Source organism: Ursus arctos, unplaced genomic scaffold (genome assembly GCF_023065955.2).
Source record: "Ursus arctos isolate Adak ecotype North America unplaced genomic scaffold, UrsArc2.0 scaffold_9, whole genome shotgun sequence".
Taxonomy (NCBI): Eukaryota; Metazoa; Chordata; class Mammalia; order Carnivora; family Ursidae; genus Ursus; species Ursus arctos.
In genome coordinates, this window is record NW_026623111.1 from 59,217,898 (window position 1) to 59,362,076 (window position 144,179).

General features: G+C 41.0%; 2 protein-coding genes and 1 pseudogene across 5 annotated transcripts; 2 read left to right on the plus strand and 1 right to left on the minus strand.

Annotated features, from left to right (window-relative positions):
• The first annotated feature begins 1,071 nt into the window (after positions 1–1,071).
• On the plus strand, positions 1,072–89,253 carry SEPTIN11 (septin 11). 3 transcript variants are annotated; one of them, XM_026509911.4, is made up of 10 exons: positions 1,072–1,268; positions 44,379–44,493; positions 54,142–54,337; positions 61,188–61,374; positions 64,531–64,692; positions 68,895–68,991; positions 70,217–70,385; positions 78,553–78,685; positions 80,114–80,301; positions 88,147–89,253. In XM_026509911.4, the coding sequence occupies exons 1-10, from the start codon at positions 1,242–1,244 to the stop codon at positions 88,160–88,162; spliced, it is 1,290 nt and encodes a 429-aa protein (XP_026365696.1). In that variant the 5' UTR covers positions 1,072–1,241; the 3' UTR covers positions 88,163–89,253. The 3 variants fall into 3 exon arrangements, with proteins under 3 accessions (XP_026365696.1, XP_026365698.1, XP_026365697.1); XM_026509913.4 differs by having other exon boundaries at positions 88,822–89,253; XM_026509912.4 differs by lacking the exon at positions 88,147–89,253 and adding an exon at positions 83,794–87,671.
• LOC130543257 (mitochondrial import receptor subunit TOM5 homolog) lies at positions 1,998–9,485 on the plus strand (annotated as a pseudogene).
• A 4,798-nt stretch (positions 89,254–94,051) lies between the features above and the next one.
• Positions 94,052–126,543, minus strand: CCNI (cyclin I). 2 transcript variants are annotated; one of them, XM_026509916.4, is made up of 6 exons: positions 125,988–126,543; positions 106,175–106,303; positions 102,786–102,860; positions 102,490–102,630; positions 101,985–102,215; positions 94,052–95,656 (listed from the first exon to the last, which is right to left on the minus strand). In XM_026509916.4, exons 1-6 carry the CDS (start codon positions 126,060–126,062, stop codon positions 95,207–95,209), a joined length of 1,101 nt encoding a protein of 366 aa, XP_026365701.1. In that variant the 5' UTR covers positions 126,063–126,543; the 3' UTR covers positions 94,052–95,206. The 2 variants fall into 2 exon arrangements, with proteins under 2 accessions (XP_026365701.1, XP_057165808.1); XM_057309825.1 differs by lacking the exon at positions 125,988–126,543 and adding an exon at positions 118,625–118,780.
• Between the last annotated feature and the right edge of the window lie 17,636 nt (positions 126,544–144,179).

The window sequence follows — 144,179 nt, forward strand, 5'->3', positions numbered from 1 at the left end:
CTCTGGCACACCTCGCCACCCAGCACGCGCCAGGACCCTGCCATTCTGCTCGCCACACCGACACGCAGTAACACCCCGACATCTGCTGCAAAAGCCCTTCCCCACAGCGGAGGAGTTTTCCAGCCCCACGCGCCGGGAGTCGCAGCGACTCCACAGCCACCCGCCTGGCGCGGTCTCCGGGCCCCCAGCCGCAATCCCGCCCGCGGGCCTCCGCGTCGTCGGGTCTGTCTCCAGCAATCAGATAAGGTCGGCTGAGCCCCCACGTGTGACCAGCGAGCTCTCGTTACACCGGGGGAAGGCCTTGGCCCCATGCTCTAGGGCGGCCGACAGCTGCGTTAATTCTCCAGCGGGGGCGTTCTTTTCTTCCTCTCCAGCCGCTGGCGGTCGGGCTGTCCGCAGCAGCAACTACTATGGCCTCTTCCTCTCCACAGTGATCCCCTACCCCACCGCACGCTACGGCGACAGCTCCCATCTGCCTGCCTTTTGGTCTCTCCCTAACGAGAAGAATTGTGGAGGGGCCACGCTTCCCTCATGGGGGCCGGGAGGGGAGGGGAGCCTACTCAGCCCCACCTCCGTCGTCCACCGCTCCCCGATGGCCGGCAGCCCTTCCAAACCGGTTCCTCCGGGTGAAGCGTGCTTGCCCTGGGCTAACTGTCCGCGAGACGATGTCCCCGCGGACCTGTCTTGCTCCACTGTCCCTTCACCCTCTCCGCAGCCTCTCTAGCTGTCCGCAACGTGAAGCGCGTGGCGGGACCCAAGGCTGGGACCTCCGCGCCCAGAATTTCACTCGGACTCCAGCACGTGGTGGAGCGGGGGGTGGAGGCCAGAGTACAGGCTGGGGAAGTCTCGGTGGCGCCGGAGAGGGTCGTTTAGGGGCCCACGGCGACTTTCGCGGAGGGCGAGCCCTGCGGCCTGGGCCGGCTGACCCCGGCTGGAGGCCCGCGCGTCATCCTCCCTCCCACAACCTCAGCCCGGGCGCGCAGACTCACACCCCTTCCTAGGGAAGCAAATGGTCCCTTCCAGGCGGGTGGCCATGTTGCTCTAATAAAGCGGGAGGGGCGGCGGCGTGGGGGGGAGCAGATGCCGCTGGCCGCGAGCGGGAGCCGGGTGCTAGCAGAGCGCAGCCGCAAGGGAGGCGCGGGGGAGTATCTCTTACAGAGATACTGGAAGCCCGAGCCCGAGCAGCAGCCAGTGTTGGCGGAGAGCACCCAGGCTCAGCCGGAGTCGGAGCCGCAGCCGCGATGGCCGTGGCCGTGGGGAGACCGTCTGTGAGTGCTGGGGCCTCGCTTCCCTTGCCGGAGGCTCCTCCGGCGCTGGGTGGTCCCGGCTTTCGGGCGGGTGCCGGCGGGGAATACGGGGGCCCGGGCGGGGGCTCCGGATGGTGGCGGCTGTGGGTGTGTGCACGAGATTGGGCGCGAGTCTGGAGCTGAGGGGAGGGCTAGGAGACCAGAGGCTGTCTGGTCTACTACGTGATGCAACAGTGTATCGCTTAGTCGCGCCCAGATTCGGGAGATGGGGGAGAGAAAGGACCCCTTTCTTATTTTCCCTTTAAAGGGATTCTTTTAGCCATGGTGTTTCTCGCCTGCCTCCCTCTCCGCGCGCACACCTTTTCTCTCGTGACAGTCGAGAAAGGCGCCGAGTGCGGGGGTTTCCTCCCGGCTCCCCCTCGCTGAGGGGGCTACCAGGGCATGGGAATTGTTCGCCGGAGCGCGCTGTCACACGGCTGTAGAAGCGGGTCAAAAATAAAAGGGTGGGATTTCCACGGTGGCTTCCCCAGTGCATTGTGAGAGCTCGGATACCCCCCGGCGCCCACCCGGCTGACCCGGCCCTGCCCAGGATGTGGACAAAAGCCCTAGATACACACACAAAGTTTTCACAAGGCGCCCTTGTCGTGGTGGGTGGAAGTATTAAAATGCGGTTGGAAGACCGGGGGCGGCGAACCGAGGAGGCGGGGGCGCGAGGAAGAGGAAGGGAGGGCGGGGGCGTGGAGAGCCGGGTGCCCTGCGGCTCGGATCGAGGGAAGGACCGAGGGGATGCTCCCGCCCCGAGTTCGCGGGCGGGACAGGGGCCGCGCCTGCGGGGGTGCAAGACTCAGCGACTCGGAGCCGGACTTTGAGGGTGCGGTCTCAGTCGGTGCTCCGCATCCCTGAGTGAAAGGCGGGGGGAAGGGGCGGCGGCGGCGGCGGCCGTTCCTTTTTATTGAAAGGAGCCGCGCGGGGTGGGAAAGGCGGAGTCCTCTTTCTCTTTCCCCATTTCTTTGTCGATGTTCGAAGTCCACTTTCTCACCGCTGGTATTGGGGGCGCCTCGAGCGAGGTTTTTCCCGCTCTACCGTCCCCTTTTCCTTTTCTCATCTTCTTGCCACAGCTGTGTAGCTGCAGGTGGTGGCTTGAGAGGTCTTGTAGTTATGCACGGAAGTCTTACAGAGATACTGGAAGCGCTGAAGCCCCAGGAATGCAAGGCTGTTCTCCGACTCCCAGCTCTTCCTCTAAGTCCTCTCCAGATACTGGCGCCTTTTGCCGCCGCCGCCGCCGCCCCCACCCCACCCTGGGAAGTTCTTGGGGACCCTCTGCGTGTTCTACCGCGGTTTGGCGGCTCCGCTGCCGTGGTATTTTCAAAGACGTTCCCCACGGTCACAATGTACTGTGGTCATATTGAAGTGTAACTATGGGCCTTTTAGGGGTCTTATACTCTAATATTTAATGACACAGGCTTAAGAATTCAGGTCTCCTCTTGCACACAAGTTGTGCTCTTGATAATTAGTGGTCGTGGATTGTTGTTAGAGGGAATTTACATAGACTGTGTTAATCCCTTTATTTTGCTGGTGAGGAAATTGAGGTCCAGGAAGGTCAAGTTTTTTCTGATTAAATTACTCCCACCCCTCTCCCTCGTCCCCACACTATACTTACTTCCAGGGCACAGATTCCGATAACTAAAATAACAGTATCTACTTTAGATAATTGGAGAGCGTCTAGGAATGCAAATTCGGGGCGGAGGTAGTGTTCAGTAACACCTATTGCTGGTGCATTCTTGAGGCTTGGGGGAGGTGGAAGAAATAATTTGCTGCACATTTTCTATAAATTAGTTAGTTCATATTTGTCAGTTAAATGGGAACAGTCTGTGGATTTAAGATTTAGTTTTGCGGCCATAATCATATCCAACACCAGGTCTGCCAACCAGATGTGAGCTTAATCCCACAGAATTCTTGTGTAAGACCTCTCTTATTCAAATAATAGAGGAGATTTTAAAAAGTGTGTGTGTACGGAGGAGGTAACTGCTTTCTCTGCACATTCCCTGTTGTCACTGGAATTAAGATTAAATTACAGTTTAGAAACAGAAGACTTTTTTTTGGACTGAGTTGTGGTATGAGTGATCAAGAGTTGACTACAGAGTTGAAAAGTCTTTTCATACATTTCCAAGGAATTGTTGAATTGTTTCACTTTGTTCATTCAGTTCTTGTTTTAAATGTGGTGCCTGTAGTTTTGTCTGCAAAACACCCCCGGTAAATGCAGAATATTTCTCCAAACCCAGCTCCAAGGGATCAACACTACATCCTTCATCCTAGAATTCTCTGCCCCTCCTATTCCTTCATCTAGTCTCTGATTTGAACAAATGGAAGGGTGTGTTGAGAGAAAAGAATCACTCCAAAATTGGTTTGGAGTTTCCCTAGTTACTCCTTTAGAATTAGCCTTTTTTTTCTTTCAAGTTGTTTAGGAAAACATGAACAGCCTCCTTTCCCTACAAACTGCCTCGCCCATCCAAATTTAAGGAAAGTTCAGTTAGAATCATTTGCTCTCAATTTTAGGCATTCTTGAATTTGAACATCTTAGTGTGATGGCCTAGGTAAATACAAGGTTTTACTGGAGAAAAGTCCTTAAAAGTCAGATGCAGTATTTTCTGTCTTATGAAGTGGTTATATTCAGTTATAACCATTTAAACCTTAAGGCTCAAATCAGATGTTTCTTAAGTGGATTTGTTGGCTGGAAAACACAAAGGCTTCAGTTTAGTGTGATATTGTTTATTTTCGTTCTAATCTCAACCCCTAGCTTCTGCATTTGCTTGTGAATGGTCTTGGTGCTTGGCTCTGAGAAGATCCTGAAGCACATCTGCTGTTCCCAGAATATAACTAATGATTAGCAAGAGCATTTCTCCCCTAGGGATGTGTCCACATTTTGGATGAGTTAGTATTTTTGCATCCAAGTCCCAGGGCAGCTATTATCTTTATTTTAAACAGAGCATGGTAATTTACTCTACCTGGGAATCAGACTTTATGTAGCTGACCCACTCTCTTAAGATGTCATGTTCAAGTTACAGAGTCTAGAAGGTGAAAGGAACTTTGAGAGGTTATTTGGTTCAGCCTTCTTCCCAATGCAAAAATATTTCCTACTTTATCCCTAACAGAAGGTATGTATTTAAACTTTTCTGGTGGTGGAGAGTTTCCGTGATATCCTTCAAGAAACATGTTTAATTGTTCTTTTATCTGTTGAGCCAAAAGAAATGGAAAGCCAAGTTAATTCATTCCCTCATTTAAAACTATTAATTGAGCACCTCCTGTATGCCAGGTACTGTACTACGAGCCAGGGTTATATAGCGGTGGACAAGAGAGAAATTCTCTTTCTACCTGGAGCTTTTATTTTCTGAGAGATTTAGTGTCCATGTGTATTAAAATGATGAATTTCAGTGGAGTATGTAAGCCATTTAGGGGGAAATGAAATTATGTGCGTGTTGCTGAGTCAACAATTATGATGCAGGTAAAGATCTTGTCTGGGAATCAGAGAGAGTTCCTGAAAATATAGTGTTTTCAGCAGGAGGGTCGGGACTGACAATGAGATGTGATTTTCCCTTGTTATAAAATTGCCAATTACATCTTGAGGTTGTAGCCCCCCATGTGGCGGCCTCTGGATCTTTTGTACCTGGAGAAAGATTAATGGAGCTAAGAAAGTCCAGGGGGTGGCTATCTAAATGATAAAGGCGCTGTCATCTAGGGGGAGGTTTTTAAAAATTAAAACTCTTTAGTCAGTGGTATAAATGATACACATCAAGGCTCTGTAAGCAATTATTAAGGAATGAAGAAAGTGTTTGAAGTACAGTAATCTCTCTTTAAATCTTTTGAAAGTTACAGATTTTTTTATCTTTTGAAATATCTTCATTAAAAATGATGTGTGTACATCACAATGAAAAACAGACCCATGGAATTGATTAAAAGAACAAAACTACCCATATCCCACCATCCTGATATTAGAGCTCCTAGGTTGTTAGTGTATTTTCATCGACTATGTGAGATTTGCACAGGTAAGTATAACCCATCCCATATACACTGTGACTTAGAAACCACACTGTGTGCCTGGTAGACCCTGTCTGTTTGGACACTCATATAATGTAGGAAACAGATGCTTAGTGCTTTCAAAGGGGCCACCCTGTGTCTGTGTCCAGACAAAGGAATGAATGATTTGGATGTCCTACTTTGATTGATGGCCAAAAGACCTAGTGTTTATATCCACTGATGATGCCACAGCTGATAATGACCTTCGGGTTTAGACTCCCTGTGGGGCAGGCTACAATCAGAGCTTTCTATGCCAGTGTTTCTCTTTATAGGACCTTTAATTTGATTGGGGGTGGGGTGAGTAGGGGCTGTTGTTGGATTTTATAATTTATTGAAAACTGTCTTTCACAGTGCTAGTTAGACCTATCTCAACTGGGCTCAGTGAAGCAGAACCATTATTTAAACAAAGACCTGGAAGATCCAAACTTCTATCCTGTCCCCCAAGGAGACCTACTTTACAATATAATTGATACCTCCCTTTGTTGTTGCTGTTATTTATTTATTTATTTATTTATTTATTTATTTAAAGATTTTATTTATTTATTCGACAGAGATAGAGACAGCCAGCAAGAGAGGGAACACAAGCAGGGGGAGTGGGAGAGGAAGAAGCAGGCTCATAGTGGAGGAGCCTGATGTGGGGCTCGATCCCATAACGCCGGGATCACGCCCTGAGCTGAAGGCAGACGCTTAACTGCTGTGCCACCCAGGCGCCCCATGTTTTTTAAATCCAGATTGACAGAAAACTCTCTTCCAACTAAACAGTGCCACTCCTGACCCACTCAGGCCTGCTGGCAGCCCATCAGTACAACCACTGTAAAACATAACAGTACTTGGGCTAAGGTGATAAAGACAGGCTTCTAAAAAAAATTTGCTGGGTGATATGAAATCAAATCTGCGTCATCGCAGGCCTGGTCAGAGGTAGAGTTCAGGAGTCTGTACCCTCATATGACTGGAACCAAGGCATTAGAACCATCTTTTTGAGGATCTTTGCCAGTGAGTGTGAGTGCCTTGTTCAAGTCAAAGGGACCTGCGTGGATGCATTTTGTCTACCTGCTGAACTGTGACCATGTGGGATTGAGTGTGACGTGTTGATGGAGGGGGCAGGCTGAGGTGAAGAGGTTGGAAAGGCTTCATGCTCCAAAAAGAATGTCGTTGGCACCCAACAAGAAGCAGCTTTGTTCATGCGCTCCTCCCTTTTTTTTTTTTTTCATTTTTAAAATTCTGATAAAAATATATATAACATAATATAAAGTGTAAACCTCTAAGAAGAGCAGAGCTGGCAGCTGGAGGCTGGAGAAGCAAAGCTGAGATGTTCCCAATAAAGGACCTTGTGCTGAAGCTGGACCCTGAGGAGGTGAAAGGGAAGATGTGTGAGGATGTGATCTCCACCTTATGAGCTTCCTCATCTATATGGCCCTGCTGTGAGTCACACCTTTTATCCTAAAGAAATGAGATAGCATATGAAGATGGGCATCACATGTGAATGCATGATGTCAAGAACCCAATTATAATTTCTACTATCTGCAAATGAATAGGCCCAGCAAGTTGTAAGAGACTCTTTGATTGAATGGATGTAAAAATTCTTTTTTTTTTTTTTAAAGATTTTATTTATTTGAGAGAGAGCGAGAGAGCACAAGCAGGGGGAGCAGCAGAGGGAGCAGGGAGCCTGATGTGGGGCTCGATCCCAGGACCATGACCTGAGCCGAAGGCAGACGCTTTAACGGACTGAGACACCCAGGCACCCCCAAAGATTCTACTTGTTAAGAACAGATTTGGCTCTGGTAACTGATCTTCATAGCTAAAATTTAAAACTACTTCTGAAGTAAAGACATTTTGTAGTGATAGCACACCCATATGCCTGTCATGTTCAGCCTCTGGGAATGTTGGTGTAATAATTATAAGTAATGTCAAACTCCATTCTCTAGCAAGTATTAATTATAAGGGAATTATGTCTGCAAAAAACCAGTATACCTGTTTGTTTTGATAATTAAGTAATATTACTTTGGGATGAATATATGATTTCATAATTTTTTCTTATAGAAGTAGAATCACAATAATACAGATAGCTTAGAAATTGAAAAAACAACCCTCAACAACCTAAACACCTCAACAATGATTCTTAGCTTCCTAACCCATCTGCTTCATCAGATATTTTTTTCCATACTTTCTCTTAGCAGGTGCTGAAATTATGATGTTGAGTATTTGAGATGCCATCCCTGCTGCTCTCCAAATTTCTCAGAAGGATGAGTAAGCAGTAGGATGAGTGAAGAAGCAAAAGGATGAGTAAGGAAGGTGAGGTGGAAAAGTGTGCTAAGCCAGGGGAATAGCATGTGCAAAGCTCTGGGTGTGAGGCAGAGCCTCTTAAGGAAATCCAGCTATGACATCAGCGTTCAGGGTGTAGTAAGGAGAGTGGACAGATGTGAGTCTAGGCAGGTGGGGGGAAACCAGATCATGCAGTGCATTGTTGAAGACGTGTATATTTTCTACACAGTTTTTATTTTTATTTTTTTTTAAAAGATTTTATTTATTTATTGGACAGAGATAGAGACAGCCAGCGAGAGAGGGAACACAAGCAGGGGGAGTGGGAGAGGAAGAAGCAGGCTCATAGCAGAGGAGCCTGATGTGGGGCTCGATCCCATAATGCCAGGATCACGCCCTGAGCCAAAGGCAGATGCTTAACCACTGTGCTACCCAGGCGCCCCTACACAGTTTTTAAAATATATCCCATGCACTCCTGTGCCTCAACTTAGGATATCTCCAGATTCTTGGAATTGTTTGATAGAAGACTTTGAAAGTCTGTAGAGTTTGAATTCTTTAGGATTCAGTAGCATAGAGGGGAGATGAGAAAGGATAGCAGGGTTGATTCCTTTCATGACCAAATTGCACCCTTCAGAATAGAGGAAGTGAAGACTGAGGAAGCACACAAAGAGGAGGAAGGGTCCAGTGACAACATCCTCAGCATAGGTCTTCCTCTGTCTACTCTTCTATATTGAGGCTTTCCTCAATTGTAGAACTACAAATTCTTGTTTTCTTAAACACTGAAGCATCTGAGTCCTGAAGGGTGGGAAAATAGCAGGACTCCTCTTACCTTGGACTGCAAGTGTCAGTCAGTGTTCTCCATAAAGGAAATTAAAAACCCTTTGGATTCTATGAAGGTAGGAAACAAGTCTGCTAAAATCCAGGGTTTTCTTAAGACTTTACACCTTTTTCATTCACTCATCCCTTTGTGTATCGTTTTCATGTCAGTATAAATTTTGTGAGTCTCATTAAGGGTGCTGATTAAATTTACTCATGCCTGCTGTTGAAAGGAAAAGGCTTAGCCAAAACCCTCTGTGCACAGAAAGCCTGCTCAACATCTTGGTTTTTTAATTTTTTAAAAAGATTAAAGATACCGAAGAGGACACAAATGGAAAGATATACCATGCTTATGGATCCAAAGAATTAATATTGTCAAAACATCCATACTGTGCAAAGCAATCTATAGATTCAGTGCAATCCCTATCAAGATGCCAGTAGTATTTTTCACAGAACTAGAATAAATAATCCTAAAAGTTGTATGGAATCATAAAAGTCCCCGAATAGCCAGGGCAGCCTTGAGAAAGAAGAACAAAGCTGGGGGTATCACAATCCCAGATTTCAAGATATACTACAAGGTTATGGTAATTAAGAGATTATGGTACTGACACAAACATAGACACAGATCAATGGAACAGGATAGCGAACCCAGAAATAAACCCACACTTACATGGCCAATTAATCTATGACAAAGGAGGCAAGAATATACAACGGGGAAAAGGCAGTCTTCTCAATAAATGGTGTTGGGGAAACCAGACAGTTACATGCAAAAGAATGAAGCTGGACCACTTTCTTATACTATACACAAAAAATAAATTCAGAATGGACTGAGACCTAAATGTGAGACCTGAAACCATAAAACTCTGTAAAGAAAACAAGCAGTAATCTCTTGGATGTTGACCTTCAGAGCAGTTTTCTAGATAGGTCTCTTGAGGCAAAGGAAACAAAAGCAAAAGGAAACTATTGGGACTACACCAAAATAAAAATCTTCTTCTGCACAGCCAAAGAAACCATCAACAAAAAGGCGGCTCACTGAATGGCAGAAGATATTTGCAAATTAAGTAGCTGATAAGGAGTCCATATCCAAAATATATAAAGAACTTAAACAACTCAACACCAAAAAAAAAAAAAAAAAAAAGACACAGTTAAAAAATGGGCAGAGGAAGGACCTGAAAAGATATTTTTCAAAGAAGACATGCACATGGCCAACAGAGAACATGAAAAGATGCTCAACATCACTCATCATAAGGAAATGAAAATCTAAACCACAATGAGGTATTATTTTACACCTCTCAAAATGGCTAGTATCAAAACAACAAGAAATAACAAGTATTGGCAAGGATGTAGAGAAAAAGGCATCTTCATGCGCTGTTGGCAGGAATGTAATTTGGTGCAACCACTGTGGAAAACAGTATGGAGGTTCCTCAAAACATTAAAAATAGAAGTACTATATGATTCAGTAATTCCACTATTGGGTATTTACTCAGAGAAAATAGAGTAATTCGAAAAGATATATGCACCCTTATATTTATTTGCGGTAGCCAAGATACGGAAACAGCTTAAGTGTCCATTGATAAATGGATAGGTAAAGGATATGTGGCATATATATACATGTAATGGAGTATTATTCAGCCATAAAAAAGAATGAGATCTTACTATTTGTGACAGCGTGGATGGACCTAGAAGGTGTTATGCTAAGTGAAGTAAGTCAGAGAAAGACAAAGACCATTTGGTTTCATGTATGTGGAATCTAAAAAACAATTCGACTGAACCAAGTAAAAAGCCAAACAGAGTCATAAATACAGATAACTGGTGTTTGCCAGAGAGGAAGGCGTAGGGAGGATGGGCAAAATAGGTGAAGGAGTCTAAGAGGTGCAAACTTCCAGTTACAGAGTGGATAGGTCACAGGGGTGAAACGTGCAGCATGGGGATATAATACAGTAATATTGTAATGGTGTTGTGTGGTGACAGATGGTAATTGCACTTCAGGTAAGCATAGCTTAATGTACAGAGTTGTTGAACCACTGTGTTGTGCACCTGAAACTAATGTAGCATTGTATATCGACTATAATTCAGTTAAAAAGAAAACCCCCAAACCTCTGTGCACAGAAAGCTTTCTTGGCATCTTGATTTTTAAATTTCTATTTAAATTACTGTCAAGACATTTATCTCACTTTATCCTTAACAAAATTCCCAAGAAGTAATATAGACAAGAAAACCGAGGAACAAAGAAGCTAACATTTACCTAATGTGATGTGGTACAGCCAGTTACTGGGAGGGCTAGACTTTAGAGCCAAGGCATACATACAGATCTACCAGTTGTGTTGGTTTTTTAGACTAGGTTTTGCTCAGTAATACATTGGTCCCAAATTTTGGTGGTTTACACAGCAAAGGTTTATTTCTCACCCACAGTCTTTGTTCCATCCTCTGAGATCTCCATGGTGTATTGAGATCTCCATGGTGTATTGACCCCAGGATGCAGGTTCTCTGTCTGGACCTTGCCAGCCTGGTGGCAGAGGAAAAAGATACTGAACGTGAACTATCAAGTTCGTACATGGATCACTTGTACACAGACTTCATTGGCCAAAGTAAATTGTCACTCCCAAGTTCAACAAGATGAGATGGATAATCCTTCTGCAAAGAGTAGCTGTGCCAGTCACTTGACCAAGCTTGAGTGCCATGGAATGGGGAAGTAAATCCTCTTCTAGAGAGGGTAAAAAACACTTTGAATTCTAAGACTTCACCGTACTATCCTAGCCAGGGCATCTACTATAGAGCCAAGGGTCTTTATTATTGTTTAATATTGTTCCCAGTCCACAATGATTTTTCTCACTCCCTTTGTCCTGCTCTGATTCCAGTTGGACATGGTAGATTGATGAGAAAGAGTGTGTGTTAAGCAGGCAGGATGAAATGAAGGCAGAGGATGTGGTTATTCCTATTGTTCACTCACAGGGAGCTTCCAGTAGCATCCTCACTAAGTAAGGGATGGGTAGTGACCTTCTGAAAGACCTTCTGTGCTGTTCTGTGGTGGCCCCAGCTCTGGGACTGTGCTCTCTGGGAAATGGTTTTGAGGCCATTAGGACTTCCAGCTGCTTGACAGAATTATTTCCCTTGGGATGCTTCCAAATCTGTCCTTTCCCAGCCCAGCTGTTCCTAAATGGAGATGCATCAGACGGCACCCTTCTTTTCCTTGCTTTGTGTTCTCTCGCTGAGAGGCAGGAGTACCATATCCCATCTTGCTTAAGAGCATAGGCTCTGGAGCCAGAGTGCTTGGGTTCTAGGGTGTCAGCTCTGCCATTTAACCACCTTTGTGATCTTCAAGTCAAGTTACTTACTTTGTGTACCTCACATTCATCAGCTGTAAAATAGTAATAATACCTTCCTCAAAGATTTATAGGATTAAAAAAGTTAAGACACACAAAGTATTTGCAGTGATGCATGAAACATTCATCCTCAATGAAAAGGAAATTAATATGGAAGTAATAGTGACTTTATACCAAAGACTGGTCTCCAAGCAGAACTGCCAACCGCCCCCCCCCCCCAGCAGGGAGTGAGCATTTGCCCCTTCTCCTCTCACCCACCTGAAATGCAGGCCTCCCTTTTTCTAATCAGAGCACGCCTCAGAGGCACAGTCTAATATACCCTCTCCTTGAAGCCTTGACTCGCCAATCCAAGTTTTTGGTCATTTTTCTCTGCCTGAATTCCTGTAGCAGTGATTTCCTGTAACACTTGTCTGTCCTCGTTCTAGTGTTCTGTTGTCTCCACACTCCCCCCCCCCCAACTTTTTTTAAGCTCCTATTTAAAATAAATAGGGCTGATCAAATATGGTTGTGAATGTTTTTTAAAAAAATCGTTACTGCAAGCATTTGTTCTGCTAGCCTTGACTACATTCATGCATTCTTAGCCTATATTATCAGATTTAAGGGAAGAGACTGTGTTGTGCACCCTCCGCCCCCATTAATAAACATGACTGAATGAAAATTTATCCTTTGGATAAGACTCGTGCCAACCCACTTACTCTCAGTCCACCTTTTAATTCATGCTGTTGCTATGTGAATTTCAGGCAGGTGTAGACCTCATATCTGTAACTTTCTGCCCCAGGCTTCTCTGCTGCAGCCACCTGGGTTCTGCCTAGTTATTTTTGATCTATGTGCACATCTGAATGTCCAAGGATGTTTCCATCCTATGGGCCAACACTTGCCTGATGGAGGATGGCAGCTGGTGGACAAATACTTCTCTCTTTTGTCACTAACTTGGACAATTCTGAGGCACAATATATATATATATATAGCTCCTCAGGGGGTCCCACATGGCCCCAGCCCCAGTCCACAGGGGTGATTAGCTCGGTGTATATACATTTAGGATGGCTGTGCCTCCTTCCCTGTTTAATCCTTCTCAGTCCCCACTCCTGTTCTTTTGGATCACTTCCCCAGATAGCTGCATGCTTGCAAGCCCTTGTCTCAGGACTCTGCATTTTGATGAAAACACCTTGTTTCCTGGTTTGGGGCTCTTTTACCTTATGCAAATGAGGAAGCATGAACGTTACTTTGTAACATACCAAATTACTCTAGACTTAAAAAAATATGATGAGAACAAACTGATTTTTGTTTAATCAGGGTCTTACTATTTATTGGAGGGACGACTTCAAATAAAGCTAGGCTCAGGGGGCACGTGGGTGGCTAGGTCGGTTAACTGTCTGCCTTTGGCTCAGGTCATGATCCCGGGGTCCTGGGATCGAGTCCCACATCAGGTTCCCTGCTTGGTGGGGAGCCTGTTTCTCCCTCTCCCTCTGCCTGCCGCTCCCCCTCTTGTGCCCTCTCTCTCTCTCTGTGTCAAATAAATAAGTAAAATCTTAAAAAAGAAAAAAAAAAAGCTAGTCTCAGAAAAGAAAAAACTGGACACATCATCTAATCTTTTCTGTAATTTTCATTTCTACTTCTGGATGGAAGTGCGTGTCTCTGAGTGTATAGGGCCTACTTTGTTGTGTACTTTGTTCTGTAACTTCTTTACCCATTTCAAGTCAATTACATATTTTATAATCTAGAAACTAGATACAGAGTGTATGGGGGAAATACAGTTTTGATACATGAACTCTGAAGTTGGGCCAAAGCTTGACACTCTTCTTGAAAAAGAGAAATTTTGTAGCTTACACTGCATAGATTGGAAAAAAACGAGGTAAAAATTTTTGAAGCAACTTTTAGTGAGTTAATAATGTTGAGAAATTTTAAGGACCCAGATTAAGTATCTGCCTGAGAATTCTTCAACTCATTAGAGTTGTTCTCATCATCTTTTCACTTTGAGCCTATCCCAGAGGCATTTTCTAATAATGTAGGAGACATGCTTAGAAACATCACAAATGAAACAAATCCATTGTCCAATTTTCCCAAAATTTGTTACCTTTGCTTTCACTCTGAAGTTTGGTTTGACTTTTTGTAGGAATGAGCAATATTGGACTCTAACTCCTCCTGTTGGAATGATGTGATTTTTTTATTACATACCTCCTTGTTTTCAGTACCTTTTCTAGTCCTTAATTGTTTTTTGTTTTTTGTTTTTCTTTTTTTTTTTTTTTTTAAGATTTTATTTATTTATGTGACAGACAGCCAGCGAGGGAGGGAACACAGCAGGGGGAGTAGGAGAGGAAGAAGCAGGCTCCCAGCGGAGGAGCCTGATGTGGGACTCGATCCCGAAACGCCAGGATCACGCCCTGAGCCGAAGGCAGACGCTTTAACGACTGCGCTACCCAGGCGCCCCCCTGTTTTTTGTTTTTTTTTAATTCCAAAATAAAGGGAGCAGGAGGAGAAAACTTAACAAATTGAATACTGAAATGTATGATTTCTCCATTTCTCAAACTAAAACTGGAGTTATTTTTCGGATTTCTTTCCTTTTTTCTTTTTTTGGTCTTTAAATATACATTTGGAATGTTGTTGCTAATTTGCACATTGGCTTTGACACTGAACTCCTTGCACCCACTGCAATGATGTCCTAATTGAAGTTGTGCAATTCCACACATTTTCCTGGTGATTAGATTTCAGTGGGTAAAACTGATCTTCATGATTTTCTTGCGAAGTAGTTTGATTAGATATTGTTCTTGAACCCAATCCCTTCAGCTCCTATTTGATGGATCAGCACTCACACTTGCCCAAGATAAACAGTAATGATCTTAAGGTCAAGTCTGCTGTTGGTTATACCTTCTTCTTTCCAAATGGAGATACCACCGTAGTCTGCAGCGTAATGCTGTCAGACCTTTCTGAGATGATGGAAATGTTCTACTGCTGCGTTGTCCAGTATGGTAGCCACCAGCTGCATGTGGCTATGGGACACTTGAAATGGGGTTTGTGCAACTATAGAATTAAGATTTTTTTATCTTGTTTAATTATAATTAATTTGTGTTTAAATTTAAATAGCCACATGTAGTTAGTGGCTACCATATGGGATAGTGAGCTTTAGGAGTACGGTCTAGAGTCTTTATAATCTGATATTTCTTTCTCATTTTTTAGAAAACTTCTTTATTAGGAAAAATTCCAAACATTACACAAGAGAGAAGGTATAACGAGCCCTTCTATCCCATCACGTAGGCCAATCTTACATCATCTCTTTTTCCTTCTCTCCCCACCCCAAGCCCCCCAAATTATTTTGTTTGTTTTTTAAGATATTTTATTATATTTATTTATTTTTAAGATTTTATTTATTTATTTGACAGAGCAAGAGCCAGAAAGCACAAGCAGGGGGAGCGGCAGACAGAGAGGGAGAAGCAGGCTCCCTGCTGATCAGGGAGCCTGATGTGGGGCTCGATCCCTGGACGCTGGGATCATGACCTGAGCAAAAGGCAGATGCTTAACCAACTGAGCCACCCAGGCGCCCCAAGATTTTATTTTTAAACTAATCTCTACACTCAACCTGGGGCTTGAACTTACAACCCTGAGATCAAGAGTTGCATGCTTTACCAACTGAGCCAGCCAGGCACCCCTCACCCCCCAAAGTTATTTTGAAGTAAATCCCAGGCACAGTCTGATCTCATTTTAAGAGCTAAGCTGGTGAGCTGGGGGTTAGGAGGAGCACGGCATCAGGAAGAGGTATTCAGGGATCTTCAAGTGGATTTGTGATTTAAAAAAAAAAAAAAAGCCTTCAAGTGTATGGATGATAAAAGCTATGTTTTGACAAAGACAGGTAATGAGTATATAGATGAGCGATAGTCTGTATGTTTGAGGTATTTCATCCCTGTCGTCGTCATCATCATCATGAAATGCTAAGCATGAGCCCATAGATGGAACAGTTACTGTACCAAGCTCGCTGACATGTGCTTTTATTGAACTTTGGGTTCATGGATAATTTAAACAGTCATATGCAGTATTTATCATTGAGCTTTAGTGAATGCCAGCAGGGCTACAGAGGCATAGGCTCTTTAAAGGTGGAAAGCAAACTGAGGTTCATTTTTGGTTTTAGCCCAGTCTCCTCCGAATGCTTAATTCCAGAGAGTAGTAGCTTGTTTCGAGCTCCATTTGAGTGGTCCAGCTCTTTGTCATACCGCACGTGTTGGATCAGCTGACTGGCTGAGTTAAAACCTGCAGAACGAAGCCTCTCCTACCCACTTTTTAAAACAGCAGACTCTTAGGACCTCTTTTAGAGGAGACATGTTTTTTTCTAAGTCTATTTGAGGTATTTGCAGATACTCATGTTGGAGAGAAATGTTTTTTGTAATTAACACAAAATTTTCTCTTTTGAGAATTTTTTTTTTTTTTTAAAGATTTTATTTATTTATGTGACAGAGAGACAGCCAGCGAGAGAGGGAACACAGCAGGGGGAGTGGGAGAGGAAGAAGCAGGCTCATAGCGGAAGAGCCTGATGTGGGACTCGATCCCGGATCGCCAGGATCACGCCCTGAGCCGAAGGCAGACGCTTTAACGACTGCGCTACCCAGGCGCCCCCTCTTTTGAGAATTTATGCCCCTTACTGGTGTACATTTTTATAGGAATGCCTGTTTACTTTTGTATTTCTGTTTACAAAAGAAACCTACTTTGTAGCAAGCACATTTTGGTCATATTGACATATTGAAGGAAATAATGCTTGCATCAATGATTTTTAAAAGTGCATTTTTACTTCACAACATAAAGCAAGATTGTTACTATGCTTTTGTAGTTGGATTTAAGAGCTAATAATGATTTTCTTCCTTATGATAGACTGCAGAATGTGTATATTCTAAATTTGGAACTCTACTTAGGATTTAAGGGGAATAAACCTGTGATGGTAAAAGGTTCTTGTATCATCAGAAATGCTCAGAGGCCTTGGCTCAGCTGTTTTATTGATGTTTGAAAAAGATGATATGCTTTAGAATAAGAGCTATTAAAAATTTCAGCAACATTCTGAACAACTGCAGGCCTACTGTTGCAACAGGATGCCATTCCTTTTCCATGGTCAAGTCCCCAATAGAGTCTGCCCTTTGTGTTCTCTTGGACTGTTGTTAACCACATTCCTGGGAGAGAGGGAAGAGCTATGTCTAATCTCATCATGTACACTGCAGCTTTAGTCCAATTTACTTTTTTGCATGGTTCCTAGAGATAGTGAATAGTTGGTTAATACCCTACGTGTTAATGTTACTGCGACTCAGGATTTATGCCATTTTTTGCAAATAATACTCCTGTGAAATGAGCTTTCTTATCTCCACTTGATAAGAAATATTTGAATCCGCGTTAGGGCTAAGAACAAGATTTAGGGAGATGTTTTGTCAAATCACACCCACTGTCCTTTTCATGAAGGGTAAAGACAAGAAACTATTAAGGCTTGTAAAATGACTGTGACCTGATTAGGAAAATATAGGACCTATTTTCAGAAAAGAGGGTGAAATATTAGTATGAGTAGCAAGGTTTTTTTTTTTTTTAATTAAGTTTATAGATTTGGAAAAAATTCGAATTTAAATCCCAGCAATAACACATCTTGGAAGAAAATAAATTCATGTAATCTGGGTCTCAATTAATGCTTACACTTTATTACAGTTAGAAAAATGCTAAAGTTGACACAGCCATCACATTAATAAGAAAGAGAAGCTTACCTTATGTATTCTCTTTAAAATAGTTAATGATCAGTGGCTTATCGCAGCTTTGATAGGCCTCAGTTTGGTTCTGGATTGAATTATTTATGGCATGGTAAAATAGTAAGGGAGAAAAATAACATAAACCATCTTTGACCAGGTGAGCTTCATTATTTGGCACATTTATTGGAAGGAAAAAAAAAGTACCAGGAAGGACACCTCTCGGATTCTTCAGTGAAGCTGGTGTGAATGGGCCAGCATGTGCCCCCTCTTGGCTCTGCCTGGCAAAATGAGTACCTCAGTGGTGCCAGAGTTTTCAGTTTTTCAGGAGAACATGGAATGGACATTTAGAGTTTGAGGTGAAATTTCCCCATCTGAAAATGTTGGCAGTTAAGTCAAATATTTTTAAAATACTGTGTGGGCTGCATAAACATGTTCGTGGGCCAAGACTGCCAATTTGCGATCTGATTTCCATTGAAAATAATTCACTTATTTTTCTTGTATTTGAATAAAGAAACCATTAAATTTTTTTTTGGTATGCCTTTTGAAATGCTTTAACATTTGAATAAGTAAAGTGCTTTTTGTAGAAAATGTGCTTGTTTTTAAAACAGAAGTGAAGCAATTACTTGAACTCTGCTATGAAAGCATCTAGATTGTTTGAGGGCAGTATCAAAACTTGAAATTTGTTTCCTTAGCAGGATATCTCCAAGCAGGTTTGAGCTGAGATCAGATGGGGAGAAGCGGGACCCTGAGGGGGTGGCTAGGGCCCACAGCAGAGAGCAGGAGGGACTCTTGAGTGTGTGGTGTCCAGTGCCAACGTCCCTCTGCAAAAACATGTGCTATATATAGTGAATGGCGTTGGATTTTTTTCTTCTTGGTTTAGGTCCAGTGACAGTTAATGACTGTTCCTTACAGGCTGTGAAATTATTTATGAGTTTGGCAGTAGGATGATGTGAAATGCAAGTGGAGATAGGTAGGATAGGGTCTGTTACCAAAGCCCAATAAATTGTAAGTTCTGGAGCCAGGAAGGACGGCAGAGGTCACCCAATCCAGGGCCTTCCTCTGATGTGAGGAAACTGAGGCTGAAAGTTCTCATTAACTCTTCCCTGTCCAGCCCTCTCCTTTCTTTTCCTCTTTTCTTCTTCCTGCCTATAGGAAAATGTGTCTGCCAGGAATTATTTGTGACAATTGGAAAGTCTCTCAGAAAAACAAGTCAAATGTTTCATAAACTGAATATTTACAAAAGATCTTCCTGGAAGTAGCTTGTCTTTGTTTTTTATTAATAAAAATTCTGTTGCTGGTTTTTTGTTTGTTTGTTTTTAAGATTTTATTTATTTATTTGAGAGAAAGCTAGCGAGAGAGAGCATGAGTGGGAAGGAGAGGAAAGAGCAGGCTGAGCAGGGAGCCTGATCAGGATAAGGCCTGATCTCAGGACCCCGGGATCGTGACTTGAGCCAAAGGCAGACACTTAACCTACTGAGCCACCCAGGCATCCCCTGTTGCTGTTTTTATATGAGTTTTGATATGCTTCTTTCCAAAAACCTGCTCTCCCATGCTATTTTTTAGAAAGCAAAAAACCAGTTAGGTGTTCATTCTGTAGGAAAATGTGGCAATTTATTACCCTTCTGGAGAGTTTCCTAGTGGTGGGTTGAACCACACGAAATAGTTGATTTCAGCTGTTTCTGAACTACAAAAATGGTGGTTTCATATGATTCAAGATAGTACCTTGAGAAAAAGGGTGATGAGCATTGAGGTAGCTTCCTATTCTCCTGAGGACATTGTTGGCATTTACGTGGCCATCAGCCATTCAGCCCTTCTCAATTTATCCTGCTCAAACATTGCCATGCTGGAGCATTTTTACTGAGAAATGTGGAATTGAAAGCATCATATGCATACGTGGAGCCATTTTCCTTTCACATGCTGTGCTTGGCTTGAAAAGCCTTCCTTGCCTTGAAGAAAAGACGACCAAACTCAAGTCAGATGCTGGATTTGTTTCTGATTTTTCAGGCCAACAGAAGCAAGTTGGAATGGGAGTGATTTTCATTCTCAGTCTTGGTCAACAGCGCAATGGTTTGATATGTAGTTACATTAATATTACACCCTGAATTGAGAATTTGAGACTCCTGAAAACATTGTCCTGTTACTGTAATTGAACCCTAATTGTGATTTGGGTGGGGGGTGGTAGTGGACAGGAAGCAAACGGGCCCACAAAAAGAAATGTCCTAAACTTCAGACCTTTTCTTCTAGTTTTCTGAATTGAATCCACTGAATATTGGCATTGTCAAAACAACTTTTGTAAAAGAAGTAGCATTTTAGCATTTTGGAGATTACAAAAATAAGTATAAAATAAGAAACATTTGTGCTTAACTCTGATAGGGGAAAATTTATTTGAAGGATGTTATGACCTCTCAATCAGCCTTGAGACCCCTGACCAAATAAAATAAATCCTTTGACTTTAGGCATCAAGGAAATTATTATTTTTATTTTATTATTATTTTTTTAAGAAACAGACTCTTTTTTTTTTTTAATGATTTTTTATTATATTATGTTAGTCACCATACGGTACATCCCCGGTTTCCGATGTAAGGCTCGATGATTCATTAGTTGCGTAAAACACCAAGTGCGCCATGCAATATGTGCCCTCCTTACTACCCATCACCGGTCTATCCCATTCCCCCACCCCCCCAAGGAAATTATTAACAAATATATGCATGCTCATTTTTCTTGAGAAATTAGAAAACAGAAATCTACCCTAAATCCAGTCCATTGAAGAAAGCCAAACTCTACAAAATTCATGATTCGTAAAGATCTTAGTGTACCACAGCTGAATAAATACAACTAAAGAGCCATCACAAACAGCAACTTGGAAATGTGATTTTTCTGTACTACTTTGAACTAGAGGGTTAGTTAGAAATTCACTTCTGACATTTCAGGCCCCTTTTGACTATTACTTTAAAATTTGAATGCTTTGCTCTATTTCTTAAAAAGAACTATAGAACTAAACTGTAGAAATAAAGGGCCTTTTTATTGGGGTAAAAGGTCTTCTGAAGGAAAAAAGTATTAGGCTGATTCTGTTTTCTCTGCTCTTAATTTCTTTCTGCAAAAACGCCCTTCCGTATTGTTCTCTTCGGGATGAAGGTTCACCTCGCCAGGATGGCATGCATGTCTCTCCATGATTTGATGCCTTTCTTTCTATAATCCGCCGTAGGCACCATACATCCCCTTCTTTCATGCTCTTTCTTTGCACCTCATGTAAATGCCTTTTTCCTGGCCTCTTCCCATCTTCTGCAGCTCCTCCTCCTCCAAGACTGTCCAGGCCCCTCTGCTTTCCCCCTCACCCCCGTGGAGTTAGGAGGACTAGCTTTTTGCTTCTTGTAATGAGCAGATACCTTGTTGTACCATAATAATTCTCATGCTTTATTCATTTTTGTATTGTACATTCAGCAAAGAATAGTGCCTGGCCAAAGGAGTTCCTCAATAAATGCATCAAAAATAACTGCAGTAATAGGCCCAAGTTTCTGCCTGTGTAGAGGACTTTATCAGTAAAAATAACTGGCATAACTTCCTGGAAGGAGATTATAGAACAAAGAATTTAACGATCTGCTAAATTTCCCCAGGAATTCTTAGTTAGCATTATTTAATGCTTGACGGAGGGAGCTTTGGAGGGCTGAGAAATGAACACAAATGCAATGGGCTGAAGATTAAATTTTCATTGCACCTGTTTCTTGTCTCAGTCCAAGCTTTCTTAGCCCTGGGTTGCGCAGACCATAAAAATTGGCGTTGATGGAGCATAAGATAATTTGTTCCTATTCATCAGAAAATATTGTGGAGTGACCGGGTAAGGCAGCCTCAGGAAATGGTAAAGGTAGTTCTCTTTGTACATTGTCTTTGATATTGTATTCAGGGCCTTCCTGGGGCTTATTTTTCCTAATTATTGAAATTCTATGTATGGCAATGACCCCTGCAGCTATTCTGTGTGGAAATTAGTGTGCTGCTTTGAGTATTTTCATTACTTAATACCTTTCAGACAACTCCCAACATGCTTGGTGAAAATGCTAGAAATTATAGCATGAGAAGTGGTTTTTCATAGATGTCTTGTCCTTTGGAAGTGAGGATACAGAATTCAAGGGAAGAATAAATATTTAGACAATTTTTAGAAGTTTATGTGTGATATGTATATGTATATATCATATAAACATATTCAGTGGCTAGCAGAATTAACATTAAATTGGTAGAGAAAAACATTTTAAATATTGTCTACTATGAAATTGCCTAACGTAGTCAAGACTTTACCAGGGGCTTTCTATTATGGCAGTTGAAACTATAGCAAACCTGTAATATGGATAGTATCCCCGTTTTACAATTAAAGAAAAAGAGACTTAGAAGTAATCTGCCTCAGGGGCGCCTGGGTAGCTTAGTCGTTAAGCGTCTGCCTTTAGCTCAGGTCATGATCCCAGGGCCCTGAGATCGAGTCCTGCATCGGTCTCCTTGCTCAGCGGGAAGTCTGCTTCTCCCTCTCCCACTCCCCCTGCTTGTGTTCCCTCTCTCGCTGTCTCTCTCTGTCAAATAAATAAAATCTTAAAAAAAAAAGAAGTAATCTGCCTCAAAGTCATTCAGCCCAAAAGTTGCAGAGCTGGAATATTATTCCTAATTGACTTGCAGCCAATGGTTAGAACACTGTTCCATGCTGCTTTATGTTTTATATTAATTTCAGAGAGATTTCTTTTCAAGTCTATCACTTAAGATATTAATATTTAAATATTAAATCTAAAAATGGCACTAGAGACTTCATGCACACCTACCTGAGGTGTGTGTTGGTGAAAAATAACACAAATGAAACTTAAGTCATGTTATGCATTGTTCTGGAACAGAATATTGAAGTTGGTTATTTTAGCTAAATATTTCTTAATTATGATCATTGAATCTTGTCTGCACATAGCACAACACTTGTGAATATACCAAGACTTTTATGACCTTCTTAGAACAGTATAGTATTGGCTTGGGAGGCTGGGGAAAAGAAAACCACCATAACATGCACATGACTTTGGGGCTATTCAGTGATACACTGCTCATCTTAAAAGAATATCGGAAATGAGCCAGTGAGGGTCTGGGTATGAAATGCCAAGTGGTTGTTACAGTGCCTCTTTGCTGTCCAGCTTCACGTGGTCCTTTAAAAAATAGGCCTTTTAAAATACAGGGATGTAAATTACTTTCCTGAAGTAATTCTTAAGTCAAGATGGTCCGTGGCTCTGCAAGATACAGCCACCTTTAGGTGGTTATGATATCTAACTACCATGATGAGAGTGCCATTGGACATCCTTTCATGTGGTCATTGGCCATTTGTCCTTATTTCGCTGTGAATAACCTACTCACATCCTTGCTTTTCCTCCTCTCCAACCCCCCCACTGGACTATTTCTCTCTATCTTGTTGACATTCATCCTTTTATATGTGCAAATAATCTTCTCCCAGTCTGCCATGTATCTTTACTTTTGTTTTTGGTGTCTTATTGTACAGAAGCCTTAAATGTTTCGTCTTCTTTTTGGTTTGTATTTTGGGTCTTGTTTTAGAAATCTAGTTCACTCTTCACTGAAGTTCATTTAATTATGGTTAACAACTGTTTTGTCTTTTGCTCAGTGGTTTAGAGGGGACAAGAATGTAGCAACTGTGAACAAACAGAGTCCATTCATTCAGTGGAAGATGTCCTGAAATAATAAATTAGAAACAACTCAAAGAGGAGACAGAAAGGGAAGAGCTTGGAACCCAGGACACGAAAAGTAACAGAGCTCAAGAATCCAGCCCTTTAAGAGGGATGCAGACATTCAGTGCTCTGTGATTTAAAGAAACTTTTGTGAGATAATTAATACCTCACTTGTAATTAGCAGTTGAGTACACAGTGAGCTAGATGGAGGACAAGCAAGGGAGCTTGGGTTAGTGATAGGGTCTTTAAGTTAAAAGGGTTTTTTGTGGGGGCAGGGTGGAGAAATCCCCTTTTAATACTCCTTTCAAGTGGGTTATTTCCGGGTTTATAGATTAAAGTTCTTTTAGTAATAAGAATAATAAATATTGAACACTCACTGTACGACAGGCACTGTACCCAACACTTTATATGCATTTTCTCATTTAGTCAAACTTAGGACTAAGTGCCGTAGTTATGCCATTTTGCAGATGAAAAACAGGCTCAATAACTTGCCCAATGTCACACAGCTGGTAAGTAAATGGTATCAAGATTTGAATTCAATTCTTTCTGAACTCTGAGCCTTCCAAATGTGATTGTGACACGTTTTTAAAAATAAAAAGTATTTGTGGAGATATTAAGTGATGAGTCCTTGGAGTCGATGATTGTGCCCGTTCTACTTGAAAGTCAAGCTCTGTCAAGCATCTGTTGGCATGCCCTGCATTAGTTGCTCTTAGTGGAAGAGAGAAGTTTTTGCAGGACTTTACTGCTTGAAACCTTTATTTTTTATTTCATTTCTTTATTTTTTAAGTAGGCTCCACCCCAGCGTGGAGCCCAATGCGGGGCTTGAACTCAAGACACTGAGGTCAAGACCTGAGCTGAGATCAAGAGTTAGGTGCTTATCTGGGTGGCTCAGTCAGTTACGCGTCTGCCTTTGGCTCAGATCATGATCCCGGGTCCTGAGATCGAGCCCTACACTGGGCTCTCTGCTCAGCAGGGAGCCTGCTTCTCCCTCTCCTATTGCCTCTTCCCCTGCTTGTGCTCTCTCTCACTCTCTCTCTCTCTCTCTCTCTGTCAAATAAGTTAATTAAAAAATTTAAAAAAGGATTTGGGCACTTAACCGCCTAAGCCACCCAGGCACCCCACCACTTGAAACCTTTAAAAACAAATCAAGGCCCTTTCCTTGCCAGGGTCCCACTTTCCTACTCTGGCTGACCCTTCACTCAGTCAGGTCACAGGCAAACCTCCATGTTGCTACACCACAAGGGAATTGAATGGACCTTGTTGCTGTGTCTTTGAGACACATACATGTGTGTGAGGCAGCCACGCAGAGCATGCCTGAGGGAAGCAGTTCTCTTGCTGATGCTCAGAGTATGACCATCTCTCCAGGGCTTCTCCATCAACAGTTCAACTCCCCAGCTCGGTGTGGATTTTGCCAGACTATCCTAAACCCAACCTTTCCACTTAAGTGGAAATGTGACACGTATCAAGCAAACAGGAGAGAAACTAAAATTTGTTTATGTGGAAGAAATGCTGAGGTGAATCACTGATATGATTTCATCGTGTTAAAGCAGGTTAAAAATTCTGGCTTTGTTACTTACTTGCTCTGAGACCTTGGGCAAGTTTCTTTAGATCTCTGTGACTAATTTCCACGTCTGTAAAATGCAGATAATAGTATCTCTCTTACAGGGTTGTGAGGATGCATACTTTAATGCATATAAAATAGCGTCCAGGATATGAACAGAACTGTGTGAATGTTAGCAAGTTTTATAGGTTTAAAACAATAAGCCACTATGGGAGTGGCTGGCGCTCCTTGGACGGTTTCAGTACACTTCATGGACATCTTTATAGTCTTATCTCTGATAGTTTGGGTGAATTGATAACACTTCTGCCTCTCCTTATAGACGAAGGCATTTCTTGGGGTCTCTAGAGAAGTAGGGTTCATTTGAGCCCCAGGAATACTCCGTCTGGCTTTGGGTCTGTACTTTTTCACCATGGCCATGTTCTTTGGATCACTTGGACATAGTCCCCCCATTTAAGCCTAAAGAATTGGGTTCTCCCCCCTTTAGTATTGGTGGTGGTTATACATTCTACCCAGCAGCTAAAGTCTGTATTAAGACATCCTGGATGTCCCATGTTGGTGCGCTGTACTTCCTCTTCCTGTTGTCCTCTTCCTCCTTAAAATTAGCCCTTAGCTCTGGTGCTCGTCAGCTGTTCACAGCTCAGTAACCCGTGTTGATCACTGACATTCTGCCACACCCTGTCCTAGATGCTGTGGAGGCAAAGTGAGCACGACCTGAGGTTTTTTGTTGCTTGGGCTTTCACAGAGTGTGTGACCAGGAAGGATTTTTAAAGAAATAATCTCATCCAGCGTTTTCATTTTACAGAGAAGGAAGCCAAGACCCAGGAGAGTAAGTGACCTGCTTTAGGCCCACGGACTCAGAACTGGAGCCAAATCCCCTGACTGCTGCTTATACTACAAATCCAAGGGCAGTAGAACTGAGGCATTCTAGATAGGTAGTTTGTCAGCAGATTCTTTGGTGGTTTCTAGTTTCCCAGTGGAGAAAACCTAAACTCCCTTTCCGGTCTCTTACCTCATGTTCAGGATGCTGGTCACCCACTAACTTACGATGCAAACTATCTTAAGTTTCAGACCTGAGCTGCAGATGATATGAATCAAGGTTAACTTACATCCTCAGTGCACTTGGACATTTATGGGGAGCCACTCTTTGTAAAAAATGTGAGCCCTTGTAAAAGTCTTATGTAACACAGCTTGGGTTACTGTTGGCGCTGCCTGTGTGTACCCCCCTAACCTGTGGGCTAAAGGATAACCAGTGACTTACAGACAACACAGAACACCATTTGAAAACTCTCTCTGCCATCCCGAAGTGCTTACTGTGACAATGTCAGTTTGGGACATTTTTGGTTAGTTGACATACTTTACAAAAGAAAGTATGTCCTGTAGCCATTCCCAAAGGGTTTTTGTTGCAACATCAATCTCCTTTTTTTTTAAGTTTTAATAATATTTTCTTATGTATTAAAAATAACAATAATCACATTGTACAGTTTTATGAAATGTAATTACATTTTTCCAAACCAAAAAATTAATGAGATGAGATGCATTGTTTTACATTTTTGCAAATCTTTTTAATGTCCGACTTAGTAGAAGACAGCTGGGTCTTCAGATCTGCTTTTCATTTACTCTCATGCAATACATTGCTTTGGTTGAAGTCCATGAAGAGCCAGCCTCACAGACAGATGGTTAGAAAAGAAAGAACTTACACACCCCTGAAAGGTTCCTGGAGAGGCCCCAGGGAACCTCTGACCGTACTTTGAGAACTACTCCTTTGAAGTGACTCTCCTAGTCTGTGTCCCCATTCATTCCCCTCTAGGGAAGAGCATTGGCTTTGCTGATATGTAGCATGTAGAAGGGGGTGGGCACTTGCATTATTTTGAAGTTAGGGCTCTTAGTAACTGTGCTGAGGGTGGTGTATAAGGTAACACTATAAAGGAAAACAAGAAAATGACTTAATGCAAAGCCAGGAGACCACGTCTGGTGGCGGACATGAGAGACAAGGGTGCCATCACATGGGGTACTCTGGGGCAGCAAAGCTTTCGGTAATGTTCAGTTACTTGGGCTGGTATTGGGTATACTGGTGTTTATTATATTTTCTTTACATGGTAAGGATATGTTACAGGCACATTTAAAGAAAGCTCTGGTTTCTAGTACTCGGGGGAAACAATCTTTTTTTCCCCTTATTCAGTCCTTTCTGTTTTTTGGGCATGGATCTCCTGAATTTCTTTAGGTCTAAAAAACACCTGTTTGGATACATGAGTTATAACTATATCCATCGGAGTCATTTTTCACTTCCAGTACTTGTGTTAACACAAGATCTAAGGCTTATGATTCCCTCATTATTGTATGAATAAACAAAATGAGAAATTCTCAAGCTGAAATATGGGGCTGGAATCATGGGCTCTGTTAGTGTGGGGATGGTCTGGTGACCATAGCATCCCACTGCTTTGAGCCTTCTGTGTCTCATTGATACAGCCCCACAAAGGCTGGTTAGTTGTTTTGCTTTCTGCTAGAAAATCGGCTAGTTTCGTGGTTTCAAAGCTATACTAAAGTTCTGCTTCTTGGATGGGGCAACCCACTATTTGGCTTGCATTAGGCTCCAACCCTCTGCTGTTTCTTCACATTTGGCTTCAGTATTTTATACTTTTGTTTTGGTAACTGAATACTTGTAGTAAGGTTTTATTTAAGCCCGACAGCGACTCTAATGTGGGCTTTGGCAGCTTTTTTCCTCTTACCCCATTGTGAGTGATAGGACTCCATACTTGAAGAAGTAGACTTTATTCATGTACCCTTTCTTGACAGCCCCTCTCCTCTCCTCTATCTGTGTTATAGATGATGAAATTGAAGCCCAGAGAAATGGTAGTATATGTCATTTAAAGTAGACCCAACCTGGAATAGGGCTGGAAACCTTGCAGGGTTTTTAGCTTTGGAACGTAATGGCCAGAGTAGTTTTTATATGTGTGTGTGCTTATTTGCTTTAAGGCGGTTTAGTCTAACTACACAATATAATACGGAAGGAGGTGGAGAGGAGAGTATTCTGAAGGAAGCATGCTTGGTGGGAGAGAAATTTAGGGCACAGGAAAAAGCTCAAGAAAAAGCCAACTACCAGTTTTTATTGGAGGAGAAGAAAACCTTATTCAATAATATGTAACTTTAGATTTATTAAAGTTTGATTTTTAGAATGCTTTGCCATTTGTTGCCCACGCAGAAATACTATTGCCTAAATAGATGAAATCTGAATATGTTTCCATGGGCCTGAGTAAACATTTGTAATTGCCTCATAGATTGTTAGGAAGAAAACCAAACCAAACGGGTATTCTGTGTCGGTGCCACAGCGGCTGGTAGTTTGAACGTTTGTTACAAATTGTAAGCTGCAGAGAAGTTCGTGTAAAGGAATGTGATTGCAAATAAGCTGCCTTTAGAGACCGGGAGTCTGAGTACATATCACAGTAAGTGAAACAACGTAAGAGAAATTGCCAGCTGATGCTTCCTCAGGGTGAGCTTTACGACTGGGAATGTTAGTCACCCTGAGGCTGACAATGTTACTCGTTTTAGAAGGTTTAGTTTTTAATATAAACTCAGAAAAAGCGGATAATGGTTTTCCACCTGTCTATCAACAGATCCTTGTTTTCTCTTTAGTCTTAAAGATGTGGGTGATAAACCTCTTTAACCTTCTCCTCTAGACAGGATGAGGTGATGAATCTGGAGATGTCCTCTCATCCCAAAAGGTGCATCTTTTTTAAACAGCATTAAGTTGACAAAATGGCTTGCCAGTTCCTTGCACACGGTAGGCAGGGGTACAGAAAATATTTCTTCTTCTCTAGCCCTTACTTCAGAAAGTTTTAGGGGGAAATAGAGGCGGATTTGTCTTTGCTCCTCAGTGGTCTATGGGAAGCTAAGGTGGAAGTGAGGAATTGATGCGTTAGTCACACGGCTGTAATTAGCACGGCCAACTGCCTCTTTTACTCTTTGTCCGATGCATGTTCTTTGCATGTTCTGTATGAGCTTTGGTTGAGTTTTCTCTGTGACTGGTTTTTCTAGCTTTGCCAAAGAGAAATCAGAAAGGAGGCTTGATAGTTTTTGCTTTTTAGGTGAGTGAGTGAGTGAGTGATGTAGGCTACTCAGCTTTAATCTTTAATCTTTAGGTTACACTTGTTCCTTCTGTGTGAGAAATAAATCCATTTGGGCAGTTGGTGGTGGAAATGCACCTCTTCTCAGATTCTTCCTGCCCTTGCTTCCTGCTTTCCACACTTCCCTTAGCTTCCGCCTTCCTGATGTGCTCCCACACGGTGGCTTAGGGCCTGTGTGCGTGGTAGAAATACCTCTTCTGCTTCTGACCTCGGGAGATGGTGCCCTCAGTGGTGCAATGCACTTGTGCGAAGCTGTGGATGTGCCCTGATGGCCAAGGCACACCTCTCACTCTGTGGTGTGTAAAAGGTTGACCAGGCCTTGTTAATGCTGTAGCAAGCGCTTGGGAGGCAGGCTGCCTGGCTTTGAGGCACCGCTTACTTGCTGCATAATCCTCAGCCGCTCAGTCTCTGAGCTTCAGCTCTAAAATGGAAATGATAATAGTACATACCTCAGAAGTGATGGTGAGAGATTAGTCAGATCAATGTAAAGTACCCAGGGTGGTGCCTGGCGTATGCATATAAATATATATAGAAAGAGTGCAAGAGCACACACAGGTGCTTTATAAATGTTAACTTTAACTTCACAGAATAATTATGTCCTGAGAGCAAGAGCCCCTATGATATTTGACCTCAAACTAGGCACAATTGCTTGCCTCTAAGCATTTAAGAGACCATACTGAAGCATGCAACTGAAGCATTAATTTTTCTTCTCTAGTTTCCAGTGGCCCTTTTAAATCTCCTCCATCAAACACACCTTGAGCATTTTAGCCCATAACAAATGCCACTCCTGTATGGCAGTAGAAAGATTTTTTTTTAAGATTTCTTTATTTCTTTATTTCTTTATTTGAGAGAGAGTGTGAGTGTTCCTGTGAAGGCAGGAGAGGGGCAGTGGGAGAGGGAGAGAGAATCCTCCCACAGACTCCCTGCTGAGTGCAGAGCCAGATGTGGGGCTGGATCCCAGAACCCTGAGATCATGACCTGAGCTGAAATCAAGACTTGGCCGCTTAATTGATTGAGCCACCCAGGTGCCCCAATGGGAAAATTTTTTATAAAGGTCCAGGTATGGTACGTGGCTCAAAAGTATCCAGTGAACCGTTATTGGTGTGATGGTTGTAGAAGGGGGAAAATACTGAAATGCTCGAAGAATAGACCACACACGATAGTCTTGGAGTATCTTGTTTGTTTTTGCTAGACCACACTTAGCATTGCAGTCTTTACATAAATCTTCAGTTATTACTTCTTGGTTGATCAGTCAAGGGAGATATTCTCCACCCCCCGCTCCGCCCTTTTCAGTTCTCTGGCTAAAAAAGTGGTAGAGCCTCTTCCCTCTTTTTGCTACTCTGAATATTTTAACTTTCATTATTCAGGTACTCCAGGCAACTTTAAATTGATCCTTCTAAAAGATATCAATCTACTTTTTACCTTGATCCCAAAATATGAAGTACATTTATTAGGGCTTTATTCTCCTTGAGAACTGAAGCTTCACTAATAATTAGTGATTATTCCCTGATGTGTGCGTTTAAGTAGCCAGATGACTTGTGGCTGTCATACTGTCTTCGGAATTATTACTATCTGGGCTAAAGAGTGTGTAGGAAGTTGGCTTGAGCAGGAAACCTGGAGGATAGATGCCAAGCCTTATTTCCCTACATTGGTGGTTGCAGCGACCACAATGCCCAAAACCCACTCTTGGTAATAACCAACCTCAGTATGCACAGTTGGTGCAATTGTGGCAAAAGGGGTTTAACTCTGTGTAGCCATGATTACAGTAAGGTATATGGTCTGACCCTCTTTATGTGGCAGGGATTTGAGGCTTGGACTTTTCTCAAATCCAAATGGCCAAAGTTGCTTTTCTTGTTTTTGCCAGTGTAATTATCACTTTTTTCCTCCTGCCTGCGTTTCATTTTCACTATGTGAATAATAATTATTCTAATGAACCATTAGGCTTTAGAAGAGTTTAAAAGCAGCTAGCTACTTGGATCAGTGCCTAAGACTTCCTTTCATACTGTGTCCCATTTAACTTTCTCAGTTTCTCCTTCCTACAGAATGTATGAATTACAGCAAGGATCTTTTGCCAAGCTATAATTTTTCAAGTTTCGATTTCAGCTTAATGCCTCCCTGTAATCATGCTATCAAAGAATGTCAGAAACATATTCCCATTCACATATCCTCTAATTCTTAATCTGTTAATCTAGGAACATTGAAGTGGAACCGGACCCCATTGCACTGAGAAGTCTGGGCTACTGACCCAACCCCTTTGTGCTTTGTGGGAACAACGTGCACGAAATTGTAACCTCTGCTGTTTGCTGCATGTATTTATCATCTACTTGTGAGAGCTAATGGGCTTTTATAACAGATTGTTGTATGTAGTGTCCGCCTTGGGTCCTACTTGATTATTCAGAAATACCATGATAATAATGATAATGAAAATGCCTCTTTAAGAGACAATGGAGGGGACTGTGGGAACATTCTTCTGTGGCAGCATGTGAAAAGAAGGTTTGTTTTGCATTAGCTGATCAGGACAAGAGAGCCAGCATCCAAAACCGTCCATCAATAGCAAACCTTTGAGAGTAGAGGAAAATTATAATATAGTTCCTTGGGTCTACTTTCCTAAGCACACCAATATGTGTGAGAAAACCCCAAACAAACTTTCTTTTTCTTTTTTTTTTTAACAGCTGGATGGATGCTTCTGTAATATGCAGTTAACTTCTTTAAGGCAGAGAGTTGTCTGTTCTGCTGGTGGGATTATTTATTTTTTTAAGAGGTTAATTGGTTCTATGTTTTTGAGAAGGAGAACAGAGTAAGAAAGAAGAAAGCTTTAGCTTGATTAGAATGGCAGAAATCATGGGCGTAACTAATGGAGTCAATCTGTTGGGGTCTCTCTGCAAGATATGCTTTTTTCCTTTTTTTTTTTTTTTTTTTTTAATGCTCTAAAGGAAGTTTGCATGAAATAGCTTACCATTTGGATGGTTGCCCAGGCTCGTAATCTGGGTTAAAACCTTGGCTAGAAGGCAGTTTTATACTCCAGATTCCTTGGTCTCCTGCTCTGGTGAGAAGATATGTGCATAAGTGCATTGGTTAGTAGAAAACGAAAAATCTTTCCTGATGGGACTGCTCAGTGATTGTTCCTAGCTCCCATCTCTCATTCAGCACTGGAACACCCAGTGACAGAGCCTGGGCATGTATTTAGCTATGTATTGCTTATAGTGATCTTCATAATACTTTAAGGCATATTTCCAGTAAACTGAAATGTGAACCAGTTTTAAAGTCTTATATTCTCTATTCTTAATTACTCTTCAGTTTTTCCACTTCATTGATTTCCATGCCCTTTGGATCTCTTTGTTTTCCTGCTGCTTCTCTTGACTACTACTTTCTCTCCTCCTGTCTCCATTCCTCCCCTTCAACAGTCTGAATCTTATTTTTATCTTATCATGACCTAGGTCATGATAAGATCTCAAGCGAGATCTGTCCTCCTCTAAGAAGGCCTGACTTTTTTACTGTGGCCCATGTCAATCTCCATTGTCCAACCTTGATAACCTTTGTGCTGTATTTCATCACCCAACGTTTTGCACTTGTCCTCTGTTTTATCTCAATGACTTTTCCCCCCAATAAGGCTAAGTTCCTTAAAAGCTTTTGCATTTCCTAGAATTCTTATTATGTAGAGGCACTTAAATTTTGTAAAGTTTACTGTTAGTGATAACTTGCCTTGGAAACTTGAGGGAGAACTTGTTTACTATGCTTTTACTAATTTGCCTTTTTTTTTTTCCTGGAGACTTAGCTGTGTTTTGTTTTGAGTTAGGTAAATGCTAATATTATCATACCCTAAAGTTAAACAGAGGAATATAGGAGTATTATAACACAGAACCCTAAAATGGCCCCCCAGTCCCAGCTCCCTGGTGAACACACCCTGTATAACACACAGAACTTGGGAATATGATGGGATAGTCATTCCTATGATTAAGTTATGTTATGGCACAGCTAACTTTAAGATATGAAGATTATCCTGGGTGGACCTGACCTAATCAGTCCCTTGAAAGGAATGGGACTCTTCTTGAAGAAGATTTAAAATGTGAAGAGGGACTTGAGGGATTCCCTGTTGGCTGTGAAGAGGAGGTGACCACATGGCTAGTAACTATGGGTGACCTTTTGTGTCAGTCCCGGACATGGAGAGGAGGACCAGTCCTGCAGCTGCAAGGAATTGAATTCTGACAACAACCCAAAAGAGCTTGGAAGAGGAATTTGTTCCGAGATTCCAGATCAGAACTCAGCTTGGCCACTACCTTGATTTCAGCCTTGTGATATCCTGAGCAGAGAACCCAGCCATGCCACACCCACACTTCTGACCTTCACAACCAAGAGCTAATAAATAGGCATTGTTTCAAGCCCCAAGTTTGTGAAAATTTGTTACATGGCAATACATGCCCCCAAATGTATGTAAACAACCTGTATTCCACCCTGATAGTGTTTCATCCAGGGCTGAGAGTAAGATGCAGTAGAACTCTTAGAAGGCTTGAGAATTTTGGCCGGAATTGTTTAAAACTTGCAGAGTGGTATCAAATGTTAATTTGTATGTTTATTTCCTGAGAATGTATTTATCATGGCTTTGGTCATTTTTGGTATAGCCCCTCAATTTTCAGGGGCTGGAAATCTACCACTGCACTCAGAGATGTTCTAGACCAGCCTGGTTTAGGAACTGAACATGGCCTGAATATGGCTACTTGCAGTAGCCAGTCTGGGACTGAAACATCCCTGGTGCTTTTGTTTATGACTGCCTTAGAGCTCGTTTGGATTTTTCCTCTTCTTTTTCAGGGACTGCCGTTACACGGTCATTACCATAACTGAAATCCCCTTCCATTATCAGAAAGGGACAGAAATAAATGATATCTTTCAAAAAGGAAGTGGCTAATTTATATCCGGTGATAGAAATGGTGGCACAGGGAAGGAAGTGTCCCCTCCATATTTCATTACTTGCTGATTAATGCATTTAGCAAATAGAAATACATGAAAGGAGCTGTGATATTTCTCAGATAGGAAGCACTAAGGAATTGAAGTGTGAATATGAGGAGTAGAACTGTACTAAGAAGTTGAGGGGGAAAACTTCCAACTGATAAGGGCCCTTAATAATCTTTGACCTCCTATTCATCACTGTTCTGAAAAAGTTAGTGTGGAAGCTATATTTGGGACCCCACTGCAGGGCCAAAGGATTTTAAGATGATTATGACCCTCCTGCATGGTTTTCTCATTAACTTTCCTAGGTGGCTAGCCATGGGAAGGGCTTCTCATTGTCTCTGTGATGTGCAGTGGTGCGAGAGAACAGCTGTAGCATCTGTTTCTAATTGGATCGTGCCTTTATAAATACTTCTTGACTGTTTGTCACATTGCTTCCCTCCCACCTCCTCTTCCTCCGAGCACTGCAACATTTGTAAGGGTGTCTGGAATGCACATGTGGGCCTCGTCATTCCCAAACATGAGACTTTCTGCTGATCAGCACTTTGTAACGTTAGGCTGTTACAGGCATTAGTCACTTTGACTCAAAAAGAGTCATCTTTGGAAACTTAAGAAAATGTCTTTTTTTGTTGTTTTTAATTCTTGGCATGCAGTTAGATCGAACCTCTCAGAGTTCACACGGACTTTTAGAAAAACATTCTGTCTGTAAGAAGATAGTGCTTCCACTTTGTACAATTTCTGGATTGCTAAAAGTCTGATTTACTAATAATTCAGTACTACCTTTCCCGTGCCCCCCCCCCGGCCCCCCCCCCCCCCTTGGGATCCAGGGTTATAAGCAGCAGCTGGGGCTCTGTTCACTTCAGATACCCATTTCTGGGGACTGCTTTTAAACAGAATTTTTCCTAATTATGTGAGAAATCTAATTTCTGTTGGGTCAGAGGTGGGACTCTGATCACAGACAGGGCAGGCAGACCTTGGAGGCAGTGTGGACTGTTGCTGTTATGGGAGGCAGGATGCAGACCTAGCGGAGCTGGGAGCACCAGTGGGGAACAAGAACCCGGGCAGTGCTGTGTTTCCAGGCTTGGGTATCAGGCTTGGGTATCAGGCTTCACTCAGCAACCACTGCGAATCCTACTTTCAGAGCCAGCCCAAGTGAAGTGGAGAGAGGGGTGGACCGGGCGCCAGGGCACTGGTGTTCCCTGTGGCCCTGTCTCTCCCCCAGCCCAGGTTATAGGGAAAACCAATTGGTTGCTATACCTGCCTCCTTATCTGAGAATGAGGAGGTTGGGGAATATGATTGTGTAAAATGTCACACAGTTAGAAATTTTGGTGAAGTCTAATGGGGGTAGTGTTAGGAGAAAGGGAATATTCAAGTCATGAATCAGCTGATAGACAGGATTCAGTCCGTTAAAGGGTTGGGTGGGAAAGATTTGGCTAAAAAAGGTGTAGTAGGTGGTTATTACATCTGGGTGCAGAGGAGTAAAGCCAGCTTGGTACGGATGTCCTCAAGAAGTCTTCACTGTTGAATTCAGAGGCCAGCAGGGGGTTTAATGATTATACAGTGGATTTCTTTTTTCCTGCAAGAGGGTGGAAGCCTATAAATTTATGTACATTTTTAATCAGGGTTAGCAATATGCATGTTGATCAGTGTTATTCTAGGGGACTCTCTGATACCTTCAAGCAGATGTTGCCATTTGACATAAGAAAAAGTGAGGAAGGGCAGATTTAAGTTGAGAATGGCGATAGGATGAGTTCCACTTAAGGGATGTTGGCTTAGCAATGCCTGGGCCATGGATGCACAGGACGGAGGAGGGGCTGCGGGTTATGACAAGCAGTCATTAGCCTATGGAAGGTCACTGAAGTGGTGGGCAAGGAAGAGGTCATCTGAGAAAAGTGTGTAAACTAGCGGAGGGTAGAGAATTATGTTAATTCTTGCAATACCCCTGTAAAGCACTTTATCTTAAAGTTGACAGAACTGAGGCTGAGAAGTAAATGACTTGCCCTACATAGGTCACACAGCTAAATGATGGCAGGGTTGCCCTGAGTCCTCTGACTTCACCTGTCAAGCAATTTCCATTGCATTGTTCTGCTTTTCTGCTCATTTTTATCACTTTCAATGTGATTTGGTTCTGTTATTAGAAAAAATAAATACTTGTATATTTTATCCTATCGCCCATCTATTATCTGCAATAAAAATTGTGGCTTTTAAAAGGATTTTTATTATTTATTTGTCATTTATTATCGTTTTTAGCATTTCCCAATGTTTAAAATCTTTTATTTTCTGTTTAAAAGGTGTGAAGTGTTTGTTTTGCAATAATTCAAATATTACAGAAATATAACACTTAGAAAGGAAAATTTCCGTATAGTCATACCATTCCCAAAGAAAAACCCACACATTATTTCCAGGATCTGGAAAAGCAAAATTCATTCCTTCTCTCACAGTCTTTTAGAGAGACTTACTTTGAAATGACACTTGAAATTGGGGCAATTAGTATGAATCAAGATCTTTTCTGGTTCTTTGGTGGTGTTTTCGAGGCTGGCTCCCAGGGTTCGTCAGTCAGAGCTGATCTACCTGGTGTTTTGACTTAGGTGCTGGCCCTCAGATGCTTCTCAGTACCCACTTCCAGCTGGGCTGCACTCAAGTTCTTTCCTCTTATGGTTTTCCTCCTAACTGTTCCCTCTTCTTCCTGGCTCTCTCTATTCTGCTGGTTGTGTGAGACAGTTTCCTTGGGGGTTTTCTTGGCTCTGACCTTGGGATTTCATGGTATACATGACAGGCAGCATCACAAATGTTCTCCAAGTCATCCTTAAAGAACGCGATCCTCATTGGTAATGAGATGCTTCAGACACTTTATATTATGGAAATTACCCCAGCAATGCCTTGAATACATCCCCATGCGGACTTCATAGTTGTGGTTTGAGATATTTAGCATTCCACTGTTTTCCCTTTTGCATGGGAACTAAGGGCGTTTCCCATCTTCCCACCAACTTTTCTTTCTTTAAAAGAGTATATGAAACCAGTTCAATTCTCTCTAAAATGTAGTTAGATAACAATGTGTATTTATGAAAATGATCAAGCAGACACTTGGGTAAAACTTCTTCGGCAGTTTGTGAGGCCAGGATTTCTCCAGTACTGGCTGGTGTCCAGTCAAGGATTTCATGTAAGGAATAGCGTGTTCTTCTCTGCCTATCTTCAACTAGGTGGCATCTGTACACTGAAGCAGGACCTCAAAACAAGACACTACCTGAGGTGAAGAAGGGACATGCACCTCCTCTTTCCTCCAAGTGGGCATCTTTATGGGGGAAAGACAGAGAGCAAAGGGAGCGTGTCCCATGGTTCTATCTCAGCTTCACTTAAAATTGGACATTTGTTTCTTAAGACTTGAGTCTTAATCATTTCTACCTCCTCCCATCAGGCAATGCTGGTCAGAAATACTCTTTTGCTTTCATCTGAATACATGAAACGTGCACATCAACTGTACAGAGGGGCTATCTGCTAAATTAATATCTGACAATGCTGCCGACTGACGCTGTTTTTACGTACTGCAGGCTGGTGCCAGTTATATGAGTTATAAGGTTGCACTGTGTCCTGTACTTTCGGATAGTTTATGATTATATATTTGTGACTATTTGACAAACATCGATGTGCTCCGCCAGACTGTGGTCCGTGAGTTAGGAATGCTTGGTTTTCTCACTGTCACCTCCTTAGCATTTAGCCCAAGTATCTAGCACACATTGGTACTCAAGGAATATTTGTTGAGTGAATGAAAGCATGAGTGAAGATTTACTTTTTTTCTTGAACACAGATGATTAACTTACACAGAAGAGTTATTTCCTGTTTTGTTTCGAGGCTATAAATCCACTTTTCAAAAATCTCGTGGAAGACAGCAGATACAGCTGAAGGAAAAAATGTTTTTAATCAGGGCAGTTGTAAAGAGTGGGCTTTTAATAACTTTTGAAAAAACTAAGTCGTAATTATTATAGGTTAGCAAAAATGAAAAGTTAAGCTGGAAAACAGGGGCATACACAGATTTCTATTAGGTTTGGAGGTTCCTAGGATAACTAATAGAAACTCGCTTTTCAAGGGTCATTTAAAAATTGAGCTGTCTTGATTTGGCAAGAGAAAATATACTACCAGGAATTTTTTGTCTTGTGTTGGTTGTCTTCAGGTAATATGACAGAATTGGATTTATGCATCTGTGATTTCCAGATTCAAGAAACCTTAGAATTAGCATTAGAAGCAAACACTTTGCTTAGAGGCTTTTTGGTTAAATCTCATTTACAGATGAGGCTTTGACTTGGGTCAATATAACTTATTATCTATAAAATGAGGCTTTGGGAAGAATATAATTACCACTTCTTGTCAACAAAATCTCCGGCTCTCTGAATGATTGCATAAAAGTTATTGCTCAAATTTTAAAAATCTATCATTTTAAAGGGGTGAAATCTTCTTAATTTAAATGTTAATATCTATTTTTAAAGGTAAAAATTAAGTCTAATTGTTTGCAACATACATGAAAACAGACATCACCTTGGTACCATACTTCCTTGCTTCTGCTGGCTGGTAAGGATCAGCAGCTGTAGATTACCTAACCACACCTACTGAAGCCTTCAGTTTTAAAAGCAAAGAAAGGGGATATCATTTCACTTTGAGTATGGTGAATAGAACCCATCTGGGCACATCCAGTTTCAGGAGGCTCTGCGCTGGATTAAAATAGAGGGAAAAGTGAAGAGGGGAATCCAGAATGCTTTCCAGCTGTGGAGGATGTTGATGCCTGCAAATAGGAATGTGATTCTATGGCTTTCCCTCCAGCTTTGTAAATGACTTTCCTATTTAGGGTGAATTTTCTGTCTGCTACAGCCCTCTCACTCCTACTTCCTTTTGTTCATTCTGTTCTTCCCTTTGTGATTTTTCTTTCTTGGTTAGTCTCGGGGTTTTGCTGATCAGCAGCTTCTGCTGGCGTGCTGAGCAGCATTGGCAGAGCCCATTCATTTCAGATTTTAAAATCAATCATCTTTTCCTCCCACCTAATTAGAGAAAGGAAACCCAGGTTTCCTGAGGACCTGTTAGTGCTAGGCACTCTCATACTTACTGATTCCTCACTCCTCCCACCCGCCCTGCCAAGTGCTCCATCAGAGACTAAGAAAAGTAGGAAGCAAAGCTAGGATTCAAATCCATGGTTGTCTGACTCTATACCCTTTGCCATCCTGCTTCTGGTTAAGAAAGATTTGGAGTTGTGGAACTTATTTTATTTTATTTTATTTTATTTTATTTTATTTTATTTATTTTAATTTTGACACAGAGAGAGACAGAGAGAGACAGAGAGTGCCCATGAGTGGAGGAGGAGGGGCAGAGGGAGAGAGAGACTCCCAAGCAGGCTTCAGGCCCAGCATTGAGCCTGATGCGGGGCTTGATCTCATGACCTCAAGATCACGACTGGAGCTGAATTGAAGAGTCAGATGCCCAACCAACTGAGCTACTCAGGTGCCCCTGTGGAACTTATTTTAAAGCAGCACTCAATATAGGTGTTGGCACACATTCTTAAATAATTTATAATTATTTTAATAATGAAGTCAGCTAGGCATCTTCTGAAAAAAAAATTGTCAATTATAAACTTCAGATTATGCATTCATAGTAAAGTGATCCTTTGGGCATAGACAGCATTTATCTGCAAGCTGGACTTTTGTTCCCCTGGTAGAGTTGGGGAGCTCTGGCCTCCAAAGGGTGTTCCTTGAATTTCCCTAGCCAAAAGCTACTTCTCTCCTCATATCAACCGTAAAGTCAAGTCTTGGTATTTATCACTTTAATCCTTAGTGGTATTATATTAATTGATGTCCTGACTCTACTGCTAGTGGTAAACCTCTTTTTTTTTTTTCTAAAGATTTATTTATTTTAAGGGTGCCTGGGTGGCACAGTCAGGTGAGCCTCTGACTCTTGGTTTCGGCTGGGCTTATGATCTCGGGTTCCTGAGATCAAGCCCTGCGTTGGGCTCCATGCAGAGCATGGAGTCTGCTTGGATTTCTCTGTCCTCCTCCCTTTGCTCCTCTCCTGCCCCCCATCCCCTCATGCTCGCTCCCTCTTTCAAATATATAAATAAATCTTAAAAATGATTTACTATTTTAGAGAGAGAGAGAGAGAGCATGTGACGCACAAGCAGGCAGAGGGGCAGAGGGAGAGAGAGAGAGAGAGAGAATCCTCAGGCAGGCTCCCCAGTGAGTGCAGAGCCCTACGAAGGGTTTGATCCCAGGACCCTAAGATCATGACCTGAGCCGAGATCAAGAGTTGACTGCTTAACCAACTGAGCCACCCAGGTGCCCCTAAATGGTAGACCTGTTAAGGGCAGAAAGAGTGTTTTATCAATGAATAACAAAAATAACATCTGGTCCCTTAGTGCTTTGAGCAGTGAGTATTTTTGAATGAGAAAATAAATAATTGTGTCCATGTGGAGGTGACCCAAAAAGAGAAAAATGAGGTTGTTAAATTATTTTATGCCATCGAATTAGTCACAACCCATTTCAAGATGGAGTGGGCATAGAAATCATGTAAGTACAAATACTCCGTAGATAGATTAGCAAGTGGAGGACTAAATCAGTGAAGGTATTATGGTTACTTACTTAGTGGCTCCATGTTGGCACTTGCATCTAAAGAATGGTCAAAACTAAGCCTTATATTACTGGCTTCAGGTGCCATGGCTGCAAAAATCCAAGTCTGGCCTTGGCATTGCCAAGACCAGTGAAAATATATTTAGAGCTTCTTTGCCAATTCTAATTCTCAACTTCCATCTCTCATGGTTGCCAAAGAATTATGACTTTAGAGAATTTTTTTTCCTACTTTAACATACTGGATTTTGATAGCAGCTGGAACCAGTGTATTGTCTGGGGCTGTCTGAGAACTTAGTAGATCACCCTGGCATACCAGTGACTAAGTGCATGGTCTCTGGATTCTAGAGCCTGACCTCTGGGCTCCGATTTCAGCTCCTCAACCTACTAGCTGTGTGACCTTGGACAAGTTACTAAACTTATGTGCCTCTGTTTTCTCATCTAAAGTTGAGGTTGGGTCATGATAGGTCATAATAGTAACTATCTTATAGAATTGTTAAGATAAATTAACTAGTTCATTATTAAGGCTTTTCTGGAACATTGGAAATGGTCAATAAATGTTAGCTGTTATGATGGTCATGGAATACCAAATGGCCTGACCCATCTTTATCCAATTGTTATTTCCTTTCATTGGTAAGGGGAGTGTTTACTGAAATTCTCTCTGAGATTTAATAGTAAAGATAATGTTGGAGATCAAATTTCAGCAGTATCTGGAAGGTTTAGATATGTAAACATTGGCTATGAAGTCTTCCCAGATAGAGGAAATGGTATGAATAAACTCTGATGGGGAGGAACGTGGAGTTGTCTCAGGAATAGTAAGGAATTCAGGTTAGCTGCAGTGAAAGGTACCTTATGGGGAGAAGTGGGAGATTAGGTAGGAAATTTGGGATTAGCCCATGGAGGCCCTGAGATGGAAGGCCAAGGAGTTTGGATTGGGGGCCTTTGAGTTCAGAGATCCCTTTTGCAGCAAAGTAGAGAGAGGAGGGGTTAGAGGGAATGGGGTGGAGTTAAGGGGACCAGATGAAAGGTGGTTGAGTCAGTAGGAATAAAGAGGAGAAGGATATGGTCTTGATAACACTTCGGAATTTATGCAAGGGATAGGAGGGTCTCAAGCATAGGTAAGTGCCATTAACGGAAATAGGGTGTGGGGTAGAGAAATATGATTTCAGTTTCATGAACATCAGTTTGAGGTACAGATGGGACAACCCTAGAGAACTGTCCCTTTGATAGAAATTCAGAACTGGAACTCAGGTAAACAGTTCAGTATTAGAGATAAAAAGCTGAGAGTCATTTCCAGATGTGTGGTAGTGGTTAAGGACATGATAATGCATGAAATTCCCGAAGACTGCACCCAATAGACTCAAAAGAGATCCTACACTTTTTGAAGGAAAGATAGCTAAGGCAAGAAGCAGTAAACATGGTGACATAGAATTCTGGGGCATAGGAATTCAGTTCAGTTGCTGTTGTGTATGACTTAAAGCTTCTCTTTGCTTTTCAACTATGGCGCTTTCCAGTTTTTAAGCCTGCTCGTGAACCCCAGGAGGAACTTCCTACTTCCCTTTTTCCAATCACATACTGATGGCCAGTGACCCTCCAGGTTCCTTTAATACTGGGCAGAGAATTAGGCTCAAGTTATGGAATTTTAAAATGGCAATATAAAATTTACATATTTCATATTACAAAGTTAGAAGACAGACTCTGAAGAAATAAATTTAAATTTAAAAAATTTCAAGACCAAACTGTTTTATAACCCTGCATTTTGTATGTGGTTTTCAGTGGGTATAAAAATACTCAGTGGGTGTGTGGGTGGTTTCTCGTGTTTTGGAAATGGTGAGAATATGAGATGCTGTGCACTGGGTTCTGGGATGAGAGCTATAATTACTAACTCTGATTCTTTCCCAGGATTGGCTCATGAGTGGATATCTATCTGAATCTAAACACCCAACAATGTGGAATCCACAGTAATAAACCACTCTTCCCCCGCCCCCACTCCGGGAAATGAAAAGAATTGTTGTGGTGGGGAAGAGGGGGAGCGTGGGATGATGATTCTTCCTCGCCTTGCCTCCTTTCAGGCCATTCACTGACTGTTCAGGTCAGAGATGCAACTCAGATGAAGGCTGGCGTGGTGGCATCTCCCAGACTAATGCACACCAGCCACCGCACAGCTGTGGTGGAAAGAGTTCTAAATATAACCCAGACTCATTTCAAGTCCTCCTCCCTCAAGTCTTGGAGGATGTGGTAAACACCCTAAAAATACCTGATGTCTGAACCTTTGAGGTATGGAAGAGGAAGGGGCAGGTGGTAGAATTAGGGCCATGTGGTGGTGTGAGGAGGCCGGGCCAGCTACCAGGCCTGCTGCCCGTCGGGGCCTGCTGCCTGTGGGGACCTGCTGCCCGTCAGGGCCTGCCGCCCGCGGGGACCTGCTACCAAAGCTGCTTGGGGAGCTCTCGACCATGCCATCCTGTTCAAGGATAAGTGCCTACTCTTGAGTCTCATATTCACTGTTGGCAGGTTTCAAGGAAACTATTCATAGACGAGGCATCTGCTCCCTGTCCCATTGACCTCAAACCTGCAGCTGCCACCATGGTATTCAAGGCAGCATGCTGGTTTTTAGTTGTATGTCACAGAATTAGAATTTTAGAGCAGCAAGGACCTTAGCCATTATAGTGTTCATAAAACATTCCTTTAAAATCACTGTATTTAGGCAGTTCTGGTTCTCTGCCTATATAGTGACCATTGTGATGTGAAAATGGAGTTTCAGCCCTTGATTATTAAAAGAAATCACTGTCATCCTTATGTAACATAGAAGAATAATGAAAATCAATCTTTTTAAAAATATCGATGAAATTATCCTGTGCAAAGCTTTTTCTTTTTTATTAAAAAAATAGGGTGTTGAGGCTCATTTTCTCAAACTTCAGTATTTTGAATATAAAGATCATTAGTAACAGAGCCAGAAAGAACACCAGGAGTCTTGTTTTCAAGGAGGCTTTCAATATCTAGTTTCTGGAATCCCAAACCATAATAATCATGCTGTACTAATTGAAGGACCGTAGCTCACCTCTGTTTTCTTGGGAAAGAAAGTTTTCACAGATTACCTCCAATACATGTGAGATGCATTCAAAGTCATGGAGGCAGTCAGCACCATTATAAAATAGCATTAATCACCCACATTTTTAAGTGTATGGTAACTACCTTACCCCAGTCTCCTTCAGTGAACTCTGAGAAGGTCTAGTGAGTGCAGACCTGTGCTGGGGGCTGTGCAGGGGGAAGCAAAGATAGCCCAAAAAGCCTGTATAGCTGATGGTGGAGACAGGACCAGTTCCAAGTGCTGAATAGTTTTAAATATGTTGCATTTATGGTGATTACAGAATTTTTATAATTGTAACAAGTATGTGCCTTCCATTCTAAGGGTCTCAGAGTTCCTTTTTTTTTTTTTTTTTTAAAGATTTTATTTATTTATTTGACAGAGACAGCGAGAGAGGGAACACAAGCAAGGGGGAGTGTGAGAGGGAGAAGCAGGCTTCCCGCCGATCAGGGAGCCCGATAGGACCCTGGGGTCATGACCTGAGCTGAAGGCAGATGCTTAACAGCCGAGCCACCCAGGCTCCCCAGTTCCTTTCTGTATCTGGAAGAGTGTTTCTTATTTTACACTCTGGGTTGAAAGTAAATTGGAAGGTTTTTTTGAATTCTTGAAGCCATCAGCATGGTTGTTTTTTATGTCCTTTAACGTGTATCTGAAATAGCCACCTCTAGAGGGTCATATCTCCCTGGACCAGAAGACTTGTAACCAGAAGTGAGATTCCTGGGGAGAGAGTCTGCCTTGGGAGTCCGTGTGATTTCGTGGAACACGCATGGCTTTGGAATTTTTAGTTCCTTCAGTTGTGTAGAAGGCAAGGAGGATGTGGTTTTAGCGGGAATCTTCTTTTCCATACCTGTCGAGAAGAGAGGGAGGGAGAGGGCAATATCCACAATGCGTGGTTTCTCAGGTGGCAGAGTTCATGAATTCTCTAACGTTTCCCGTTGAAATTCCAGAATGAAGAGCTTCGAAACTTGTCCCTTTCTGGACATGTTGGATTTGACAGTCTCCCGGACCAGCTGGTCAATAAGTCTACTTCTCAAGGATTCTGTTTCAACATCCTGTGTGTTGGTAAGTGACTCATCTCTTGCTGCTGAGCAAGGAGTCTGATCCTTCGGTGTTGGCAGGTGACTGTCAGAGGGGCACGTTTCAGGGAAAGAGGGGAATGATGTTTTTACTCTTCTTTCTTTCATTAGTGAAGTAGGGCAATAATACACATTGTATATATGTCACACAGTTACAAAGATTGAGACTTGTATTTGGTAAATGTTTCATAAGCTTTGTGATGTTACTCAAATTGTTATTTTTATTTGTGTCACGCAGTCAGGGGGTCAGTTCAATATTGTTATTAAAACACTTATTTTAATTTTTGGTGGGGGGGGACTTTGGTCCTAACTGGACTATAGGAAGTTGAAAGAAGGAACTGATATGAACACACATAATAAGAACATTCAAAAGCATTTTTAGAATTTATTTCTAGGCTCTGTGAGTACGGTGCAATAGTAACCCCCCTTGAAGTCTTTTTAAAGATAGACTACCTAATGTAAGTAACGTCTGGAATTCCTCTAACTTCCTTAATAAACATAATGTTTACATTTATGGTTTTAGAGCAAAAGAATTTAAAATTCTGTTTTATATTTGAAATAAATTTTCTGTCTGAATTATCAAATTAAACTTTTGTCTTTAAATTGGAATCTAAAACTGACCTTAGTTCATTCCTGGTAGATAAATGGAAAAAAAACCCCAAGAGACTTGATTTATTTGCCTCCTCAGTATGTTTTATTCATATCTTAGTACATCAGTCTAGGCCTCTGGCCTTGGTATTTTTCTTCTCTCTAGCCATATCCTTTTTAAAGGAAAGGCAGAAAAGAAGGGCGGGGGGAAGGAAAATAGAAGTATAAATCTGTTGGTTTGAAGCAGAAATGCCCCTGGAACAGATAATGGCCTTTCCTTCACTGTCACTCCCGATGAATGGCCAAGCTATACAGCAGTGAAGTGGTTTGGGCTGCATTGTTTTGTTGCCATTGTTCTGTTGTCCCCTGGGTGTATGCTTCAGAGACATCACTCTGAGATAGACCAGGAGAAATTTACATATGTAGCCAAGCGGACCATCCTTCCCCTAAGCTTGGCAGAATGTACCAGACTTATATCTCTTGTCCAAGTAAAATGAAGTGAATTTTAAAAAGGTAGGCATTGGATATAAGAACCACCACTTTTAAAATTTGTTAGTTATTAGGGGAAGGGGCAGGTTTTTCGAAAAACCTACCGGGTGTTCATTTGTGGAAAGCCACAGCTGACTTGTACACTAGATCAGCGCACACTCTGGCATTTTGTCTTGAGCATTGGATAAGACAATAACTGCAGAGAAACATGACCAAAGCAGCCAGCTCTCATGCATTCCCCTTTTCCCTACATGAAGCTGTTTAAAATTCAGCAGGGGAGCTTCTGAATGGCAGCTAGTTCTACAGAGTGGCACAAATGAGTTGTCTTTTCTCTTAGGGTAAATGCTCATTGCAGAGCAGGGCAATTCTTCATTAGCGGAGCAATTTGTTGGCAATTTGTTGATTTTCTATTGAAAAGTGTGCTAAATTATAGGCCAATTACTATTCTGGCTTCTCTTCCCTGCCTCCCCCAGCCCTGTCTCCAAAATCAGCTTCAAGAATACATGTGAGAGTTATGTCCCAGCCCCTGCAAGTAGGATAAAGCCTTTCAGTGGGACTGGGCTTGCTGGAAGGACCTGGTTTGACCCGGTGTGTGGTGTGCAGTGGGGTGTATTGGCTCATTGGCTGACCCTGTGTGTTAAATAGCACAATTATGATGCTAGTTGGAATTCATCACAAGCCACATCCACGCTGCCCGGATGGATTTGTAAAGCAGCTGCTATTCTGACTCTCCTGGGTAGGTGATAATGCCTATGATTTTTAGATTTTTATTCTGGGCTCATTCTTAAACATGTTTAAAATTAGTTTTTTCATTTAATTAAAATAATACGTATTTGTTTTTTTTTTAAAATTATAAGCTCTTCCCTGCCCCCTTTCCCCTCCTGCCCTCATTTCCATTCCATAGAGGTAACATTGTGGAATCCTTCTAGAAATCTACATTTTTCTGTACTTAAAAATTATTTTTGGTGGCTTAAAACAACACCGGCTTATTATCTTATGGTTCTATAGAAGTACCATATGTGTCCTACCAGGCTAAAATGAAGGCATCCACAGGGCTGAGTTTCTTTCCAGAACCTCTAGGGGAACGTACATTTCCTTGCTGTTGCCAGCTTCTAGGGGCTACCTGCATCCTTGGCTTGTGGACCGTTTCCTCCATCTTCAAAGCCAGCAGTGTTGTGTTTCTGACTGTTTTTGTATTAGGAAAATTTCCACAGAGAATTCCAGAAATCCAGTTTAAACTCAGTTGGGAGGCCTCTGCAACTCCAAAACACACTAAAAAAGTAATATATTGAATCATGTAATTAAGAACAGCTGGCTCTAGGGATTCACAGAGTGTTTTCAGGGCTGTGTCTCTGGTTCTTGATCCTGCTTGCTTCTGCTTGTTCAGGCTTTTCTCCGTGGGGCTAGTATGGCTTCCAGCAGTTGTTGCTGGCTTAGCAACCCCTGAGGAAAGAACCAGTCATTCCTGACAAGTCCCACTGAACAGTCACAGGACATCTCTGATTGACCAGGCCTGAGTCATATGCCCACTCGGGGTGGGATATGGGGTTAATTCACTATAAAACACAAGAGGTCCCCTGCGAGAAAGAAGACATGATCAGAAAGGAGGTTGGGCATGGAAGAGACACACACTGGACAGACATAAACAGCTCTCTCACAGTTACATGAGTACTTATATGTTTTGGTTTTTACACAGATGAGATCATGCTGTTCATACTCTTCTGTACCTTCCTTTTGTTTTTTTTATTTTTATTTTTATTTTTTTACTCTGCAGTAAGTCATGGCTATTCCTCCATGCCAGTATATCTAGCTGGCCAGGTTCTTTTCCATGACTCTTCGGAGCCCTTTGGTTGGAGCCAGCATTAGCTGTTTGGGAGACAGGGGTCAGGGGTATCAGCATTAAGTATTAAGCATACTTATCCACAGAGGGTAGAACACATCAAATCCCTTTGCCACAAATAATTTACAGCAAAATATCTGTATAAGAAAACAACTCTCACTGCCAATTAATGGTCCATCTATTATTTATTTATTTATTTGTTTGTTTATTTATTATTTAAATTCAGTTAGCCAACATATAGTCCATCATTAGTTTCAGACGTAGTGTTCAATAATTTGTCAGTTGCATATAACACCCAGTGTTCATCACATTGCATGCCCTCCCTAATGCCCATCACCCAATTATCCCATGCCCCCTACCCCCTCCCCTCCAGCAACCCTCAGTTTGTTTTCTATAGTTAAGGGTCTCTCATGGTGTTTCTCCCTCTCTGATGACTTCCCATTCAGTCTTCCCTCCTTTTCCCTATGATCCTCTGTGCTGTTTCTTATATTCCACATATGAGGGAAACCATATGATAATTGTCCTTCTCTGATTGACTTACTTCGCTCAGCAAAATACCCCCAGTTCCATCCACAGTAGTCCATCTATTTTTAAGAGTTTATGAAAAAGTATTCTAGTTGATCAAAATACTTTGACAGCCACTTAGAGGAGTCGGTGTCATTTAATTTAAGCATATCCGTGGTACTTTCTTTTCACCTTGTCACCCTACTGTCCATTTGTATTTTTTTTGACACAGCATGCACATGTGTGGTATTTATAGCATCGTTACTTTATTTTCATGTGATAAATATGGGAGGGAATTGAGAATTTTAAAAAAAGAGTTATGATCCTAGTAAGGAAACTGATCATGTTTAACAAAAAAGCCTTAGAATCATAATTTTATTGTGTGGCAAGAACTTTTAGGTTGCAAAGAAGGGAAACAAACCAGGGCAGGAACTAATCCTGGCATGAGCTTAGTGTAGTTTTAGAGGCCATGAATTAAATATCTGGTATTAGAACCCATCTGTGTTGAATCCTGAAAAGAAATTTAATAAAGAGGAAAGTAGTGTTCACTTAACAGGGAAGAAAATTCTTGATGTTAAATTGGATGCCAGAACACCCAGGAGTTCATAGTCCCCCCACTCTCCATCTTGCTTACAACATACTAAATCACCCCCCAAAGCTGCATTTGTATTTTCTTTCTTATCCATGCTGTATTTCTCTGGAGAATAAAAATTATTCAGCCTTTCTTCACAATTTTAAATTTATTTACCTTATTCATTTTCCAAAATGCCATTAACTCTATGAAAAGCTTCAACATTGATCCAAAGTATGTAAGTTCATTGTGTATATACAAAGATGAATAAAATACTGTAACATCCCTGCTTTTGAAGAACAACCAGTTTAAGTAGGGTCAAAGTAAATTAATAATATCTTGAAAATAGACATCTTTCTTATAATCCAACCATAGTTGTTTTGAGAGGATGACAGAAGAGGAATAGAAAACAAACAAGCGTAAGATCTTTTTAGCCAAGACTATACTGTGTACCTAAACTGTGGAATTTTACACTTCAATCTTTTTTTTTCTCAAAAATTTTGTTAAATATTTTTTATTTTATAGTTGACACAACGTTGCATTAATTTCAGGTATACATTTTTATCCCATTTTGCTTTTCCAGTAAAGGATATGAAATGATTTACAGGGTGAAATGAATGAGTAAATGAATAAAGATAAAATTAACCCCAGAAAATAAAGAGAAGCCAGGAATAGAGTCAGAATTCAAAGCTATCAAGTCAGTCTGTAGCAATTCTATCAGGGATACTTTTGTCTCTTATCCAGAGAGCATGGAATGAATCCATTCACCCAAAAAATACTTACTTTTTAAAGATTTTATTTATTTATTTGACACAGAGAGAGACAGCCAGCGAGAGAGGGAACACAAGCAGGGGGAGTGGGAGAGGAAGAAGCAGGCTCCCAGCGGAGGAGCCTGATGTGGGGCTCGATCCCAGAACTCCAGGATCAAGCCCTGAGCCGAAGGCAGACACTTAATGACTGAGCCACCCAGGCGCCCCCCCAAAAAATACTTATTGAGCACATCTTATGTGCCAAACGTAAGTTAAACATTTAACAATGACAGATTTATAGTATTTGTAAAGTCAAAACAAAATAGTTGCTCCAAGTGAAACGGTTTCACCTAGAAAAATCTCCCCCCCCTGGATTTTGAGAAGAGATACGGTACATGTCACTGCAGTTGGGTCTAGATTCCTAAATACTCCCTAGATCAGTGCTGTTCATCCATGCAATGCCACGTGTCATATGCTGTTCTTTCAAGTCCCTCATGCAGGCTGGTGGTATTAGACAAAGCATGTTTCATCAAAGGTGATGCAAAGAGGAGTTAAACCAACACAGCTTAGGTACATAGTTATCTGATTATCTGGCTTCATCCAAGAATAAAATTCTAGAATATTTAGAGGAGGCAGGCCGACCTCCATGCACAATTATTTGGATAATTAAACAAGTTGCCAGACTTGGCAATCAGTAAAAGATGCTGACTCGTGGATTGGCTCTTTGATCAATCTACAGTTACAGTTACCTTCTAATTAATAGTACAATCCTTCTGTGGTGACTAACATAATATGATAAAAAATCATTATTAAAAAAAAATAGTACAATCCTTCTGGGTCTTTTTTTCTTTCTCTTTTTCTTTCTTCTCTCTCTCTTTTTTTAATGTCCAGCTTAGAGCTTGTGGTTTAAATAAGCGTGAGAATAGGAGAGGTAGCCCTGCGTTCCACGGTGGTGTGGGTGTCCTGTTCAGCAGCCTTGGCAGGAGCAAGAGAACAAACGCCACAGACAGCGCTCTAAGAGTAAATCTCCACTGTCACAATGGAATGTTTAGGCAGATGTATTTATGACAGAATAAACAACAAACTCTGAAAAATCTACCAAAATGACAAATCTCAGTATAAATTATCATCATGATCATTTTTTCCCTTCAATTAACTTTTGATAAATGCCTGTTCTGTGCCAGATACTCCTCTAGGGAATTCTGAAATGCTTCAAAGTTGGTGTTAGTCATTTATTTTCTCAAAATATTGTTATGGTTGTTGGGTTTGAATTCAAACCTATGTCTTTCAGTTACTCGGTTAGAATGAAGCCTTTTGCTCTTCTGGGTATCTCAGAATTCTAGAAGATGCCCTGCTTTCCGAGGATAGAGAGAGGCCTCAGAAACTGCTGCACTCAGAACTCCCCTAGTTCTGTAATTCCTCTTATTCCAAAATCTGTCATTTCCTTTTCAACTGCTTTTGGTGAATCACACTGCTGCGAGAGTAGCTGTGTCTAATTACGGCCCTTAAAAGCACAGAGCATAGAAATGGAAAGCAAAGCACTCTGAAATTTGGAGGAACAGTGGTTTTTCTAACCCATTGATTAACCCTGTGCTATAAGTAGTGCCTGGAATGCTAATTGTTCATAATTTCCACGTTAATGTGAATGACAATTAAAATTACCTTGCCTTAAAAAAAAAAAAAGGCAGCACGATATTCCTGATTCACATGTGCTTAACTAATTCTCAGCCTAGTAAAATGAGATGGTAATTTCAGTCCTGTCTAGGTAACCTGGAATCCTTACCATGTAAATTGAAGTCTTTATTGCTGTTCTTAGGGAAAGATGAAAGTTAAATGGGTCACTCTGTACTGAGAGAAACTTTAATCTTGTGCAGAGACCTTTAGAAGGTAGTTCTGATGTTGTTCGTTTGTTCATGTTCTGAAAATGGGTAAATCTGGAAAAGAACTTTGTTGCACTTGAGAAACTTACACATGTAGCAGATACTGAAAATGACTCCAGCGACTGCAGTATTGAATTGCCTACCAGATTCTAAGTATCGAAGAGTGAGAGCCCTGTTTGTTTCTGTATCCTTTACACAGAACCTTTGTTTTGCTCAAAGTTATTTTGTTAAGCCATTAATCGTGGATATCAGCTGTTGAGCTCTATCACATTAGGGAGCAGAGACTAGATATCTTTTATTGATGGGCTTTTTTTTTTTTTTTTAAAGATTTTATTCATTGAGAGAGACAGTGGGAACACAGGGGCGGGGGGAGGGGCAAAGGGAGATGGAGAAGCAGGCTCCGCGCTGAGCAGGGAGCCCAACCTGGGCTAGATCCCAGGACCCCGGGATCATGACCTGAGCTGAAGGCAGATGCTTAACCATCTGAGCCACCCAGACGGCCCTCGATGGGCTTTTTTCGTAAGAACGTTCAGGAAAGTAAGGAAGACAGGAAACAGTCTCAACTGTTATACATCCAGACTTTGTGGAGATCTGGAATGACATTCAGGATATTATAGACGTTCAGTCAGTGTCAGTTGTGCTTTTTATTCACCATTTTGTCCCCAGAGCCCATGCTTGTCACATAGTACGTACTTACGTCTCGGATGCTAAGCTCTCTTGTGTCTATCCGCTCTCTTCCTCCTGTATTCCCAACTAACTGTCTTATCGGCATTACGTCTTCTATGTACTCACAGCCTTTTCTGCCTTGAGGCCTCTGCTTATTCACTTCCCTTTGTGTGTCTTTTCTTTTCCATGCTGTTGCTTTGTGTGCGGGTTGTGTATCTCTCATTCAAACTCCCAAAGAGAGAAGTTCTGATTGGATGGACGGGTCACTGTCCAGCATGGAGCACTTTCTTAGAGCCTAGTGACCAGGCTGCTATGGGTACCTTTGGTCGGGGGCCTAGCCCTGGTCCAGTCTACCTGTGGTCACTAGCAAGGTCACAGGGAATGTCTTACTCGTAAGGGGCATGTAGTTATGGCAGACACTTAGAATATCATTCTGTAATACTAAATTAGAGTCTGATTGGGATTCAGTCACATTCCAGGTCAGATTCTAAGCAATGCAAGAACACCTGTCAAGCTGGTTCATTGTTGTATTCCCAGAACTTGGCACATGGTAGGCACTGGATAAAGTACTGGCTGAGTGAAGCCTGATGAAGGAGGCTTCACTTTGCTCTTACATGTATCAGGGGCCTGCCTAATGGGAAAAGTTCAAGAGTAAGGTAAATGTACTTAAACAGTTCTTATTCTTTAAGTGAATCGTTATAGCCAGTGGTAAAACACATAAAGCTTCTAAGTAGAGAAAGCTCAAATCCAGAAAGGCTCCATCCTACTTCACTTTCACATTGTGTTTGAAAGTAATGAGTATTACAGAACCTCTAATTAGTAAGTGGATTCTGTCATTACAGTGGACAGTTGCTTGAAGGCTACAAATCCCAGAGCTCTTTTTCCCATAGAATTGTCACCATCCTAAAAGTCTTTATAGCAACCCTTTAGAAGAGGAACCTCATGGAATTTGAATTTGTTGAAAGAGCTGCAACATGTTGGCATGTTTAAATTGAACTGGAAGTGTAACTGGGAAATATTCCAGATTTGAAAAACAAAGGCATTCTTATGGATCCTGTTTCTTGATTTCTGCCTCCCTCTTTCCACTATCACACTCAGTTGCCGCCGCCACCACCACCACCACCACCACCACCACCACCACCAAGGGTAGGTTCTTTCTCATTGCCAGCTATCTTTAACTCAACATAAGAATTAGGATTAAGAGAGAGTTTTGCTTGACTCTGTTTTAGAGGCCTAGCTAACGTTCTTCTTGCTCCACATTTGGGTCTCCTTTATTGATCAGTGCAGTGGTCCCAGGTCCCTGCCACTCTCGTTTGCACATGTTAGGGCTTCAGCAAACACCGATTTCAATTGTCGATGTGAATTAACAAGGCCATTGTTGCAGGTTGCTTAACCTCATTTACTTTCATCATCTCAGGTGTCACCCTGAAACTGGAAAGACGATCTAATAAATGTTTCCCATCTTGATTCCAGTTGAATAGGGAAGGAAACATGGAAGTAATATGGAGGAGTCCTACGGATTGTAACTATAACTGGAGAATATCACGTGTGGGTTTTCTCTCTAATAGTAAAGTCAGGATGTTGTGTTGGTTGAGTGTAGGTGTTAGAACCACACAAACTTGGGTGAAAATCCTGGCTCTGCCATAGAACAATGTGACTTTAGACAATAGACAAGTTCCTTAAAGTTAGAGAGGCCTTCCTGCCCCATCTGTGAAATGGAGGAGACAAGAGTGCCTATTTCCCGGGGGATAGTAGTGGGATTTAAGTGTGATAATGCATTGGAAGCCCTTGCTATAGGGCCTGGCACAAAGTAAGCCCTCAGTAACTCTAACTGCATTGCTGTTATTGTTGAGTGTTGTTTTGAAAATGTAATTCTTTTCAACAACATTAGGTGGTATCCCATAATTTGGTTACATCAGATCATATAAATGGGATTAGTCTTCTTTTTCCCCTGGTAACAGAAACAAACAATATAGTATTTTTTAAAGTGATGTAATATTACACACCAATGTTTAGGAGAGAAAGAGATACGGTTTGTGTCTTTGTAATGCACACACTGCTACAGGCAAGCTTGCAGGTTCTTTTTCTCTGTCCAGAGGTTAAGGAGAACATCTTGATCTGTAAATGCAAGATCTTTTATGCTAAACGGTTTCTGTAATTCATTAAGGCATATTTAGGGACATATTTGATAGATCACACATGTAAGGAACTATCTTTTTGTAGTGGGATTTCTGGTGATACTTCCATGAAAATTTTACAGTTATGAGTATGAGAAATTCCTGATGAATTGAACTGGTGTCCGAGAGGCATTGACACATTCTCTTATGTTTCCCTTGTGGTCATGTAGGTGAGACGGGCATCGGCAAATCCACATTAATGGACACTTTATTCAACACCAAATTTGAAAGTGACCCAGCTACTCACAATGAACCAGGTGTCCGGTTAAAAGCCAGAAGTTACGAGCTTCAGGAAAGCAATGTACGGCTGAAGTTAACCATCGTCGACACTGTGGGATTTGGAGACCAGATAAATAAAGATGACAGGTACATCTTGGGATCTCATGGGGATATAAACGGATCAGGAGATGGCAGGACCTGTCCTCCGTAAATCCAAAGGCTAAATGTTCACTAGTTATGGGGCTGGTCTTCTGTTGCCTAAAAGAAAAGGCATTCTTGTTCTCTGAGAAATTTTCTTAGAATGTTCTTCCCTGAGGTCAGAACCAGACAACACAGTTGATTCCAGCTACTTTAAGGGAAAAATGGATTTCTTAGAAGGAATAAATTAGCTTGTGGCATTTTTCCAGAGGGTCATGGAACTAGATTTGGGGGCTTTCCCAGCAGGAAAAGCAATCACCCAACAATTCTACAGGATGGTTGGCAGAAGCCCCTGCCACCAGTCACCTTATGTAATTTGGTACCTGTGACACTGGGGGGGAGGTCCCTAGAACCTCCACCAGTTCTGTCCCAGATAAGCAAATGCCTTTACCATCACTTGCAAGGGGAACAGGTGTGGCCTGTGCGTGGCCTCTGCCATGTTTTGCTCACCCCCTGCCTCTAGGTCTTGTAAGGCTGCATTGGTTTGGTGGAAACTAAACGTCATCTAGAACTCTAGCTGAGAGAATCTGAGAAACGTGGTTTTTGTTTTTGTTTTTTGCAACTCTGCAAAATGAGAAGGCATTAAAGAGTAGAGGAATTTGCAATGAGCATCTGCCATGCTCTCTTAGTCCCTGAGGCGGATTGGGATATTTGACTTAATCCCCAAATTCTTACGGATTTCATTGAAAACTGAGAGTTGATGAGAAATCATCTGTTAGAAGCCACAGCCCAGGATTTAGGAGACCTGGGTTATAGCCTGGATTCTGCCAGTGACAAGCAATGGGACCGTGGCAGTTTATCTCACTTTAAGGGAATGTCACTAGATGTGGGCTACTGTGTACAGTACTATTCTTAGGCAGAGGCCTAAGGAAGGACACTGTGGAAGGCAAGGCCTGGAAGAGGATGTGGTAATAAGGGGTCATCCTGTATTTTGAAGTCTTTGGTCAAAGTGATATTAGCTCCTAAAACCTCAAAGCGAAGAAAGCATTTTTATGGCAGATGTCCTGGAAAAATCCTGATTTCCAGCTGGGACTGGATCTTGCTATTGATGTGAGTGCTTGGTGTGAGGCACTGTGAGTCCTTCTGTGAAGTGTCTGGGTCTTCCTCTAGGCTGCTAAGAGGGGTGGGCAGCATGCTGGGTGCAGAATTGCCAAATCGAGTCTGAATGATTGTGGTTTCAGTCAAGTTTAATGAGGAATTTAGGTCGACTGGATTAAACTTTCCCCTCTCTATCCAGTGGGATTTGTTAAGCTAATGAAGTAATACGTACAATAAACTATATATGTGGAAGAAAGGATGTGTTTAACCTGCTTAAGAAATAAAATATTTTCTAAGAATTGTGTTCCAATAGTTTGTATGTAGATAGAGGCTACTACCTGTACGTCTTACGTATTCATTCATTAAAACCTGTTCACATAAACTTGAAGATTTCATTATAAAATAATAGTTAGGTTTTATTTTTATAAAATACATACTCAATTTATAAAGCCAAGTAAGTTTGGCTCTGCTCTCTGAGTTACTGTATGCCTTAATTTGAGGGTAGTTGTTAACCTTAAAACTTCCTGGTGTTCAACTGATTCGTTAACGTCGGTCCCCAGATATTGTTCACACTCCTTCTCGAGATCTTCCATCCTATTCATCATTGTTAACATCAAATATCTTATGACTATTTTAAATATTGTATTCATTTTCAAAAGAAGTTAGAGAAAGTTAAAATTGTCCCAGGTCCAAAGATGACTCTAGACGGGGGCTTCCAGAGACATTTTTATGCAGTGACAACATAATGGGAATAAAACACCAAATCAGTAAGATATGTTTGCTTAGGACTCAGAAATTTTATTAGTACCAGGGTTCGTTCTTTCTTTTCTTTTCCTTTCTCTTTCTTTCTTTCTTTCTTTCTTTCTTTCTTTCTTTCTTTCTTTTTCTTTCTTTCTTAAATTTCCCTCAAAACTGTGTATATTATGTGCATGTGTTTTATAAAGAGGAACTTGAACTATTTCTATCTAGAATGTGTATTGCCTAGAGATATCTTAACTATTCTGATATATATGAGCACCATAGTAATTAGAACGAAATATTTAATTCATTCTCTAGCTGAGCACTGAGCTCCATTTTATCTATAGAGCAATTTAAATGGTCTTCAATAAACATTGTCCTGTAATAACAGGAGCAATTGTTAGATGTAGTGAGAAGGATTTTATTTCGCATCTGGTCAAAATGAACTATCTGTACATTGTACGGGGTGGGGGACCGCTAAGCTCAGACCCTGCAGCTGAGCTGTTGCTCTTAATTTATGACCTCAATGCCAAGGAATGATGGAGAAGTTACTGCCTGAAGGCTGTTTGTAATACCAAGTGAAATAGATGAAGGGAAGGCCTTGGCAACAAGAACAAGAACACAGGTGCATTTGGGGGGCTGGGGAGAGAGCAGGGGTTCCCTGTCATTGGGCAATCACCATGTACTCAGAGCGAGCCGTATCGCCCTCTGTCCGACCCACACAGGTTTCTCCCTGGGGTTGGAGGATGTCATGCTTGTGCAGTCCCTGATTGCAAGGCAGTAACCGGACCTTTTCAGGATGCCTTCCTGCAAGAATGAGAACCATCTTCCAACATCTTTCTGCTAAAACTCCGTGTGCTCTTCCTGCTCAGAGCCATTGCCTCAGTGGCTGCACTGAATTACCTCTCCCCAAGTGGCGATTTTCCTCCAGCCTGGTGGTTTCCACTGGCCGGCACTGAACAGCAAGTGGCTATTACAATACTGATTCTCGTATTTGCAGCTGGAGGCCTCTTTAAGAAATTATCTGACTCATTTGGGTCAAATAATAGTTTCCAAGGAGATTTAGAAGAGAGGAAGTGTGATATTAACCTAACCTAGATACCAAATATTTTTTTTCTTCTGAAATTTCTTGACAGCTGTTGCATAACCTCTTTAAATGGCATTTAGAACTCTGTGCCCCAGAAGGCATTGTTGACACTGTTGACTCTAAACCTGAATTACTATTGTTTAATTTTTTTTTTTTTTCGGACAGTCTGCTTCCATACAAGAATTGGAAGTGAGATACACATATTTTTGCATTGATATGTAACCATATGGAAAGCAATGTGCTATTTCTCTAAACCCATGATTATTTTTACTACTTTGGGGCTGAGGCAAGCTTTTCTGCCATGAATGCAGGACTTCAAGAAAGTCCCGGCTTGTTTATGTAGGCTTCAGTCATGTCAGCATTCCTGCGTGAGTATCTGCCTGGGACTGAGCTAGCTAGAAGGAGGCAGGAAGAGAGATCTGGTAAGGTTTCCTGTTATGTTGAATAGCATGATTAACTCTTCGTGGGTTAAGAGCTTCTTTGCTTTGCTGTCTGTACTCTTCAGTGAAGAAGGGAAGGAGTCTGGAGAAGAAGGTAAACCAAGTTTTGTCATGGAACTGGAAATAGAATAATTCATTTGCCCCACATTTGGGAAATGGGAGATAGAATGTCAATGGCATATAACTAACTGTAATGATAATCAGCCCTGAAAAGCATGAATAATTGAAATCTTCAAACTCACCAGATCTTTGTATCAGAGTTACAAAAGGGTAGTGAAGTGGCCCAATAGCTCTTTAATTTCTGTTTTTACTAAAGTTTCTGATGGAGGTAGTTGAGAGATAAGGAAAACAATTTTAACTAACAGCAAGATAGAGAAAAATAGATGGTAGGTATCTGGCCATATATAAAATGGAGAGTCAGTCCCTCAACAGTGGTGTTGGTTCTTCTGCAGGAATGATCAGTAGGTAGCTTGGGTGGATAGAAAACATTGTATAAAATATTTTTTCCATCAGTTTCAGGGTCAGCCTCTGTATTTTATTGTGAATTCTGTGACTGGGGGTATATGAACAAAATGAGTTGTGGGTAAAAAGGACTATCCCCATGCCTTAAAAGGAAATGATGTGACAATGTAAGGACTAGATTTGATTTGCCCTTCTCCACTTTCCTCTGCTTGGTATGACTACAATCCAGAGAAGTTGGAATTGGCCAAACAGAAAATAAATGGGTGTCCTTTCTGTAAGAATGGAAACTGGCAAAAGGCAGAATTGAGATTAAACTTCCTTATCTTTATGATTGTGAATATAGATAAGAAGTGGAAAGGAGTAGGAGAGGAGGGGCAGATCATTTGTTTAAAGGATTATGAAGGGCAATACAAAACTACTGGCTGATTTAAACTACAAGGAATGATTTTGGTAAATAGTTCTCCGGGAGTACATTTCTTTTGATTTGTTATAACAATTAGAAGTTAAAATTAGGAATTTTATGATTGATTGTGTGTGTGTGGCGGGGAGGAGTAGAAGAGGAGGTCCCGGGGTGGTGTACATGGGGTGCCATTCTGCCATTCACCAAGCGAAGGAATACAGGGAAGTGTGGGTTTGGGGGCAAGATGAAGAGTCCCGTCTTGGACACGTTTATTTAGAAGAGCCAATGGAGATACCTCGTAAGCAAATGGATAGATGGGGCTGAAATTTGAGTGAAAGATCTGGGCTACAAGCAGAGATTTATGAATTACCATCCCTTAGATGGTAAGTAAAACACAGGAATAAATGTGATTTTTCATGGAGATCACATAAAGGGAAAAGAAGGAGACCGGAAGATTAGCCAGAGCTCCCCGACAGGGGCAGGCAGAAGGAAACCCAAGATGTAAGAGACAAAAGATTTCTTGGGATATATTGAATCCAGGGCAGAAAGCATTCCTCATTGGAAAAGGAGAGATGTTATGCCTCGCATGGTCTTGGAGGACCAGAATCAACACCAGAGGCAAGAGGGAAATTAATAGAAAGCAGAAACATACTTGGAGCACTGCTGGGGAGGAGGTGCTGAGGAGCTGAAAATCAGGAACTGGTGAGGCAGGAAGGAGCAACTGCTTGTGAGCTGCTTTTCCTTTCCTTTTCTAAGAGGGTGTTGGAGAAAGACCATGGTTCCCCAAACACATGCCTCAGCGTCCGGAGACGCAAAGATCAGGCCTTGGACTGACAGGGGTGGACCTCGGTGGAGTGGCCCGGTCCCCTTCCCTGCAGGGCATGAGCTCAGTAGCAGAATGGTTACCATAAGCCGGATCCTTTTTCCCCTGCTTCTCTTTCTAGAAAGTCAGGCTTGCTTTTCTCTTATTTGTTGTTTATTATTTTTTATTATATTACTGTGAAATAGTTATATCTTACTCTTACGTGCTAGTCCTTTAGATATATTAGCTTATTTATCACAATAGCTCTCTGATATAGGTACTTTTTTGTCCTTGATTTACCTATGAGAAAATTGAGACACAGGGATGTTTAGTAACTTGCTCAAGGTCACATATGTAGTGAATTGTGGAGTGGGAGTTGGTTTGGCTTAAATCCATGCTTCTAACCACTATCCTATGATATTATTGTTGTGTAATACCTGCCTGTGTTTTAAAGTGAGAAACATAGAAGAAACTTATCACTTGCTCATTCTTTCTATTAGAATTTATTGGGATTTCTGTTGTCATATTTAGAACTTTATTATTACGGAGGCATATCCTGCTTTTTCTTTAAACCCCTAGAGATTTTGTCTGCTCAGATTGAATCGGTGGATTATGATGAATCACCAAGGAAAAATATCAAGAAACTTTTTTCTGAGTGCTTTCGATTTTTGGTTATACATATGTTTTTTGTTTTGTTTGTTTGTTCTCTTAGGGTGTCTGCTGTCATCCACATTACAAAGATTCCTAGTTCCCTTTCAAGGATTTCAGTTTACTATATGAGTCAGGGGAGCTAAGTGTTGAAAGGTTTTTATTTTTCTTAAAGCTTAAGTCATTCCTCAGCAGGGTAGTAAGTTTGGGGAGAATTAACCCATTGTGTTCCTAGTAGACCAGTCTCATTGCGGCTAACACTGACTTCTGAGCAGTCCCCTGGAGACCTGAAAGTTTATAGCTTTTCCACAGTGACCTACTTAATGTATTCCTGAGTCCCTGGAGAACATCTGGTTTATCGAATGCATATTCCCAGTATGCTATTAATGCTTATGGTCAGTTAATAGAATCATAATGTAATTATTTAAAACAGATTTGAATTATGATTTGTTGAGAAGAAAGGGTTACAGAGTTCACCTTCAAATCATAAAATTTCGGAGTTGGAAGTAATCTTGAAGCTCCTAATCACGCAGGCCCCTCAGTTTATAGATGAAGCTGTGGAAGGAGCACAGGGCTAGATGAGAGCACCGAGCGCCCCTCATCTCCGGAGGGGTGGGGCAGACAACTGGGGAAGAGCTCCCACTAGGTGATGCTATTGCCTGAAATCAAAAACCACTTTCCTTTTGTGCACCAAAGTCAATCAGTTGGCAGAGGCTGTCAAAGTCACTTTATTAAGACAGATTTTGAGACTCCGTTTCAGCCCAGCAGGAAGGAATGCCACAATCTCTTAGCAATGTCTGCCATGGGAAGTGACAGCATGGTTCACATATTTATAATCTCTGTTTTAAAGGATGAATGTTAGCCAGGAGAATACTAGGAAGAAGCCTGTTCCGGGTAGGGGGGCTAGCGTGAACAAAGGCAGATGAAAGCTTTGTGTGTGTGCTTGGGACAGGAGCGGTGAGCCAGGGAGGGAGTGGGAGAGAGGAGATTCAGAGGTGTTCAGGGAACGGAGGATGGAAGGCCTGGGATGCCCAGGTTAGGCACTGGGGGCTTCAGCTCTTAAGCAAGGGAGCCACTGAAGATTTTACTGAAGGATTGTCCTGCACTGACCTGCATGAGAGGTTTAAGACTGGAAACATGCTGATGTGAAGATGTGTTTTACAAAACATTCTTCTGCATTCTAGCTATAAGCCGATAGTGGAATATATCGATGCCCAATTTGAGGCCTACCTGCAAGAGGAATTGAAGATCAAACGTTCTCTCTTCAACTACCACGACACCAGGATCCACGCATGCCTCTACTTCATTGCCCCCACCGGCCATTCCCTGAAGTCTCTGGACCTAGTCACCATGAAAAAGCTGGACAGCAAGGTACCCACTGCCACTCTGGCCACCGTCCCCTCTCCTTTTAGATCACCTTTATCTGAAGGCTCTGATTTATTTTCTCCTCTTAATGTCATTCGGTTGTATTGTTTTGTCTTACAAGACTGTTTTTCACAGCAGTTTTAGGTTCACCGCAGAGTTAAGAGGAGGGTACAGAGATTCCCGAATACCCCTGCCCCCACATCAACACCCTCACCCGATGGGCACGTTGTTCCAGTCAGTGCACCTACATGGGCGCCTCCGCCCCCAAAGGCCATTGTTTATATTAAGGTCCCCTTTTGGTGGTGTACATTCTGTGGGCTTGGGCACATCTATAAAGACCTGTATCCATCATGATAGTATACAGAGTAGTTTTCCTGCCCTAAAACTGCTCTGCACTCTTGCCTATTCATCCCTCCCCCTTCCTCCAACCCCGTAATTGTCTTTTCTGGTTTACAGAACAATAGGGTTTAGCAATGTGAGAAAAATGCTTCAAAACCTCTGGATGTTAGGCTAAACAAAATAAAACAAACACACAAATAAAACCATGGAGCTCTTTACCAGGTATTTTTAGTTCTTAAATTAGCACCAGTGGGTACTCTGACGAGGGCTGGGGAATTACATAGTGGAGGCACCTAAAAGGTCACAGAAAGGGTTAAATTTAGGGAGCTTGAAACATGAAGTCACAATTTGTTTATTTTCTTAAAAGCTTTCTCTAAATTTCTTTTTTAAAGGTCTTTAAAAGTTTGGCTTTTAATATGAAGTTTAGAGTGAAAAAAAAGGGTATTAAATTTTTTTTTTACTTAGGTGATAAGGACAGTCCAGCTCCTTAGATTTAAAACTGAACTGCACCCAAGTGTTTTTAAAAAGTAGTTTCTGTTTGACGCCTGAGCTTTCCACATTAATAACCTCTCCCTTTCCCAACATTTGAAGGAAAGTACTGAGAAGTTTGATAACATTTAGTGATCTACTTTACAATTTGATTTTTCCTTTCGAAATAAATGGAAGACAGTTCATTCTGAAAACAAAGCAGCAAATGACAGTGGGAACGACCCCGAAGAGAAGCTGTGGTATTTTCTCTTCTAACCTCCTTTTGGTTTTCAAGAAGAGTCTTATCGTCTCTAGAGGGTTTCGTTGGGTGTTAGTTTTTATCTAAACAACACTGTTGGAAAGATGCTTTCTCTCCGGAGGAACATGATAGAGAACACGTAGAAGACCAGCCTGTCCCCAAGGCTTCTGTGTGAACTGGCCGCCGAGGCGCCGGCAGGCGCAGAGCCAGGCTCCTCGGCTTCCAGCATGCTCAGACACACGGACGGATGGCATGAAGGGATTACTGCCGCTGGAGTGCTCTCCGGAGAACAAATAGAAACCCTTCTCCGTCGCATTTGTTTCAGCGGCAGTTAGCCACGGACGGTGGAGGGATCTGGGCCGTGAGGCAGGCTCCCTGTGCTGTCCTGGCTGCAGGGCAGCAGGCGGGATCGTGACTGAGGCCACGTCTGTGGACCACGCCAGGCTAAGATTCAGCAACAGGGTTATGCTTACTAGAGTTGCGTTAAAAAGGGAAAGACAATAAAGCAAAGCAAACACAGCTGGAAAAAACAAAAAAAAGTCCCCAGAGAGCAGGTGAAACTGCTTTCAAAGAATCGCTGTTGCTGCACAGCTGGGCACGCTGGGTAGCGTCTGAAAACGGTATTTGATAGAAGCAACATGTAGAGTTCAGGCCCTTAGCTCTATAAATCACAAATATATGATAATTTCAGAAAAGATTTTCAAGTACCTGCCACCAAGGAAGATGTTAAATCTAAATTGTTTGGTTCCTCTATCTACTCTGATCAAGTTGGCCCAAGAAGCTGTGGAGCTCTGCCCTTTTGTCTGTGTAACATTAACTGAGTGCTAAGTGTGTACGGAAGATAGCCAGTAAGAACAACAGCCAGTAAGAACAATGGGAAGCGTGTTGTTGCTCGGGTCCTGACCCAGACGTCGTCTTCGCATCAGTGTTTTTCTCAGTCTGTGACTTGCTGGATGAGCCCAAGCCTGAGGAGGGTAGGAGTGGGGGGAGGAATGAGGGGTGAAAGAGGTTTTTCTATCCATGTGTCTTCTCATTGTGATGTATCAGGGATTTTGATTTGGCTCTTGGAATAAAAGGAGAAGCAAAGGAAGGCAGACATGACCAAGAAAACCTCCCTAAAGACTCCCTCATTGTCTTGCTAGGATGGCTTTCTCACCGAGCCGGTCCCTCTTTCCCCTGAGCTGGATGGAGAGCACGGCCCCAGGTATCAGATGTCAGTAGTGTCTTACTGAAGCCTCTATACCTACCATGGGGTGGAAGAAAGTTGATCTTAAAAATAGGAATTTTAAAAAATGTGCTGTGTGGACAATGCTGGGGAAAGTTGGAAGAATGACTGACATTGGGGTTTGGGGCTGGTGCTTGAGGGTGTCCCTGGCTCTCACTCTGGGCTTTCTGCCACGGTTGTCAAACTCTGCCTTCTTCCTGGTCTTTGTAGCCTGTGCTCTGAAAGTGAGCCTTACCTTTGGCACTAGGTCTCATTCTGGCATGAAGAAGTAATGTGATAGAAGCTGGTATTTCCAAGGAATTGGTTGGTATGATTTTGAAAATTTTAGGAGTAGGTGAAACTGTTTTTGTTTTGGTGAATACATAGGTTCTCCACTCCTAGCAGTCATTAGGGAAAAAAAAAAAAAGATGATGTTATCCTGGGCGAGTTGGATATTCAACTGTTCTAACTAACACAGTCTTGGCGATCACACTGTTAGGAACATGTAAAAATCAAGCTCCTCAAGTAGCTTGGGAGGGGTCGAAAAGGAGTGGTTGGTTACTCAAAGAATAGGCTTCTTTGTTATTGCTATTTGTCATAGAGTAACACTTCCTTCTACTCGGTAAAAAAAGAAAAAAAAATGCGGTAGCACAGAAGAGGAAATTACAAGTATGCTCTCAGTGCCGGAAGGGAGGGAGTAAAAGTGTTCACAGGTGGAGCGAAAAGATTATCCCATATCTTCTTAATTTTGCATCTGGGCAGAAAGTGATTTTCAGTATCATCTCTATTTTTTAGGTGAAGTTTACAGTTTTTGTTGTTTATTATATTTCATTCACTTGTCTTATTTTTCTTACATTGGAATTGTGTAAAAATGGATGTGTTTGTTTTGTAGGTGAACATCATTCCAATAATTGCAAAAGCTGACACCATCGCCAAAAACGAACTGCACAAATTCAAGAGTAAGATCATGAGTGAACTAGTCAGCAATGGAGTCCAGATATATCAGTTCCCCACAGATGAAGAAACGGTGGCGGAGATAAATGCAACAATGAGTGTAAGTCCTCAAGTTAGGAAGAACCTACCAGTAATTTTTCTGAAAGCTTTTCTTGGTAGCAGCATTGCAGAGTGACTAAACACTGGACCAGGAATCTGATTCTTTAGTGTGGCCCAGCCCCGCCACTAGGGCAAGGCACTTAACCACCCTTCTCCTCAGTGTCTCCATCTATCAAATGGGAAAGTTAGGCAGGCTGAACTCCAGTTTCCTTCCCGCTCCAACAGGTAAGATTTCTACAGCAGATCTCACGGGAAGAATGCCAGCCCAGCACCACCTCACACAAAGCAGCTGAAAGGAAATAGATCTCTGCTTGTTTTGGGCATTGTTGGCAGAATTATGGCCACCTGCCTCATTTTGGCTTCTGTGAAGGGTTCCTGCCTTCTCCTCCTTTCTGTTTCTCCTATCCTTTCCTGAGTCATTGGGTTAACTGGCAGTTGAGGTATAATTCCTTCACCTCACAGGGGGGATGGTCAGAAGAGAAATGACTAAAGCTTCAGCAGGTCTTAAGTGTACCTGCGATATGATGTCTTGTGGTGAGGCTCCATGCTGCCCTCTGATGCCTGAATCTTTCCCACTGCCTCTTTTGTATCTCACAGCCATGGCTCATCTCTGGGCCACAATTACTATACATTTTTTTTTTCCTTTTAGGAATGCATAACTTCTGTAAAAGTAGCGTTCTTTGCACATAGTAGATGCCCAATGATGGTTTTTGGAATTCTTAAAATTGTAGGTTAGCTTCAGTGAAATGTAATTAGAAGCTATTAAATAAGTTGCCTTTCCCTGTATACATGCTAAAAATGATTCAAAAGTATGCTAGTGGCAGCAGAAGTCAGTCTAGATTTTTAAATTGTGGTAGGTTGAGATATGTTCTACTTCCCTTAGATCTGGTCATGAAAAGTGTCTAATAAAGTCATTATTAAATCCATAAAGGCACTCTTTTTTTTATTAACAGCTTTATTGAGCTGTAATTGATAGAGTGTACAATTTACCCATTTAAAGCATACAATTCAGTGGTTTTTAATATATTCACGGAGTTGTACAACCATTGCCACCATCAATTTTAGAACCTTTTCATCACCCCAAAAAGAAATTGTGTACCTTTTAGCTGTCAACCCTCTAATCATCCCAGCCCTAGGCAACCACCTCTCTACTTTCTTATCTCTATAGATTTGCCTATGCGAGACATTTCATATGATGGGGACTCCTACCGAAACTCATCGGGATTATTAAATGACTTGGTCAAAGCCAGCTAATAGCAGCAGAGATCTCAACGCTGGTCCCACATCTGTGTCGCTTGCCATCATAATTTAGGAGAACAGGGTTATTCCACAAAACTTCTTGTTTCTTCAGTTCAGCATATGGACTTTTCTATATAGCATCGTTATCATTCAGGGAGGAATTTCTTCCTGACCTTATCCCCTATATGACTAGGACTTTGAAAGCCAATGTAACTCCTCCCCTTTCTGGAGATACTGTATGAATTTAAAATTTAGGAGCTCATTAAAGCAAAGCTAGTCCAGCTCCACTCTGCTCTAGTCTGGTCACACTCTGAGTTGTATAACCCACTCTGCTTGCCATGCTCCTGTGGTCAGGTTAGTAAAGGCTCTGGAACTTCTGGAAACTGGAGAGCAGATTCTTCCTGGGGAGATGGCTGAGGGGATGTGAAAGGAAGGTCCTCCTAGGGGAGAGTGACTGCTCTTATTCAAAGGACAGAACTGAAACCAGTGGGTGAAGGGGCAGTGAGGGATTTGGCCATCAGGCCACCTCAGCGTAGCAAGCACCCTGACGGAGTGCGTTCGCATCGCAGGTGGGTGGACAACAGATTCTGTACCAGTGCGCTTAGAAGAGCCGTGGTAGAAGGAATTCCTAAGCAGGATTGAAACGGGTAGCATGTGAGGTCTCCTTCCAGGTCTAGAGCTCTCTGGTCGTGGGGACTGAGAGTTTCCTAATAATCAAAGCGCCTGACATTTTTGACATCCATGGAGCATTTACTGTGCACCGGCCACTGCGCAAGGCATTATTGACATTTAGTCCCCCACCAATCCCGTCGGTAGGGACTGTTATCAGTAGGTAGGTACTGTTACCGCTACCGCAGGTGGGAGGAGACTCAGCCCCGGCCCTCACAAGGCCCAGCTGTCCGCAGGGCGGGTGGGAGTGAGCGCAGGCAGCTTGGCCCTCGCGCCGCACAGCAGCGGGCTCCTATTGCAGCACTGTCAAGAGCTCCGGATGGGGTAGCACTGGTTTTTTCTGCTGTAGAGCCGCCATTGGGGATGTCAGTGTAGGATTCGAGAAATAACATGGATAAATATCATCTGCTTTTCCCTTTATATACCTCCCCATCCTTTTAAATCATTTCGGATGGTCATGTAACTAAATTCGTGTTACATTTCTTGGAAAGAAAATAGCCACGAATCTTGGCTCTCTCTATCCGATTAATTGAGCTGATCATCCCAAATTAATCTTGTTCTTCAACAAGAAGTTTGTTTTTTTTTTTTTTAGACTCTCCATTGCAAACGGTTCCTGGTGATGAAATCCCACGTGATAGGTGGAAAACAGATTTCTTTGGCAGTTGCTTTTGTCCCTCAGTATGGGTGGAAAAAACGGTTTCCTTGGTCATGACACCAAAACGTTGGCCGGAAGAGTCCTGTTGCTCCTCAGCTTCAGGGAACACATTCCAGTTCCAGACTGAGAGTCTGAGGAAGAGAATGTGCTTTCTTCCTACAGAGTGTGAGATGAACCAGAAAATAGAACTATCTTGAGCATCAGATGAAATACCACTTGGGCAGCCTGGGCTGAGGGTTCTCCCCTCTGTGGGAGAGGATTTGGCTTTGAAACATTCTTGTCTTTCTCAGCTTATCTGCAGTAGAAGAGTGGTGGATCAGGGAGCTTGAGATCATCGTTCTCAGAACAGCCATTTCAAATCTTCCTGTTCTTACGTGCTAATAGAAGAAAGGTGGAGTTCTAGCCCCTTCCACTCCCCACTCCCAGAAAGTAGCCATAGCTACCAGGAAAACCAGCGTGGAATAGTCTGGTGTCTTGAACACCACCTGTGCTTGAGATAAGCCTGGGCTGCAAGGCTTGGACCAGTAATTTGGGCTAAAGTGTACTTCTGACTTAAATTTTGTACAGGAGTCAACTGTCTAAAGCAATGCTTTTCAATAAAAATATGAGTCACGCAAGTAATTTAACATTTTATAGTAGTCACATTTGAAAGTAAAAGGGGGGCACCTGGGTGGCTCAGTCGGTTAAGGATCATCGGACTCTTGGTTTTGGCTCAGGCCATGATCTCAGGGTTGTAAGATGAAGCCCCACTTCGGGCTCCATGCTCAGTGCAGAGTCTGCTTGGAATTCTGTCCTCCTTCCTTTCACTCCCCCTCTGCTCTTCTCTCTGGGCTTGCTGTCTCTCTCTCTCTCTCTCTCTCTCAAAATAAATAAATAAAATCTCTAAAAAAATTTGGTAGAAGTGGCACTATAAAAAAGAGTAAAAGGAAATGTGAAATTAATTTCGAAGCTTAACTGAATATATTCAAAATACTATCATTTCAACATGTAATCAATATAAAAATTAATGAGATACTTTCACAGTAAGTCTTTGAAATCCAATGTATATTTTATAATTACAGCATACCCCAATTTGGATGAATCCTCAAGTTGCTCCTAACATACTTGAAAGTTTTCAATATGAAATAAGTACCAAAAAGATAATTTTCCTCTAATGTTCACATCCACATTGAGCAGACTGGTTCTTTCTTTAGAAGATTTGAGTTTGAAGCAAGATAAAGTGCAGTCCTCAAACAGCAGAATTTTATTTAATGGAAAAACATTTTCTCTTCCAATTTAATTTAAATGTAAATTAATTAAACATAAATAAAATAAAAAATTCAGTGTCTTAATCCCACAAGCCCCATTTCAAGTGCTCGGTGGCCACATGTATTAGTGGCTACGGTCTTGTACAACATGTGTCTACAGCTTCCTGAGTGGGTGCAAAGACTCCTACCATTTCCCTTGAAGCGAGCTCCTATCACCTATTCTGTATTTGGGTATAGAAAGGGTGGGGTACACACAGCTCACCCCCACTGACCTGCAGAGCCCCATCCCTCTCCTACCCTCCCTCCCTGTTTTCTCCTGTCACTCAGTGAGGCCTGCAGAAGGGGGTGGAGCTGGAGAAGGTAACGCCTCTCTGTCCTTGTGTTGCTTCACAGGTCCATCTCCCGTTTGCGGTGGTCGGCAGCACCGAAGAGGTGAAGATCGGCAACAAGATGGCAAAGGCCAGGCAGTACCCCTGGGGCGTGGTGCAGGGTAGGTGCACAGTACGGGGAAGGGAGCGTTCACGTTCAACCCCTGCGCCAGCTGCCCCCGTCCCTTCCCTCCCGCTGTGTTCGGGAAGGTGCTCAGCCGTGGGCAGGAGGAAGGGAGCAGCAGGGCTGTACACGTGGCAGTTGTGAAGCGAGGAAGCAAAACACGGTGACCAGGGAGAAGTGAGCGCAGGGCCCTAGTGCCAATGAGGCGGCCCCTCAAGAATGTTGGCTTGTGTGGCAAATTCAGTATCCATTCCTGCTAGAAAAGAGTTCTTCCCTAGCAGTTTCAACCACTTAGGTACCAGTTTCAGCAGCAAAATATAAGAAAGCTGCGAAAGTTTCTTGTAAATAAGAGGATACTTGTTTCTCCATTATCTCTGGAAAACTTGTCTTCCGATTAAATGTTATCTCAGTAAGTATCAATAATTATGAGGCTATCTGACCTATGTTTGGCACTGTGGGACATGACCACAGTCTCTGACCTAAAGAAGCTTCCCATATGTTGCTTTGTTGGGCAAGGACTCTGTTACCTGCCCTTGTGTGTTTTGAAGGAAGATGCCCAATATTACAGGTTAAGTAGGATCGCTACAGAAAATCCCTTCATTGGTTTAAGATCTATCAGTCCTCCTTTTCTTTTGTTCTGAATAAAGGCAATAAATCTGTGAGAAGTGAGAAGAAATTACACCATTGGGATCTCTAGGAAAATTTTAATTTTTATGAATCTTAGCTATTTCTCTACAATAAAACTGTTTTCATAGTGTTGATAAAATTGAAAGCAGTGGTATGTGAAAACTGCCTCGTACACTTCCAGGGGCACGGAGTAGTAGAACTAGAGCTGGCTTCGCGGCCGGGTGCACACTCCGCCGCGTCTACTCAGGAGGTCAGCGTGCTTCTCAAAGCCTTGCTTCTGCATCTGCAAGGCAGGAGTCACAATGCCTACTTGGCAGGATTATTCCGAAGGGTAAAGACCGTATTTGTAAGGTTCCTCCCGCGGTGCCCTGCCCTGAGCAGGCCCTCTGCCGTCACTGTTGTCATCAGCGTTACGGTCTGCGATGTCAGCAATTTGTCCTCATTGGGAATGTGAGGCGAATCCAGTAAAGGGTCTGCAGATGGCTTTGAGACTTCAGAGATTTCAGGAACAATGGTGACCACCTCTGGAAAGTGTCACTTCAGATTTTCAGGGACATCATTACTGATAGCCACTCCCACCTTCCCATCTCTTGCAGTTGAGAATGAAAACCATTGTGATTTCGTGAAACTTCGGGAGATGCTGATCCGCGTGAACATGGAAGATTTGCGAGAGCAGACTCACACCCGCCATTATGAGTTGTATCGGCGCTGTAAGCTCGAGGAGATGGGCTTCAAGGACACTGACCCTGACAGCAAGCCTTTCAGGTAGGAGGCCACCTAGCAGCCAGCTGTTCCCCAGATAGTGGCTCGAGTGGTGTGTTGGTACATCATGGAAATGCTTAGCGCATTGGGGCGCATGGGTGGCTCAGTTAGTTACGCACCCAACTCTTGCTTTGGGCTCAGGTCATGATCTCAGGGTTGTGAGATCGAGCTCCACGTGGGGCCCTGTGCTCAGTGGGGAGTCTGCTTCAGGATTCTCTCTCACCCTCTGTCCTTCCCCCGGCATGGGCACATGCACACAGTCTCTCTCGCAAATAAATAAATCTTTGAAGAAAAGAAATACTTGTTGGATGAAGACGTCGGTGACAGAGGGACCTGGTGGGGACAGTTAGTAGCGTAGTCGCTAGGCATCGTGACCACTTTATTGGCATTGTCTCAACTAACCAATGCGGTTGATGTCATTATCCTCCTCATTTTACAGGTCAGGATGCAAAGGCACTGAAAGTGTGAACAACTTACCCAGGGTCCTATAGTAGGAAGTGAAGCCCTACTCTGAGCCGCTCTCCTCACAGAGGCACAGAGCCCGGCCCAGGCATTTACGGAGCTGTGACCGCTCATGCCAGCGCACTGCGCTCCTGGCTGCCAGCCGGGTCTCCTTTCCCAAGGCTCTTAAAGCTCTCGGGGGCTCAGGATAATGCTAGCTACTAATGAGGAGGAAAGGGAATAACTTGTAGAAAAGTTCTTGTGTATTTTCTCACATCATCAATGGATAGAGATGAAGAGGCACAACGTGAAGGGGAGACTATCAAAATTAATGTAGAATTAGTGGCCTAGCAAAGCCCAGTTGCTGTCAGAACCTGGTGGTGGGGGAGGGTCGGCAGGGGCTGAGTGCCTTGGCCATGGACTGGGGAGATGAGGTGGGGCTCCCAGGCCACATTTGCCACCTCTGGGCTCAGGAGAGGGTTGCTCTGTCCCTCCTGGGCCCACACGGCATCTTGAGGGAGATTTCAGGTGAGGTGATGTGAGGTGTGTCTGGGCACGCATTAGGGGTCACGGTTGTTTGAAAAAGACTGTTTCCTCTTCTGCTGTCTGTTTTTGGCATTTAAAGCCGTTCCTGCAAGCCCAAGGTAAGTGCCCAGCAGGAGGCGGTATTGCTGGGCCGGTCTGGTGGGGCTTCTGCAAGGCCTGGCAGAGCAGGGTCCAGCTGACTGCTCTGGCCTCCCTGACTTCCGGGACTTTGGGAAGGTGGCAGATGTCATCCAGGCCTTCTGACTTGTAGACAATATGCTTTATTCACACATCTTCCACTCCCCATTTCGTTCCCTTTCTTCTGGCCTAAGGTTTCCTTTTTTTGTTTTGTTTTGTTTTTACATCTCACTGTAACCTCACTATAATCTCACTACATTTATTTTTTTATTGAGATATAATTAACATACAGTATTATATTAGTTTCGGATGTACAACATAGTGATTCAGTGATTCTATACAGTACTCAGAGCTCCCCGTGATAGGTGTAGTCACCACACAACATTAGTACAGGACCATTGCCTGTATTCCCTGGGCTGTACTTTTCGTCTCCGTGACTGATTGATTTTATAACTGGTACAAACTTGATCTGTTTCTGTTTTCCTTTATTTATATCCATCTTCCTTGTTCTTTGTATTTAAGAGTCTGGTTTTTGTTTGTTACTTTGTTCGTTTTTGTTTTTTAAAGATTTATTCACCTGAGAGAGAGAGCTGGGGGAGGGGCAAGGGAGGGGAGAGAGAATCTCAAGCAGACTCTGTACTGAGCGCAGAGCCCGACTTGGAACCCGATCCCGCAAACTGGGATCACGACCCGAGCCAAAACCAAGAGTCGGATGCTTAACCAACTAAGCCACCCAGGCGCCCCTATTCATCTGTTTTGTTTTTTAGATTCCACTTGTAAGTGAGATCATATGGTATTTGTCTTTCTCTGCCTGACTTACTTCACTTAGCATAACATCCTGTAGGTCCATCCCTCTTGTCACAAACAGCAAGATCTCATTCTTTTTTTACAGCTGGATAATACTCCATTGTGGACATATGCCACATTCTCTTTGTCCATCCACTTCTTGATGGACGCTAGGTTGTTGTAACTAATGGCTGTTGTAACTAATGTTCAATAAACGTAAGGTGCATATATCTTTTCAAATTAATATTTTTATTTTCTTTGGGCAAATATCCAGTAGTAGAATTGTTAGATTATATGGTATTTCTATTTTTAATTTTTTGAGGAACCTCCACACTTTTCCAGAGTGGCTGCATCAGTTTGCATTCCCAGCAACAGTGTGGGAGGGTTCCCTTTTCTCCACATCCCCACCAACACCTGTTATTTCTTGTCTTTTCGATACTAGCCATTTGGAAAGGTGTGAGGTGATATCTCATTGTGGTTTTGATTTGCATTTCCGTGAGGATGAGTGATGTTGAGCATCTTGTCATGTGTCTGTTGGCCGTGTGTATGTCTTCTTTGGAAAAATGTTCAAATCCTCTGCCCATTTTTTAATTGGATTTTTGGGGTGTTGAGTTGTGGAAATTCTTTATATAATTTGGATATTAACCCCTTACTAGCTACTTCATTTGCAAATATCTTCTGCCACTCAATAGGTTGCCTTTAATTTTGTTAATGGTTTCCTTGGCTTTGCAAAAGCTTTTTATTTTGATGTAGTCCCAGTAGTTTATTTTTGCTTTGGCTTCCCATGCCTGAGGAGACATATCCAGAAAGAAAAACAAAGCTGAAGGTATCACAATCCCAGATTTCAAGATATACCGCAAAGCTGTAGTAATTGAAGCAGTGTGATACTGGCATGAAAACAGACACATGGATCCAGTGGAACAGGATAGAGAGCCCAGAAATAAACTCACACTTAACATGGTCAGTCACTTTACAACAAAGGAGGCAGGAATACGCGATGGGAAAAGAGAGTCTCTTCACCAAATGGCGCTGGGAAAACTGGACAGCCACATGCAAAAGAATGAAACTGGACCGCTTTCTTACACCATATACAAAAATAAACTCAAAATGGATTAGAGGCCTAAATATGAAACCTGAACCCATGAACTCCTAGAAGAGACCACAGGCAGTTTCTCTGACATTGGCCGCAGCAACATTTTGTAGATATGTCTCCTCAGGCAAGGGAAACAAAAGCAAAAATAAAGTATTAGGGGACTGAGGTTTCCTTTTTGATAATGAAAAGGGGGGTATATATTATAAATATACATCCAAAGCCTTTACTCTTTTCCCTGTATGAAAAAATAAGTAGAGAGACGTAGACCTTCTGAAATACTTGCTATCATGTGAGTTACTGGGGACACTGGGAATGGTCTGTCCTCTTAGAAATCCACTCATTTAAACTCAGGGTGTCTGTCAGGTGCAAGCAACATCACCTGGAGCATCTAACCTGGCTTCGAATCAACTGTCTTGGCAAATAGGAAGGTGAAATAAGCATGGTTTTCCATTTCTTGAGAACCACTACTTTAAAAAGGGCTCAGACTTCACTTCTGAGGCATTTCCAGCATCCCCAGCACTTCCTACGAGCCTGGGACCACCCTGAAGGCAGGGGGGTGGGGTGCAGTGAGGGGACCCTGCATGAAAGATGACACAATTAAAGAAAAGCAAAAGCTGCAGCTGATTTGAGTGGCTTCCCAGAATTTCATCTTCAAAGTCCTCATTGCTGGATGCTCTTAGATTTTTTTCCATGTGAATTTTGGGTGAGCCGGGAGGGGTATAAGTATATTTTCAAAGCAGAGGATTTCTGTGTGGGTGTACAATGAAGTCCATCCTTCCCTTTGAGCACCCTGTGTCTACTTTTGTCCTCCAAGCTCCTCTTGTGTTTATAAAGCAGACAGTGGCCTCCACAGCCAAGGCTAGTAAGGGGCAGCCATCCCCCAAATACATTGTACAGTGTGAAACAAAAAGCAGGAGCTGAGTGAGCACAGTAACAGGCTGTGTTAAGGCCTTGGAATACATCGGAGGCTGTGAAGCTGAGGCCATCCGTGGTGGTGTCCTTGAACCTGCCTCAATTCAGAATTGTCCTGTGGCAGAATCTTTGTGTCTGTCTGCGTACATACCTACCCAGATGTCAGCTTGCTTTCTCCTGTGCACATCTTTCCCACTGCTGCACTACAGCCTTCAACCCAACCAGAGCAGCATGCTTTCTCTGGACCCCGGTCTCCCCTCCCCAGACTCAGCCGCTTCGTGGCTGGTGTTTGGAGATGAGGGGAGGGGCTGTAGGACCCAAGTAGGGCCTGGACCGATCTTGTTCCTGCTGCTTTCTTCCTGAGACACCATTGCCCTTTTCCCAACGGTCCCTGTCCAAACTGCCCATTCCTTATCCTAGAATACCACCTTCTCCTGACTCTGTCAGGTCACAAAAAGGGCTTAGTAACCACCGTTCTCTCAAGAGAGCACAAAGTTTTCAGGTCCATGAGACCCATTTGTTTGGGGGGAACACGTAGACCTCAGTTCACCAGCTGTGCAGTGCAGTGGGTAGAACTGTCTGAGCCTCTTCATGGTCTGACCTAGACAGGTGATTAAACACTAGTGTCCACGTTTCTTCATCTATGAAATGGGAGGCAGACAGTAACACCCACCTTACTGGGGTATCGTGCGGATTGATGTATTCTCGTGTGTACATTGCTTCATAAATACTGGTGACGTGTTATTCTCTGGCATGCCCTTCACCAGGTAGTTCTTGGGGAGAGAATTATGCTGTGTAAATTACCAGAATAAAGTATGAACTGAAGTACCTCTGCTCACTTCTCCTTCCCCTTGACTTCCACAAGTGAAACCTACCTGTGCCCAGGGCTGTTAAGAAAACAAGAGGGGCGCCTGGCTGGCTCAGTCGGAGGAGCGTGCAACTCCTAATCTCAGGGTTGTGAGTTCAAGCCCCACATTGGGTGTCGAGATTACTTAAAAATAAAATCTGAATTAAAAATGTGACAAAATGAGAAGATAGAATCTGTGGTTTCAATCCAGCTTAAAACCTCATGAAAAAATTGCCTATTTCTCACTGAGAAAAGGGTGTTAATAACTACAATTAAAAATTAAGTTGAAGGGATCTAAAAATTGCCAAAGACGTCATCCTGTTAGGTATTTGTGAGTGGATGACATAGAACCAGTTCCTCTTCAACTGGTTTTTCCCGACCGGAAGCATTAATGAGGGTTTTTGGTGTCTCCCATTTACAACTCAACTGGCAGAGGCTTCTGGGGACTATGACCCCGTGAATGTGTGGTTGTTCGAAGGCATTTCTCAGTATCTCACTGTAGGTGTGACTCCTTGGAGTAGGGTCTTAGGATTTCCTAAATGTTGCTTATCATTTCCAGTGTCAGAGTTCAAAGCCTGGTTCATATCCTAGGACGCAGTGATAGCACGAGTAGCATTTGTCGAGCCCACTTTCCTGTTCTAGCCCAGATGTCAAGGCTGTGGCTGCGTCTCCTGGCCGAGGCCACCTGGCCAGTCGCAGTGTTGCTTGATAGCCTTTTTCTAGGACGTGGGCTTTCTGACTTTGGGTGAAAACCTTCGCTATAAAATGTGTGCTCTGCATCATGACCCAGTATACAAACTTTGAAGTACACATGCTCTTACTGTTTGCCGTGCACTCGGGCATTTTCTTTCCTATTCTGTTAAACTTTTTCATTTAACGTATTGGTTAAGACGCTCGCTTGGGTCATGACCCATAGTTTGAAAATCTATCTCCAGAAACTGGAGCATAAGCTAGGTTGTGGCTGGAACTAGATAAGGCAGAGTCATCATGGGGGTTCTCACATTCTAGGTAGCATTACCTAAAGTACATTGTCTCTGTGGGTTACTTTAAAAAGTTTCCATAATTAAACAAATTTGGGGAGCTCTAAGTTAATAAACAGGTTCTTGTACGTGAGGACTTTAGAGCATTTAAGACAAGCAGTGGTTGGCAGATGAGTTACGTCAAATCACCCGGAAGCATTTTAAAAATGCAGATTATTTTGTCTTCGCCTGACATCCTGAATCAGCCCCTTTAAGAGTGGGGTTAGGAAACTGTTTAGAAAAGTCCACTGAGGGGCACCTGGGTGGCTCAGTTGTTAAGCATCTGCCTTCGGCTCAGGGCGTGATCCCAGCATTCTGGGATCGAGCCCCACATCAGACTCCTCTGCTGGGAGCCTGCTTCTTCCTCTCCCACTCCCCCTGCCTGTGTTCCCTCTCTCCCTCACTGGCTGTCTCTCTCGCCATCAAATAAATAAATAAAATCTTAAAAAAAAAAGGAAAAGTCCACTGAAACGCGCCCAGGTGATCCTGACATGCTGCCGGGCTGGGAGCCACTGTGCATGGTGACTCTCTGACTCTCGAACAGGAGACCTCGAAGGGCAGTCTCCCTGTACTCTCTTGCCTTGGGAACCCCTCTTTTGAAGATCTCGTGAAACCAGTGATCTCAGGAACATAGGTTGGGTAGTGTTTCTGTAAAAGGTGTTCCACTCCTTGTTAGAAAGAAGTGGGTGGTTATATTCATTATCATAAAATAAAGAAGTTTCCCTCAACATTTTGTACCAGGGACAGGTCATCTTCTGCCTTTGGCAGTTCTGATCTAAGTGAAGGTGATGAAGAGGTCATTAGAAACAAGCAAAATCAAATTCATGAATTAGTTCTGACAGTACATCTCTGTATCTCTCTGGCTATATATCTTACATTTGAAGTCCAAATACTGCTATTAATTAATATTACTGTCAACATCGGCCAGAATTGTTTTTGTTTCAAAAGATAGTATGAAAGTCTGGAAACTCAAAGTACTTGATTGCTCATTAACAGGTAGTGTTGACACTCTCGAGGGCAGAGTGCACAGGAGCGCGGTGGGGGGAGGGGGTGCAGAGCCAGAGGGAGAGAATCTTAAGCAGCCTCCACGCCCAGCGCAGAACCTGACACGGGGCTCGATGACCTGAGCCAAAGTCAAGAGTCCAGACACCCAATTGATTGAGCCACCCAGGCGCCCCCGGAGAACTTATTTTTAATCAACCAATGAAAGTGTTGATCACAGAATTATAAGCAAGCCTAATTAATACACTTTCTAATTGTTTATCTACATGCATTTGTGGTCGCACCGCCTCATGTCCTTTTTCTCCTTCTAAAATGACAAGTGTGGACGCAGGGAGTGGCTCTGTGCGGTGGCTGGGTCATCCACGGTGGTGTCCAGTTTGGAGTCAGTGCTGTGGGTGAATTCAGTCCAGGGTGAAGGTGGATAATCCTGCAGGCCCGTGTTACCGTAACAAGTCTTCTTCTAGGGAAACTGCAGGGGGGAAATAGAAATAGCACCGTACCCAATATCTGCACGTTTCTCTCTTTGTGTAGGTGTGGGTGTGGGGGTGTATTTTCTTAAGTTGTGATACCAAAAGCAATTTTTCTGTCAGTGTATTTGTTCTGACTTAGAGATAAAGCCGAGTCTGGCATTTAATTTAAAATACTGGGCTCAAAGTTCCGTAAAGAGTCAGGAGAAGGATGGGGTTTAAGATAAAAATAAAACTCCTGCCTGCTGTATTTACAGTTGGTAATATAACTTGAAAAGCAGCCGTTTTCTATAATATCTTTAGGTATACTATTGTCTCTTTCGATGGTTCACTGAATCCGTTTTCTGAATTGGGGGCTGGAGGGAGGTAAGTGGGTATGTCGAATGCTTTCCTCCCTTTACCCCCACGTAACTCCCAGCATCCTATCCCAGAAGGCAAGTGCTGTTGCAGCCACATCCTAGACAGAGAACACTGAGGCTTAGGGACTGTGCCCTTCCCAAGATCAGTCAGTAAGTTGCTGCGGCCAGAATCCAGACCCTGGTCTGTGTGGCTGTGGTGCCCTTGCATTCTCTCCCTACGCTGTGCTGCCTTCATTTCCTCAAACTCTCTTACTTGGTGTCTGCCTTGTTTGCTGATCTGTAAGATACGGGCCAGCCCAATGCACGCTCTCCCTGTGTGAAGACAGGCGGGATCAAGGTGGCCAGTGAGACATGCCTGTAGTGCTATGTCGTGCTTGTTGACTCATCTCCAGTTCTCGATGTGCTTGTCTTTCTGATCACTGCATAACCAAAGAGGAGATGGTGGTGCCACTGTATGTGTCCTTTAATATAGTAAGTGGCAGCCTCGTCTATTTTTTTGGCAGCAATGAGTAGAAATTATATGAGCTGAAATTTCCTGTTCAACCTGACAACACTGTCCTTGGTTTGTGGCTTTTGAATAGTCTTCAGGAGACCTACGAAGCGAAAAGAAATGAATTTCTGGGAGAACTTCAGAAGAAAGAAGAAGAAATGAGGCAAATGTTTGTGATGAGAGTGAAGGAGAAAGAAGCTGAACTTAAGGAGGCAGAGAAAGAGGTAAGCCGTCTGTCTTCCTTCAGGGCAGAGACAGAGAAGCCAGCTGTGTCATTAATCCGCCATATTGATGGACCTTCGTGCTCTCCTACGTACTTTCTACGTACGGCTTATTACGTGAGCAGCATACCAACGTGGTGAGGAAAGCAGGTCAGGTATGCTTATCTCCATTTTACAGATGATAAACCTGAGAGGCCTAGAGGTTAATTGATTTCTGTAGTCACATACCTAGTAAGCAGCAGAGCGGAAACTAAAACTAGACCTTAGGTCTCCAGCTGTGGCCCTATGTTCTCTGTAGCTCCATATTTCCTCAATTTACAAGGCTTGCAACATAAGATTTGGGATTCTGGGACCCTTATTATTATTTTAGTCAGTCAGCCAACTCGGTGAGCTAAACAGTGGAGGGGCCCTTCGGCACCACGTGGTTCGTGAGGGTCTCCACGTGCCGTGTCTGTAGGCGTGCTTCTTCCTTTGTGGACATGTACTCGCTGCTCCGGGATCCTTGTGACTCCACGTCATTGCCCGTGACCAGGCCAAATTAACTGCTTTCTAGAAGTTCACATGGATTTCTGCAATAGCACTTATCCCATTTAGACAGAGGGAGGGAGAGAGAATGATCTATTTGTCTCTGATGGTAGATAATGAGTATCTCAAGTGCTTGACCTCTAGCTGTGTACATTGCCAAATTGTCTACATAATTTCCACATCGTTCCCTTTTAATTTGTCTTTATAAAGACTACTGAAATGTAGTGGTTATTTAAATAGCTAAGCACTCAATATAGTTTTGCTGCAGAGAAAGGAAAGTTGAGCCTTATTTGTTGTTGGCTCTAAGTACAAAGTGGATGCTGGATAGAAATCTAAAATTATCTAGTAAGAGTTCTTTTCTTAATTCTTTCTGTCCTTCCTCCCTCTCTCCCTGCTTTTGTTTCTGCCTCGTGATAATTTTCTAACTTCAATTTGTCAAGAAATTTGCCAGAAATCTCCCAACAGATTCTTATTATTTGAATAGCCTATACTCTCTGTAGTCACTGTGTATGTCTGTAGGTAATTGTATATTATACATTTTGAAAAAGGACCAGAAATAAAGAACTACTCTTACTACTCAGGTAAATTGCTAATTAGGAGCATGGATAATTTTTTTCTTCTTTATGCTTCTGACAATGAATATGTATTTTATTATCAGTAAGAATGAACAGGATTCCCTTTGGCGCCAAGGCGTCCAAGTCTCAAAGGCACGTAGTAGGGCTCCAAGGGATGCTCTTTGCCAGCTCGGCCTGGCTCCCCTGGCAGCGCCAGACGGTGCATCCCTCACAGGACTAACACAGGTGCAGCAACATCATGGAGCATGTTTTGTTTTTGAGCAGATCCACATGACCTTCCGCAGTAACTTTCCACTCCTTTCACCAAGCTTGCCTCCTCTTCTCCTCCCAGCTCCACGAGAAGTTTGACCTCCTGAAGCGGACACACCAAGAAGAGAAGAAGAAAGTGGAAGACAAGAAGAAGGAGCTGGAGGAGGAGGTGAACAATTTCCAGAAGAAGAAAGCAGCCGCTCAGCTGCTACAGTCCCAGGCACAGCAGTCTGGGGCCCAGCAAACCAAGAAAGACAAGGATAAGAAAAAGTAAGCGGGTGTCCCCCCATGCTTCGGGGCCCTCTAACAATTTATTCCTCTTGCATGTTTCTACTTTTCCCATTTACAGACTGGAAACTGGTCTGTTACCAGAAAGATAAAAGCAAGTCTTTTCTCTACAGTGCAGGGAAGATGATACAGGTTTTTAAAGTATTTGTAAAGGGTACACAAACATTAAGTTCTAAAACTTGACCACACGACCAAGCAATCAGGGCTGGAGGAACCTGCCGTCTCCAGTGGCGTCTTCTGCACCAACACTAGGACTCTGGAGAAGACAGTCTGTTTCTCTTCACTACTCTCTGGAGACAATCCTCATGACTCTTGATGAAGGGCATCCTAAAATGATGATTGTTAAAATTTTTCTCTTCTGTGTTGCGAGGCTTGATAAGCCAGTCACGGAAAGTCTTGTTTCCAAAATGGAAGATTGGGACAAACTGCTAGAGTCCCCTAGTTTTCCCCTAAATTCAACAAGATGGTGAATCGTTTCATTGTGGAAATGGGATCAAAGGACCCTTCCCATTAAGACACCCCCACCCATCCTCAAAGCACACAAAAGAATATTCTAAGATACGGCCTTGATTTAATGTGCCAAAGGGTCAGATTCTGCTCTTAACTTGGTCACTTCCTATAATAACTGCAGAAGCGGCCGCCGGGCCAGCCTTGAACTTCTCTCATGATTTCAAGTTCTGCATCAGATCACCTTAATGACTAGAGAATGCAGGTCTAGGACAATCGCTGCTGGGTTAACGGGAAGCACAGTGGTCAGTACGATAGCTTCTAGGAACAGCCTTGTGGCGGCGGGAGGGCAGACCCGCAGGCGCTCCCCTCCCGCGTCTGGTCAGCGCACAGGGCTCTCGGGGCAGCCAGACGGCAGCTCAGAGCGCGCTGCGGGACTCTTACTCTTTACCCTTAGGTGCCAGGGTTCTAGGGGAAAAGCTGACAATTCAGTAAACGGTAAAGCTGTTGACAGTCGAATAGGCAAAGAACTCAGTCTTGCAAAGGAGAGAGATAGGAGTGGATCTGCACGGCCGCTGAGACCCGGCGCGGGGCGTGAGCACAGCGGCGGGTTCTCTGGTTCTCCGTGAGCGCGCGCTCGCCCCTCCCCGGTCTCCTTACGTTGCCTGTGGCAGGAATCACAAGGACTACTGCAGTGACGCACGAGAGTTTCACATTATACAGACTTTGACTTTCCAAGCTCTGAGGCAGCAGGAAACTTGTCAAGAGAGCAACGAAGTAAGCCCATTTTCGGAGCAACGGCAAGTGGTTGGTGTAGGTGTGGTGTGATTTTAATGGGGCTGGTACAGACCCGAGGGATCAAGGACTCCCAGGGCTGAAACTTCGGTTATGCCAGATTAAGTCTGAGCGTAACCATTGCCTGGATTATAATCCAGTTCAAGTCTGAGCGTAACAGTTGCCTGGATTATAATCCAGTTCCAGAAAGCGCTCTGTGCTGTGCATGTGGGGACAGCAGCAGTCACTCACGGGGACATTCCCCTGCGGAGATTCGGAGGTTAGTCACTCTTCAGTGAAGACGAAAGGGCAGTCATTTGGCATCACACCCTCATTGATCCTAACTAACCCAAGATAAAATGTGTGTGTGTGTGTGTGTGTGCGTGCGTGTGTGGGTCCACATCCATAGGTATGGATGAAACAGAAAAAGCTGCTGACTCACAGCTTGGGAAACCCAAAGTCAAGTTTTTCTTACCCTGAAGCACTAATGTGCATCAAGGTACATGTTTCAGAACTAAGGATGTTTATAAGAGACCAGCAACGTTCCAGGGGTGTTTCCCGTGCACTGAATGTGCCTTTAAGCAACAAGTCCCGCGAGCTCACCCGCACGGTGCCTCCGTTCCACAGAGTCTGTGTAGTGACAGACGTCCCCGTGTGGGGAGGCTTCTCCTTGCCCTTCCGGTCATTTTAGGTTATTTTCGTGCCAACCTTGGGCCGTAGTGGTGTAGAGTGCTTCTCACATTTACAAGCAGTATGTGTGAATTCTGTTGTAGCCTTATTTATACCTTCTCGTGGTACCGATAGAATTAGAGTTCATCTGGTACCCGGTAAAGACCAGCTTTTGTACCCGACAGTGGCACGGATCTTTTTGGTAGGTTCTTAACCTTTTCTACAGTGCTCCCATTTGAACACTGAAAGCAACCGCCAGTCAGAGGCCTGGAGTGTCACAGTTAAGCCCCCCATCCCCTTAGAGTTTCGGTTAGAGAGGACCACAGAAAGACAGTCACCAGAGCCGCACTTGGAAAACGAATGGGAGACTGACGCGTGCGTCCTCCCGTGGCCGGAGGGGGTGCCAAGTCACCGTATGTGCCGCCTCGGAGCTGCCTTTGTTTGACAGAGAAGATTCTTCTAAAAAGAGATGCTTATTTATTCACTTGCTATGCTTCCACCTCGAAAATTAACAGTGTTTCTGATAGTTTTAAGTTCTGTTTTTCTATGCTAATGACGCGCTCCCTTTTCAACATAGGTAAGGCTTTATGCTTCTTGACCATAGTGGCATGAGAGCCCATAACATTTCCTAAGGTGACAGGCAGAGTAGAGCCGACCCGGCACTGCTGTTAGCCGGACCCTACCTCTTGCCCTCCCTGGTTGGAAGGGCGCGGGCCTTGTTCGCAGCCGCACCACAGTGCTGGCACTGCCCGGGGTAAGTTGCTCGGTGGACAGTGTTCTCCTTTCTGAAAACTCTGCACTGTTGCCAGGAGGCATGGGTGGTGATGTTTCATCCATCCCCAAAGAAGGTTTTAAAATCCATCATTTTAAAACTGTACCCAGCATCCGATAAGTACGGTTTATACAGTCATCTGCTCATCTTTTAAAAAGAAAGCTTTTATTTTTGATCCTCGCTAAGGAATGAGGTTGCATGTTTCGGACTCGCCCGAAGTGAGGCCTGTGGATCTTGGGTTGGGTGTCGCCTTGTACCTGAACGAGGGGGACGCTCCCGGCGCTGCTGCGGCCGGAACCACGGAACGACTGTCCTGCTTCCCCTTCCCAAGTAGATTAATAGCATGTCCTCCACCCACTGTACTCCAGTCCCAAGTTACTTGTTCAAAGACACTGTTGTAGGTTTATTCTCTGACTCCAGCCACTCAGAAATGGAAAGATGTGCTCCTCTTCAGCACCGACGTGGTGACCAAATTATCTGATAACATAATGTTGTATGGTTATTTGAGAAAATGAAAATCAAATAGTAAATCCTTCCACTATCACATGTAGTGGTTTCAAGAAGTCACTCATGAAGTCTAAATTACATGCAAATGGAAACTAACCATGTGTTCTTTAATTCAATATTAAAATTTTGCTTTTGCTTGTCATGTAGAATAGCTTACTCAGATTCGTGGTTTTAATTTCTGTCAATTCCATAATCATTGCATGAGCATTCACCATCACCGAATGCTGGTGCTGGCGCTCCTAATTTTCCTTTCTTTTTTATTTATTATTATTTCTAACTTTTTTGTTTTGTTTTTTAACTTGCAGTGCAAGCTTCACATAAAGCCTGGCAAGCCAAGGATGGTCCCGCATTCACCTGCTTTTGCAGTAATATTGTATCTCTGCCATCTGTGTCCTTTTGTTTTATTTTATTTTATTTTTTTACCCTTCCCCAGACACCAATAACTATTAACTCATTTTGCTGAATGTTGTTGGGTAGTGGAAAATGATAGAACGAGAGAGTAACACCAAAAGCTATGTGCAGCTGGACTTTGTTTCTGGAAAGTAAATGATTTGCCTTTTATGCCTGTTCAGAGGGGCAGCAGGAAGCATGCCTGTTGCTTGTATGTTGCTTTGGACCGAGGGACGGAGAGCCACTGGCTCCATGTACGTCTGTCAGGAGAACTTCTCACCGCCTCAGCAGCCGAACTATCACCCCGAATACCCATGACAACAGTTTGCTTTTCTTGATTTCTCATCTCCATGGTGGCAGAAGCCCTGACCTCACTCTGCCTCTTCTCCATACCAGCCCCAAAGCAAGGTAGCTTCCTACATAGGCAGAATGGTGGGTCAGCTTTTTAGGACTTTCACAGGTGCATGGGTTTTTCATTATTATAATAGCATTATTTGGCCTGTACCATGGGTCTCTTCAGACCATCCCCTCTCATGGCTTTAAAAATGTGTCTAAATCCCCCTCTCCCCAATCCTGGCCAAGTTGGACCGTAATGAGAAAGCTGATTATGTTCCCTTTTATCAGCACAACCTTGACCCTGTCCTAGTCAGCGATCTGCTGGGTCAGGTCATGTGACATGGCCTCGTAGCAACATCCTGTGCTAATGACGACGGGCTTTCCACAGCCTCCCTACTGCTTACAGTAAGCGCTCTCTCATACTCTCTGTGGGCAATGGCTGATTCTAGCACAGCAGTACTTCTAACCGTACTTTTCAATAATCGGGAGGAGAAAATTCCAAATAGAAAATTTCTTATCAACTGCATATCATCTGCAGACCAATTCCGAGGGGACCGCGTCAGTTTCAGGTAGGAATGGGGAGGAACGTGACACAAACCCACGAGTGGGGAAGGTAGAAATTCAGCTGCGCATCCAGCTGGCCTGCATAGTCTCCTTCTCACATTGGGCAGTAAAGGCAAGAGGAAATAGAGCAGCTGGTCCTTCAAATCCAGTTGTCCTGAAGGACGCTCCTCACCGTTTTCCTCACCACGACTAGTGCCACCTGCTCTTTGGGTCCGAGCCCGTCGCCCTGTCCACAAGGATTAGGGCCAACCCATAGGTCATGACACAGACTCCGTACCACATTTGTGTGGGAGGGGGCATATTTAATCTCTTTTCTGTACTATTCCTTTGTGAGGCTTATCCTTTCATCTTCTTGATTTTTCTCCCCTCTACTAACAAGAGCCTCCCGGCTTCTAACTCTGTAGTCTCCCGTTTCTTACTTGAAAGAATAATATTTCTCCTGAACTGCACCTGTTGCTTCCTCCTGGCCTTCACTACTCATACATGAGGTGAATGGGACAGAATACATTGTATCTCCCGGACAACACACACACACACACACACACACACACACACACACACACACACCTTTTCTTGTTGTTGTTGTTTTAAATAAGTCTCTAGTTGATTCCAGTGAAGTTTTTTTTCCCCTTCTCTTCATCCTCAACCATACTTTTAGGGGAAAAAAGTTATGGTCTTCCATGAACTGATGGAGACCTAATTAGGCGAAGTAAAGATTCAGTTTCACTGAAGGCCAAACCAGGCTGGGCTAGGAACTGCAAGCTAAAAGCAGCAGTGGTGGTACAAAGACAGCCTTAGGACCTGGACCAACGTTTTTGTTTTGTTTTTTAGTGATTCTGGCCCAGAGCCAGCTGTGGAGCGTGCATACTAGATGGCATGCCGGTTCGAACCGTGGCTGCGTTTGCTCATACGCTGTGCACCAGACAGAAGCTTGAATACTTGTGTTGTATGCTTGTTCCAACCGCTGCTTGTGTGAGCATTTTTGTGCCTTGTAACAGAAAATATACTTCTAAGTTCCAAAAATGGTCACCTTAAAATGATCATTTTTAATGCATCACTAAAGCCTTTTCGAAAGTGAGCCTAGCTGTGAAAGGCATGCAGCTGACTTTTTGATTCCAAGATTGTTGATTGAGTTTTTTTTTCTCCCCATGAAAATTTTCACAACAAAATAAACCATATGGAGAGTCAGGGAATAAAAAGTCAAGAGAAAGTCCTAGAAGCTCTCTCTCTTTTTTTAATATGTTGCTTCTGAACTCCTTTTCGGCCCCCGCTCCTTGGCCCTGTTTGGTTTGTTGTTGCTGCCCTTCTCTTCTTTCTGTATCTGTGCCTTTTTTCACAGTAGTCCTTGGCTCTGCACGGAATAAATGATACCCTCAAATCTAATTGGATGTGCTTTCGCCTTTGCATGTAAGTACAGAAGTAAGAAAACTTTGAGATCTTTCTGACTTTTTAAAATTAGAGAAACAAATGGGATAGATGGATTTTTTCCCCCCTTTTTTGGAGGAAGGTAGGGAGGTAATGGTTTGAGTAGCCTTTGTTTATTAAGAAAAAAAGAAAACACTAAATATATTTAAAATAGCCACATTTGTACCTTTCCCACAATCAATATAAATTCAGCTTTTCCTTGATACCAATATGGAAGTCAGAAATGTTTGTTCCCAGGCGTGTTCTACACAGCCTTGTGGGCGTGTTACAGATGGTCCTTGGTTCTGACCATGGAGTAAAGCTAGAATAAGAAACTACCACCTTCCTTTGGAGAAAACCAAGAGGGAAGTATTTTTTATGTTACGTTGCCTTTATGACTGCTTAATTTTTTGATGATCTTGGTTTAATGGTCTTTCCCTCCTGCTAACTGCTGGCAGTGAACATACCTTTTTTTTTTTTTTTTTTTTGCCAGACTGCTCTAGCTGGCCTCTCCCCATATCTTCTCTTCAACCATAGTGACCATTGCTTCTGGATTTTAGGTCCCTATAACGGTTGTATGTGCAGTAGAATGATGGAACAGCATTTATGAGAATTTATTGGCACTTAGAGACTATGTTTTCCCAGCTTAGGCTCCTTATTAATTGATCAAAATTTTGTCCAGAAAGGGCATCTCAACCAGGGGAACATTGAATGTCACACTGGGCACAGGTTACTTGTTCTCTTCCTTCTCTGCTCTGTAATCTCACCAGCAATAACACCTATTCTTCATATCTTGTGCACCTCAAACTATGGACTGGGTTTCTTCACTTTCTTGACATATCCATAAGTGTTTCACATACAGACTGTTGAATCTGGGTTTCAGCTGTTACCAACCCATGTCATACTGTGTCTGTGTGGTCCTTCCAAACCGTCCTTTCAGATCCCCTGCTTTGCCATTTTCAAGTGTCTGAAATCGTCAAGTCTCAGCTTCCAGAAGTCTTGGTTCCACTGACAGGATACATATGTGATGACTCTTTAGTGGAAATTATGACCTACAAAGTCTAGATTGTACGTAGGTATGAAGGGAATTTTTTAAATAAATGAAAAGCTGTGAACAGCATTAGAACTTTGTCTATTTCTTAATTTTAAAATATGCTGATATGCCTTAAACTGTAGTTGTAGATCATTGTCATTTTGCTGTTTGAAAATAACCAATGTGTTTCTAAAAGTGTTGTGTAATCTACTTTTGGTGTTAATGCAGAATTGTCATGTATGTAAGCTGCATGTTAGACACTTGTCTTTTTTAAAAACTAAAGTAATTGTATTGATATGAAGTATATCATTTTTTCAAGTAAGCAAGTAATCACTTAGCAACCACGCTCAGTAATTTGGTGTCTGTGAAGGTAGGAGAGTGGTGGACAGGTAATCTATGCATATATCACTAGTGCCAAGACACAAAGTGGGGGAAAATATATTTTTACCCAAACGATGTGTGCCCTTTTGTGAGTTCTTTTTAGTCAGTGTTTGGTATGCATATGTACACATGATGCTTGTATTGGATAAAAGAAATAGGAATGAAAGAGTCTCATGCTTTCCTGCCTTGTCTGATGGATTGCCAGCGCTCCCATCCGGCAGCAGCACCTTCTCCGAGATACTCGCTGTGTGGTGTCCTGTACTTCACATGTGGTCTCTGCCTCCCTTTCTTCCCCGTTCCATCCCCTTCTGCCCAGACTGTTGTCCCTGGTGCCCCGCTGCCCCTGGGCCCAGCAGAGGTAGCCTCTTCTTGCCCGGCCTCTGGGGTCAGCGCTGCTGGGGCTGCTCAGCCCCGGCTGTGCTCACGGAGGTCAGCCCTCGAACTGACACACTGCTGTTCTTTCCCAGTTGTTGTAGAAAAGCTCCTTTTTTTTTTTTTAAGCTTTAAGAATCAAATTTGAATCTGAATCTTTCTTTTTTCTCTTCTGTAGCTTCTTCTTTATGTAACCATCCTGTTGACAAGCCCTACTCTCTCCTAATGGACATAGAGCATTAGAAGAGCAGGAGCTGTCTGTACACACGTGTTGGGGAAGAGTTACCTCATTTCCACCATCGCCTCCTATTCTTTTAAAGTCCGGGTCAAATATTGCGTTGCTGTTTGTATTTGTCAATGTCTGTTTACAAACCACTGCCCATAGTGGTTACTAAAGTGACTTTTCACTACCAAAAACAGTAATACTTAATAATGCTTAAAAGGAAATTGAGTGAAAGACAGAACTTGGGCCAAGACCCAAGGTAGCCATGTGTTGGGATCCTCTTGCTTAGCTGTCATGTTCCTGAAGCTGCTGGTCCGCGAACTCACAGACTGAAGACAGCACGTACCATGCCCTGAGGTGGTCAGCACCTGCAGGGCCACAAACTCGATCTCATGGTAACTCCAGACCTCCCTGTCCCATGAGCGACATTCTGAACAGCCCCGCCAGGACCCTCAGCCATCAATCAGGTCATAAGATCTGGGCAACATTCTCCTTCCTTTTGTTAGTTTTATGGGTTGTTTTGGAGTTGGGGGTTGTTTTTGTTTTTTTAACTTTTGATACTGCATGAACAGAGATGGCTGCAGTTTTTTATTTGGAGTGTTCTATTGATGCAATGTTCTTATTTTTCAGCTGACCATCTGCCTCTTGAGAGAAAGAAGTGGGCATCCTTCCTTTACATTCAGGAACCACTGTTTTATTTCACTCTTTTTCTGTGACCTGCATCCCTTATATAAGTTGTTTTGGGTTTGGGATTCTGTTTTGGAAAAAAAAATTTTTTTTCCAGTTAGCTGGTTCTGTTTTATGTATTGGTTATTCAAACTTAGTTTGATATCAAAATTATGCCAGTTTTAAGTTCAAGGGGATATTTAAGTGAAATTTAAGTCACAGAATTGTTTAAGAATCTCTCATCTCAGATACAACCAAAAAAACCCCCCAAAAATCCCTCTGCTGTCACTGGGGTTTTGACCTACAAGTCTTAATCATGTTTAAAATGTGTCAGTGTTGGGTAGAGGACCTTTCTGCCTCAAGACTCAATTTATACTTAAAGGTACCTTAAAATAACTTTCTGGCCCATCCCTGCCTTTTTATTTATTTATTGGGAAGCTGTGCTTTACCTTGATCCGGACCATGGGGACGAACCCCAGGGAAGTATAGAGCCTGTCCGACAGGAGCATCATTACAGTGGTTCTGGTCCATGCTGTCCTCTCAGTCACCCAGGTGGCCTTCTCGACCATGTCTGTGAAAAAAATCTGCTGGAATTTACTTAAAATACACCCAACACACACACACACACACGCTCTCTCTCTCTCTCTCTCTCTCTCGCAGTTGAGGCTGTGGTTTCTAATGCCGACCTGTCTGTGAGGTGCTGGATAGACACAAGGCTGTTACTTTATTAGCAGTCCCCTCTCAGGGGCAGTGTTCATAACCAAGGGACGACTTTCAAATCAATTCTATTTTAGAGCATGAACATGCATTTTAAGTTACCTTATAATTTCATTACTTGTCGATAGTCTTTGCTTATTGCCATCATTTTTCAGCCCCATATTAGGAAGGCCGTAAAAATACTATTGGTGGCATGGGTTGTGTTTGGTGAAGACCCTCTGGAGTGTTCCCCTCTATTTGAGAATGGTGACATAGGCTTCTGCTGAAAGGTGAAATGACACAGCTACAGTCCCTGCCTCTTGAGTCGCTTGCTTCTTAGAAAGAGGTCATTTAGAGCAACTGGGTGAGCATGCTGGCAAGAGGATTTCTTAGAAGGATACTGTAATCAAATGCAATAAAGTCAGGTTCCTCTGAGACACAAAATGCTCAAAATAGAAGCGTCAAGAGCCATCCCCTCCATATTACATTATAATCGATAAAGGTAGAAATCTGCTAGTGATGTCACAGTGGCTTGGGGGCGGATGGGTGGGTACCAACTCCTTAACTGATGCCAGAGCATGACGTGTCATTTTTGTTAAGTCAAACAGAAACACCCTTTTGTGTGAAACCACTGTAAGCACTAAGTACAATAATTGGATTTTTAGTATTTTAATATGAACTTAACCCCATCACTCATTTTAAAAGCAAATTCTGCATCAGGTTGTAAAGACATGTTTTGAGCAATACTTAAAAATCAAATCAGGCACCTTTTTTTCTATAAGTAGAGAAATGTGTAGTCTAGTGTTGCTATTCCCTTTTACTCTCCCATTTTGGCCAGGTTAGAGGAAGTGTGGGGGAACAGGTTACTCTAAGTAGGTTGGCCTCTGTTCAACTACCGAGGGAAAGCTGATCACGGACACCACTGGTCAAGTGCACCATCCTCCCCGTTGATTTGGCATTTTACTTAGAGTGGTTCCTTTTCTCGGGTGTTGATAAAACTGATCGGTTCTCAAGTTCTGGCTAACCAACCAAGAGCTGCAAAACCATCCCAGTGCTAATTATCATCAATAATAATGATTTGCTTATCCCAAGCTAGATTGTGGAAAAGCAAAGCAAGCACTGAGTCATCTGAACCATTTTCCATGGGTAATGGGCTTTTTATTTTTCATTCAGTCTTTCTTTTATAAAGTATGACTTGATTTCAGGTATATACTGCCTTATTGCTTGTGACAAGTGTAGTCTAGACGGTCTGCTTGAGATGGGCACAGCATGTATGTAAAGGACAGATCTTCTGAATCAGCATCTGCTGAGCTGGTGGAGCAGAAAAAAATCAGGTCATCTTCCCAATATGCTAGGCCAAGCTTCCCCCCATCAACTGTATCTAAACATGAAACTCCCCTCTTAGTTAATGATGGTTTTTGCCTATTGGCCCAGCTTATAAGTAAACAGTTCTGGATATCTGAAAAACTCAGTACATAATTTTCACTGTATTTAAATGGTGTTTCTACACAAAACCTTTTGCTTTGCAGAGGACTGTCATCTTCCCACCCTGGAGACTGACAGTGATGTCAGTGTGGATCACTTTGAAGATCCTTGTACTTGAGTTCTTAGGACCATGGCATTTAGTCCTTGGGATGGATACCATCTGGCTTTCAGAACGGTTTCTAACAAGTAGCTGAAACTCCCCTGGCTGGTGAAGGGATTTAATGTGTTAATTTGAAAAGACTAATTGTGAGCCTATGTATCCACTCACCTCCCTTTCCAGTCTTCCCATTCTGAGAAGTAGCTGTACACAACATCTTCCGGTGGTCAGTGGAGCACTGTATGAAGCACAAACGAAGATCTCACATCTGCCCCCAGTCAGTTACCTCTAGTGCTGAGTTGAATGGCATTTTGGCCCACTGTGGAAACTCCTTCAGAACTACAGCACTTAGATCAGAGGTAGCAGAGGCTATTATAATGAGGTTGGTCCCTGCCCTCCCCACGATCCACACACATACACAAGCAGACACATGAAATGTGCATGGGGAAGGGAGTGCAGAATAACATGCTAGAGTTTGGCTCACCCGAGCATTCTCTGTACAACGCTTTCCGAACTGTGAGGATGCCATTCCAGCTCTCCTCGCCTTTACATCCATCCATCCACCCTCCCCACTCCCTTCCTCTCTCCCTTTCCAAGTACTTCATTCTCTGTACTGTACCAGGCCTACATTAGATGCTGATGATGTAGCCAAACACTAGGAATTGCACTTCATGAACATAGCAAATTTTTGGAGCAAAAGAAAAGGTAAGCCCTTTCTATGCTAAATTGCTAGACAGATTGTATTCTGAAAAGCAAAAGCCCTCTCCTCCCACCTTGCCCAAATTGCTTTTCAGTGGTTGCTTGCTTACGGTTGCCCTTCATTCTAGAGTGTCCTCTTGCCTAAGAAAACAAGCAGTTTCTGAGAAATGAGAACCAGTTCACTTGGCCTATACTTTTCTACTGCCCTACTGTTGTGTAACACAGTAAGATCAGTTCTGGCATTTGATACACTATGAAGACTGTACTTTATAGTCAAGAGAAAGGGAGAGGTTTTTCCCATTTTATCCTTAACTCAGAAGCTCCTGGAAACTAAAAATGAGATGTGAGCTTTTCCCAAATTTCTCTGGTAAGACATTCTTGGTTACCTCTTACTATGCCTTTTCAATAACCCAGAGATGGCGAGAGGGAGTCTTAGGCATAATAGTATATCGTTAAGAACAACTCCTCATTATGGTGGGTGAAAGCTTTTAATTTTTGATACAACCTATGCTGTTTAAGCCTGTACTTCATCTTTTCTGTCTTGATGAATTTGGACAAATCCAACTCAAACTGAAAGCAACAAGGTTTGGGGACTTGGAAACAAATCTTCTCAATTGCATTTCTAGGTTATTTTGCAGGACTAGGTAACTCAGAAAAATTAGGATTCATTTTGTAAAACTGCTTCTGTTTTTGTTTTTGATATGAGACCTACCTGGACACAATCCGCCCCCTACTATGGCAGATCGTGCTCATTTTCCGAGTCCCAGATACACAGGCCCCCTGTACCTAAAATGATGTGAATTTGTAACTGCAAATGATGTTAACATTTGGCAACAAGAAACAAGTGTTCAACTGCTCATTCTCATGCAGTAAGCCTAAGTAACTGAATTTTCCCCCAAACTTAAAAAGATGCTTTATTTTCCTAGAAGCACCACCTAGTGGCCAAAGCTCAAAACAACACCGGGCATAGATAGGAGACCTCCTATTAACAATTTTTAAAGGCTAATTTCTAGAATTTTGAAGGCTTCAGAAGTAACAATTGTTAGACAAAACTTCATGTTAGCAAATATAAGGGGTAAAGGTTGGAGTTAGAAATGGAACCTTGTTAAAAAGTCTTAGCTATGTGGCATTAGACAATTCTCTGACCCTCGACTTGCTAATGCAGACCCGGGATGCAATCTTTCAGGATGGTTGTGAGAACAGTTGGCACAATATCTTCCCTTTCCAGTTGAAAATGTACAAACTGAGGATGAAGATAAGTTCCTCACCACGTCGGCCAAGAGTCAGCAGCGTAATCGCATTCAGTGAAAGGCCACTGTGCCACTCTGGGCAGCAGTGCTCAAGCATGACTGACTTTATTTCAGGAACCCCAGAATGAGTCCATTAGGAAGCTTGAAAATCCAGGTATGGAGAGCACAGAGGACGCACACACATGTTGTTTCTAACATAGGAGAAAAGAAATGCTGCTTCTTAGGGGGCAGACACCAATGTCTTAATTCCCTCAACGGTGGAAATGTTAAGCTCCGTCTCGTCAGCTGGGCCGAGTGAATAGCTAAGCTCTAGCTAGCTTCCTTCTAGCCAAAGGCTGTGTCAGGAACATTGCCAACAAATCGGTTTTATCTTTTTATTGGCATTGGGGAGCACTCCCCCTTCTCAGTCCCCCCCAACTAATAACTCATTTGTAGAAAAGATACTCAGTTCTCCACAGATAAGTTTATACCGTCTTGCAAACTGAATGAAAATTACTTAGCTGCTTCACTGTAGTCTGATCTTTGAGTCGGGGGATGCACTTTTTCTGTTAAATTGAAGATTAGAGAGTAATTTATGCCCGACCATAAAGTTTATTCCCTTGCCTTTGTGGAGGCTTCATGGAATGACAGGCTTTCTAAGCGTCAGGAGACACCAGACAACTACCCATAAAGCACAAGTTTCCAAATCTTGGAATAGTCGGTGATGCGATGCCAAGACTGGCCTGCTCTCACCTCACAGTGTTCCCATCAGATGAAAATTTACTATCTGGAAGGTGAGAGAAGGACACAAAAGAAAAATTCTTACGTCAAAACCTACATCCCTCAGTCACACTTAAATCCCCTTTTTATGTTCTTTTCTGTGAGCATGTATTTGGGATTTTTATCATTGCTGTAGTTGCGACAGCAGTGTCTGGCAATCAGGAACTTGTACCACTCTGCAAGCAGAAAAAAGTTAAAGATACAAAGGTTAAGGACAACTTTTATTGCTACCAGAGGCTTTTCTCATCAGTACACGGTTCTGACTGCAATACCTTCTCCAGACTGCACAGTGAGCTCAGCATCCGGAAGTCACGGAGAGAAATACAGGTAGGGTGAATAACTTCCATCAAGAAAATACTAATAGCTTAACGTAAATCTTGGGTACTGAATTCAGTTATTACATGTTACAGACCCCAATCATAGAGCTGCCCCAACATCTAGACAGTCTCTCCTACTGATTATAGTGAGTGAAAACCGATCAGTTACCAAAAAAAAAAAAAAAAAAAAAAAAAAAACCATAAAAACAAAAAAACCGAAGCCTTAGTTGTTACATGTTTCTTTGGTGAGCACCTGGATATATTAACTTTATCACAAAGTCTTTTATACAAATGTCAAAAATGCTTTCAACAAATCTAAGAGTGTCCTAATTACATGCCACTTTTAAGCTCCAATTTAAGATAAACAAAAATGAAAACAGTAATTTTGTTTCCAAACTCCAGGAATTGAAATGAGACAAATACAGAATCAATGTGGTAATGCCAGTCCTTTTTCTATTACCACCTCTCATTCATATGGGGTAATTCTGAAGTACCCTTTTCAGAGTCATTTGAATCATGGATTAAACATGGCTGTCACTGAAATAATTTATTCACTAAATTGCTAAAAAATGATTTTAAGGGTTTCGTAATCAGTGGCAGTCAGGCTATAGATCCACATGCATAAAGTTCATTACGTACTCAATAAAGCAGCAAGCAAAAACGAGGAGAATTAAATCAGGATGCTGCAGACAGGGTGTGCCAGCTATGGATTTTGGAACTTGAAAAAAACAACAAATATGAATTTTTGAGATGGGTCAATCTCCATTACATTTTAGCAGAGAAAAGGATGGAACTGACAAAGACTACTAAAGTTTTTTTTTACTTTAAAAAAATTTGGATCTTTTGAATTTTACACTCTTTTTGGTCTTTAAATGGTTAGATAATGTTGATTATAATTTGCCACACAAGTAAATGGGGTATTTTTCTGGCTCACTTCAAATCGGCCTGATAGGGTAATACACCTTTATCGAGCCCTTCCCGGTTTTCCCATGTTCCCATTCCCAGAGTAGTCTACCTCAGTTTGCACTTAAAGGTAACACTTGAAGCTACATGACAGAAACTGGCTGCAAAGGTGGACAAGGGGATGCATGTCCCTCTTGCCTTGATAAATCAGTGCCACATACAGAACCCACATTTTCGGAAGCATTATCTTCATTATAGAGCCGTTTGATTCCATCATAGAAGTCATCCACTTCCATTTCCTCTACTTTGCGTTTAGCAGAGGTATGCTTGCACCCACTGGCAGCGGGGAGATGGTGGTAGAAGGCCGCTCCACCCCTGACTGGCACTTCTGGTTTGCTGTTGTCCTTGGAGAAATCTAATTCTGGGCCTGGGACAGAGGAGGGATGTAATCTGAACACTCCTTTGTCACAGGTCACCAGGGTGTGCTTGAGGGGACGGTAGACGTAAACGGAATTGAGAGGCAGGGAAGACTGCAGAGAAGAAAGGTGATGCGCCACCAGCTCCCGGCAGTGGATCAGCTGGGAACTATCCATCTGGGTCAGGAGGGGAGAAAAACCACAAAGTTGATCATGTAATTATTAATGTAGACTCCTCTGTCATTTTGCTGGCCACTTCCCCTCTCTGTGCCCTCTGTCTTCCGCAGCTTTCTTTTCTCTCCCCATACCTTCTACCTGCACCTCATCTATCCCTCCGGCCTACGCATCATCTTAGGAAATGTGTCCAAATCTGTACTTCTAATGTCAGACTCTTTGGAGCTTAAGTTCTGTATGTGCAATTATATGCTGAACATCTTCATGAAAACAAACTATTCTCTTTTGTTCATTGTATATATCCAACATCTACGTTTGTTCAGTCTATTCCCTCTATCTAGAAGACCTTTCACCTCACCCTCTTTGCCTCTTCTAATCTCTTCATGAAGACAAAGGAACAGATAAACACAAAATTCGTTAACAATTTAGGGAAAAATCTAGAGGCATGAAAAAATTGAAGGGATGGGGAAGATCATCTGGCTAAAAATTTAAAACAATTTATTTTGTTTTTAAAACAGCAAATCGGAACTTTTGATAAATTATATTTTTGTGGAAAATAGCACGCTTGAGCAATGTTAACAAATGTTTTTAATTTGGAGGTTTCACTAATTCCTTCTTATCCTTCAGGGTAGTTCAGGTATCCCATCTGAAGCTACTCTTGATTCCCCCTGGCCCCTACACCCAAGTTCCAGGGTCATCTGTTTCTATTTCAACCTGTCATCATACACCACATTGTATTAAAATAATCTAACTTAACCATTTAGATTTTCCTTTATAGACTATAAGCTCCCAAAAGGCAGGCATTATATCGTATTCATCTTTATTCCCCAAGTTTCTTTTCTCGCACAATGACTACGTAAGGAAGGCTTTCAAAATCTTACCTGTGGTAAAGAGTACAATTACTCCTTAGTCTCTGTCTCTCCTACTTGCCCTATAATTATAGCTCTAAAGTCATCTTCCTCTAGCAACATACATTTCTCCCCCATTCAAATATTTCAGTGGCACCCCAAAGCCTACCAGAAATAAGCTAACCTCTTTAGCTTGGTATAAGGCTCTCCACAATCTGACCCCAACCCTTTTCAGGCTTATTTCCCGGCACATCCCAAACTGTGCTCTCCATTTCTGCCAAACAGGCCTGCTCTCTCTGTTCGGTGCAAGTCTTGTCCTTTCTTACTCTACTCCTGCTCATCCTATTTCTACCTGTTGAAACTGTATTACCTATTCCTTCCAGGTCTGGCTAAATGCCACCATCTCCAGGAAGCCTACTTAGACTATTAACCACCAGGGATCACTTTCCAGTCTTGTGTATTTTATAAGTATTTTTGGACATTTCTTAACCACATCTTATTCATACCCTATACCACCTACACCACACCGCTTGACTGTTGGCAATACCACAGAGAAAATAAAGGAAAATAGCATGATCCCAAGAACGAACACATTTGGTCACAAGACTGTTTTTATCTCTAAAAATATTCATTACTTGTTACCCAGGAAAAGTATCAGTGGAAAGAAGAATGGAAGGCAGTTGTTATCATCACAAGTACAAATGTTAAAATGCCTAAAATTATCAGAAAAAATACATGAAAATGACCATTTTTAATTTCTACGATTTGGTTCACTGATTTTTTTCCTTACTTGAAAGATCCTAGATAACACCCTAAGGGTAAAATACTACTAGCCAGTCTTAGAATTTCTTTTTTTCCCTTAAAAGAATTCATAATACTTAAAGATAGTCCCCAACTATTAAGCTTACAACTGTAGGCGAGGGCTTATCACGTCCCAGGGATGCAGACAACCTGAGCCACGCTAGAAACAGTGGAACAAAAAACACAGTGGAGGGGATGGGGCTTTAAAGTTCTTTAGGGAGATAGGTACCCTTGTCAGTATTTCAAGAAGCCTAAAAAAGGGAGGTAAGAGAAATGAAAGAAATTGAGAAGTGAAAAAAAAGGCTACAGTATAAAAATTATTTCTGAAAAGTACCTACTTTAACAAACTGTTCCTTAGCAAATGACTAATAGAGGCATAGAAAAGTAAAAATATCATGAATTTTTTTTTTTTTTAAGATTTTATTTGGCAGAGAGAGACACAGCGAGAGAGAGAACACAAGCAGGGGGAGAGGGAGAAGCAGGCTTCCCACTGAGCAGGGAGCCTGATGCGGGGCTCGATCCCAGGAGCCTGGGATCATGACCTGGGCAGAAGGCAGACGCTTAACGACTGAGCCACCCAGGTGCCCCTATCATGACTATTCTAATGCCTTGGTCTTTGGGCATAATACCACAGCAGAATCCTACAAAGTAGAGTTCACACAGATGGTAATGGTTTGAAAAAAGACATACATTTCAAGTAAGAGGAAGACTGAACTACTACAATCTTTCTCTGTGCAAAAGTTAACAGAAAGTTATACAGTTGGCCCCTGAACAACATAGGGTAGGGGCACCAACTCCCACAGTTGAAAATCTGCATCTAATTTTCAACTCCCCAAAAACTTTACTAATAACCTACTGTTGACCTTATAAACAGTCGAGTAACACATACTTTGTATGTTATATGTATTATATACTTAGAGTAAAGCTGAAGAAAAGAGAATGTTAAGGAAATCATAAGGAAGAGTAAACCCACTTACAGCAGGGTACTATACAGTGCAGTTCAAACCTGTGCTGTTCAAGAGTCAACTCTATGTTAGAAAATAACAGAGCAAGAAAATCAACACCATCTATATGAACTCTATTTCCATCCAGCTAAATCCTTTGTCCAAAATAAAACTTCAAAAGAAAATTCCTTCTATTACCTGAAGTTGTTAAGTAAACAAATCGAGTACGACCCTTGTTGAGATCCAGTGGAGGAAACAAAATAAGCACATAAACTGGAATTACCACAACCTCAGACACCAGACAACAAGTCCTCTAATGAAACTAAATGAACTCATTCTAACTGCGGGATGTTAAGACTATCTCCCCAAATTTCAAATAATGGTAACCATTTTTAAGTAACACTTGCTAGAAAAACAAACACAACTGTAATGTAGCTCGCCAAGGAAGGCGGGGCAGAAAGCACAGGAAGTTTGCAGGGCAGACATCCAGATGGGTTACTGACAGGCAGGGGGCACAGAAGAGCAGGACATACACGACAGGTTCCGATGGCCCCAGGTAAGACAAACAGCACAAAGCACTGAACACACCTGCTGCAGCAGTCTGACCTTCGGCACCCTCAAGAACTGGGGGACCCTGGTGGGGGAAGACCTGCTTCTCTAAGTCCCCACTCTAGTTGGAAACTACGCTACAGCTGAGAACATCTACTTTGACAATTGTCTAGCTAGGGATTCGGGAAACCACCACATTCAGTCAGTAGAATTAACATCCTGAGGTTCTCGAAGTGGGTCACACTAGTCAGAAAGAGGAGGATGTGAGTATAGCTACAGAGGTAGAGAAGGAAAGAAGGGATAAGAGAAAGAGGGGTGGCCATCCCAGAACAGTGACCAACAGGCAGCGCAGGAGCGAAGAGGAGCAGGGGTGCGCAACTAGGAGCGAAGTCTGCCTTTCAAACCAGGAACACTCACTGTACTTGGTCTGCAGTCCGGGGGGAACAAAGGCAGAGCCAGTGATAGTGGCCCCCTTGCAGCATGCAATATCCGTGATGGACACTGGTAGTCCTCTCAAACCAGGACACTAGGGAACACGTCAGAAGTAATTCTGGCATGATCTCACCAATAATGTTGCAAAAATTTCCTGAACTAAAACCAAGAATCCAGGAGGAATATCTGATATTATATGACCTTATCACACATCTAATTACAAAGACATTAGACCTGGTATTCCTACTAAACACAGGTGAACTGAGCGGAGATGGCACTGAGCCTTAAAGAATCAGGATCTATCAGGCTTGGGTCACGTACGTCGGCGATCAGTCCCAGGTGGTTTTGGGGAACTGTTAAGACCAAGTCCCAAAGTCTGTGATACTGTTTTTAACTACCTTCTCCATTATAATTTGAATACTACATGGGGCAGAGGCCTTTTTCCATTTTTTACAATCACTGTACCCCAGTGCCTAGATCATAGATTTTTCAATAAATTTTCAATAAATGTTTCTCTCATATAAGAGAACTGAACACTGGTTTTCAAACTATGTCCAAACAGCTTGCAGAAGGGAAGAGGCCATGTGGATTAAGACTGTGCCCAATAGGTCTCTGCCCCAAATATATTAGAAAGTATTACTTTCCTAACTTTGAATTCTGGGATTGTGTGTGTACAAGATTTTGCTGGAGTCAAGGGAAGGATTCTAGTTCTAAAAGAAACTCTGAAAACCACCAAACTAAATCTTTAAGGTGTGTATGGGAAAGCACTGGTTCTCTACTAAGCAGTCCAGTGTGTCTGAGAAAGTCCCAAGTTCCCTGAACTGCAGTTTTAAAATAAAGAGGAGTTGAATGAAATGATTTCTAAGGAGATTCCTTCAAATTTGAAGTCTGTAATACTCCTTCAATAAGAAGGGAACAAATTTCAGTGAACATTCTTCTTACAGCACCAAAACACCAGAAGACTAATGAAAGAGAATAAGCATATTCTCCGGTATTTTTTTTAGTAGAGAACAAGCTCTCAAAGCTACCGAATACAAATGCTATTTACAACAGTCGTTATTTATGCTTCAAAGTCTGTCCTTTCTTTGTGAGAGGAACCCTTCATATAGAAAATTTTCTCCGTACTGGCTTTGGGAATAGACACAGAGACCAAGTCAGAGCATTTAAACAGGTCAGTTGTTCCAATAAAATAATGCAAAATGAAATGTAGAGGTTTTCTCTTAATATCCCTTCCCCCACTTCCACAGTCTCATGTAAATGATTAATATTCAACTTCACTTAACAACACTATAGGTAGGAATGTAAATTTCCTGTGCCACACTATTGTTATATGGTGGTTTATGATAATTTCTAAAAATTCTCACTAAATAGCAACTATCTCCTAGAATTTATTTTCACTATAGCATTTATTTCAGTGGAAGTACTTCTCAATTATAACAATCTAAGATATGCTATTAAAAAAAAGTATCTCCCTTGTAAAGGAGAAACAGCCTGTGTTACAACCAACATCCTAAGCCTGTCCCGGGGATGTACAACAAGCCGAGCCACGCTAAAAACAGGGGAACAAAGCACACAGAAGAGGAATGGGCCTCTAGCTAATATATTGCTCTGATCATATCAGCCTTTTTATGAAAAAGACCCTCAATCTTTCTCTGCTCACAGACTAGGGTCTGAAATTCTCAGAGCTGAGAGGCAGTACTGAGGTACTTACATGTCTGCTAACTTGTACAGTTCGTATCTATGAGATATCTTATAACACACCAAATTTAAGTATTATTCGATTTTTCTTTTATAGTACTCTAATTTTTTAAGTTCAGTAACTGCAGCTCTTTGCCAAAATTAGTTCTTTATTTTATTATAAAATGTAATTACTTAAGCTCAGAATTTAAGTCTTTTCTCTAAATAAAATCCGATAAAATAAATCAGAATAACTGTTACCAAATAATAAATAGGGATGTATAAAAGGTAAGTACATTCATAAGTCTTTTACAGACTCAGTTGGCAGAGGAGTATGTATGGTCTGCAGCAGATGTAAACTTTTAATTTCTATTTGGTGACATGATTAGAACCAAAAAGCTTATTCAAAGTAGTTGCTAACATACAGCACATTTACTAACTTTCCATTTGAGTGAGAATTTTCTCCATTAAAACTCCTGCATTTTATATAGATAGTTGATAAAAAAATTTAACTGGCCTATAACATTTTATGCCAATTTGCAGATAGAAGTAATGGAATAATCTTAGGCAATAATAGGAACTACCAGGACAAAACCTCTTTCAAAAAGACAGCTTCTACCTGCCAAAGTCTAGTACAAATACTTCACTTTCTAGCCAACAATAAATTCTTTGCTTGTCTAAAAAGCAACTTCTTGCCATTTACGTTTTAAATTTATCTTTTAGAAAATAAGTGAAACATAGAAAGAAGTACTATGATGAAACCTACAAATGTAGCTAGGAAGGTTCTTAGTACAAAACTAAAGGACAATGTATTATATACAGAATCTTGTTAATTCTTCAAGATTCTTTAAGAAAGATTTTAAGTAACCTAGAAGAAGGGCTGAAAAGCAAGAAAATACTATCTAAGCTTCAGAAGAGAAAAAAGTTCACCTAACCCGTAAGTTTAAAGTGTGTATTACTTCACTCTTGTCTCTTCAAAGTGGTTTGCCATTACAAGATTAGATGTCTCTTAGTTTTATAATCATCTAATAACCCCCAGTAAGAGATGAACTTAAAATGAACACTTGCTTTGACACCTACCTGTGCTTTCTGAAGCAGTTCAATTGTAAGAGGAAGCCAATCAGGAATAAGTTTCTCCATTTCCAAACTAACCATGGCCAGAGCAAGCATGGATCCTTTGAATTGTAGAAATTGGTTGCAGGCCATACAGTGAAGGAGTTGCTTGGTAAGGACTGCCAAATGTTGAGATGGGCTCAGTTTGGGCAAACTGAAAAGTAACTGAGGCCTAGTTGACACTGCAATGGCATGGAACTGAAAAAAAAAAAAAAAATCACAAGAACATCATACTAGTTTTACTTAAAGTTTTAGGTAAATTATGTACAGAAATTGATGTAACCTCAGGTATTACTCAATTTCTTAAGTTTTTAATTTTAGCTTCATGAAATTTGATATAGTATAATATCCTAATTTCTAATTTTTCTTTTTCTAAAAATCACAACAAAACAAATGAGTAGGCAGTCTACTTTTCTAAGTTACTAAGACTACATATTCCAATAGGAAACTAAGAGACATTAGGTATATTTACAATGTGAAGAAAATCCAATGGTGTAGCTGTGTGAAGATCCCAATTCAACTTATCCAGAATAATTCTCTCCATCCTCAGAATTTCAGATGAAGAACATCCACAGAAACTGTCTCTTGCCAACACCTTCAGTACTGGAATTCTCTGTCCAAAGCAAAGCGCAATGGGGCAGAGTGAAGAGGAGAGAAAAAAAATAAACTAATTTTCAATTTTTGTTCTGGTAAACAGAAAGCAAGTTAATAAATGGAGAGAAATTTTCAAGAAAGAGACATAACTAATTTTTAAAGGAAAATATTTACCTCATCCTCCTCAACAGTCTTGGCAGCTAGGAAAAAGCAGCTGATTGCAATACAACTCAAGTATTTTGGATGGGCCTAAAATTTTGAAGAGGGAAAAAAGCAACTTCAGTGTTTTTCAAACAGTTAAAAGAGTTTATTTTTAAAAACTAGATATGCACGTGAGACAAGTATGCACAAAATTCTAAGGAATAATTAATATGATTCCCACCTACTGCTTTCTAAGACCAGGGCTAACTTTTAACTTCGCAACCTTAGCCATAATTATATTCTATGAAAATACTAAGATATTACGTTGTTAAAAGTTCAACCAATGCTAGTTAGCCAAAGCTAAATTTCTATCTAGCAGAGAAGAACTTAATTTTAGAAGATAATTTATTTAATAAATAAAATTCCAAAAATTAAAAATATATTTGTACTTGTGTGTATTCTGTAAGCTAGTTTTACTCTCTTTACCTCTTATATCAGTAATATTAACATACTAGATGTTAGGGGAATTAAAGAGAAAGAAGACAATATTAAAAAAAAAAGACTATAAACCTATCCCAGATGCTTTAAAAAAAAAACAAAACTAAAGGGTATTAACGGGGAAGCAGAAGTTTTCTAATTGTATAACAAGTATATATTCAAGTTCCATGGTGAGAATGAAAGGCTCCTACATTCATACGGAATCAATTAGTAGGGGGAAAAAACTTTCTAAAGGGTTTGACATGCATAGGAGAGGGCTTGAATTTGCCTGTTTTCCTTGTCTATGGTAAGGTAGAACGACTTTCTACCTTATTAACAAAATAAGGGTTTGCCAAACCCAGCATCAGAATCCAGTTTTAAATAACCAGAACGATTAAGTCCAATTACATTGAATGATACAGAGGTAAGTTACATAACACAAAGAAAACCTGTTTTGATATTTATTTTATATTTAAATATTACATTCCTGTGAAATTGGGGAAACCTTCTGATGATGGCCTGATGTGGCCTTGATTAGCTAACTTATTTAATAAACACACCAGTGACATTGCCTCAGTGTAAGTGGCATACTGTCTAGGAACTTCTAGTTCTCTGCCTACATGAAAAATAAATGCTGGTTCAAAACTATCAATATTTTTATTTAATCATTATTATTAATCAGACATTATGGGTCAGAAAGCACTTCCAAAAATACCGTCATGTCTATTATGTCTCAGAAGTTAGGGACAACACAAGTGATACAGGAAGTGAAGGCAGATCTTGTAGCTAAGACAGTTTTCCAGGATCCCTTATTTCCCCAAGTGTACAACAGGTCAAATCCTTGAGATAATCAGAGTTCACTACAAAGAAGAGCCCAACAGTTAACAGCTCAAGGTAGGTAATGCAACTCCTAAATCAAAGGCACCAATAAATTTTATAGTAAAAAGAATCCCAATAGCAAGTGTGATTTTTTTTTAAACAAAGAGTGGTTCTAATTCCTGGATGTACATCAGAGTCGCCTGTGCAGTTTGTTTTTGCTTCTTTAAATACAGACATCCAGCTCTTACCAACTAGAGATTCAGATTCAGTAGCTCTGGGACGGGGCTCAGGGTCCATACTTCTAAAGAGCTACATAGCACTTACTTCTGCACACTTAGGATTGAGGCTCTATTCACTGCTGCAGCCTTGTATGGTCTGCTTTAAGTTCCTTTATTTAAACTATGAATACATTTTAGGTTAATTGTTTCAGTATAGATTAACCAACCATCTAAGTGAGAGAATCTGATGCTAATAACATGACAGGACTCATTAAATAGAAAATATGAAAAAAATGAGATACTTGGCATTCTCTAACTGATCCAGAAACTTCCCCAAATCTGTTTAAAATGTTTAATAATAAGGTAAGAATCTTTTCTATGACAGAAGCTACAATAAGGTCATTAATAATTTGTGAGGAACATAAAAACCAAGAAAGGACACTAAGCTTAAACTCATCTTTCTCTGCAAAAGGGAGGTTAGCTATAGTAGGAGGATGGAAGAAGGGACTTGATAGTGAGATAAAAGTAGACATGTCAGTGAATTAAGAAGTTGTGGTCCATATATACAATGGAATATTACTCAGCTATCAGAAAGAACGAATTCTCAACATTTGCTGCAACATGGACGACACTGGAGGAGATAATGCTAAGTGAAATAAGTCAAGCAGAGAAAGACAATTATATGATTTCTCTCATCTATGGAACATAAGAACTAGGAAGATCGGTAGGGGAAGAAAGGGACAAAGAAAGGGGGGTAATCAGAAGGGGGAATGAAGCATGAGAGACTATGGACTATGAGAAACAAACTGAGGGCCTCAGAGGGGAGAGGGGTGGGGGAATGGGATAGGCTGGTGATGGGTAGTAAGGAGGGCACGTATTGCATGGTGCACTGGGTGTTATAGACAACTAATGAATCATCGAACTTTACATCGGAAACCGGGGATGTACTGTATGGTGACTAACATAATATAATAAAAAAACATTAAAAAAAAAAAAGTAGACATGTCAGATAACCTAAATTACAGGCAATTAGTATCACTATAATTAAGGGTTCTTTAAGTCTTTTAAGAATACAAGTATGAAACATAAAAAGATAACTGAGTGGCCATCCAAATTCTTCCACACCATAATTCTTTGACTTCTATTTATCGTACTTAATAAAAAAGAGTACAGTATCCTTAGCATTGAATTCACAGTTTCCCCAGCTTACATATTCCTAGGCGTACAAATGACAGCAAATGAACTGCTTTTCTACTTCTTCATGCCTTGCCATTAAATAAATGCTAACTTTCTGATTTAAATCCATTCAGGGCCTACTATGACTAATTTCACATAATACAACCAATGATATATCATACCAACTGAGACAATATAAAACTTATTCATGTATTTTTGCATGCTTTCATTCAACAAAAATATACCAAACTTATTTTATGCTCGGTTCATCTTATTATACTCCAAATGTATGCCTCTATAAAGTATTTATATATTTTCAAAACACAACACAGTATAGTCAATAAGTAGTGACAGAAAAAAATGTGTAACAGGCTTATACTTTTCTAGTCTAGTTCACCAATAGCATCTCGTACACCAATGTGTTAAAAGATGACTAAACATTCTGTTGGTGATATACGGTTTGTATTAAAATCAGGAAATCAAAAACTTCATAGGTTAAGTATAATTATGTTATGAATATCGGTAGCAAAAAGAAAATGACAGAATACAATTTCTAAAAATTTACAGCAATAATAGAAAACATCATGCCTTCTTATAGAGACATTGATCATGTCCAAGTTTTTTCACTCCTTCTCACTTTCTAGAATGTTTACTAATTGCCCCTGCTTTAGCATAAAAACACTCAAATGCTCAAACACGAGGTTGTGTGTAAGTGGATCCTAAAATACTTACCTTTACAGTAGCTAAAAACCTGTCCAAAAGACTGCTGGCCAGAGCAAATGTTTCTGGGTAAAGGTTGAACTGGTACTTGAGTTTGGCCAGCCACTGAATCACTTCATCTCTCTGGGATGGAGAAACATTCTACAAGGGAACAATTAAAATAAAAATAAAAATAAACAAGTGAAGTTCCAAGTTATCATCAAGAATGAATGCTCTCTTAAAAGGTTAGCATATGCTATGGAATACGTTTATATGTTAAAATATGTTTTTAAGTTTACTTAAAATCTATCAAACTTAAGATGAATGAAGTTTTATAAAACATTATGTACTGGTCACAGCAATTTATCAATATCCAATATTCCCTTACTGTTTATGAAATAAAATCTTCACAATGTCATCTCACCATATACCTATATTTTAATTAAACTAAGGTGTTCAGGGAATGTAACACTTTAAAAGTTAGGTAACACTTATCAACTGACAGTAGTTTTGGAATTAAGTTTTCCAATTCTAGAGAATAAGAAAAAATAGTGAATTTCTTTCTAAGGCAGCAAATAGCCATTAAACCATCTTAGGAAATGTAAATGGAGTATGGTAATAGAATGACTGCCCATTAAAAACAAAATTAAAGTCAACAGGAATAAGTTAAAGATATCAGGGACAACAGATGAATTACACATTTAAAGATAATGGAAGAATACTGAAGGGGAAATTCACCTAATTTACCAATGGAGATATTATTATACAAACATATAACATTATTGCTTCCTACATATTAAACTGCTGAGTACAGGCTTAATTTTCAGAAGGTACACACTTTAAAGCAATAATGATTTAGCTATCTTTACTCTTGAGTTTTGCAGGCACCTTAAAAAAATACAAAATAAAACTAACCTAATAATAATCTACACTTATAATAAATGAAACAGATTCATGAGAACTACTTTCACCAGGTAAACACAACAGAGTACAGAAATGACTCTGTGATTAGTGGAAAAAAGTATTTTCAATAAAAGGGTTCCAGACAAATAAAGGTTTAATCTAAGCACTGCATCTTTGTAATTACAATCATTTTAGACAGAAATCCTTTAAAAAATATTTTTTATCTCATTCCTCAGAAAGTAGAGAGACCATAGCTTAAACCTCTCTCCTGATTACTCTGGGTCAATTTTATGAAATTAATTCTTGTATCACAGAGAGATACATTAAGAGCTATGAAAGCAGGGTGGGCCGTATATCTTAATAATGTATCCCCTCAAAGAGATATTTCAGTTGGAATTTCTTCTCTCATTCCTCTTGGCTTTCTTTAGTGTTGTGAGAAATACATGATTTAGTGCTCATTCTAATCTCTGCCATTGCACTGGCAAGCTAATTCCGCATTTTTTTGTCCAATTCCTCTGTCACATTTCACTTTGGCACAACATACTTAGGTGTTTCTTAGTGTTGGCCAAACCAACTAATCACACATATCATTTTTACATCGAGATCTAAACTCAGTTATAACTGGTATTTCAGAAGGTTAACTGCCACATATCCACATTATAGTCAATTCCTTTTGTCAAATACTGACCCTAGACGACTGCGCAAGAAATACTGACAAGAAATTGAGATAAAAATGGCTTACAACCTCTCACATTAACATCTCACCACCAAGCTGGTGTTAAAACTATGAATAAACTGAAAACATCTGACAATCAAAAGATTTAATTCAGTTCATATTAATAATAAATATTCAGTGTCCATCATAGGATAGGTCCTGGGAATACAAAGATGAATAAAAAACTCCGTTTAAACTTCTAAAGTCTCAAGATGAGGCAAACGATCAGAAAATGTCAATCAACTATGTTTAGTGTAAAAGAGAGGTATGCACAGGGTGCTAAGGGAACACACTGAAAAGGCACTTGGTCCCACGTGGAAGTAGAATGAAAGCTTCTTATAAGAGATAGCAACGAACTTGTATCTTAAAAGTTAAAAAGTGAGAAGAGGATGTGATCATTTTAAAGACATGAAAAAGAGCGTTTTTTAAGCCTGTGAACTTTAATGCATAGGAATGATGTCAACCTGGAGGAAATAACTTATTGTCAAGCTCTTCTGACTTGCAAATAAAATCAAGGTGGGTGAAAAAGAATGCTAGAAACAGATACTCGGAGAATCAGTGGTGTAATTCCATTGACCAAAAAGAAACACAGGCAGTTCACAAAACTGAAGCTGTGCGCTTGATAGGTTCTGGGTGCAGAGAGTAGCAAGGGAATTTATGTCCTGCACAGACTACTGTCCAACATGACAGAGGAAATTGGAGTTAGGCTATTAGAGCCAGGAGCTGAATTCTCTCTCTCACAAACAGCCGGGAAAAGGTGGCAAAACATTATCGTCTGGAGCTCCGGCTTCTTGAGAAAGATGAGAGGAAGCAGACACAAACTGACGACTAGATCCTAAGTCAGAGCTGTTAGCATGGTCATTGGTTCTACAATACATCATTTCCCACAGAGCCCTGAACTGCTACCTTAAAATCTAGTTCTGGACTAGGGGCTCCTAAAGGTGCCTGGGAATGAAGTGAAGGCAGTTACAATACTTCTTAATGGAGAGGGTTAAGACAAATTAAGAGAAATTATATTCCTACCAACACGAGCTTTTATCTAAAATGCCAAACAAATAGAAAAGTAATGTTAAGCAAGCCTTCCAAACAACTCAATGATAAGGAAATACATTTGCACAAGGAGAAATAGATGGTGATAGAATCTGATGAAACTGGGGAGGCTTGAGGGAGGTGAAAGAAAAATGATCCAGAGTACCAATGAGGAACAAAAACACCATTAATTCCACCTTCAGCTCAGAGATCCATACAATGGGGATAGAGGAGAAAAAGATCGCTAAATGACAAATTATATATAATGTGCCTATTTGGTGTTTCACACTAAACAGATAACAAACATATACTTGTAAGAAGTGCCACAAAAGGGGCGCCTGGGTAGCGCAGTCGTTAAAGCGTCTGCCTTCGGCTCAGGGCGTGATCCCGGGGTTCCGGGATCGAGTCCCACATAGGGCTCCTCCGCTAGGAGCCTGCTTCTTCCTCTCTCACTCGCCTGTTGTGTTCCCTCTCTCGCTGGCTGTCTCTCTGTCACATAAATAAATAAAATCTTAAAAAAAAAAAAAAAAAAAAAAGAAGTGCCACAAAAGATGGACATAATATGCTATAAGAGTACGTAACACAGAGAACACAGATACACAGAGATTTCCATATCATGGTTATAACTAAATGATCCATCTTATAGAAATCACATAGAATGCAAAAGGCACTCAACTACTAGTTTTGTTCTTTCCCACTTCTAAAAATACCTGATGCTCTAATGATGCCAGAAAAAAACAAATTTACAAAATACTACATACAAATAATTATTTTAAACCAATTATAATACAACTAGTTATGAAAGAGATCATGACAAATCTTTGGACCTTATACCTTATATTAAAATATGGGAATAGGACCAAGAAAGCATTCCTGCATGGATAGTATTATCATCACTCGTCAAAATTAATAACAGCAGCAGCAGCAACAAAAAACCCCCCACAAAAGGTTAACAGTTTAAGACTCACTCTTAGGGAAGTCATACTAAGATCACTTTTTCAAATCAATTCAAACATGTACTAAACAGTAATATTATCAGGATAGCTTTACAAAAGTTAAGTTCCCTGTCTTAAGTGATCCGTTTCAGAAGGAAGGTCGGGAGGAAGAAAAGAAAGCAGAACTGCCTGGCCCCCCTAGACAGTACTTCCTGGTCAAGGAATCTGTTTTCTTTTACATGGATTCCTCAAATAGGGTTAAGCCAGCTCAGTAAGTTGAACAACTAACTAATCCTTAAGAGAATTTAGAATGGATTGATCCAACCTGGTAAAACACAGGGTTTTATATTCCACACACCACTATTCTGATCATTAAAAAACAAATCCTCTCCAGCTTTAAATTCTAAAAGGCTCACCATTACCTAAAAGAACATCCCCCAGGCGCGGCATACAAATCCCTATGACCTACCTCTCCAGCCTCACTCACTTTCCATCACTTTCTGCCTTAAAATTCATACTGTAAGAGTAGTACTTGTATTTATGGTCCTTCCTTGCTCCTGCTATGCTATTTTATTGCATCACTTCTCCTCTGTTCACACTGTTCCCTCTGGTCGGTACACACCCCCCTCTCTTTTACCTACCTTATTATTTATCCTTCAAGAGCTATTTCAATGGTCACTCCTCACCACACTTTTCCTAATAACTCTAGTTGGGCTAAGTACCTTCCTGTGCTCCCACAGCCTCTCTTGTCACACCTGTAAAGTTCAACATTTTAAAAGAAATTACATTTCTGCTTTCGGCTATGATAGAGTAGGTAGCAACCTACACTCCAGCTGAGAACTAGAAAAGCTATTTATTAACCACCACCACCACCACCACCACCACCACCACCATCACCACCATCACCTGTTCTGAAGTATTCAAATCTACCTAGGACAACCAGGCTTTGCAGAACCAAGATTCTGGAAAAGAGGTACAAGTATCCCGATTTCAAAAGTCCGTGTTTGTCACTTAGCTTTTACTAAAAACCTACCTTAGTACCTGAAAAAATCCAAAGGTTTTCATTTTTACGAAAAAAGGCAAAAAGTAAAAGTAGCATTCAGCATTCATTTTGCAGCAGGCTGTTACAGAGACAGCGGCACACCCAGAGCAGCAAACTGGTACTCCCCCATCTCCTTCCCCCAGCCCATACTCAGCGCCTCAGCCATCAAGCTTTGAACTGTGTCTGTGAGCACCAGGGCTTTATCTTGACTTATTCTGCCCATCTGTTAGCAAGATATGTCCTAAGGTATCAGAAAAACCAGGGGCACCTGGGTGGCACAGTGGTTAAGCGTCCGCCTTCGGCTCAGGGCGTGATCCCGGCGTTATGGGATCGAGCCCCACATCAGGCTCCTCCGCTATGAGCCTGCTTCTTCCTCTCCCACTCCCCCTGCTTGTGTTCCCTCTCTCACTGGCTGTCTCTATCTCTGTCAAATAAATAAATAAAATCTTAAAAAAAAAGAAGAAAAACCAAAGAGAGGGTCTGGGAACACTCAGAAAATTTCCCTTATAAATTAATGGTAATTGCTTCTTTGCTTTACACCATTTCAGCTTACAAAAGTTTTCACAGGAATGCTCTACTTTCAAATACTGGGGGAAACCTGTAACAAGAGGAGTCAATATTCTGTAGTAGCTTTTCCTTCAGGGCATCTGCCCATCCTCTTGAGTATGGCAAGAGGCTGAGAGTATGGGCAAAGAAACCAACAGAGCTTCTGAGACTTTATAGGGCTAGAGACAAAATTCTGAGACTTGAGGAGCCAAGTGAGGAGAGGAAGGGTCAGAGAACTGAATGTGACACTCAGCTTAATCTCGGAATGGAATTTTCTGAATGAAATTCTGAAGTTGGAAAGGACAGGGATGTAAGAAGCTAAGCAAAAGCCCCTGAAAAGCAAGAATGAATTCAGCACCCTTCAGCAGCCTCCCAAGTTCTCAGGTGGAATCCTTGACTACACTCTAGGAGGTGGGGCACACCAGAGGCAGATGAAGCCGTACCCACCTGCAGCCCAGACTTCAATCAGCACCATCCCTCACTGGGTTAAAGTGATTAATCTTCTACTCAGTCACCCACCAAAGGGAAGACTGAACCCTTCCGCAGCATGATAACATCTAGAACCTTTATAATTTTTCATAATGTTCAGCATTCAATTAACAATTACTGGGCATGTTAGATTAGTATAATGCTAAGAAAATAAGCCAGTCAGAGAAAGAGAAATACCATGTGATTTCACTCATGTGGAATTTAAGAAACAAAACAAATGAACAAAGGGGGAAAAAATCAGACACAAACCAAGAAACAAGACTCTTAATATAGAGAACCGATGGTCACCAGGGGGAGGCTGGTGGGGAGATGGGTAAAACAGGTGACGGGGATTAAGAGCACACTTATGATGAGCAGTAAGGAACAGAATTGCTGAATCGCTATATTGTACACCTGAATCTAATACTGTAAATTACCTATACTGGAATTAAAATTAACCTATTAAAAATATTAACCAGGCATGACAAAAGAACTAAGTAACCAAAAATGAAGAGAAAAAAGAAAGGGATAGCAACAAAAAGACCTAGATCTTTGAATTACCAGAAAAGGACTTAATATACAATAGAGGAAAAGTAGGAAAAGAGATGAAAAGATGAAGAATTTCACTAGAGAAATGATACCTATTAAAAAAATCTAAGAGGAAATTCTAGAACCGAAAAATATAGTAACTGAAATTAAGAACACAATATGTGGCTCCAACAACAAATCAGACACGGTTGGACAACTATGCTTTGAGGAAAACTTAGTTTTAAATTTGTATATTAAAATATAAGAACGGGGCGCTTGCGTGGCTCAGTCGGTTAAGCATCTGCCTTCGGCTCAGGTCATGATCCCAGGGTCCTGGGACTGAGCCCCAGGTCAGGGTCTCTGCTCAGTGGGGAACCTGCTTCTCCTTCTCTCTCTTCCTCTGCCTCTCCTTCCCCCCGCCCCCAGCTTGTGCTCTCACTCACTCTCTCGATAAATAAATAAAATCTTAAAAAAATAAAATAAAATACAAGAACAAGTGGAAAATCAATTATTTAAGCATCGACCTCAAAATAAAAAACAGCAAATTACACAAAGTAAACAGAGGCAGATAATGAAAATATGAACAAAACTTAAAAAGAAAACAAATGTACGATAGGGAAAATCAACAGAACTAAAAGACTAATCGACAGACCTATAGAAAGACTGAAAGAAAGCACAAATCACCAACAAAGAAAATGAAAAACGCAACATCACTATGAACCTTCTTGATGTTAAAAAGGTATTATAAATAACTTTACACAAATAATTTGACAATTTAGATGAAATAAATTCCTTGAAAAACACAATTTACCAAAACTGAAATAAGATTTAAATGAAGATCTGATTAATCTCACATTTACCAAAGAAAATGAATTATTAAAATACTTTCCCACAAATAAATCTGCAGGCTCCCAGTGGAACCTTCCTACACTTAAGAAAGAAATGACAACCCAAACAAACTGAGAGTATTTTTAAAAAAGCAGGAACATTACCTAATTCATTTTACAAAGCCAGAATACTTTATTATGAAAACCCGACAATCTCACCCATGAACATAAATGCAAAAATCCTAAGCAAAATGTTAACAAAATCCAATGATGTAAAAAAAATTTAACACCTATTTATAAAAAAATCTCTTGACAAACTAAGGCAGATAATCTTCTTAATCTGATAAAGATGATCTAAGAAATATATAAAAAATATTATACTTAATGGTGACATACTGAAAACTTTCCCCTCAAACTAAAACTGAGACAAGTTACCATCATTTATATTCAATGGGGTTCTGGAGGACCTAGCTAATTCTGTAAAACAAGAAAAATAAAAAGTATTAAGAACTGGATAGGAAGAAATAAAACCATGATTATTCACAGTTAACATGTCTATGTATAATATACAGAAAATCCAAAAGACTCTGGAAGTGAATTTAATATAGTCAATATATAAAAATCTATTTTATTTCCATATACCAGTTTACAGGAACAACATATTAAAAAAAAGAAAAATCTAAAATACCATTTGTAATAGCCTCAACAAAACTCAAATATCTAGGAATAAGCCTAAACTGCCAAATATTATTAAATGAAACTGAAGACTGGGGCTCCTAGGTGGCTCAGTTAAGTGTCTGACTTGATTTTGGCTCAGGTCTCGATCTTGGGGTTGTGGGATCAAGCCCCACATTGGGCTCCAAACTCAGTGGGGAGACTGCTTGTCCCTCTCCCTCTCCCCTTCCTCTCTCTAATAAATAAATAAAAATCTTACAAAAACAAAAAAAAGACACTGAAGACCAACTTTGAAGAGAATGGAGAAATATTCGATGTTCACGAATTGGAAAACTATTATAAACATGTCAATTCTCCCCAAATTGACAGATTCAATAATCCCATTTTTTTTAATTGACAAGTATATTTTAAAATATATATGGAAGAGCAAAGGGCTAAGAATAGCAAAGACAATCTCAAAAAAAAAAAAAAAAAAACACGAAGCTTACACCACCAAACACTTATTATAATGCTGTAATAATTATGGCAGTGCAGTATTTATAGAGCAGCAAATGGGCCAATGACAAAAGAGGCAAGAAAGAGATGCACAAATACATTCACAGGTTTACAGTAGTCACTTGATTTATAACAAAAGTGCAGGGAAGTGGGGAAAAGTGTCTTTTTAATAAATGGTGCTGGTTCTCTATATGGAATAAAATGATTGGTCTCCTACTTCACAACATACCCCCCCCCCAAAAAAAATCCCAACTGGAATGTAGATCTAAATGTGAAGGGTAAAACAACTCTCCAGAAGAAAACGCAAGAGAATATCTCCATTACATTGGAATAGACAAACATTTCTTTAAAAAAGGGAAAAAATTTTGATAACTTGGTCATTAAAAATAAAGAGCTTCTATTAATCAAAGGTCAACACAAAGAGAGTTGAAGACATCTGTAATACATAGTCTGCAAAAGGAAGAACTCTAATAAAACAATAAACAACAAAAAAAGACAACTCAGTAGAAACCCAGATGAAAATCTGAATAGACATTTCACCAAAAAGTAAATCTAATGGCCAAAAAACACATGAAAAGCTGAACTTCATTAGTTATTAAAGAAAAGCAAATTAAACCCAATGTGATACTATAATACACTTACCAGAATAAGTAAAATGAAAAGACAAGACAATCCCAAGGGGTGACAAGGATGTTGAGCAATTTAGGATTCTCATACTCTGCTAGAAGGGGTAAAAAAACAAAACAAAACAAAAAACCCCACAAAAAACATGACATAATAGTGGTATAACAACTCTGGAACAATTGGTGGTTAACTACTAAAACTGATCTACACATTATTCTAGCTTCTAGCAATTCCATCCCTAAAAATATATTCCAAAAAACATGCACATATGTTCACTGAGATGTGCACGAGAAGGTGACACTAATGACCATCAACAGAAGAGATAAATTCAAAGAATTATACATGGCAATGAGAATAAATTAATTACAGCTGTACACTTACGATCTTTGTACTTTCCTGTAAATTATACTTCAAGAAACTGTTTAAGGAAAAGAAAAAAGAGAAACCAATCTGCAGGGTAAATAGATTTATTTATTTACCAAATCCACAGATTATACGAGAATGACAGAGAGTCAACAATCATAATTTTAAAGCTAGAAAACAGGTAAGAATCAACAATTTTAAATTTAATAAGAATAAATAACACCATACCTAGGTCAAAAACTAAAAAGTACATCTAGCACAAAGGAAACTTTGCTTAAAACTAGAGAAAACAAGGTTTTAAAAACAAGTTCAGTAAGCCAATATGACACTGCTGCCAAAACAATAATAAAATTTAGGGCTACTTTAACAAAATTATTAAGCCAAAATAAAGTGAGGTAATAATTTCATTTCACTGCTCATTAACGACTACAAATGAAATGTCACAACTTGAGAAACACACTAAAAGCGCATATCTAGAAAAAGAAAATCTGGGGTAGTAAAAGAGAAATCTTGTCAAATAACGGTTAAAAAACAAGGGATGTTCAATCAGGAAAAGAGAGGACTTTGTGGGCTTACCACATCTTTGAGTAGATAAAGGGCTACCATCTAAAAGAAGAAATAGATTTATTCTGTATTGCTCCAGTGGACAAAACTAGAACTATTAAGTGGCCACTAGAAAGAAGCAGTTTTCAGGTTCGATTTAGGAAAATCTTTCCAATAATTTATAGTTTTCCCACAGTAGAATGGACAAAGTATCCAAACCAGAGAATCACTTACCAGAGATGTTAGAAAGAGAACTTTTCTACTGTGTGGTTAGAGTAAATCAGTGTCTCCCAAACCTAATGCATATTAATAAAACTATGAAGCTTTTCAAAATACAAATTTCCACAACTGCTACCACAAGCCCAACAGGTCCGGATGAGGCCTGGAATCTCTGTAAGGAGCCTCCTGGGTGATTCTGATGCACTTAGCAGCCCAGTGGCTCGAGATCCTATATTCAGAAATTACGTAATTACATGGCCTTTAAGATTCCTTGGAGTTTCAAAATTCTAATGAAAACCATTTTAACAGCTTGAAGTAGTTTTATCTTTTCATACCAAAAGCACTTTAGCAAAATAGAGAATATCTGAAAATGCATGTCACTTTGTCCAGTCTTCAATTTTTTCTCCCAAACTGATGTAACAAAATTATTGTGTACTTCAAAGTACTATTATTATATAAAAGAACTTCTCTAACCTGGACTAATTATAAAGAAATGATAATGTTCATTTAACTGATATTTACTGGAAGCCTATCATATGCCAGTAAACAAAAATGACACAACCCAACCCCAAGGGAACTCACAATCGAACCGTCAGGAAATTATAATATTGTGTGCTATCATACAGGAAGTACAGAGTGCTGTGGGAGCGCACAGAGGGGAGTGATTGGTATATAATATTCTTGTATGACCACTCTGTCCTAAACCTAAGGATAGGGGATGCAAATTAAAAGAGAACTGTGAGAGAACGATGCAGAGGTAGAGCTTAGGTGGAGAAAGAAAAAGAAACTGAAGGAAAGCAGCCTAACAGAAACCTTTAAAATATTTTATTTTTCCATTTTTACCAGCATTTTAAAAAATATTGGAAAAGCTGGAAAAGTACGTTTATGGCTTAACGACAAGACTGTGTTTTTTTCTGCAAGGAATTAAGGAGGGAAATCATGGTAAGAAGCAATAGTAGAAAGAAAAATAGAAAAGCCAGTCTCTGAGACTGGCAGAAGGAAATAAAGAAATTAGGACTAGACAAGCGTCCTTGGGGGTTACTTTAGCAAGCAGCTTGAGCTCCTACAGCTCTTTACGCTCATCCCAGTCTTATCCCCTATGAAGTATCCCCATCAGAACAAGCCCACCCACATTTATAAGAATTAACTTTGGCTTTTACTTGATATTACTAAAGGCAAATCCTTAAGTAGTTCCCTAAGAGAAGTCCTAATACTGTTCTATTCTCTGGTATTACCTCAGTAATACTTATTAAATCACCTACAGAAATAGGCCAGATTAAGTGATAATATAGCAATATACTACAATCTGGGTAGAATATCACCTTCAAAGACCATGCTGTAAAGGAATACCATCACTGGTTACGTGCTGACTCAAGGAGACAGCGGAAGAGAGAAACGGTTCTAAAGCCAGCTGTATTAAAGCTTTGAGGCTTACCAGAATGTCAGAACATAAGGGTAGGAATTTCTGTTTTTCTCACTGATGTATCCCCCATGCTTAGAAGTGCTAAGAATGTAGCAGATACTTAATGAACATTTACTGAATGACTGAATTCCCAAATAATCTAAAAAAATCACACAAACACACAAAAATAAAAATTGAAAAAGTATAATGGAAAGAGAACCACCTCAAGTTCAAATTATACCTCTACTACTTATTAAAGTCTTAACAAAGTGGGACTATTACCTACTTCAAAGGATATAATAGGATAATAAACGTGATAGCATATGTAAATGCTCCTAGCTTAAAAGATATTCACTCAGGTTAACTAATTTTCAGTCTGCTAAATGACAAATAAGTAATAGTAAATGCAAAACATATCTCTTCAGCTTGTGAGAAAGAATGACAGAAGTAGGTTAGTAGGAAATGCACACAGATTTCAATAACCTATGAACAAAAGTTAACCTAAACCAAAAGAGGAACTTAGATAATTTGCTATTCATTTACCTACAAATCAAAAATCAAAATTTTCTTGGCCACTATTCTTTATCCCAAGCACAGTGCTAGGTACCAGGGATAAAAAGAGCATATACAATAAGCTTTGGGAGTGCATGAACTTCATAGTTATTTGTCAAAAATAACACTGATAGGATTATATGATAGAAGCATAAAAATTTCGAAAGGAAAGGCATATAGCTAACAGTAACTTGAGAGGTAAGCTGCCTATCCCCCCAGAAATGTCCAACATTAGCATTACCTTAGTAGCTTACTTGAACTCCTTATAAATAGTCAAGAAAGACAAAACAATTTTTCGTCTTCTAAAGATAATTTCAGCTTCCCTAGCTAACTATATACCTAGAAATAAAGAAAGCTTACTACTGTTAGTACTGGACTACAAAGAGAATATATTTATCCTTCCTAAAGCTGTAACTCAGATAACAAAATAAGCAAAAAAACCCAAAAAATTCATTTTTGTTCTGTTGCAGAATAAATCAAGGAGAGGTTTCTCAAAGAAAAGAGCATATCCTTTAATGGTAGATATCTCTCCAATGCAGCGTCAAGATACCACTATATGACAGCACACGTATTTCTAAAAGAAGTCATCTATCTAGAGTGACGAGAAAAATCATTACCTGATTTGTAGGCATTTTCGGCACATTCACCTTCCACATCTGGGCTTCCCTAGAGATTGCCTTTTCCAACAGGAAAGACAGTCTCTGGTTTTCCAAAGGCCCTGGAAACTTCATGATATCCTTTGGATCTGCGTGCCTCCCAGCTTGATGTAGCTACCTATAAAATCAAATATAAAACAATGCTTCTTCTCTAATTATAAAATACGCCTAGCACTGTATAAATATGTTGGTTCTTATTAAGCAATTCATAAAACAAAATAAAAATGTTATGAGGCAGTATAGATTTTATAGCTCTTTAAAACATCACATATTAAAATGTTACAATAATCAGTTACCTAAACATATTCACTTTAAATTTGAAACTCAGTTGTAAAGAGAATAAAAATATGGCCATATAATTGATAGAACATACAGACTCTGATGAAAATATATTATTGCATTCCAAATTGTGTCAACAAATTTTAAATCGTGGCCCTTTTATACTAGTAATTCTTAATAGTTGTCTCAAATATTCTCCTTAAAAATCTAATCAGATAAGGGTTACTAACCTTTTTCTTCATTAAAGAATTACATCCAGTATATTAAATCCCATCCATTCCCATATAATCAGTATGAAACCATTCCCCTTAAGTATAAAATCATCTTTGTGTTTCCACTATATAGTGTACACTGGCTACACATATGGCTATTTATATTAGAATTGAATAAAGTTAAAATGTAATTCCTCAGTCACACTAGCTCCATTTCAAATGCTCAATAGCCACATGTGGTTAGTGGATAGTGCATCAGATAGAAATGTTCTATCGCTACAGAAAGTTCTACTGGAGAGTGTTGATCTAGAAAACTCAACAATCAGGTGATTGGCCCTCTAAAATGAACAAGCCTAAGAGCAACAGCAGATCAGTGCAGTGCAACTGAAGGTCCAAGAGAGATGTCTTAAGGTTTGAAAAAAAAAGGAAAGAAAAGAAACTAGAGATTTGAGAGATACAACCATGTGTAGAAGTTGAAGATCTGACAAGACTCAACTAGATGTGACGAAAGCTAAGGAACTGAAAAGGTAATTAACTTCAGAAAAAAAGATTAGGCAAGAAGGTAAATGTAATAATATGCCACAACATTTACATAGCAATAATAATGAAAACACTGAATAGGGACTTTAACAGATAAAACTGGACTGGGAAGATGGGAGATGTTAGAAGGTAGAATGAGCACTACATCTTTACATGTCACAGTAGGCAAACCATAAATAACATCTAAAACTGAAATATCAAAAAACAGTAGGGCAAGTTATTTGAACGTATGATCTTAATAAGAGAAACAAATAAGCATGCAGAGGTTAACCTGTGAGAAAAGGTTACAAAATCCAACAACAGGAGAATGCTGTTCATTATAAACCTCATATAACTATTTCATTTTTCAACTATGTACCTGTATTATGTATGTGCTTCAGATTCGTGGGATTTTTCAAAAAATATAAATATCTAGAATAAACATATGAAAAGTTCTGATTTTTTAAGTAAAATTTAAAATTAATTAAAAAAAAAACAAAAATCAAATAATGAACTTCAATTTCCATACCCCCTTCACCCCCAACTCCAGGTACTATCCCTTTCTTATTCATCACTTCACATATTTCACCTACTTGCTATAAAATCTATTGCAGACTACCTCTGGTTAATAACTGGATTATTTCTTTCATTTTGCTTCCTTAAACTTCAGAGTTTTTGCAAATTTCCTATAATGAGCATTAAGTATCTTTTCACACCAAGAAAAAACAGTAAATAACAGAGGGGAAAGAAATAATACCTAATCCAAAAGGCCCATTTCAAAGGTAACTTCTAAGAACTCTTGATTCTCTAATCTGGTGTGATTTTTCCCCCTTCTGAAAGCAGCTTCCTACTATTTCCCCTATGAAATTATAAACATTATGATACTGAAATGATATCTACCAATATTATTTTTCTATCATTCATAGAATCCTGATGAAACAGAACTCAACCAAAGATTGGTTTTAATCCTTGGGGCCAAAAACAAAACAAACCCAAGTCTAAACTCTCTTTCATAAGCAAATTCTTCAAATGTCTGAAGGTGGCTAGCATGCCTACCAATCCATCTTTTTCACAGCTGAAGAACTGTTCAAGATTTCCTCACATGACATGACTTTTCCTCTTCTAAATGCAGTCTAAGATCATTAGCTACTTTTTTTAGTCCATACCACACTATCAACTCTTAAGACTTTCTAAGGTACACTCTTAGGCAAATTCCCTCTCCATCTGCCCCACCTCATTGTGCACATAGTTTTGGAGCCCCCTTTTTTGGGGGGAAGGGGGGACACCTTGTTCAGGACTGTAAACATATTTTCTTTTTAAAAAAGGTCATCTTGTTATATTCCATCTACTGTGATATTCTGCTGAGATGTTCTGAGATTCCAATTTTGTTGCCTTGGTACTTTTCTCAGATTTTCCATAACTAGAGAAATAAACTCACTATAATTTCATCCAAAGCAGATATAAATATTAACCTTAGAAATGGAGTGTAAACTAGATGACCATCTTTCAAAAGGTCTTTAGAAAAAACACCTATATTGGATGGAGATTAAACTTGGTTTATTTATTGGTTCTAAGGTTTCTTCTATACCTAATTTTAGTCTGTAATTTATTAACTCTTGTCAAAACTTACCAAACTACTTCATTCCATTAGCTACACCCAACAGGGTGGCTCACCAGGATGCCCCAGCCTTAACACACCCCAATGGCTGGCTGCCCCTGTGATTACTCTTCCCTCCAAATGTTTCCTCTGAAGATTATTTTTATGAGGGATGGATGGGAAACAGAGAAGGATACACAGGACAGAATCATGTAAAGAATACGAAGATTCAAGAGATTCCTGTTCTTCAATTTCCTACCATTAAGGCCCTAAGTAAGATTTTCAAATACTTAGATGCTTTAACAATTTTTTTTTTTTAAACAAAGGAATCTGGGTCAAAGAAGAAATTACAAGGAAAATTAGAAAATACTCTGAGGTAATGAAAAAGAAAACATAACATACCAAAACTTATGGCATGCAAGTAGAGCAAACTATACCTAAAGCAAACCAGAAGAAAAATTAGAGTGGAAATTAATGAAGGAAAAAAAAAATAGAGAAAACCAATGAAACCAAAAGTTGGTTCAGGGGCGCCTGGGTAGCACAGTCGTTAAGCGTCTGCCTTCAGCTCAGGGCATGATCCCGGCATTCTGGGATCAAGCCCCACATCAGGCTCCTCCGCTGGGAGCCTGCTTCTTCCTCTTCCACTCCCCCCGCTTGTGATCCCTCTCTCACTGGCTGTCTTTCTCTGTCAATTAAATAAATAAAATCTTTAAAAAAAAAAATCAAGTACATAAAACATAATAGCATGGTTGGCTATTAATACATTACAAAAAAAAAGTTGGCTCTTTGAAAAGATCAACAAAATTGGCAAACCTCTAGCTACACTGACTAAATAAAAACAAAGGATTAAGTACGAAAATCGGGAGTAAAAAGAGACATTACTACCTACGTTGTAGAAATAAAAGGTGTTATAAAGGAATTTTATGAACAATGGGTTGCAAATAAATTGGACAACTTTGCATGAAATGGACAAATACCAGGAACCACAAATTATCAAAACTGACTTTAAAAAGAAATAGAAAAGCTGAAGAGCCATATAACAAGAAATTGAATTAGTAAACAAACAATTGTCAAAGAAAAGCCTATGTCCCAGTAGTTTCACTAATGAATTCTACCAAGCATCTGCAGAAAAATTTTTTAAATTCTTCATAAACTCCTCCAAAAGGTAGAGACGTCTCAACTCATTTTATGAGGCCACTTAAGCAAACAAAGACAACAGCATTAGAAAACTACCAAGAACATCTCTTCTAAATATAGATGCAGAATTCCTCAACAAAATACTAGCAAACAGAATGTGGCAACATAAAAAAAGGATTACATACCATAATTGAGTGGGATTTACCCCAGGAATGCAAAGTTGGTTTAACATTCAGGAAATCAATTGATGTAATACACCGTATAAATACTAGAAAATAAAGAAATCATTCTTTGCTCACACTAGGGGAATGTAACAAAGGATAATGAGTTCAAATTTCCTTTGTCTTTTAAAAATAAGATATAAATAATCCAAGTGAAAGAAAAAGAAGGGGAAGAAATATTCCAGATTAAATGAGACTACAAAAAAATGAAAGTTCAATATCTAACCCTAGATTCAATCCTATACTGGGAAGACAAAATGCTATAAAGGTCATTACTGGGCCAACTGATATAATGGGAACACAGACCAGTTAAAGTAAACGTAACAATGTTAAATTTACTGAAGTTGATAACTTTACTGTGATTCTGTAAGAACATCCCTATTGTTGGAAATACACACTAAAATACTTAGGAGTAAAGGGCCATAATATATGCTATATATCTATTGCATATATGCATATCCATATGCATATATATATGGGACGGAGAGAGGACAAATGATAAAGCAAATGGGGTGAAATGTTAATGATAGACGAAACGGTAAGAGTTTTTTTAAATTATTTACACGTTAACAATGTGGACACACCCCCACGTGCCCCCCCTCCCCGGGCCAAAGACATTATTTATGGAAGTGCTTATATTAGCAGGATACCTTTTACATTCCTTTTTTGAGATTCTAGTAAGACAGGGTGCCTGGGTGGCTCAGTTGGTTGAGTGTCTGCCTTCCACCTGGGGCATGATCTCAGGGTGCTGGGATTGTCATTGTCAGGCTCCCTGCTCCGTGGGAGTCTCCTTCTCCCTCTGCGCCACCACCCACCCCCAACCCCTCCACCCCAGCTCTTTCTCAAATAAATAAACAAAATCTCAAAAAAAACCCAAAACCTATTCTAGTAAGACAGATAATGATACAGTGAAGAAAGTATTAGCTTGAGTTTTACTTTTCTTACTGATAATGCACAAGCCTCTTTTCTAATGTGTAAAATAGACTGAATAATGAACACTGCTGAATAAAATACACACACTTAAAATATAATTTTACTGTTTTAAATACTAGAACTTTATAGTTATATCTTACTATTTTATGCCATTACTCATATCCAGAACTTTAAATGCTCAGAAGTCTCTAGGAACTAAGAAACAACAAGACTGTTTTGGTTGGCATATTCCACACACTTCTAACTTTATGAAAGTTTAACATTTCTCCTGTCAATCTTTCAATTACTTCTGCTTCTTTCTCCAGGTTTACTGAATAGCTTAGTGTATGAGTGAATAGTTTATAAAGTTATTGTATGGCATAAACTATATTATAGATCTACATACAGGGCCTCCTGCTATTCTAAGGAAAAGTACAGCACGGTGCTGGGTAAACACAGAAACAACTTTATTAATACAGCATTATTATATTTAATATCACCGTAACACCAACTTCATTTATAATTTTGTACTGATGCAGACTTCTGGATGTTAGTTCATACTCTATGTGACTGACCATCTCCTTGACTTCATGGCCCTAACCTAATAATGAACTACAGGTACTTGTAATTCCAGAACAGTCCGCTGTTTGTTTCCCTAGCTCCATGCCTTTCCACACAGTTCTCTGAACCTGAATTGTCCTTCTCCAGCTGCCACTCCCCTTCCTACAGAGCTGTCATTTGCAAAGGTCTGTGACTAGTACCCTGCCTTCTTACACCTGTACTTATACATAATTCTACTTTTGCACTTAATTGCTGTGATAATTATTTGTAGACCTGTCTCTCCTACTAACCGTGAGTTCTTTGATAGCAAACACTCTTCCAGAGTTTAGCACTAACAAATAGCTTACACTTAAATTCTTAATAAGCCAAAGCAATGAGTGCTTACTACTTGGCCAGATACTGTTCAAAGTACTATGCCATATTAACTCATTTATTTCTTATGCAACCTCATAAAGTTGGTATTATTAAGCCCATTTTGAAGATGAAGAAACATGCACAGAAAGGCGAGTACCTTTCATATTTAAAGTATTATACAATCAGAATAAAATATATATACACACTCTCAGCTTCCAATCTTGACCAAGAAACATTATAGAGTTCCATTCTAACCTACTCGGAGTCAAACTGCCACATAAACTCAGTCATCTGTAACTGAAAATCATCTCTACCATGCCTTCCTAACACACGACGATTCTAACTAGTCTGCTCTTCATCAGTATTAAGAAATTTATCCTAGTCTAGAAGTTCAGAATCTCTCATCTTCCTGGTCCCAGATTAGCAAATCTAAACCCTATTCATTCTTTCTTAATCTATTTGTCCACTCCCTTCTATTTCATCTACCACAAATGATGTGCGAAAGCTGGAAGCAAGTAACACTATCTTTAATGTTTTCAACAGACTCATTTTCGGGATACAGACTATATAGCATAGTCAGACTGCTCGGGTTCGAATTCTCCCCACCGGGCTCTAGCTGTGTCACCCACGCGGTAAATTAATCTTGTGGACCCTGTTTTCCTCCTCTGTAAAATGAGGCTCCTGAACTACCTGCCTCACAACGAGTCCTTGTTGAGGATTCAAAGCGCTTTGAACAATGCCTGTCAGATAAAAAGCTTCAACAAGTGTTAACAGCACACTCCACTCCTCAAACGCAGAGCCGCTCACCACTGACAGAATAAAAGCTAAATACTTAAGCTTGACATTCAAAGATCTTCAGAATGATTCCATTCTACCTCCCGAGGCATACTTTCCACTATTTTGCTACCAATTCTCAACTCTTGCCCAAATGACCTGCAATGGCTCAAGAGGACCGTTCTGCCCTCTTTTCAAAATTTCGGTACTTTTCTACCTGCCCTTCAGGTTGCAACTCAAATCTCACCTTCTCTCCAATCTCCCCCACCCACCCAAACCTTGGGTAACGTTCCCCTCCCCCGAATTCCCGCAGCACTGGCCGTTCAACGGCTCGTCTCGCATTCGCTCCACTTTGCAATGTAAATTATATTCCTTTGGCTCCCGCGGTAGCGTTGAAGTCTAAGGTGGGGGTGTGTCCCTTTGTGTACTAGACCCGCCTGCGGTGCCTAGAATGTGCACGAGTAGGCAATTTGCTGCTCCAACAAAAAAGTTACTCGCTGACCGAAAAACCCGCCCGAAAGGGAACAAGGCAAAGCAGTTTACAAACTGGGCAGGTGCCAAACTGTTCGGGCGCGGAGAGGGCGGAGTGGGGGTGGTCCCGAAGGTTTCCTTTGGAGGGGGGAGGCGGGGGCCGGGTCTTAGCTAAGGAGCGCGCGGCTCCGGGAGCTTCCCCTCGGGCAGCGCGGGGGGTGGGGGGGTGATGGGGAGGCGCGCGAGCGCGGGGCGCGGAGACGCAGAGAGTCCCCCCGCCCCCTCACCTTCTCCTCCTCTTCCTCCTCCTCCTCCTCCTCCCCGGCGGAGCTGTAGGCCTCACAGTGGTGACGCGGGGTCATCCGGGGGCCCGTTACCACCCCATTTTCCTCAGCGCGCGGCGGCGGGGCGCGCGGGACAAGGACAGGACCGACTGAGGAGGGAGAAGAGGGGGAACCGGGCCGGGGGGGGGGCGCGGGCGCTGGCGATCGAGCGGGACGCACGGCTGCGGCCGGTGGGTCAGCGAATTAGTTCCATGATTCTCCCGGACCTGAGGCTGCCGCGGCCACCGCCGGTCCCACTCCTCCAACCGCCGCCGCTAGTGCCCGGGTGGGGAGGGGGTTCCCTCTCGCCATAGGGCGGCGGGGGCCGGGGAGAGGCGGGGGGTGAGACCGGCTCTGCCCCTGCCCGGGGGAAGCGTCTCCGAGGGGAAATGGTGAAAAGGGGGGAAGGGGGGGAAAAAAGGAAAAAAAAGAAGGGGAAAAGGGGGAAAATAAGAAAAAGCGAGACAGAGGCGCTGCCGCGTCCGCTCGCGGGGAAGGCTGGGGAGGGAGGGGAGGAAAAGAAGAAGTGCCGGCTTCCTCGGCTCCGCCCTCGCGGACCGATTCCTAGACTCGCTTACTCTCTGTAAACAACGCTGAACTGGCCTTTCTCCCTCCCCTTTTTTTCCTTTCCGTGGCCTTCACCGTCAACGAACGTCCAGAGGAGACCGGCAAAAAGCTGGGCTGTTGGAGACGGGCGGGAGAAGTCTTTAGTACTGGGGTGGAAGAAGGGAAGCTATTTCCTACAGGTAAATGAAAGTCAAAGGTGTGCGGACTCCTTTTCCTAGGAGAGGCGGAAGAGCATACCATCAGTTTACGGTGACGTAAGCTCCCTGCGAGCTGGCAGAGGCGTGCGGCGGCTGGAGAGTGCGCTGCGCATGCGCCCTGGGGAAGAAAGAAGCGGCTGAAAGCTCCGCTTGGGGGTGGGGTTCTGTCTGGATGCTCTTTTGGTCCACCGCAAAGCTACCTGATGTTTTCCAACCTGATAAGTGTCTAGGACTTATAAGAAGGATTTATGGGGAAGGGGCTGGTGTTCTGTTGTGTAAAGATTTTGCATTCTTTGTTGACCGCGCAAAAAATTACCTATTGTATAAGGAGAATTGAGGTTTTTTCCGGTGGCACACAGTGGATGGAGGTAGACTGTCAAGCGCTTTAGAAATCTGGCAGTTTGGAGGATCATATCCTTAAGCACCGTCTTGGGTGTTAAAGGCCTTTTAAAACGGTAAATTATACTATTGATGGCGGGGAACCTGCTTGGTGATGCGCCAAGGGAATTCTATTCACTGAACCGACACTTCTGAGTATTTGAGTAGGTTTTATTACCAGGTGTTTAATGAGTGTGTGGTGACGTATAAATGTGTTTTATTTGAGGTTCTTTTACTCACCTATGGTAATTTTTGGCTCATCTTTTAATTGTTTTAATTAGAGAAAGAATATGTGGAATTACAGAAAGTTTTGAAAGAGGAAAGGGGAAAAAAATCTCAAACTCACCCATTTACAGGAGTGCTCTCCTTTGTGTTTTCCATTTCTGTTTTTTTATATGGCTATTTTACCAGTCATTGAAAAAATTTGTATTGAGCTTATTCAGTGGGCCAGACTCAGTGGTAAGCTCTAGCAAACTGGGAGTAACCAAGACAGAAATAGCTCCTGCCTTCATGGAGTGTACAATCCAAACAGGATAAATATTAAGCTAATTATCACTATCTAAAATTACCCGGTACGTATTTACCCAAAGAATATGAAACACTAATTTGAAGGGATATATGCACCCATAAGTTTATTGCAGCATCATTTACAATAGCCAAACTATGGAAGCAGTGCAGGTATCCATCGATAGATGAATTGATAATGAAGGATGAAATCTTGCCATTTGCAACAAAGCTGAATCTAGAGAGTATAATGCTAAGTGAAATAAGCTGATCAGAGAAAGACAAATATATTATTTCACTCATTGTGGAATTTAAGACACAAAATAGCTAATGAAGGAAAAGAGAGAGAGACAAACCAAAAAAATCAGACTCCACTGTAGAGAACAGATGGTTACCAGAAAGGAGATAGGTGGGGTGATGGGTGAAATAGATGAAGGGAGTGAATTGTACACTTAACTGATGAGCACTGAGTAATATATGGAATTGTTGAATCACTATATTGTACACCAGAAACTAATATAACACTGCATGTTAACTACACTGGAATAAAATGAAATAAAAAATAAAATTACCCAGTACATTGATTTGTATATGTGCACATGAGTTCCCTCCCTAGGGGGGTAAACATAAGGGGGAATGAACCATGAGAGACTATGGACTCTGGGAAACAAACTGAGGGCTCCCGGGGGGGGGGGGGGGGGGGGATGGGATAGGCTGGTGATGGGTATTAAGGAGGGCATGTATTGCGTGGTGCACTGGGTGTTATACGCAAGTAATGAATCATGGAACTTTACTTCAAAAACTAGGGATGTACTGTATGGTGACTAACATAATATAATAAAAAATATTATTATTAAAAAAATGAGTTCCCTCCCTAGAATATAAGGTCTAAGATGGCAGGGATCTTGTATGTTTTGTTTCACTCTGTATCCCTGCATGTAATAACCTCTCAGTATTTGATTACTAACTGAATAAACAATTACCAGTATCAAAAGTACTAAGATGGAAAATTGCAGACTACTGTGGAAATACTTAACCTTAGACTAGGTATGGACATCAGAGAAGGTTTCTCTGAGGAAGTGACATTTAAGATGAGACTTGAAACCACTGGGCAAAGAAGTAGAGGAAAAAATGATACAGGCAGGGGAAGCAACATGTACAAAGGTTCTGAAGCTGAGAGGTTGTAAAAAATCTTTGAAAGGTAATGTATATATAGCTGGTCCTGAAAATTGGGGGAGAGAATTGTGGTCCTCAGGTCCATAGGACAGAGCAGGGGATGGGAAGCCCGGGAAGGATTTTAAGTGGATTTTATCCTTTTTTCACTTCATGTAGCATTTTTCCATATTATCATGTGGTTTTCCTTCTACATGGCCAACATTTTTCTGCAGAGTACTTTTGAGACTGTAGCATTTCTGCATAATACCTTTGGGAGTGCAGCATAATTACATTGTTGGACCATGATTTTCCCTCCTGTAAGAATCATATAAATTCTACCTTTAGGTAGGTAGCCAAGAAAAATGAGAGCATGTCCAAGCGAAAACTTGTCCATGTAGGGCACCTGGCTGGCTCAGTCGATAGAGCATGCAACTCTTGATCTCAAGGTTGTAAGTTTAAGCTCCATGTTGGGTGTAGAGATTACTTAAAAAAGAAAAATTTTTTAAATTAAAAAAAAAAAAAAACTTGTCCATGAATGTTCATAATAGCATTATTCTTACAAGCCAACAGGTGAAACAACACAAATGTCCACCAACTGATGAACAGATAATTGTGGTATGTCTAAACAACGGAATATTTGGCCATAGAAAAGAGGTATTGATATATGGTGTAACATGGATGATCCTCAAAAACATATATAGTCTTTTGTGACTGGTCTCTTTCACTTAGTGTAATGACTCCATTTATATGAAATGTCCAGAATAGGCAAATCCACAGAGACAGAAAGGATTAGTGGTTGCTTAGCCCTGGGTGCAGAGATGGAATTAGGGGTTGATAGCCAAAGGATGTTGGGTTTCTTTTTAAGGCAAATGTTCTAAAATTGATTGTGGTGATGATTGCACAACTCTGAATATACTAAAAACCATTGAATTGTACACTTAATTAGATTGAATGAAATGTGAATTATATATCAATAATGCTATTATTGAAAAAATGAAGGAAAGAAAAAGAATCCAGTTGATTGTCATTCATAACCTTTTTTGGATTATTCCTGGGTCCAATGGTATTTACAGTTTTATGGATTTTGTTAAATACCAATTTGCCAAGTTGTTTGGCAGAGGAGTTAAACCAATTAAAATGTAACTGGGAACATTTAAGAGCTTCTATTTCATTATATATATACTTAACCTTTTTGAAGTTTAGGTTTATTAAAACTATCTTACTGTCTGTGAGAGTGCCAGGGACAATTTAGCCTACAGTACTATAAATGTAATTTCAAGTAATTAATAGGTGGTAAGGAACAAGTTCTAGTTGTCCTAACAAAAACTATCGGCATTCTTCTACACTATTCACTCATAAGAACTTACTTTTCATCAATGTCTCTTTTTTTCTTAATAACTGTGACATTGCTTTTACGATGGTTGTAAGAAAAAATGGAAAGCCTTTGAAATTCCCTGAGAAAATAAATAAGGCATATGAAGAAAATGTGTTAATATCCATGTATCGGTAAGAAATTCATATTTTTTTTCATTTTTTTTTTCAATCTTTTTAGAAATGTTTCCCTTTTGTCCTAATAGTAAAATAAATAAATAAATCTCTTTCTACACGGCGCTCGCAAATAATAACAACTAAAATGTATGGATTACTTACAATATACCAGGCATTGCACTTTTAGTGCATTCTCTCATTTTTATCCCCACAGCACTCCTCTGTTGTAGGGGTTTTTTTTGTTGTCCCCATTTTACAGAAGATGAAGAGGTCAAGTAAATCTGCAAGGTTGGTCACACAGCTTGGAGAAGTGCAGTCAGGGTGCAAACCTAGCTTGTCTGACTCCAGAGTCTGCTGTGCTTTCAATTACTACCCTTTCCTGCCTCACCCTGTGGGTGTTTCTGGCTTGCATTAAATCTTTGAATAAAAATACCCTCTGGTTATTTTCGTCTTGCCTTTAATCTTAGAACACATTTTTTTTTTAAGTTTTTAGTTAACAGTTTATATTTGTGTTTCTAGAGAGTTGATTTTTGCTTAAAAAGGGGTTATTTTGTTAGACTTGTTTTATTTCATGACTGGAATATTGAATCTTGAAATAAACATGGCTTGCTTCAAAGGCAGAGTGGTAGAGTAAGGAAACACCTGAGAAACAGTGTTACTGTCATAAGAAAGGATCTGCTCTGAAATGCAAAATGGTGTCAAGTGAGACCCCCTTGGAAAGTCCAGGACAACTAAAGGGAATCAAGTTGAGCACAAAGTGGTTTGCCATTCTTATTCTTTCAAGAAAAATAATTAGAAGTGCACTGCATACATTTTTATGAGTATAGAGGACAAGGCTATTAAATCTTTAATGAGGAAATTTCTGGTCTCCTTTGTCTTAAATGAAACTTGTAGGCTAATGTTCCCAGCAGACAATTTATGAAGGTACTGTCTTGGAGGAGAAATACAGAGCCCTACAGGAACAAAGGAAATGATTTGTTGTCACTATAATCACTTATCTTTAGCATCTGCTTGCACTTAAGGATCCTTTTTACAGCTTCCAAAATATGTTTTCATTAATCCCTAGAGTGACAGAATATAAGAGGAGTAAACCTCCCAAACAGACATCAAGAGGAAAAGATTCCCCATTCATCAAATAGTAGAAAGACCTCCTACTTACTATTAGGTGGGGAGAAAGTGCTCAGGCAAAACAAGTCAAAAATTCTAAAATAGGAAACCACAAGCTGCTTTCCAGACTTTACCCTGAATGTAAGCTGACTTTAGGTTTCTCATATTTAGGTGCTTATTTAGAAAGCCCTCACCTGAAAGAATCATTGGTTGCATGCTTCATTAAGAGGGCCCTCTGAAGTCAAATAGCAGCCACCTATTTGAAATTTGTAAACCAAAAGGTCTTCAATAGAAACATTTTATTCTTTTGTTGTTGGTTGGAAGAAAAATACACCATTTAAATAACACTACTTTACTCTTTCACAAACTGTTTTGAATTCCTGAACCACCAAATTTAGTAAATTCAGAAAAAAATTATTTAAAAAAATCTTTGAGATTTTATTTATTTGAGAGAGAAAGAGCTTGAGAGTAAGAGAGCACAAGCGGGGGGGGACAGAGGGAAAAGTAGAAGCAGGCTCCCTGCTGAGCAGGGTCATGACCCGAGCCAAAGGAAACACCCAACGGACTGAGCCACCCAGGCGCTCTAAATATATAATCAAACTACCAATACACTTTGTTTCTTCTCAAACATTTATGGGGGGGTGTATGGAGGGAAAGGTAAACATCTTCCAAAGTGTATTTTTAGTCTCATCCCAACATGTTTACTGCAATATTTATTACTTCTGAGTAAAGGAAAAGAACTGTTTGGGGAATCAATTTAAATTATCCACAATCAGGGTTTCCAAGACTTCTTTCTCACATGACTAAGATACTTTTATTACCAGACAGTGATTTAGTAAATACTGAGTCCCAGCTGCGTCCTGGGCTCGGCACCGTTAAGAGATTGGAAGGTGAGTTATATATAGTCCTGTTTGTAAGACATTCATTCATTCATTCATTCTGTAATTCAGCAACATTTACTAGCTGTTTGCCAGTGAGCAAGTTAATCAGCTTTTCTATAACTTGACCTCAGTTTCATCATCTGTAAAATGAGGGTGATAAAATATCTCCTAGGTTTTTGTGAGAATTAAATGAGACAATATTTGCAAAAGACTTTGAACAACGTATGACACAGGAAACACTAATTGTTAGCCTAACTTTAGAGTCCTTTATGTGCCAGGCTTAAGTTTGATTTTTTTTTTTTCCCACTTAATACAGTTAAAGACGGCCCGCCCTCAAGCAGCTCTCAGCCTTGCAGGGGAGACACACATGTTAATGAACATTATTAATATAACATGAGAAGTTTTATAATAGCTACATGCAGAATGTGATGGGGAAACAGAAAGGGGAAAGCATGTTGGTTAGAGGGTGCTTCTATAGACTTGCATGGGCCATTCATTATTTGCTGTGTGTCAAATTTACAAAATTAGTTGTGCAAAACAAGTATTTGGTGTCTCACACAGTTTCTGAGGCTCAGGAACCAGGAGTATCCTAGCTGGGTAGTTCTGATTCAGGGTCTCTAATGAGGCTACAATGAAGTCCTTGGCTGGAGCTGAAGTCATGAAGAATGTGCTTCTAAGTTCAGTAAAGTGGCTGTAGGCAGGAGGCTTCATTAAGTTCTTGCCACTGGGCCTCTCCAAAGGGCTGCTCATGAAAGGGCAGCCGGCTCCCCCATAACAAGTGATGGGAGAGACAGAGACAAACAGAAACAGAGAGACAGAATGCCAAGGCTGCAGCCATTTTATGACCTAATCTGGGAAATGATGTATTATCACTTCTGCCATATTCTACTTGCTAGAAGCAACTCACCAGGTCCAAGCTATACTGAAGGAGAGGCGGATTACACTTGAAGGGCATTGTATCAAAGAATTTATGGACATCTTTTTAAAACCACCACAGGTATGAAAGGAAAAGGTTTAGCTAAGTAGGTGGGAACAAACTTATGACAAGCAATGAAATTGCAGAAACAAAAGAACAGAGAATCGAGGGGAAGTTGTTATTCCCATTTTAAAGATGAGGAAACAGACTTAGGTAAAGTAGCTTTCCCGACCTGTGTTAAATGGTTAGTAAATGGCAGAGCCAGGATCCGAACCTGTATTTCTGGTTATAGAATCCAGAGCTGATCACTACCTATATTAGGCAAGATTCTTCAGAGAAACAGAACCAAAGGATGCATCTGTGTCTATATCTACATCTTTATCTGTATGGAGAGAGAGAAAGGGTATTTATTTATTCTAAGGAGTTAGCTCACGTAATCATGGAGGCTTGGTAAGTCCAAGATCTGCAGAGTAGGCTGGCGGACTAGAGACGCAGGGAAGAATTGCAGTTCAAGTCCAAAGGCAGTCTGCTGACAGAATTCCTTCTTGCTCAGGAGAGGTTAGACTTTGTTCGATTAAGGCCTTCAACTGATTAGATGAGGCCCATGCACATTGTAGAGGGTAATCTGCTTTACTCGAAGTCCAATTTAAATCTTATATCTCATCCAAAAAAACACCTTCACAGAAACATCTAAAATAATTGTTGACCAAATATCTGGACACTACAGCCCGGCCAAGGTGACAGATAAAATCAATCATCATACTATCCCATACGATAGAGATAATTTGGGATTCAGATTGCAAAGGGCCCCAAATGCCATACTAAGCAGTTGGTTGAATTTACAATTAACCAGTAGCTCTCTCATGGCTCTGTCATGTCTAACCAGACATGACCCTGAACATGTATTAGTGGAGTATTCCCATAGAATATTATAGTTCTCTTAGAGAATGTATATTGGAATATTTGTCTATCAGGCTTCATCTTCAGTATGTTTTGACGAATGAAAAATTTGGTTTTATTGACATTATACTTTTTCCTTTCAATATTTCCCTTTCCAGTCCGCATAGTTTTAGTAATTAGCCTTTCACATATTTCAAAATTTTTACTCATTGCAGGAATATTTTTCTCTTTTATTTATTCTCCCCATTTGGACTTTTTTCTCTTAACTTTTTCTTTTGTTTTTGTGCCTTATTTCAAGGATTCTTTTTAGCCATGCCTCCTACCAGAGTGAAATGTGAAATTAGGAAGGAAGACAAAAATGTAGGTGGGAAAAAAAGAACCCAGTTTGTATACCAGCTGGACTTGGTAGTTCTAAAAGTATAAATATTGTTGAAGCATCATTTCTTTGCAGAGGGTGCATAAAGCTAAAGAGCTGTTTTATCCTTGCTGCTGGAGAGATTTCTCTTTGTAGCTAACAGAGAGCAGGGAACTCTTTACATTTTTCTTTTAGCCTCAGAATTTAAAGTCATGATGGTCCCAGCCTGTTCTTTTGGCCCACTCCATTCTGGGTCCTCATCGAGGACAAGACACGTATGGGGTGGGCGGGGAGTCTTGTGAAGACACTCGAGCGTGATCTGAATTATAGGTCTATGGTTACATCCTGCCAGAGCAGGAGAGAACAGGAAGCAAAGTCAAGAAAAGCAGCAGAATAAAAGACACAAGAAGCTAGAAGGGAAGCAGAGCTGGACTTGCACAATAAATGGGGGCAGAGACCTTGTGGTAAAGCATAAAAGAAGGCAAGAGAGTTTGGGAGTTAGTTCCATGGATATAGCCCACTTTTCACTTTCCCTCTTGAACACAGTGTTATATAATTTACAAGCTTCAGAGCACCCATGGGTGGATAACACCGCTAGGTGGTTTGGTGAATTCCATTAAATGAGCAGATTTTGTGGGTGAGTGAAGAAGACATCAGCATCATTTGAAGGAGATGCTAGTTTCCTAAAAAAGAAACATTTAATGCATCAGTGCTGCTCTGTGTTCCTTTCTTTCCCCCACCGTCCCCTTGTTGCTACCGATCACCCTACAAGCCCAACCAAGTGTGATTTCCATCTTTAGTGCTATAGGAAAAGGGCTTCCTTAATAGCATGAAGAAACAAAGGTTTTACCCAAATCAGTTTCTTTTGTTTTTGAACATATCAACACAAATATTATGTCAGTGAATAAAGGAGATTTTCATAGTTTATCTTTCTGTCTTTAATGAAATTAAATCTAAACCAACTTGGAAAAATAGTTTTCCTATTTTACCTTGAAAGATTGCCACTGGAGGTATTCCACAAATTCTCTAAGTAATCCATCCACAGGCATATTCTCCACCTTTTAATTGTGTTCCTTTGCATATTTCAGGAAGCTATTCTTAATATGTTACTCATTTGAACCGTGTGATAGCAGAAATTAAGACCCCAAACTCTAACAAAAATACTATTTGGATCAACCCATGTAGAAAATGATCAGCTAATTTTGACTTAAATCTTATTTATATTTATAACCACTTGCATTTTAAAGCAAAAAAAAAAAAAAAAAGTACCCCAAATTCACTACTCTACAAGATAATTTCCATTCCTGAATCCATAATGTCTTCTGAATGCTTGAGGATAAGGTTGGGTAAGGATGAAAAATAATGCCGCAGAAATATGGTGAGAGGAAACAACCTTTGTGTGAAAGAAACCAGTATTCTATGGGACCTTCCCTTCCTCCTACAATATCAGATATTCTCTGTCATGCCTCTCAGAGAGGGCCACTGATCAATTTTTATAGGCCCATTGAAACTTGGCCTCCTAACCACTATCAGGAATTTACAACATACATATAAATAGATAATGAATATTAAAAGACTGATTTGAATGCCAACTCAGGGTTTTTTTTCACCCAGAGAATTGTTGAATAGAACAGACTTCCTTTGACAGCTACTCCCACATACGTTATAATATATGCACCATATTCCTTACTGTAGAAAGTTACCGTTAAGGCCACAGAAGCTAGATCTTGCCTATATGAAAAAAACAAGGCTATATATGTTACTAATGATACTGCTTTGATGTTTATACATAGTATCTTGCAATTTGCCTTTGCCTTTAATATATATTTGTACTTTAGTTTCTAAAACTATTCAAAAGCCAAGTAGTTATTCGCTAAATTCTCATTAGTCACTGAATCCAATTTATAAAACTTTTACTGTCAAGTAGTAGCTGTTGACTTTTGTAAGTTTGATACACATTAAACAAAGGAACCAAGACAAAATATAATTTCTATGCTAACAAAGCCAGGATCCTTTATCATAATATTAAAATTACCCCTAATGTTAGGAGTTAAATTAGAGTAAAAGCCAACATTAGAAAAGATTTTCAGAAGGTTTTTTTGAGTAGAGGGCTTTTTTTTTTTTTTTTCTTTTTTTGGTATTAAGAGTCAACCATTTTACATTAAAAAATTCATTAAAGTTTGTTGCAATCAAGACATAGTCTCATCTTCCACAGCAGCTTGAGGAGGTCTAACCCAAGGGGTAGATATCATACAACAGCAGTTTCTGGCTCTGAGCATCCCCTGTGTAAATGCTGGTACCCCAATCCTCCTAGCCCTCAAACTCTCTCCTTTTCCTTGGCAGGTCCTAGAAGAGTAAACTTGATCTGCTTGACAGCTGTTGAAAGAATTTCATCTCTGTTCTCTGCCTGATTGCCTGGGCACAGCTGCCCTGCTGGCACTCTTCAGATGGGTAATGACCTTGGTCTGACACCTAGGGGTCATTGCTTCACAGTTTGTGCTTAACCAACCATCACCGTCCTCATTGCTGATATTGGATTAGGTCCCTTGTAGTCACTGTCTATGTTATTCTAGGTGGTGAGGGAGTGGAGTGAACTGGGGGACTCTCTGTCTCGGCTGGTGTTATAATCCTTTCAGTGAATTTCTAAATGGGGTGGTCTTGCTTTCCATTTTTATAACGCTCACAGTATCAAATTTTACGTTGACACATTTCTCTATGGTTCTTGGCTCTTGTGCTCTGTCTCTGTCATCAACTTCCGTGGCAGTGGCTCAGGTAACATTTAAAGTGATACTACTTGACTACTGAAGTGTCTGGACACTTTGACTCCCAAATATTCAGAGTGAGTTCCCTGCCTACTTTAGGTCATCCCCAAAGAAATTAGGGGGCAGCCTGTCTCGCCGGATCCCATTCTAGGGAGACTACTGTGAGTTCCGAAGTATTCTCTCTCTCTCCCTCTCCCTGTCTCTGACCCTCTCTCCATCTGTTTCTCAAGATCCAGAAGAGCCTCTGGTGGCCTACTTTTTGAAGTGCCTAAGTAAGGAAAGTCCCCATGTTAAATGTAACTTTCACTTTTTAAGAGAAAAATTCACTTTCTGTCAACAAAGGAGTGGAAACATAAAATTCTATTTATAATAGACTTATAATTACTCATTCATAGAATGTTAATATAAATAATAATATGACTTTTTATTTAATATTATGGTTACTTCAGAAAGAGATAAGGAGAAAGCATTGCACCTGAAGATTATATTTAAAATCAGTCTTTACTATTCAGTTTTCTAAGTTTTATTTTTCTTATCAGAAACCGTTTTGTATTTAGTTAGACAACCATCTCAGTTCTTCAGAGTTAACTGGGTTTTTATAAACTGTTACTCACGATCATTCAATAGTGTTTTGTTTTGTTTTGTTTGTCAAGCCTCTTTTCTGAGCAGGCCCCTCAGAGAAGCTGCTGGGAAGACTTATTTCCTGGGATGAAATATCCTGGCCAGAGCGACACACTCCATGTTGTATTTGCCATGAAGTTGATGAAATTATGCCTTTTCAGGAGAGGGCCCCACTTCTCCTTCTTTCAAGAGTAGGCACTTTCTTTTCGTTTTTTCTTTAAAGATTTTATTTATTTGAGAGAGAGAGAGGGAGCAAGAAAGAGGGTGGGAAGTTCAGAGGGAGAGGGAGAAGCAGGTTTTCCACTGAGCAGGGAGCCCCACATGGGGCTCGATCCCAGGACCCCAGATCATGACCTTAGCAGAAGGCAGATGCTTAACCAGCTGAGCCACCCAGGCACCCCAAGTGCAATAAACTCTTGAAGGCATATTGAAACACAACCTGGTACGTTGTGTGGTACAGGCTGATGCTGATGTCAGTTGATTTGGCAAGCCACATTTACTAGTAAAAGCTGTGGTTATATGGCACCCTATCTGACTCAATAAACAGATATCCACATGTTTATTGAGCATCAACTATGTACAAGACCTTGGGCTGAGTTAAAATAATAAACCGAGCATAAGCTGACCACGAAAGCAGGAGAAAATGGTACAAACACAAGTGTGCTTACTGGGAAATATGCAGTGATCATAATTTTAAGGGAAAACTGGGAACAGCTACGCAAATATTTTGTGGAACTTTTCTATGTGTTCTTAGGAAATACTTAAGAGTTTCCACTTTCCTTGGGGCACCTGGGTGGCGCAGTCGTTAAAGCATCTGCCTTCGGCTCAGGGCGTGATCCTGGCGATCCGGGATCGAGTCCCACATCAGGCTCTTCCGCTGTGAGCCTGCTTCTTCCTCTCCCACTCCCCCTGCTGTGTTCCCTCTCTCGCTGGCTGTCTCTCTGTCACATAAATAAAATCTTTAAAAAAAAAAAAAAAAAAAGAGTTTCCACTTTCCTAAGTATTCTTTTATTCTAAGATCCTGGTAAAATCTTAGTGGCTTGATCTCCTCTCCCGGGGCTGTTTATTACCCCTGCTGTAGGTTTACTGTTCAGTGGTACAAACACCATCTCTCCAAACATGTTCTGTGCTCTTCCCTTAGATTTATGTCAGGTTCCAGTATATGGGGAGAGAATCATCTGAAGGGTCTGCACGATGATGGCCTTATTTAGGATAGTGCCTGTGTTGTTGAAACAAAAGACGGAAAAATATAGATATCAAAGTGGTGGGTCTATAATATGGAGAGCCCAGTTCTGTCCATCTTGTTGCTTTTCCATCCTTAGGGAGTTGGCTTCATTTTTGTGCCTGAAAACAGCTCCCACCACATCCCGATTCCAGCTCACTTGAAGGAGTAAGAGTGAAGGAAGCACCTGCCGCAGAAGTTGCATTTATCCTTTGGCTTACATTCCATGTACTCTGCAGTCGTTAGCTGTATTTGGGTCTAGCTTAACCCAGCAGTAGTATGGAAGACGAAGGATATTGAGAGGACAGTTAGCAAACTCTGCCACATCCTAAAATGATCTGGATCTCTTAAAAACCTGTCTTTAAAAACCAACAAGTGCTCTAGCTGATACATCACTTCCATCCTAGTTCCCTTGAGACTCTTACTAGTATTTAGAGTATGGGGGTGGAGGTAGTAAGAAAACAGTAAAGAAGAACTTAGGTCCGATCTCAGCCCACCAGCAGCAGTATACCTATGCTGACCGTCACTGCAAAAAAGTGTCACCTCTCCACTGAGTGTAACAAAGAGCCAGATTCGATTATGGCTCTGATCACCGCACTTTGAACATGTACTAACACTATAATATGCTAAAGATATAACTAATACAAGTAAGATTATGAAGCTGAACGTAACCCTTTCCTATGTAGCTAAAATCTCCACTTTCCAGTGCCCTTCACTTTACTTTTTTTTTTTTTTAAGATTTTATTTATTTATTTGACAGAGAGAGAGAGCCAGCGAGAGAGGGAACACAGCAGGGGGAGCAGGAGAGGAAGAAGCAGGCTCCTAGTGGAGAAGCCTGATGTGGGGCTCGATCCTAGAACTCTGGGATCACGCCCTGAGCTGAAGGCAGACGCTTAACGACTGCGCCCCCTAGGCGCCCCTTCACTTTACTTTAAGGAGTCTTGCTGTTTGGCATCCTCATCACTCTAGCTTCCCGCCCTGTTGATCTGCTTCTGCTGGTCTCCTGCTTCCTCGATGCCCATCAGGCTGAGCTTCAACACTCGACGTGTATCCTACAGGAAGCCCTGCAGTCTTTAGCACGTTCCACAGGACGTGCGCTTCCTTCCTTAACTACTCTGAAAACTGTGGCTGATAAGTCCACATTGTCTTGATCAGGGATCTCTGCTGATGGGAACAGAAACCCCCTCCACTCAACCCTATCAGTGTGGGTGGGAAGGTTGTTTATTGAAGGGATTCAGGGATATCAGGGAATCTAATTTCAGAAGGTAGAGTCCTATTTCACAGGAAGTACATAGCCATCCACAAACTAGTTTTCTGGTGTCACCTGATCTCTCATCTCTGCTCCTCTGGGTATGTCCGTTTGTTCCATCTCCTCTACCCCTCCATTTCTGATCTTTCTAAGGCTTTTGAGATTTGCTCCCCTACATTTCTTATCTGAGACTTTGATTTGCCATGGTATCATGTTTGCCCCAATCCTCCCATGGCCAAGAGCTCCTCTGCACATTTTGAATAGCCTCAGTCTCTGTGCTTTGGTTCAGCTTCTGAAATGAGAACATCTAATTGGCTTAGGCTGAATCTGACGTCTACCTCTGGTTCAATCAGCTGTAGCCAGGAAAGCAGAGTCAACCTGAGACAAGTATGACCAAAGGCTAGAAGGTAGATTCTCTTAGAATATGCTGTGAGTCAGAAGATGACTGATATATTGAATACAGACATAATCTTTTAAATATTTTTAACCCCAGTCCAAATTGGGCTGAGCAGAGTTAGTCCTGGAATAGTGTTAAACCTCTGGTTAGTTACAAAATACCATCTGACCAAAGACCATAACTGGTACCAGGGGTGATCCCCCAAAGGCACTATAGATCAGCTACCCCAACCCCGGATAACATGCTGCCCCTTGCCTTCATCCATTTACGCTCAAGAATTGGCAGCTTCAGTCTCTTCCACAGTGATCTCAAAGGAAATGTGGTGCATTTAAACACCAGGATTCTTTCTTACTTTGGATAGGACTTATTCATATCTCCTTTTGAAATCTTTCATGATTTCCATCATGTTCCTATGAATTACATGATCTGTGGGTATCATTTAGAAACACAAAAGTATACATTATGAATTTACCTACAGCAGGAGTACATTGAGGTTTCTGTGGGTATTGAAACTTATACAGTTTTAGAGACATTTTTAAAGAAAAAAGAATATAAAATTATCAAGACAAAATTAGGCATGAAATCGATCCTCTATTTCAAATGAAATAGGAAACACCAGAGATATCTTTTTAACAAATGGTTCTTAAATTTCACTGGGAATAAAAATAACACGGCAATCTTATTAAAATACAGATTTCTAGACAAGGATGCCCACTCTCGTATCTTTTATTCAACATGGTACTGGAATTCTTAGCCAGAGCAATTAGGCAAGGAAAAAAAAGAAGGCATCCAAATCTGAAAGAAGTAAAATGATCTCTGTTTGTAGATGATATGATACTACATATAGAAAACCCTAAAGACTCCACTGTAGGGGCGCCTGGGTGGCACAGCGGTTAAGCGTCTGCCTTCGGCTCAGGGCGTGATCCCGGCGTTCTGGGATGGAGCCCCACATCAGGCTCCTCCGCTATGAGCCTGCTTCTTCCTCTCCCACTCCCCCTGCTTGTGTTCCCTCTCTCGCTGGCTGTCTCTATCTCTGTCAAATAAATAAAATGTTAAAAAAAAAAAGACTCCACTGTAAAAACTGTTAGAACTAGTAAACAAATTCAGTAAAGTTGCAGGATACAAAATCAATATACAAAAGGCAGTTGCATTTTTATATACTAACAATGAACTATTGGAAAGAGAAATTAAGAAAACAATTGCATTTATAATAGCATCAAAAAAATAAAATACTTAGGAATAAATTTAGTCAAAGAATGAAAGATCTATACACTGAAAACTATAAAACATTGATGAAGAAATTGAAGAATACACAAATAAATGGAAAAATATTTCATTTATGGATTAGAAGAATTAATATTGTTAAAATGTCCATACTACCCAAAGCAATCTACAGATTCAGTGCAATCTCTGTCAAAATTCCAGTGGCATCTCCACGAAAATAGAACAAACAATGCTAAAAATTCGTATAGAATCACAAAAAAACCCAAATAGCCATAGAAATCTTGAGAAAGAAAAATAAAGCTGGAAGCGTCAAACTTCCTGATTTCAAGTGAACAAAACAGTACAGTACAAACAAAACAGACACAGAGATCAGTGAAACAGAATAGAGAGCCCAGAAATAAACCCACACATATAGGATTAATTTCTGACAAAGCTGCCAGGAATATACAATGAGTAAAGGATAGTCTCTTCAATAGACAGCCACATGCAAAAGAATGAAACTGGACTCTTATCTTACATCATACACAAAAATCAACTCAAAATGGTTTAAAGATTTGAACATAAGACCTGAAACTATAAAACTCCTAGAAGGAAACGTAAAGAGAAATCTCCTTGACGTTAGTCTTGGCGATGATTTGGATTTGACTCCAGAAGCAAAGGAAACAAAAGCAAAAACAAACAAATGGGACCACATCAAACTAAAAACCTGGACAGCAGGGCACCTGGGCAGCTCAGTTGGTTAAGCATTGGACTCTTGATGTTGGCTCAGGTCACGATCTCAGGGTCATGAGCTGGAGGCCCCTGGAGTCAGGCTCTATGCTCAGCAGGGAGTCTGCTTCTCTTCCTCTCCCTCTGCCCCCCCACTTGTATGCATGCGCTCTCTCTCAAATAAACAAATAAATCCTTTAAAGATTTCATAAAATAAAATAAAATAAAAATCTGCACAGCAAAGGAACTGATCAACAAAATGAAAAGGCAACCTACAGCATAGGAGAAAATATTTAGTAAAACACACAGCCAATAAGGAGCTAATATCCAAGATATATAAGAAACTCAGCTAGTTAGTAGAACAGAACCAAAACAACAACAAAAAAACCAAAACAAAACAAAAAAATTAAAAATGGGCGAAAGACCCAAAGAAGACCTACAAATAAATGGCTAACATCTGAAAAGATACTCAACATCACTCATCATCAGGGAAATGTAAATCAAAACCACAATGAGATACCACCTCACACCTGCTAGGATCTCTATTACCAAAAAGACTCTTATCTTTACTAACTTCTCTCCATTTCCCTCATTGCTGGTGAGATGTGGAGGAAAGGGAACACTTGTGCACTGTTGGCAGGAATATAAATTGGTGCAGCCACTCTTGAAAGCAGTATGGAGGCTCCCAAAAAATTAAAAATAGAATTACCACGTGAACCAGCAATCCCACTCCTGGATATGTATATTCAAAGGAAACGTCATCATTATCTTGAAGAGATATATGCATTCCCATGTTCATGACAACATTATTCACAATAGACAAAGTATGGAAAAACCTAAGTTTCCATCAACAGATGATGGAGATAGATATATACAGTGGAATATTATTTAATCTTTAAAAAGAAACAACTCCTGCCATTTGAAATAACTTTGTTGGACCTGGAGGGCATTGTGTTAAGTGAAATAAGTCAAACAAAGAAAGACAAATACTGCGTGGATCACTTATACATGGAACTAAAGAAAAAAAAAATCAAACCCATATAAACAGAGTAGGATGGGGGTTGCCAGGAGGTGGGGGGTGGGGGAAATGAGGAGAGGTTGGTAAAGAACACTCCAGTGTTCTTTCAGTTATAAGATGAATAAGGTCTGAGGATCTGAACTATAACCTGGTCACTATAGTTGTAATACTGTATTATATCATTGAAACTTGCTGAGAGTAGAACTTAAGTGTTCTAGAAGTGTTTCAGAAAAAAAGAAAAAAGGTAAATATGTGAGGCGATGGATGTGTTAATTAAGTCAAATGTGGGACTCCTTTTACAATGTATACATATATCAAATCACTTTACATACTTTAAATATATTACAATTTTATTTGTCAATTATAGTTCAATAAAGCTGAATAAACACACACGTGAAAAGATGTTTGGAAACGTGCTACATGTTTGCTACATTGAGGAAAAAAAAAACCAACAACCCAGATTCCTGGGTCAACTCTGACCTACTGAGTCAGAATTTCTGAGAGGGA

Bases quoted from the DNA above. Each gene is read 5' to 3' on its own strand.
- SEPTIN11 (XM_026509911.4), top strand. From the start codon at position 1,242: ATGGCCGTGGCCGTGGGGAGACCGTCT. The intron at 1,269-44,378 runs GTGAGTGCTGGG...TTGAAATTCCAG, and splicing joins TGGCCGTGGGGAGACCGTCT to AATGAAGAGCTTCGAAACTT. The intron at 44,494-54,141 runs GTAAGTGACTCA...GTGGTCATGTAG, and splicing joins TTTCAACATCCTGTGTGTTG to GTGAGACGGGCATCGGCAAA.
- CCNI (XM_057309825.1), bottom strand. From the start codon at position 118,738: ATGAAGTTTCCAGGGCCTTTGGAAAACCAGAGACTGTCTTTCCTGTTG. The intron at 106,304-118,624 runs GTAATGATTTTT...GTTCCCTTGTAG, and splicing joins CGAAAATGCCTACAAATCAG to AATGTTTCTCCATCCCAGAG. The intron at 102,216-102,489 runs GTAAATATACCT...TTTTTTTTTCAG, and splicing joins CATTGGATTTTCTTCACATT to TTCCATGCCATTGCAGTGTC.